General features: G+C 43.8%; 5 protein-coding genes across 11 annotated transcripts in view; 2 read left to right on the forward strand and 3 right to left on the reverse strand.

Annotated features, from left to right (window-relative positions):
- Nucleotides 1-688: 688 nt before the first annotated feature.
- kank2.L (KN motif and ankyrin repeat domains 2 L homeolog) lies at nt 689-38,827 on the reverse strand. Its single transcript, NM_001086871.1, is given in 13 exon segments — nt 689-1,791; nt 2,958-3,050; nt 3,946-4,146; nt 4,336-4,478; nt 5,355-5,574; nt 5,689-5,776; nt 7,003-7,221; nt 7,419-7,506; nt 8,853-8,960; nt 9,851-11,013; nt 11,188-11,434; nt 11,565-11,667; nt 38,739-38,827. Coding segments are annotated over 12 exon segments (2,667 nt in total). The 5' UTR covers nt 11,605-11,667; nt 38,739-38,827; the 3' UTR covers nt 689-1,734.
- A 4,624-nt stretch (nt 38,828-43,451) lies between these two features.
- Nucleotides 43,452-119,297, reverse strand: LOC108705243 (dedicator of cytokinesis protein 6). Of its 6 annotated transcripts, none has more exons than XM_018242041.2 (50): nt 119,176-119,297; nt 105,363-105,450; nt 104,819-104,994; nt 103,645-103,713; nt 103,353-103,482; nt 103,044-103,256; nt 102,858-102,943; nt 101,994-102,060; nt 101,093-101,242; nt 99,533-99,613; nt 98,535-98,688; nt 97,367-97,491; nt 97,144-97,237; nt 92,215-92,377; nt 79,613-79,730; nt 79,448-79,518; nt 79,212-79,350; nt 77,306-77,407; nt 76,354-76,440; nt 72,749-72,980; nt 72,343-72,507; nt 72,055-72,233; nt 70,601-70,705; nt 68,010-68,093; nt 66,248-66,343; nt 65,982-66,122; nt 65,774-65,887; nt 65,084-65,254; nt 59,378-59,517; nt 58,562-58,731; nt 58,206-58,357; nt 57,788-57,970; nt 57,487-57,613; nt 57,179-57,263; nt 56,403-56,499; nt 56,175-56,309; nt 55,721-55,873; nt 55,155-55,313; nt 54,911-55,011; nt 53,356-53,548; nt 52,256-52,399; nt 52,011-52,142; nt 50,798-50,812; nt 49,797-49,922; nt 48,717-48,806; nt 48,273-48,509; nt 46,457-46,600; nt 45,620-45,726; nt 45,353-45,520; nt 43,452-45,160 (listed from the first exon to the last, which is right to left on the reverse strand). In XM_018242041.2, the coding sequence occupies exons 1-50, from the start codon at nt 119,217-119,219 to the stop codon at nt 45,124-45,126; spliced, it is 6,339 nt and encodes a 2,112-aa protein (XP_018097530.1). In that variant the 5' UTR covers nt 119,220-119,297; the 3' UTR covers nt 43,452-45,123. The 6 variants fall into 6 exon arrangements, with proteins under 6 accessions (XP_018097530.1, XP_018097529.1, XP_018097532.1 ...); XM_018242040.2 differs by lacking the exon at nt 119,176-119,297 and adding an exon at nt 107,803-108,171; XM_018242043.2 differs by lacking the exons at nt 50,798-50,812; nt 119,176-119,297 and adding an exon at nt 107,803-108,172.
- Nucleotides 89,060-91,763, forward strand: LOC108705245 (golgin subfamily A member 6-like protein 22). Of its 2 annotated transcripts, none has more exons than XM_041587256.1 (4): nt 89,060-89,364; nt 90,049-90,198; nt 91,148-91,258; nt 91,327-91,763. In XM_041587256.1, exons 1-4 carry the CDS (start codon nt 89,092-89,094, stop codon nt 91,369-91,371), a joined length of 579 nt encoding a protein of 192 aa, XP_041443190.1. In that variant the 5' UTR covers nt 89,060-89,091; the 3' UTR covers nt 91,372-91,763. The 2 variants fall into 2 exon arrangements, with proteins under 2 accessions (XP_041443190.1, XP_018097540.1); XM_018242051.2 differs by having other exon boundaries at nt 89,061-89,364; nt 91,354-91,763.
- A 9,429-nt stretch (nt 119,298-128,726) lies between the features above and the next one.
- LOC108705237 (tetraspanin-1) lies at nt 128,727-135,228 on the forward strand. The gene is made up of 7 exons (XM_041585634.1): nt 128,727-128,892; nt 129,687-129,893; nt 130,173-130,247; nt 130,806-130,913; nt 131,915-131,983; nt 133,154-133,237; nt 134,505-135,228. Exons 1-7 carry the CDS (start codon nt 128,836-128,838, stop codon nt 134,559-134,561), a joined length of 657 nt encoding a protein of 218 aa, XP_041441568.1. The 5' UTR covers nt 128,727-128,835; the 3' UTR covers nt 134,562-135,228.
- The window catches only part of LOC108705238 (Krueppel-like factor 1), a 10,931-nt gene continuing 1,461 nt past the window's right edge, over nt 134,710-144,179 (reverse strand). The window contains exons 2-3 of the mRNA XM_041585635.1: nt 141,911-142,714; nt 134,710-134,757 (exon numbers count right to left, since the gene is read on the reverse strand). Of these exons, the coding sequence (XP_041441569.1) occupies nt 134,710-134,757; nt 141,911-142,714 (852 nt within the window). The remainder of the gene's footprint in view (nt 134,758-141,910; nt 142,715-144,179) is intronic.

Raw genomic sequence — 144,179 nt, forward strand, 5'->3', positions numbered from 1 at the left:
TGGTGCCTATAGTAACAGTGGGATAATAGTCTCTGGGAAGGGAGTGTGACTGTGGGATAGCAGGTATAGTAGGGAGAGATGGTGCCTATAGTAACAGTGGATAATAGTCTCTGGGAATGGACTGTGACTGTGGGATAGCAGGTATAGTAGGGAGAGATGGTGTCTATAGTAACAGTGGATAATAGTCTCTGGGAAGGGAGTGTGACTGTGGGATAGCAGATATAGTAGGGAGAGATGGTGCCTATAGTAACAGTGGATAATAGTCTCTGGGAAGGGAGTGTGACTGTGGGATAGCAGGTATAGTAGGGAGAGATGGTGCCTATAGTAACATTGGGATAACAGAGATTGCAAAGAGGTTGCAGTTTGTGCAGTGTTGATTTACTGCCACCTTCAGGTTATGGTTGAGAACTGCAATATCTAAAGGGGATGTTCTGCTTAAAATTGCCTTCATTGTTTTCTATGTCATGCAATATTGGCTGTAACATTCTGTAGATATAAATTCCAACAACCATTCTGTGTTGCCCTCTGTAGACATTGGCATTGGTGACATTATTAGATACAAACCTGGCAGCCCAGGGGTTATTTTTGTATAAACGTTGTGCCAGTCATTAGAAGATGTGTGTATTTCCCTTGCCATGGAATATTGAGTATACAATAAGAAAGAATAAGGAAACCCACAACACAGAGGTACATATATATATTCTTTACAATTATATATATATAGTGATACAGTTTTTATAAAATACATATATGTATGCATAACAAAAATATATAAATTGCAGTGCCTGTATAACAACTGTATTATTGCTGAATCATATGGAATGAGCTTAACTGACTGGTACAGAGGAGAAAGGTGAGGCTTTTCCCCAACCCTGTGTTATTGCTATGGCATCTCCTACCTCTCTCCACTCTCTTCTTTTCACATTCTCAGTCTTTTCACTATTCAACCTTTCACAACAGCCCTCAGTCTCCCCTTCTTTGACTTGAGAGTTGACTTTCCCTTTAGAAAATAACCCACCAATCACAGGCCTTCGTTGCCCTTGTTGTCTTTTAGGGCCAGACCAGTCCTCGGAGGGGTTGCAAGCAGTGGTCACTAGCCCAGGGGGGTATAAATAAAATAGAAATGAATGACAAAAGCTCAGTTATGTGCCTCAAATTAACAAGCAGCGCCCCCTGGGATTGGCCTGTGGCATTGCAGCTTTAGTATGAAGAGACGGCAACTGAACTTTTTAGCATTTTTGCCCAACTTCTGTTGTTGCGCAATTATTCCCTGATGCGCTGATGTTGGGGAGTGTCTAGTCTTTTAGTTGAGCAACAACTCAAGGGCAAAAGGTTGGAACTGCTTGATATAAATAGTGGTGCCACACTAAGTCTCTTTTTCCATGGGCCCCTCTGCTCCTAAATACAAACCTGATCCTCCTCATCTCTCTACATCCATTTCCATAATCTCCACTTACTTTCCCATTCTCCTTTCTCTGATTCCCTCATTATTTCCCTTCCTTACATCAACTATTTCTGCTTTCCCTTAGCTTCTCCCTCTGGATTCTCTCTCGCTGCTCCCTCTGCTGTAGCTTCTCTCTTCCTCTATCTCTCCCCTCCCTCTCTCCATGGTGCTGAAGCCGAGTGTATAATCCAAGTGGTTTTGCAGTGCAGTGTTACAGGGGCCACTTATAGCTTTGGACGGCATGCAGTGTCTCTGTGGCCCCCACTTGAGCGTCACCCAAATTCCTCCTCTTACTGGGATTCATCTGATGGGTTCACTCTCTGGCATTTTGGGTCTGTTGCTTTATCCTGCAATAAAACATCATAATATGTCATGTAATATTTGTATCTTATCAGAGACCCCTACATGTCCTCTCTCCTGTCTGTGTCACTGTATCACCCTGCAGTGGGAGGGACAGACTCATGTCCCATAGTTCCCTCCTGTCTGTGTCACTGTATCACCCTGCAGTGGGAGGGACAGACTCATGTCCCATAGTTCCCTCCTGTCTGTGTCACTGTATCACCCTGCAGTGGGAGGGACAGACTCATGTCCCATAGTTCCCTCCTGTCTGTGTCACCGTATCACCCTGCAGTGGGAGGGACAGACTCATGTCCATAGTTCCCTCCTGTCTGTGTCACTGTATCACCCTGCAGTGGGAGGGACAGACTCATGTCCCATAGTTCCCTCCTGTCTGTGTCACTGTATCACCCTGCAGTGGGAGGGACAGGCTCATGTCCCATAGTTCCCTCCTGTCTGTGTCACTGTATCACCCTGCAGTGGGAGGGACAGGCTCATGTCCCATAGTTCCCTCCTGTCTGTGTCACTGTATCACCCTGCAGTGGGAGGGACAGACTCATGTCCCATAGTTCCCTCCTGTCTGTGTCACTGTATCACCCTGCAGTGGGAGGGACAGACTCATGTCCCATAGTTCCTCCTGTCTGTGTCACTGTATCACCCTGCAGTGGGAGGGACAGGCTCATGTCCCATAGTTCCTCCTGTCTGTGTCACTGTATCACCCTGCAGTGGGAGGGTCAGACTCATGTCCCATAGTTCCCTCCTGTCTGTGTCACTGTATCACCCTGCAGTGGGAGGGACAGACTCATGTCCCATAGTTCCCCTCCTGTCTGTGTCACTGTATCACCCTGCAGTGGGAGGGACAGACTCATGTCCCATAGTTCCCTCCTGTCTGTGTCACTGTATCACCCTGCAGTGGGAGGGACAGGCTCATGTCCCATAGTTCCCTCCTGTCTGTGTCACTGTATCACCCTGCAGTGGGAGGGACAGGCTCATGTCCCATAGTTCCCTCCTGTCTGTGTCACTGTATCACCCTGCAGTGGGAGGGACAGACTCATGTCCCATAGTTCCCTCCTGTCTGTGTCACTGTATCACCCTGCAGTGGGAGGGACAGGCTCATGTCCCATAGTTCCCTCCTGTCTGTGTCACTGTATCATAACTGAAATGTAATTCAACAAACCTGATTGGATGTCTTGGAGTTATGTGCAGAGAGCAGCATTGCAACATCATTCTGTCCAGCTTCCAGCGCAATAGACAGAGCTGTACTTCCATCCTATATGTATATATAAAATAAATGTATATTGTTATTAATATATAGATTCAAACTAGACAGGGCAAGGGCCTTTTTACTAATGTCGCGTTTTATATTTACCATTTAATACATATATAATTATTACGTTTGTCAAACTATTTGTCATTTTACTATATTATAACAATGTACAACACAATGTATATAGTAGTGCTATCTAAATTAATACATAATTATATACTCTTACACAGCTAATATGACACTGTCATTGTATATTGTGCAGCTCCTCTGGGGAGGGATCCAGTAATATCTGTGTATTTATACAACTCCTTTCTATTACAGTTATACATAGTGTAGCTCCTCTGAGGAGGGATCTCAGTAATATCTGTGTATTTATACAACTCCTTTCTATTACAGTTATACACAGTGCAGCTCCTCTGGGGAGGGATCCAGTAATATCTGTGTATTTATACAGCTCCTTTCTATTACAGTTATACACAGTGCAGCTCCTCTGGGGAGGGATCCAGTAATATCTGTGTATTTATACAGCTCCTTTCTATTACAGTTATACACAGTGCAGCTCCTCTGGGGAGGGATCCCAGTAATATCTGTGTATTTATACAGCTCCTTTCTATTACAGTTATACACAGTGCAGCTCCTCTGGGGAGGGATCCAGTAATATCTGTGTATTTATACAACTCCTTTCTATTACAGTTATACACAGTGCAGCTCCTCTGGGGAGAGATCCAGTAATATCTGTGTATTTATACAGCTCCTTTCTATTACAGTTATACACAGTGCAGCTCCTCTGGGGAGGGATCCAGTAATATCTGTGTATTTATACAGCTCCTTTCTATTACAGTTATATACCCTAAACCTCCTCAATGACTTTATACACTAACCTGTGAGTGAGACTTACATTATCTGTGAGTGACACATCACATGCAGGTACAGCCAAGAGCAGACAGACGATATCAGCGTGTCCGTGTTCACATGCACACATAAGTGCCGTGGAGCCATCGTGATCTTGTATGTTGACGTCTGCTCCACATGCCAGCAGAGCCCGAACCACATCCAACCTCCCATGACTGACGGCCAACATCAAAGCTGTCTGGCCAGCCTGAAATCAAATGGAGAATGTTTACCAATTCCACTGGCGCTGTGCCTGTGCTCTAAATACAGTATGTGAGGGGGCTCATGAGCAGCTGGCATTGCCATTGTCTCCTTAGCTGAACTGGTACATATAAGGCACAGACTAGGGGTGCTGTTAGGATGTAGGTATTGGGGATGTAGATATTATGGCCTATACCTGGCTGGCTCTGCAGTTCACGTCTCCCAGGCGTAGCATCTGCGTCACTGTCTCGATGTCTTCATTAGACCGAAAAGCCGCCAGGGCCGTGAGCATGAGGGGTGTGAAACCGGCCTTATTCTGTCTGTTTACATCACATAGGCCTGAGGGAAGAAGGAGAGAGAGAGGGTGTGAAGCAGAAGGAAAAGCAGGAATGAGAAATTTGATGGTATAGAAAGCAGGAAAGGGCTTCAATGTGCTTAAAGGAGAACTAAACCGTAAAAATGTATTTGGCTAAAAATGCCATATTTTATATAGTGAACTTATAGCACAAGGCTAAAGTTTCAGCTTGTCAATAGCAGCAATGATCCAGGACTTCAAACTTGTCACAGGGGGTCACCATCTTGGAAAGTGTCTGTGACACTCACATGCTCAGTGGGCTCTGATTGGCTGTTGAGAAGCTAAGCTTAGGGCTCGTCACTAATTATCCAGCAGAAAATGAGCTTCCCCTGTAATATAAGCTGATGCTACAGGTTTGCTGATTATTAAATTCTGATGCTAATTGCACTGGTTTCTGTGCTGCCATGTAGTAATTATGTGTATTAATTACTAATCAGCCTTATATTGTGACATTTCTATTCTATGTGTACTGTATATTGTGAGTGGGTCCCTAAGCTCAGTAAGTGACAGCAGCACAGAGCATGTGCAGTGAATCAGCAGAAAAGAAGATGGGGAGCTACTGGGGCATCTTTGGAGACACATATCTTTATTGCTAAAGAGCTGTGGTTGCCTTTGGCTGGTACAGAAGCACAACACATAATGTACAACATTTCTAGCTAGTTCTTTAGTTAAGCTTTAGTTCTCCTTGAATATTACCCTTGTCTTGCTATCTGGTCCCAGGGGTCACTGACCCCAGCAACCAGGTCCTTTCCTAAATATCTTTCAGTCTGCCATTCCATCCATTGCTTGGTCGTCAAGTTAAGTAGGACCCTAGCAACCAGATATCAGTTTAAAGCCCTTCCAGGATGGTCAGCACTCACCCGTATCCAGGAGCTGCCTGACCACAGTGAAGTTAGACTGAGACACTGCATAGTGCACTGCCGTGTTCCCCTTGCCGTCGGCCATGTTTATGATGACTTCCAGCAGGCGTGGAGACATGGCACGAAACACTGTTAGATGGTGACGAATCACGGACGGGTCTACGTCCTTCTGCCGCAGGATCTTCATCCATTCCTGCAAAATTGCACCATGTGCTGCAGTCTAAATGCAAACGAAACATAAACAGGCAAAAACAGATGTTGTTAAACTACAACTCCCAGAAAAACAGCATTTTGTAGCCTCACATATCCATCCCTGGCCTTGTCACTCTCTTACCTTCTCTATGTCTGGAAGTGCCATTCCTTCATCTAGACACTTCTGAAGGGCCACACAACCCGAAATCAGCACATTACTCAGCTCCACTCTGTAACAATAGTGTTAAATTGATACTAGGAAGCCATGAAACATGAGTCTGTCCCTCCCACTGCAGGGTGATACAGTGACACAGACAGGAGGGAACTATGGGACATGAGTCTGTCCCTCCCACTGCAGGGTGATACAGTGACACAGACAGGAGGGAACTATGGGACATGAGTCTGTCCCTCCCACTGCAGGGTGATACAGTGACACAGACAGGAGGGAACTATGGGACATGAGTCTGTCCCTCCCACTGCAGGGTGATACAGTGACACAGACAGGAGGGAACTATGGGACATGAGTCTGTCCCTCCCACTGCAGGGTGATACAGTGAGACAGACAGGAGGGAACTATAGGACATGAGTCTGTCCCTCCCACTGCAGGGTGATACAGTGACACAGACAGGAGGGAACTATGGGACATGAGTCTGTCCCTCCCACTGCAGGGTGATACAGTGACACAGACAGGAGGGAACTATGGGACATGAGTCTGTCCCTCCCACTGCAGGGTGATACAGTGACACAGACAGGAGGGAACTATGGGACACGAGTCTGTCCCTCCCACTGCAGGGTGATACAGTGACACAGACAGGAGGGAACTATGGGACATGAGTCTGTCCCTCCCACTGCAGGGTGATACAGTGACACAGACAGGAGGAACTATGGGACATGAGTCTGTCCCTCCCACTGCAGGGTGATACAGTGACACAGACAGGAGGGAACTATGGGACATGAGTCTGTCCTCCCACTGCAGGGTGATACAGTGACACAGACAGGAGGGAACTATGGACATGAGTCTGTCCCTCCCACTGCAGGGTGATACAGTGACACAGACAGGAGGGAACTATGGGACATGAGTCTGTCCCTCCACTGCAGGGTGATACAGTGACACAGACAGGAGGGAACTATGGGACATGAGTCTGTCCCTCCCACTGCAGGGTGATACAGTGACATACACAGGAGGGAACTATGGGACATGAGTCTGTCCCTCCCACTGCAGGGTGATACAGTGACACAGACAGGAGGGAACTATGGGACATGAGTCTGTCCCTCCCACTGCAGGGTGATAGTGACACAGACAGGAGGGAACTATGGGACATGAGTCTGTCCCTCCCACTGCAGGGTGATACAGTGACACAGACAGGAGGGAACTATGGGACATGAGTCTGTCCCTCCCACTGCAGGGTGATACAGAGACACAGACAGGAATGGGTGGAGCTGTGGGTGACATTACCTCGGTGTAGGCCTGAGGGGAGACATTGTGGCTGTGGGGGCAGCTGGTTGTTCCTTCTCTGTATTCTTTGGGATATTACTGATATTCACATCTAACAAGTTCAGTTCAGCTTGTGCCCCTGCTGGTGCCTCGCTCGCCTCATGATATTCACTTTCCGTGCTCTCACTGTCTGAAGGATTCTCCATAGTCCCAGAATCCTCTGAAGATGCCGAGTCCATTCTGTACATGGGAGAGTTAGAGCCAATCAGATTACACATCCTGTATCTCCATTATGTCAGTGCTATAAGGCTAAGAACAGACCACACACAGCTCCTTCTGTCACATGGAAAAGAAACACAAGTCAGGAGTGTGAGTAGGAGAATGAGTGTGAGGCAGAGAAAGGAGTGTGAGTAGGAGAATGAGTATAGGGAACTTACTCTCCATTCAGGCGGGGGTATTGGAGAGGGTTCACTTGTTGTTCCTCCTGCAGATTCCTCTGGCCTTTATCTTGCTCCTTACTTGTGTCTGACAAATAGAAACATCCCACGTCACTGACACAGAGACTTATTCTACATACTCAGTCCCATTATACAGAGAGGGGAGATCATTATCAGGTATAGATACTCAGTCCCATTATACAGAGAGGGGAGATCATTATCAGGTATAGATACTCAGTCCCATTATACAGAGAGGGGAGATCATTATCAGGTATAGATACTCAGTCCCATTATACAGAGAGGGGAGATCATTATCAGGTATAGATACTCAGTCCCATTATACAGAGAGGGGAGATCATTATCAGGTATAGATACTCACTCCCATTATACAGAGAGGAGAGATCATTATCAGGTATAGATACTCACTCCCATTATACAGAGAGGGGAGATCATTATCAGGTATAGATACTCAGTCCCATTATACAGAGAGGAGAGATCATTATCAGGTATAGATACTCACTCCCATTATACAGAGAGGGGAGATCATTATCAGGTATAGATACTCAGTCCCATTATACAGAGAGGGGAGATCATTATCAGGTATAGATACTCAGTCCCATTATACAGAGAGGGGAGATCATTATCAGATATAGATACTCAGTCCCATTATACAGAGAGGGGAGATCATTATCAGGTATAGATACTCAGTCCCATTATACAGAGAGGGGAGATCATTATCAGGTATAGATACTCAGTCCCATTATACAGAGAGGGGAGATCATTATCAGATATAGATACTCAGTCCCATTATACAGAGAGGGGAGATCATTATCAGGTATAGATACTCAGTCCCATTATACAGAGAGGGGAGATCATTATCAGGTATAGATACTCGGTCCCATTATACAGAGAGGGGAGATTATTATCAGATATAGATACTCAGTCCCATTATACAGAGAGGGGAGATCATTATCAGGTATAGATACTCAGTCCCATTATACAGAGAGGGGAGATCATTATCAGGTATAGATACTCAGTCCCATTATACAGAGAGGGGAGATCATTATCAGGTATAGATACTCAGTCCCATTATACAGAGAGGGGAGATCATTATCAGGTATAGATACTCAGTCCCATTATACAGAGAGGGGAGATCATTATCAGGTATAGATACTCAGTCCCATTATACAGAGAGGGGAGATCATTATCAGGTATAGATACTCAGTCCCATTATACAGAGAGGGGAGATCATTATCAGGTATAGATACTCAGTCCCATTATACAGAGCTGTTATGCTGCTAAAATCTTTCTAGTGTGACTTTTCAACTCTAACAAAGATTATTGTCCCTGCAAATCTAAGAGATTGGCAAGACCAAGAGCACTTTGGGGTATAAACATGGTGCAAGTGTGAATGATACAGTCAGTACTATATACCTGCGATGTCTCCTTCTCTTCTCTCCGCAGTGGAAACAATAAACTCACTCCTCGTAGTTGTCTGGCCCAGGGAGGGGACCTCTCCCATATTCCCCTGTGTCGCAGGCTCTGAGATAAAGGAGAATAAGTGTCACTCACGGCCTTTGAGAGACAAACAACGAGGCATCCTATGCACCAAGCTCAATACATGGCTTTAGATTTATGCTGGGAAAAATGGAGTCTCATTAACAACCTTCAACTGGGTGGATGAATTCAGTGTGTAGCCCCAATGCCTGCCCAGGTAATGAGCTGTGATTTTCTGTACTTTATGTACTGGGATTGCTCTCTTTAAATCAGATAAGGAGCTGGAGCCTGGCAGAAGTATCAGATGGGAAATATAAAGGAGGTGGATATAGCTTTGGCCACTAGAGGGAGCTCAATGCATTGGAGATTAGTGATGTGTGGGCTGGCTGATACCCGGGGGGCCCACGGGTTGGGCGGGTTCGGGCAGACCTTCGCCCCCCCATTTGATGGTTGCGGGTTGAGCTCTTCTGCCTGCTTTCCCCGCCCGTGACCTTACACTGCCGGCTTCCAACTTCCAGTTTTATAGACGCATGCCTGCCCGCCCCACCCTTTCTGTGACGTCATTGGTGGGGACTGGTCGGCACAGGTCTATAAAAGGAAAGGGGAAAACGGGTGCGGGTGGGCACGGATTGAGAGAGGTTGGGTCCGGGTTGGGTGTGGGTTGTGGAAAACTCGACCAGTACATCACTATTGGGGTTGCACTCTGATGTGCTTCTCAACCAAGCCCCATTCTCACCAAGGGAAAGACAGCTGTCCAGATACAGTCCTTTCAGTTGGGTCCAAATCCTGTACCTGGGTAGTGCACAGCTAAACCAGACGTAGAGGGAATCTGGACTTACACAGTGAGGTCCTGTCTACTAAGGGAGTAAGGGTACTCAGTGAAACATATGGACAGCACCTGCCAATCAAGAAATCTAAGGTTTCCTTTGTCTCACCTTCTGTAGTACAGTGACCAGTGATGCTGATCTTCTTGACTAGATGGATTGTGGGAAGTGGTCCTGAGGGAGAGAGTAATGGCTTCTCCACAACCTCCCTGCTTTTGTAGACCCGTTCCTCCTCTCCTTCTGTTGCTTTTACTGTTCCTCCCCTCCATTCCAGGCCTCGTGCTCTCTGTGGCTGGACCCCGTGTCCTACTTTGGTGCTGGAGACCACCTCACTGCCTCGCTCCACCCTGGCCACTTTGACACCATCTGCCCGCACCTCCTCCTTCTTCTCCCTCTTTGACACCTCCTCGGCTCTCCTTGCCTTTTCTGCCTCCTCCAGCTTGTGGTTGGCATTTTGAACTTCTATTAATGCTCGGCCAAGTTGCTTTTCAAGAACCGCTATTTTGGCAGACAGAGCCTGGACCAGCATCTTCTGCTTGTCTGCCTCTAGCTGCCTTATGGGAACTGGGGCAAAGTCTGTCTCTCGCACCCACACCCCAACACTGCACATTTTTTTCCCAGGTGCACTGCTGGTTTCCACCATCTCTTTCTTGCACACATCTTTTGTTCTTTTGGCTTCTTCCTGTTTCATCTCTTCCTTTTGGGGTTCCACCTTACCCACTACTTCATCTTCACCTTCTTCTTTCTCCACCTTTGACTCTTCCTCTGGAATCTCTATGTAAAGCTCACCTCTGTCCTTGCCCCTAGTGTTACCCCGTGGGTGTCCAAGATATTTCTGGCTTTTGAGTTGGACGCTGAGCTGGCGTTTCTCTTCCTGGAGAACGGAGATCTTCACCTGCAGGACAGGGATCATCTTCACCTGTTCCTCTAGCTGGCGCAACCTCTTGAGTGCCACTGCCATCTGCTCTCGCACATGCTGGAGCTGGGCTGGGGAAGGAGATACTGGAGTAGACATCCCAGAGCTTAGGGGGGTGAACGAAGACATCTGCTGTGAAGAGGTTGAGGGCAAGCGAGATAGAGACTGAGTAGACAGAGAGCTGGTGGAGCGACATCCAAGGCTCAGAGGGCGAGACTGCCCTGCTTCCAACTTCTTACTGGCATCGAGCAATGTCTTCTCCACCCTTGGATTAAAGTTATGTGGAGCCTGTGCACCACCTCTGCTCTCATACGCTGGGTAGAAGCTTCTTCCACAGTAGGAGTAAGAAGAGTGGCGGCTACAATGAATAAAAGTGGATATTAGTTGTGTCCTCACCAATTCTAGCCTCATATATATTGAATGCCCTGCTTCTCCCTTACTACATCCCTCTGTTGGTTCCATCATATTCCAATGGTAGGACCTACAATTCCATAACTTCTAAACTAATGTTAAGTATATGTTAATAGTATACCTATCATTACTCGCATTGGAGCAGAGGGATTCCGTAGAGGTCCACCACGAGCCTGTGTATCCTGGGCCACGGGGCAAGGAGCCATAGCGGGGTCGGCGGTGCACTGGCACTCGTTTTATAGTGTGGCCCTTTTCTATGTCATCAACATATTTGAGGAAGTCCAAATCCAAGCGGTAACCATAGGGCGTCTCCACCGAATAGGCCACCTCTGGGTCTTTTATGGCTGAGAGAGAAGGACCAGGCTTCCCTGGCAACAGAGACAACATAATCATAAATATATATCTATACTGTCATCTATAGTTGTGCCCGTTAAGCACATATAGTACAGTCTGGCAGCATCACTGCTAGCCTATCCAAAGGAATAAAACCATGAGTACCTGGGAAGTGGGCGGCATCCATATGAAGAACTTGCGCCATCATGTCACCAACTGTTGCCCAATCAGGAATGTAGCTGAGATCACTATGTTGTCACTTTAAGCCCTGTAAGAAATCAATATGGAGTTATAGAAAACCAGAGCATTATAAAGTCTGACTCACTGTAATAGAGTCCCAAGAAAGAGCTCAACAAGGAGGGAGTGCTAAAAAAAAGATGAGCCTATGGAGTTATGTAGCACATTAAATTCACCACTGGGTGGCGCCAGTACTCAACATTTTTACAACGACTTTAAATTCCCAGACTTGGCGTGCATTGTTAGATGGCTGAGGGCACTGGAAATAATAGTTTACATACAGCTTGTGGGACACAGGTTAGCCCTGCCCTGCCCCTAAAATGTGCAATAGACATTATGTCTGCCTCAGATTAGGCCATTACTTTGCCAAATACAGTGCAGAGTTGCTTGTACAAAAAGTGTAGAACACATCATACTCCCATCATGTAGCTTTATATTCCAGACCATTCCCTCACAATATCCCATCATTCACTCCAGTGTGCCCTTCTTCCCCTCACTATTTTCCATAATTTCCATCATTCTCTAATAGCATTCCTATCCCATATCCCATGATTCTCTCCATACGGATTCCCTGAGAGTATCTTGCTATTCCATGTTACTATCCTATCATTAACTCTATATTCCCCACACCTCGTGTAGATGCATTTTCTGTTGTTCCAACTATTTAGTTTGTGCCCTTCCCTACTGTACGTGCTCCTTCCCCTTCTCAACTCCCCACACAGATCAAGTGTGTAGTGCCCTGTACGAGCTTATCTCTCAGCACTCGCTCCCCACTCATCGATCATACGCTGTGTTCTGGCTCATCGCCTCTACTGTCATTATCTCTCATGTCTGCACTCTATGAACTGTGTCAATCCTACCGCACTCTCCTGTACCCCCGTCTACACTGTCTCCTATACTGCTCTACATTCTGCACTCTCCCTATGTCACTGTGTATATCTCTACATTCTGCACTCTCCCTATGTCACTGTGTATATCTCTACATTCTGCACTCTCCAGTGTGATCACTGTACCCTGCTCTTTTTCTCATGCTACTCCCTGCAGCCCTGTCCCTTATTATGGTCACTAATCCCCTCAGTGACTTCTAATATCCTTATCATTTACAGTAGGGGGTACATTATCCCTTATAATACATGAGTGATACTCAGAGTTCCCTGTATAACTCAGCCTGCAGCCTTGTGCCTTTATATGGTCACAAAACCCCACAGTGACTTCTAATATCCTTATCATTTACAGTAGGGGGTACATTATCCCTTATAATACATGAGTGATACTCAGAGTTCCCTGTATAACTCAGCCTGCAGCCTTGTGCCTTTATATGGTCACAGAACAATCCCTCAGTGACTTCTAATATCCTTATCATTTACAGTAGGGGGTACATTATCCCTTATAATACATGAGTGATACTCAGAGTTCCCTGTATAACTCAGCCTGCAGCCTTGTGCCTTTATATGGTCACAGAACTCCTCAGTGACTTCTAATATCCTTATCATTTACAGTAGGGGTACATTATCCCTTATAATACATGAGTGATACTCAGAGTTCCCTGTATAACTCAGCCTGCAGCCTTGTGCCTTTATATGGTCACAGAACAACCCCTCAGTGACTTCTAATATCCTTATCATTTACAGTAGGGGGTACATTATTCCTTATAATACGAGTGATACTCAGAGTTCCCTGTATAACTCAGCCTGCAGCCTTATGCCTTTATATGGTCACAGAACAACCCCTCAGTGACTTCTAATATCCTTATCATTTACAGTAGGGGGTATATTATCCCTTATAATACATGAGTGATACTCAGAGTTCCCTGTATAACTCAGTCTGCAGCCTTGTGCCTTTATATGGTCACAGAACAACCCCTCAGTGACTTTTAATATCCTTATCATTTACAGTATTATTATGAATTCCCTAAGAACCCCTTTGCCAATAACCCGCCTGCATGTTTTTCTGGGTGCCATGCTGAGGTTGTGCCAACTTCCGGACAGGATATGGAGCTGAATTGTGAGAGTGTTGGACAAAGAATGGAATCCTTCCAATAAGAATCCTGTGTTGGCCCCCAGCTAAAGAGCATAAGGAGGGCCAATGTGAGGAAGAGGAGAACTGAGCAGCCTTTGCCCTTTATACCGTCCCAAGCTCTGCTGATGTGGCAGAACGAATGCTGAGCCCACACGCACACACACATGCCAAACCTACACAACGAGCCTTTTATTAACAGACACGGCAATGGGCTTTCCTGTCAATGTGGCCCTTTAGATTTGGTTTTTTAACCTTAAATTTGTTATAAAAGGAAAATATGTTTCTTGCAGACTAGAATGATATCTGATTGGATCGCACTGGGATATCCATTCAACTATGATGCTGCCATACTCCATATGATTACCCATCAGTCCCTGCCCTGGCAGAGCTTACACTCTAAGTTCCCCATCACATTCACTCCTGACCCTTGTCTATGTTTTGCCTAAATCACGTGTGGCTCTGGTGTAGGTCCGACTATGTACACACGCATTGAGAACAGAACTGTAGGAATGCTGCTTGCTATCTCTATGTGAGTGCGGCTATTCGCTGATACCAAGCTCTGTATATTTTGGGTGCCTTCCAACATCACAGAACATGCTTAAAGGGACAGCATACAGCCTAGTTATGTGACAGCTATCAAAGTTCTGGGAGACCCAAAGAAATGAATGGACGCTTGCTGCATTGTTTCATGAGTCAGAACCAGAGAACCTGAACATGTTTAATGAATGTATATTGGAATGCAGCTTGGAGTTACATTTCCCCTTTAAAATCTAACCTTAAATGTGAAAGGGACACAATATAATCCTGTATGTTCCCAGGGCCAGACTGGGCTGGTGGAACACTGGGAAAAACATGGTGGGCCCCTGGGCCTCGTCCTTGCTGACCCAGACACGATCCCTGCCTGCCCTCTGCCATCGATCTCATGATGCCTCTCTCCCCCAATTACAGTAAAAGTAAGTATAAGGTACATAGGGGGGAGGGGTTAAGGGCTGGCGGGTGACAGGGGGCCCCTAGAGTAGCATCCCCAGTGGGCCTCACACAACCCTAGTCCAACCTGAATGTCCCTCTGTTAGAACCCTGGGGGCTAAGAATGCTGGGAGTTGTAGTTTCCAGTAGTTATATAGGCTAGCCTTCCACCAAGATTCCAGTATGACTTAGGAGGATAATGTGGCATTTTGTGCTGCCATCAACACGGTCTTATAGAGAAGTGGGACTGGCAGTTGCTTTGCTTCGGACTCTCTGGCAGCTGCCAACCCCACTGTGCAACTCTGTCTTAGTCAACCTGGTGTTGCTCCTTACGGGGGTCCACAGTCCAGTAGCATCTCCCCTATTACACAACTGCTAGCTGCTATGAACGACGAGCAATCCCATCTGGTGGCACAAATACTCATTCAATTTATTTAATTCCACTCATTTCTGACTGGCCACGCCTCTCTCTGCACTGACCACACCCTCTTGAGTAGGCTCAGTCCACAATGGAGACTTACACAATTGCTGGAAACTGAAAGTGCTATAAGTAATAACTCCATAGAAACAAGGGGAAACAAAGCAAGACGCAACGTAACAGATCTCCTGCATTGTATTTGCATTAGATAAATATGAGGTAAAAATGCCCTTTAATGAGCAATAATTGTGCTCCGTGGAAATCAAGTGAGATGCTATCAGCAAACCATGAGACTATGGGAAATATATGTCACAGCAAGGTCTGCAATCGTGCGCTGCCATACTGCTGTCTCTTAACAAACACATTGATTTAAAGGCACTTTTGCCATTTAATTGCTCTGGTTTATAGGTAAAATCATTAACTCTAGTGAGGCTGAGGTGTATCCACCCCGGCACACCAAGGGTTAACCAAGTCATTTCTACTGACAGCCCCAGCAAGTAAATAATCGCATTGATACCCAATCTCCCTGTTCTGCCCACGCACCCAAAGATGCACTGGTGTTGCCAACGTATAAGGTACCAGCGGATCTGTATTCACTAGTTTTACACCCCAAATCTCCCCCTAACTGGCCTTCAGGCTGGGCCCCCTTAGCCCATAACAAGGTTACAGATATATAGAAAGATTGGGGTAACAGTCACCCTGCTATAGTTCCAGGGGTACCCAGGGTACAAATAAGCAGCTCTCACTCCAAATCTCCCCCTAACTGACCTTCAGACTGGGCCCCCTTAGCTCATAACAAGGTTACAGATATATAAAAACATTGGGAAACAGTCACCCTGCTATAGTTCCAGGGGTACCCAGGGTACAAATAATCACTCACCCCAAATCTCCCCCTAACTGACCTTCAGACTGGACCCCCTTAGCTCATAACAAGGTTACAGATATATAGAAACATTGGGGGTAACAGTCACCCTGCTATAGTTCCAGGGGTACCCAGGGCACAAATAAGCACTCACCCCAAATCTCCCCCTAACTGGCCTTCAGGCTGGGCCCCCTTAGCTCATAACAAGGTTACAGATATATAGAAACATTGGGGTGTCACCCTGCTATAGTTGCAGGGGTACCCAGGGTACAAATAAGCACTCACCCCAAATCTCCCCCTAACTGGCCTTCAGACTGGACCCCCTTAGCTCATAACAAGGTTACAGATATATAGAAACATTGGGGTGTCACCCTGCTATAGTTCCAGGGGTACCCAGGGTACAAATAAGCACTCACCCCAAATCTCCAACCTAACTGACCTTCAGACTGGGCCCCCTTAGCTCATAACAAGGTTACAGATATATAGAAACATTGGGGTAACACCCTGCTGGCCCTTGTCTACCACTTTGCTCTAGTAGAGAGACCCTGACTGTATATTAGAACATCAATGCAAATGTTTCTTCCCTGCAGGTCTTTTCCCCCCACAATCCTTTTTCTTTCTCCCTTCCCCATTTAAGGACAGTGTTCTCTCTATAAATAAACATTTCTACCAGTTCTGCTCACTGGCCGCTTCCTGCCTGACAAGCCTCACCCACAGCCACCCCCGTGGGAACTAATCGGGCCAGAGGGGACCAAGTCATACTTTAACAGCTGCTGCACCTCTCCTAAACTGACACTCAGGGGAACAACTGACAGCAAGAAATGGCTGTAGTCATAAACTACTGGTAACAAACACCACGGCTGTGTGGGTCGGGAATTCCCTCTCCCAACTTGCCCCTTCTCTCTGGAACCCACCCAGGCCGAGAACGAACTCAACCCACATTCAGCCCTTTCTCATGATGTCTGAGAGTAGTGGGTTCTCCGAGAGGGCAGGGTATGTAGGGAACCCTATGCAGGGGACATCCAACCCTCACACCCAACCCCTCACTGTGTGGATTTTGTCTTCATTAATACAACTCTATAGTAGATATAGGGAGGGGTTATATGGAGCAATAGGAGGAGTTATAGGGAGGGGTTATATGGAGCAATAGGAGGAGTTATAGGGAGGGGTTATATGGAGCAATAGGAGGAGTATAGGAGGGTTATATGGAGCAATAGGAGAGTTATAGGGAGGGTTATATGGAGCAATAGGAGGATTATAGGGAGGGTTATATGGAGCAATAGGAGGAGTTATAGGAGGAGTTATATGGAGAAATAGGAGGAGTTATAGGGAGGGTTATATGGAGCAATAGGAGGAGTTATAGGGAGGGTTATATGGAGCAATAGGAGGAGTTATAGGGAGGAGTTATATGGAGAAATAGGAGGAGTTATAGGGAGGGTTATATGGAGCAATAGGAGGAGTTATAGGGAGGGTTATATGGAGCAATAGGAGGAGTTATAGGGAGGGGTTATATGGAGCAATAGGAGGAGTTATAGTAAGGGTTATATGGAGCAATAGGAGGAGTTATAGGGAGGGTTATATGGAACAGTAGGAGGAGTTATAGGGAGGGGTTATATGGAGCAATAGGAGGAGTTATAGGGAGGGGTTATATGGAGCAATAGGAGGAGTTATAGGGAGGGTTATATGGAGCAATAGGAGGAGTTATAGGGAGGGGTTATATGGAGCAATAGGAGGAGTTATAGGGAGGGGTTATATGGAGCAATAGCAGGAGTTATAGGGAGTGTTATTTGGAGCAATAGGAGGAGTTATAGTAAGGGTTATATGGAGCAATAGGAGGAGTTATAGGGAGGGTTATATGGAACAGTAGGAGGAGTTAGAGGGAGGGGTTATATGGAGCAATAGGAGGAGTTATAGGGAGGGGTTATATGGAGCAATAGGAGGAGTTAAATGGATGGGTTATATGGAGCAATAGGAGGAGTTAGAGGGAGGGTTATATGGAGCAATAGGAGGAGTTATAGGGAGGGTTATATGGAGCAATAGGAGGAGTTATAGGGAGGTTATATGGAGCATAGGAGGAGTTATAGGGAGGTTATATGGAGCAATAGGAGGAGTTATAGGGAGGGTTTATGGAGCAATAGGAGGAGTTATAGGGAGGAGTTATATGGAGCAATAGGAGGAGTTATAGGGAGGGGTTATATGGAGCAATAGGAGGAGTTATAGGGAGGGGTTATATGGAGCAATAGCAGGAGTTATAGGGAGGGTTATTTGGAGCAATAGGAGGAGTTATAGGGAGGGTTATTTGGAGCAATAGGAGGAGTTATTGGGGGCTTATATGGAGCAATAGGGGTTATATAAAGCTTATTGGGCAAAGGGTTAAATATAGGGAAAGGTTATATAGAGCAACAGAACTCCATATACAACTCCACCCAAAATAGTTTTTTTGATAATAAATGAAAATATAATTACAAGCAATATATACTATAAAGGGGAACAACAGTGAAAATGATAATTTAATATAAACTCCTCTCATGAAATTAAGAAATTTTCAAAATACATACCTCCCAACATTTTAAAAATGGAAAGAGGGATAAAAATTTGTGCCGTGCACACTCCCATTTTATGGCCACGCCCCCTAATTACCACGTCCATTTTACAAAATTTGGAAGGTTATAAAACTTTGAACACATTTCTGGGAGTTTTAGTGCCATGTTTTATGTCATAACAGTTTTGCTAATGAAGGTGAATTGCCCTTTAAGCTGCTATTCTCATTTCTCCCAAGCGACCTGCTTATCTGTAATAGTTACAATGGTATCTTTACTTATCTTAAATTGTTACAAAAGTATCCAAGTACAGCTGCTGAATGTTCTGGGCTCTCTGCCAAAAAGCCTCTAATTTTAATTACATTTCAGAAACTTTTTCTGGCATCAGTTCAGGAGATCAAAGAGAAAGTCGAGACATTTCAGTAAATAAACTAGGACTGCTGTCAAAATCGGGACGGTCCGGCAGAAATGAGACAGTTGGGAGGTATGAAAATATAAACAATTATCAGTAACGTAACTAGAGGGGGACGGGCCCTTGTGCGGGATGCGCAGCCGAGACCAACGCCCCCCTCCGTACGAGATTTTTGGCCCGCATTTCAGTGGCACGCAAGCTTCCGGGGGGCCCTGAGGGGGTGCAGGCCCTGGCCCGCTCGCGCCCCCTGCTTCCCCGGCAGTTCCGCCACTGACTATTATACAATTATATATGTTGTGCCATTTTGGAAATAATTCAGAAAGTTACTCTTCCCTGTCCCCCTCTTAGAAATCTGTCTCTCTTCATGCAGGAGTATTAGTTATATTGGTGTATTAGTGAGTTCACTCAAATAACTGACTCCAGCACAAATCTTACATCTACAGAGACAGTACTTCCGTCACAGTCAGATATTATATTAGACTGAGCTGTAATGCATTGTTTGGGCAATGGGAGCGCCCCCTCAAAGGATGTTTTAGAGACCTAACTGTCCCTCAAAGGATGTTTCACCTAACTGGGGATGCACCGAATCCACTATTTTGGATTCGCCCCAACCTCCGAATCCTTCGTGAAAGATTTAGCCGAATACCGAACCGAATCCGAACCCTAATTTGCATAGGGATGGGAAAACATTTTTTACTTCCTTGTTTTCAGACAAAAAGTCACACAATTTCCCTCCCCGCCCCTAATTTGCATATACAAATTCGGATTCGGTTCGGCTGGGCACAAGGATTCGGCCGAATCCGAATCCTGCTGAATAAGGCAGAATTCTGGCCGAATCCCGAACCGATTCCTGGATTCGGTGCATCCCTACACCTAACTGCCAATCAAATTTTGACTCCGACTCCATCAAGAGAGAATGAAGGGCGGCAGACGGTTCACAATTTTCAACTGATTATATTTAGAACGTTTCTTATTTCGCTAAGCTGAAGCTTATGTGACATTGCCCAATATTCTTCACCATAGTTCCCCCTTTAACATTCATTCAACATTGATATTTACATATAAAACTAGTAAGAATACAAAATGAATGTATTCTGGGAAGTTGCTCAAAACGACACAAAGGTTCTTGAGTGTAGATTCCTTTAAAGGGGTTGTTCAGTTTTAAATTAATGTTTAGTAGGATGTAAATACTGATATTCTGAGACAATTTGGAATTGGTTTTCATTTTTTATTATTTATGGTTTTTGAGTTATTTAACTTATTATTTTCTCTAGTTTGCACTTTCAGCAATTTGTTGCCAGGGTCCACATTACCCTAGCAACAATGCATTGATTTGAATAAGAGACTGGAATATGAATAGGAGAGGCCTGAATAGAAAGATGAGTAATAAAAAGTAGCAGTAACAATTAGGGATGCACTGAATCCAGGATTCGGTTCGGGATTCTGCCTTTTTCAGCAGGATTTGGATTCGGCTGAATCCTTCTGCCCGACCCGAACTGAATCGGAATCCTAATTTGCATATGCAAATTCAGGGCAGGGGGGAAATCATGTGACTTTTTGTCCCAAAACAAAGAAATTAAAAATGTTTTCATCTTCCCACTCCTAATGTGCATATGCAAATTAAAATTCGGATTTGGTTTGGTTCTTTGGTTTGGTTCTTTGACGAAGGATTCGGGGGTTCGGCTGAATCCAAAAAATATTAGCGCCCCTAATAATACAATTGTAACTTTACAGAGCATTTATATGGGGTCAGTGACCCCCATTTGAAAGCTAGAAAGAATCAGAAGAAATAGGCAAATCATTTAAAAACTATAAAAAAAAAATAATGAAGACCAATTAAAAAGTTGCTTAGAATTGTCCATTTTATAACACACTAAAAATGAACTGGATGGTGAAGCATCCCTTTAAGAATGCAGGGTCCCCATGCCAAAGTGAGTGACAGAAAGCAGACCCTCCTCCCCCTCCCACTGGCGGCAGATTAGAGCAGGGAATGGGGAGTTCAGGGGGAACTACATGAAATTGGCCATTTCAACACCAGGGAGCAGCCAGAGCCCTCTCTCCTCTCAGACACATTCCAGGCATGGGCGGGATTCCTCAGGCCCCAGAAACTCGGCACTGCAGGGGATGGGTAACCAGTAACTCAACACATCAGCCAAAATATACAGAACCTGGGAACGCTGGGGGGCCCGGGAGGAATTGGGGGCCCAGAAGAGCATTGCCTAAAATGATATGAAATTTAGGGGGTCCTGAACAAATGTTGAACCACACTGGGGACCAGAACCCAAATAAATAAATAAATAAATATATAATAGATGTCCTATTGTAAATGTAGGGAAAGGTTCCCTCTGGTTTGTGGGTGAAACAAGGCAACCCCCATGCGGCTGCAGTTATTATTAGAGACATGTGTAGCACACAGCAAGGCATGGAAATATCCACAGCACAAAGGACCATTTATTAGTGTAATGCCCCGTGCAGATGTGTGACAGAGGGATAGTGAGGGGCAGAGGGGGGGAAGAGGGGCAGCCCAGGGGATGGGGAGCACACACTCACTCACACACTCACACACTCACACACTCACACACTCACACACTCACACACTCACTCACACACTCACACTCACACACTCACACACACACACACACACACACACACACTCACACACTCACACACACACACACACTCACACACTCACACACTCACTCACACACTCACACACTCACACACTCACACACTCACACACTCACTCACACACTCACACACTCACACACTCACACACACACACACTCACACACTCACACACTCACACACTCACTCACACACTCACTCACACACTCACTCACACACTCACACACTCACACACACACTCACACACTCACACACACACACACACACACACTCACACACTCACACACTCACACTCACACACACACACTCACACACTCACACACTCACACTCACACACACACTCACTCACACACTCACACACTCACTCACACACTCACACACTCACACACTCACACACACACACACTCACACACTCACACACTCACACACTCACACACTCACACACTCACACACACACTCACACACTCACACACTCACACACTCACACACACACACACTCACACACTCACACACTCACACACTCACTCACACACTCACACACACACTCACACACACAGTCACACACTCACACACTCACTCACACACAGTCACACACTCACACACTCACACACTCACTCACACACAGTCACACACTCACACACTCACACACACAGTCACACACAGTCACACACACACACACTCACTCAAACACTCTCACACTCACACACTCACACACACTCACTCACACACTCTCACACTCACACACTTACACACTCGTTTGGGGTCAGCCTCTCTACTATCTTTATAGCCCACACCACAGAGATAATACCTCATTCCGGGCCTCGGTGAAGCTTACAATCTAAGGCCCCTATATATATATCTATTTGAGGAAATGCGAGGTACGATACATAATTACTTATGCCTCCCCCCTGCAAACCTCCAGTTAACTAGTTCAGGTGCTAAAGTGAATAATTCACTTTAGCACCTGAACTAGTTAACTGGAGGTTTGCAGGGGGGAGGCATAAGTAATTATGTATCGTACCTCGCATTTCCTCAAATAGATATATATGTTTGCTACAATTGTTATAATTAACTTGCGGGTGCACCGTTACTTTGTTTCAATTTTGGTACTCTGATAACTATAATCTAAGGCCCCTAACAGATTCCCATTCACTAGGGGCAGAAATTAGGGGCCTGTTAGTTTTTGGGAGAACATATGGGGTATATTTATCAAATAGTGAAGTTAGAGACGCCACAGTCCTCTACAGTGAATTTCCACTACTTTCCATTCATTTCTATGTGATTTTGAAAGGTGTTTTTATCAAAGGATGAACTTTCACTTTCACCCACTGATAAATATTCTTTTACAAATCCCATAGAAATGAACGGAGAATGGCGGAAATTCACTCTAGAGGACTGTGGTGATCTCTAACTTCACTCTTTAATAAATATACCTCCATAGACTCCTTGCAGGGAGTCCCCCCGGCTGGAATCAAACCCAGGACCCCAGAACTGCCATACAGCAATGCTCCACTTGAAAGGACCAGAGAGATCATTCATTTATCCTCAGATTCCACTGAGCACAGGGCAAAGTATCTAAAGATCCATTTGGTATCACTGCCGAGTTGTCTGACCCAAAAAGCAGCTACACCGCTAACCTCTTTCCCCAATTCATGATAAGCACCTAAAGCTGGCCAAACACCGGAAACCCAGGCCCCTTCAGAACAAGTTGGCTTATTTGCTGATGTACGTATGCCACTGACCCAACGGATATCTGGGTGAATATTGGCCAGTAGTGATGGGTGAATTTATTTGCCAGGCATGGATTTGCGGCAAATTTCTGCACTTCGCCGACTGCGAAGGATTATTTTACGAAACTGCTGTGAAAATTTGCTGTGGAAAAATTTGCTGCCACAAAAAAATTGTTGCCAGTCCTAATTGTCGCATGTCAAAATTATTTTGACACTCATTGATTTTAATGCATTTCAAAAATTTGTTGCCGTTTTGCGAATTTTTTCGTAGTTTTTCGGTTCGCTCAGCACTATTGGGCAGATTCTGTTGGACGAGGAGTTGGCACATCATCCCTTGTCCGACATGGCTCTGTAGGAGATGCGACTATTAGCCTGTTAGCCTGATTTGGCCCAGCACAGACTTCCTTGTACAGTAGTGATGTGTGGGCTTGGCCAGAAATCTGCAGGCGAGTTCGGCCCAACTCCTGCACCAAATCTTCGGGTCACGGGCGGCACCTGTTATCCAGAAAACATGGGACCTGGGGTTTTCCGGATAACAGATCTTTTCTTAATTTGGATCTTAATACCTTAAGTCTACTAGAAAATCATTTAAACATAAAATAAAGCCAATAGGCTGGTTTTGCCTCCAATAAGGATTAATTATATCTAGGGATGCACCGAATCCACTATTTTGGATTCGGTCGAACCCCCGAATCCTTTACGAAGGATTCGGCCGAATACCAAACCAAATCCTAATTTGCATATGCAAATTAGGGTGAGAAGGGAAAAACATTATTATTACAGAGAAAAAGGGAATCAATTAAAAAAATCTGTATTATTTGAATAAAATGGAGTCTATGGGAGACGGCCTTTCCGTAATTCGGAGCATTCTGGATAACAGGATCCCATAACATTCCACAATTCATTGGCCTTAGGAATTGAGTGAGCCCCGACATCACTGCTCACAGCGAGTTTAAAGGTCCAGTTTAACTAGTAAGTGTCAGTCTGGGAAGCAAGGCCTTCCTGGTGGGTGTCACTGGCCCATCTGGCGGGTACAGCTGTAGCCAATGGGAACGCTGCAGGGCACTTTTTTCCCACAGTGCTTAAAGGGGTGGTTCACCTTTACATTATCTTTTAATATGTTATCATTCAGCTAATTCTAAGCCACTTTTCACTTTTTTATAGTTTTTGAATTATTTGTCTTCTTCTTCTGACTCTTCCCAGCTTTTTCAATGGGGAGGTCACTGACCACATATGAAAAAAACATGCTCTGTAAGACTACAAATGTATTGTTATTGCAACAATTCCAGTCTCTTATTCAAATCAATGCATGGTTGCTAGGGGAATTTTGACCCTAGCAACCAGATTGCTGAAATTGCAAACTGGAGAGCTGCTGAATAAAAAGCTAAATAACTCGAAAACCACAAATAATAAAAAATGAAAACCAATTGCAAATTGTCTCAGAATATCACTCTCTACATCCTACTAATTTAAATGTGAACAACCACTTTAAGAGCAGCCTGTGGTTTCCATTAAAGCAAATGGCAGGCTGCATGGCCAGGTTTGGGCACTTTGTTGGCAGAGAATATGCCCCATGTGCTACGAGTCTTATAGTTTCTTCTGGAACAATATTGTTTGTATCAGGGCAGGCATCCAAGCTCTTACACCTGAGATAAGGAATCCTAGCACTGAAAACAAACTATGGCCACAAACAAATACACACACTCGGAGTCGTGTCTGACAGTGCAGTGCACCCTGGCACCCCTATTATAAATGACTCAATTGTAACAGTGACAGAGAGTTATAAGCAGCCCTGGGAACATTTCAGTTCTCCTGGGTTACAGAGTGAGACAAAAACAAGAAGAGATTTATGAATCAGATCAATACTTCCATGCAGATGGTCAGTCTTAAAGGAGAACTAAAGTCTAACTAAAGAAGTAGCTAGAAATGTTGTACATGATGTTTTGTGCTTCTGTACCAGCCCAAGGCAACCACAGTCATTTAGCAGTAAAGATCTGTGTCTCCAAAGATGCCCCAGTAGCTCCCCATCTTCTTTTCTGCTGATTCACTGCACATGCTCTGTGCTGCTGTCACTTACTGAGCTTAGGGACCCACTCACAATATACAGTACACATAGAATAGAAATGTCACAATATAAGGCTGATTAGTAATTAATACAGATAATTACTACATGGCAGCACAGAAACCAGTGCAATTAGCATCAGAATTTAATAATTAGCCCTGTAGCATCAGCTTATATTACAGGGGAAGCTCATTTTCTGCTGGATAATTAGTGACGAGCCCTAAGCTTAGCTTCTCAACAGCCAATCAGAGCCCACTGAGCATGTGAGTGTCACAGACACTTTCCAAGATGGTGACCCCCTGTGACAAGTTTGAAGTCCTGGATCATTGCTGCTATTGACAAGCTGAAACTTTAGGCTGGTGCAATAAGTTCACTATATAAAATATGCCATTTTTAGCCATATTCATTGTTAGGGTTTAGTTCTCCTTTAAATAAACATTCATTTTCAAAGGGACAAAGAGTCAAAGCCAAGAACTGTCCCTGGAGCGGGGGACTCTGAGACTCTATACAGGTCATGCCCAACAAGGAAGACCTTGGAACGCTAGTAGTGCCACAGACCCCATAGAAGACGCTGTACCTTTAATGGTGGAAGGATCCTCAGGTAGAAGTCTATGGAGTTTCAGCAATACTCATTCATCTGCCTGAATCCCGGTGTCCTGTATCTCCAGTTATTTAACGTAATAACTTTGAAGTCCTTTTGCTGCCTCCTAATCTCTCAGCAGCTCCAACAGACTCACCAGCTGTCTCTGTGTTTTGCTTCTAGGCCTAAAGCTCTCAGCCAATGGGCACATCCCATGCACAAATGAGTCTTATTTGTCTCTTACAGCACAGGGCCAGGGGTCTATGGAGCGCAGCACTTGGCACTAGGGTCCGGCTGATGAAGGTAAAGGGATGGAGTGGCCCTAAGGAGAGCCTCGGGCTGTTCCCATGTGGATTAGCCGGGGAGGGCTGTGGGGGGAACATATGTCAGACACATTTGCCCCTAGAGTAATTGGAGAGGTGACGTGAGGCTGGAGGAGCAGACGGATCCCTAAGGCAGTGCCGTTGATGAGAGATAATCTCCCTCCTGTGCTCACATATGGAACAGGGGCCCGGCCATACGCAAACAATCTGGGGGCCCCACTACCTTCTGTGCAGCTTTTTATGAACAGGTGTTGTCCAAATCTCAGGCATGGGCTTATCTCTACATATACACACTCATGCACTCTATCACTACTCTATCACTACTCTATCACTACTCTATCACTACTCTATAACTACTCTAGCACTACTCTAGCACTACTCTAGCACTACTCTAGCACTACTCTATCACTACTCTATCACTACTCTATCACTACTCTATCACTACTCTATAACTACTCTATAACTACTCTATAACTACTCTATCACTACTCTATCACTACTCTTTAACTACTCTATCACTACTCTTTAACTACTCTAGCACTACTCTATAACTACTCTATCACTACTCTTTAACTACTCTATCACTACTCTAGCACTACTCTATCACTACTCTTTAACTACTCTATCACTACTCTAGCACTACTCTATCACTACTCTATCACTACTCTATAACTACTCTATCACTACTCTATAACTACTCTATAACTACTCTATCACTACTCTATCACTACGCTATCACTACTCTATCACTACTCTTTAACTACTCTATCACTACTCTTTAACTACTCTAGCACTACTCTTTAACTACTCTATCACTACTCTAGCACTACTCTATCACTACTCTATCACTACTCTTTAACTACTCTAGCACTACTCTATAACTACTCTATCACTACGCTATCACTACTCTATCACTACTCTTTAACTACTCTATCACTACTCTTTAACTACTCTATCACTACTCTAGCACTACTCTATCACTACTCTATCACTACTCTATCACTACTCTATAACTACTCTATCACTACTCTATCACTACTCTATCACTACGCTATCACTACTCTATCACTACTCTTTAACTACTCTATCACTACTCTTTAACTACTCTAGCACTACTCGATCACTACGCTATCACTACTCTATCACTACTCTATCACTACTCTTTAACTACTCTATCACTACTCTTTAACTACTCTATCACTACTCTTTAACTACTCCATCACTACTCTATAACTACTCTATCACTATTCTATCACTACTCTATAACCACTCTATTACTATTCTATAACTACTCTATCACTATTCTATCACTACTCTATCACTACTCTAGCACTACTCTAGCACTACTCTAGCACTACTCCATCACTACTCCATTACTACTCTGGGCACATGTACCAGTTATACTACTGTTATATACTCCCACCAGTGATACACCCATGCACTGTCTTGCACCCTCACCCAATTCATATACACACCCTGCACTGCACCCTCACCCCTCTCAGCACCTATACACGCCCTGCTCTGTACCCTCTCCCTACTCAGCACATATACACACCCTGCTCTGCTCCCTCATACACACTTGCGGCTCTGCTATAGGCACATGCTGAGTACTTAGTGAGTTAATCTAGTGACATAACAAGAGAAGGGCGCTGTGGGTCATCAGACGCAAGGAGTGTGCGGAACAATGTGCTGCGCTGCTGCCTCTCTCCTTATTTGGGATCTCTGTGTTTTTATGAACAAGGACGTGGAATGCAGAGCGAATGCAAAGGCCCCAGATGTCTCTGGAATATTACACTAACACACACATGACAATGCCGTACACTAACACACACACTGTATTCCTGATGTACACTAACACACACACTGTATTCCTGATGTACACTAACACACACACTGTATTCCTGATGTACACTAACACACACACTGTATTCCTGATGTACACTAACACACCCTGCAGATAAGCTGAGCTACTAAGGAAGGAGGGGTCTAGTTCTGCAACATCTTCCCCCATTACACTCTCCCTGGGTCAGTGGTGTGAGGCCAGACCCCCGTGCAGATCCCACTGATGACAGACTGGGAGGGGGGCAGCCGGGTAACCTGAGCTTCTCCTACAGACAAACAGCTGGAGACTGTCTGGTACCCAGGGAGGAGAGCAGCCCAAAAGCCAAGAGAAGAGGGATGGGCAACATGTGACCCTCAGGCTCTTTTTCAACTAAAACTCACAACACTCAACTTTTCTCAGCAATTCCCAGCATCCCCTAAAAGTTTCCATTTGCAGTTGAACTACACACCAGCGTAACTACATGATGCCCTGCCCAGGTGCAAAACTTGCTCTCAGCACCCCTACACCCCATCATGTGTGTACCCACAAATCCGCATTGCCATGTACAGTGTCTAACAAGCCCCGCACCCCCTGCACCCCTGGTAATTGCACCTATGGAACTACATTCAGCATTGAGGTGCTTCACTCAGTAACCCAACACTGCAGTTACCAGCCACTAATCTTCCCCTTCCTCTGGGAATTGATTGCATTCCTATTGCTCCAGCACAGCCCTGTCTGACACATGTGGAAATCATTCCCCCCACGCTACTCCCAGCAGCCATACAATAATGCACTTGTGTTGTTTAAAACTCACACTGACCCCCAGCAATCAGCACCTTTGCCCGTAAAGAACTACAACTCCCACAATCCCACCACCCATTCCCCAGCATTATTTTGCCTTTCTACTGGATCCATTTTTTGGAAAAATCAAACTTATGTCCATTATCATGTCTCTACCATGGCTCCCCCCCCTTCCACAGCACTGCCCCCTATAGCTCAGACACAGGTATTACATATGAAAGATGCTGTAAACAAGGGGAAGTGTCCTGCAGGGAGGTGGCGTCACTACTCATATCTCCACTGTGATATCTGCACATAAACATGCTGAGCTCATATTCATGGCTGACTACTCCTTCCACTAATACTGCACTTATACCAACAAGGCTTTGCAACTTGTTTTAGAATAAAGGGGACAATAGTATCTGGGAAGGGAGTGTGACTGCGGGATAGCAGGTATAGTAGGGAGAGATGGTGTCTATAGTAACAGTGGGATAATAGTCTCTGGGAAGGGACTGTGACTGTGGGATAGCAGGTATAGTAGGGAGAGATGCTGCCTATAGTAACAGTGGATAATAGTCTCTGGGAAGGGAGTGTGACTGCGGGATAGCAGGTATAGTAGGGAGAGATGGTGCCTATAGTAACAGTGGATAATAGTCTCTGGGAAGGGAGTGTGACTGTGGGATAGCAGGTATAGTAGGGAGAGATGGTGCCTATAGTAACAGTGGGATAATAGTCTCTGGGAAGGGAGTGTGACTGTGGGATAGCAGGTATAGTAGGGAGAGATGGTGCCTATAGTAACAGTGGATAATAGTCTCTGGGAAGGGAGTGTGACTGCGGGATAGCAGGTATAGTAGGGAGAGATGGTGCCTATAGTAACAGTGGATAATAGTCTCTGGGAAGGGAGTGTGACTGTGGGATAGCAGGTATAGTAGGGAGAGATGGTGCCTATAGTAACAGTGGGATAATAGTCTCTGGGAAGGGAGTGTGACTGTGGGATAGCAGGTATAGTAGGGAGAGATGGTGCCTATAGTAACAGTGGATAATAGTCTCTGGGAAGGGAGTGTGACTGTGGGATAACAGGTATAGTAGGGAGAGATGGTGCCTATAGTAACAGTGGATAATAGTCTCTGGGAAGGGAGTGTGACTGTGGGATAGCAGGTATAGTAGGGAGAGATGGTGCCTATAGTAACAGTGGGATAATAGTCTCTGGGAAGGGAGTGTGACTGTGGGATAGCAGGTATAGTAGGGAGAGATGGTGCCTATAGTAACAGTGGATAATAGTCTCTGGGAAGGGAGTGTGACTGTGGATAACAGGTATAGTAGGGAGAGATGGTGCCTATAGTAACAGTGGATAATAGTCTCTGGGAAGGGAGTGTGACTGTGGGATAGCAGGTATAGTAGGGAGAGATGGTGCCTATAGTAACAGTGGATAATAGTCTCTGGGAAGGGAGTGTGACTGTGGGATAGCAGGTATAGTAGGGAGAGATGGTGCCTATAGTAACAGTGGGATAATAGTCTCTGGGAAGGGAGTGTGACTATGGGATAGCAGGTATAAGTAGGGAGAGATGGTGCCTATAGTAACAGTGGGATAATAGTCTCTGGGAAGGGAGTGTGACTGTGGGATAGCAGGTATAGTAGGGAGAGATGGTGCCTATAGTAAACAGTGGATAATAGTCTCTGGGAAGGGAGTGTGACTGTGGGATAGCAGGTATAGTAGGGAAGAGATGGTGCCTATAGTAACAGTGGATAATAGTCTCTGGGAAGGGAGTGTGACTGTGGGATAGCAGGTATAGTAGGGAGAGATGGTGCCTATAGTAACAGTGGGATAATAGTCTCTGGGAAGGGAGTGTGGCTGTGGGATAGCAGGTATAGTAGGGAGAGATGGTGCTATAGTAACAGTGGGATAATAGTCTCTGGGAAGGGAGTGTGACTGTGGATAGCAGGTATAGTAGGGAGAGATGGTGCCTATAGTAACAGTGGATAATAGTCTCTGGGAAGGGAGTGTGACTGTGGGATAGCAGGTATAGTAGGGAGAGATGGTGCCTATAGTAACAGTGGATAATAGTCTCTGGGAAGGGAGTGTGACTGTGGGATAGCAGGTATAGTAGGGAGAGATGGTGTCTATAGTAACAGTGGGATAATAGTCTCTGGGAAGGGAGTGTGGCTGTGAGATAGCAGGTATAGTAGGGAGAGAAGGTGCCTATAGTAGGAGTGTGGCCTATGGGCTGGGACGTAGTAAATGAACAGCCGGATCATCATTATCATTATGGTCAGTGTCAGGCTGTCAGTGCCACTGTCTAATCTCTTGCCCAGTGATACTCCACCCCTTCTGTATGCGACTTCTACTCTCACATTCTCCCTCTTCATTGTCTTCTCCACCTCCTTTACTTCTCTCTCCCTTCACACTTTCTCAGCAGTCTCAGCGTGTGACTCACTTATTCCCATCTAGAAAAACATACATGGGGGGGGGAGCAGACCCCTCATCACCGTTCCTGCTGTACATGGGAGACCTGATCTCAAATGTCACAATATGATAGTCCAGTTCTAACAGCCACAAAAACTATGACCCAAAAACTCTTGAGTGGTCCACCCTTTGTGTAGAGTGACAGGCAGATGCCATTGTAGTGACTGGGGGGAGACATGTAATGAAGTGAAGTCCAGGGCAGTTACCTGGGGTGGGGCAGCACCTTTATGGGGGGTCCTGACACTTCACCTGAACCACAGGAAACATTTATTTGGGGAAAGATAATGAAGAGAAAATAAACATTTGGTGTCGGCGTTTGCCACAGGCATTAGCCTAATTGCTCCCAGGCACATTCCTGCTCTGTGTTTATACTATTGGGGCCCCTGCTGCACTTATGGGGCCGGCCCTTCCCCGGGAGTTTGCTGAATCCCACAGGGGGATTGGGAAGCTTTGGGTTTCCCTTCCTCCCGCCAGGCTGCTTGTCCCATGTCTATGAATGCACCTTGGGAAGAATAATAAGGATTTATATGAGCAACTAGCCCTATGCGACTTCGACAACTTGTACCGGAAAATACCATTAGAAATAAACAAAACCGGTACTAAAGTCACAAGCTGAAATCTATTTTCCCTCTGATTAAAACAGGCTCAACGGGAACGAAATACACATTACATGGAAAATGGGCCATGGCGGTTTAATAGCTTTAAAGGGGAACTTAACTCATGCCCAATACAAGGAAATATAATTCTAAGCAGCTTCCCAGTATACAGTCATATTACATTTCCACTGCAGTATGCACTATGTGTCTATCCCTGTTGCACTGCTGGTTCTGACTGGTCCTGAAATGTAGCAGAATAATAATTACAGGGGACGTGAAGCAGAACCCATGGCTGTAGTGGGGCCCCCTTATATGTGAGCTTGTGCTGGGCCCTGACATCTTCTGTAGTTTGGGGCCTGGGGATTCAAGGTAACACATTGCAGTGTCAGCGCTGGTTCTATCCTGTATCAATGAAGTTGTCTTGGAGCAGCAGTGACAATTAAGTGTTTAAATCACCAGCCACCCCCCCCCCAAGTACATAATATAGAAATAATTGCAGCTAAGGGGCAGCACCAATGCAAGTCATACTGAAGAGCTGACAATCTAACTTAATCTTATTAACTCTATGGAGGGATTTGTACCCAATATTCTCCATTTCTTATTGATTTTAATGCCCCTCTGCTTCCCCTCCTCATCTTCTCTCTCCTTCCCTCCTCATCTGTCTCCCTCTCTATTCCCAGTATCTGATTTCTTCTTCCTTCAACAAATTATGTTTTCTTTCTAAACTTCTCCCCACCTTGTTTTCTTCACCCCACCCCATCTGTCTCCTTTCCTTTTTCTCAGCCCTTTCTTTCCATCACCCTCCCTGTCTCTCTCTCTCACCCTCTCTCTCTCTCTCTCGCTCTCTCTCGTTCTGTCTGTTCTCCATCTCTCGGGCTCATTAAACAGGGTGGAGAGTTCTAGTGTTCTGGCTGCAACTGTGATCCCAGCATCTGCGTCCCACATGTTCCTTCACTAACAAGTGTTATCTACCTGCTCTCATAGTGATCTGCCCCCAAATGCCTTATTGTCCCTGTAACTCCTTATTCCGCTAACCCCTCCCCTGAGCCCCTTATTGTCCCTGTAACTCCTTATTCCACTAACCCTCCCCTGAGCCCTTATTGTCCCTGTAACTCCTTATTCCACTAACCCCTCCCCTGAGCTCTTATTGTCCCTGTAACTCCTTATCCTAACCCCTTCCCTGAGCCCCTTATTGTCCCTGTAACTCCTTATTTCACTAACCCCTCCCTGAGCCCCTTATTGTCCCTGTAACTCCTTATTCCACTAACCCCTCCCCTGAGCCCCTATTGTCCCTGTAACTCCTTATTCCACTAACCCCTCCCCTGAGCCCCTTATTGTCCCTGTAACTCCTTATTCCGCTAACCCCTCCCCCTGAGCCCCTTATTGTCCCTCCTTATTCCACTAACCCCTCCCTGAGCCCCTTATTGTCCCTGTAACTCCTTATTCCACTAACCCCTCCCCTGAGCCCTTATTGTCCCTGTAACTCCCCTGTAACTCCTTATTCCACTAACCCCTCCCCTGAGTCCCCTTATTGTCCCTCTCCTTATTCCACTAAACCCCTCCCCTGAGCCCCTTATTGTCCCTGTAACTCCTTATTCCACTAACCCCTCCCCTGAGCTCCTTATTGTCCCTGTAACTCCTTATTCCACTAACCCCTCCCTGAGCCCTTATTGTCCCTGTAACTCCTTATTCACTAACCCCTCCCCTGAGCCCCTATTGTCCCTGTAACTCCTTATTCCACTAACCCCTCCCCTGAGCCCCTTATTGTCCCTGTAACTCCTTATTCCACTAACCCCTCCCCTGAGCCCCTTATTGTCCCTGTAACTCCTTATTCCACTAACCCCTCCCTGAGCCCTTATTGTCCCTGTAACTCCTATTCCACTAACCCTCCCCTGAGCCCCTTATTGTCCCTGTAACTCCTTATTCCACTAACCCCTCCCCTGAGCTCCTTATTGTCCCTGTAACTCCTTATTCACTAACCCTCCCCTGAGCCCTTAAGAGCCCCTTATTGTCCCTGTAACTCCTTATTCCACTAACCCCTCCCTGAGCCCCTTATTGTCCCTGTAACTCCTTATTCCACTAACCCCTCCCCTGACCCCTTATTGTCCCTGTAACTCCTTATTCCACTAACCCCTCCCCTGAGCCCCTTATTGTCCCTGTAACTGTAACTCCTAACCCCTCCCCTGAGGTCCCTGTAACTCCTTATTCCACTAACCCCTCCCCTGAGCCCCTTATTGTCCCTGTAACTCCTTATTCCACTAACCCCTCCCCTGAGCCCCTTATTGGAGGTCCCTGTATGTCCCTGTAACTCCTTATTCCACAACCCCTCCCCTGAGCCCCTTATTGTCCCTGTAACTCCTTATTCCACTAACCCGGCTCCTTATTGAGCTCCCTGGCAACTCCTTATTGAGGAAGGTCCCCCCTCCTGTAGTAAGGTATCCTTATTGCAGCCCCTTATTGTCCCTGTAACTGAGCCCCTAAACTCCTTATTCCACTAACCCCTCCCCTGAGCCCTTATTGTCCCTCCTTATTTGAGCTGTAAATAATTTCCTCAGTAACCCTTAATGTACCCCCTACTGTAAATGATAAGGATATTAGAAGTCACTGAGGGGTTGTTCTGTGACCATATAAAGGCACAAGGCTACAGGCTGAGTTATACAGGGAACTCTGAGTATCACTCATGTATTATAAGGGATAATGTACCCCCTACTGTAAATGATAAGGATATTAGAAGTCACTGAAGGGTTGTTCTGTGACCATATAAAGGCACAAGGCTGCAGGCTGAGTTATACAGGGAACTCTGAGTATCACTCATGTATTATAAGGGATAATGTACCCCCTACTGTAAATGATAAGGATATTAGAAGTCACTGAGGGGTTGTTCTGTGACCATATAAAGGCACAAGGCTGCAGGCTGAGTTATACAGGGAACTCTGAGTATCACTCATGTATTATAAGGGATAATGTACCCCCTACTGTAAATGATAAGGATATTAGAAGTCACTGAGGGGTTGTTCTGTGACCATATAAAGGCACAAGGCTGCAGGCTGAGTTATACAGGGAACTCTGAGTATCACTCATGTATTATAAGGGATAATGTACCCCCTACTGTAAATGATAAGGATATTAGAAGTCACTGAGGGGTTGTTCTGTGACCATATAAAGGCACAAGGCTGCAGGCTGAGTTATACAGGGAACTCTGAGTATCACTCATGTATTATAAGGGATAATGTACCCCCTACTGTAAATGATAAGGATATGAGAAGTCACTGAGGGGTTGTTCTGTGACCATATAAAGGCACAAGGCTGCAGGCTGAGTTATACAGGGAACTCTGAGTATCACTCATGTATTATAAGGGATAATGTACCCCCTACTGTAAATGATAAGGATATTAGAAGTCACTGAGGGGTTGTTCTGTGACCATATAAAGGCACAAGGCTGCAGGCTGAGTTATACAGGGAACTCTGAGTATCACTCATGTATTATAAGGGATAATGTACCCCCTACTGTAAATGATAAGGATATTAGAAGTCACTGAGGGGTTGTTCTGTGACCATATAAAGGCACAAGGCTGCAGGCTGAGTTATACAGGGAACTCTGAGTATCACTCATGTATTATAAGGGATAATGTACCCCCTACTGTAAATGATAAGGATATTAGAAGTCACTGAGGGGTTGTTCTGTGACCATATAAAGGCACAAGGCTGCAGGCTGAGTTATACAGGGAACTCTGAGTATCACTCATGTATTATAAGGGATAATGTACCCCCTACTGTAAATGATAAGGATATTAGAAGTCACTGAGGGGTTGTTCTGTGACCATATAAAGGCACAAGGCTGCAGGCTGAGTTATACAGGGAACTCTGAGTATCACTCATGTATTATAAAGGATAATGTACCCCCTACTGTAAATGATAAGGATATTAGAAGTCACTGAGGGGTTGTTCTGTGACCATATAAAGGCACAAGGCTGCAGGCTGAGTTATACAGGGAACTCTGAGTATCACTCATGTATTATAAGGGATAATGTACCCCTACTGTAAATGATATAGCAAATAATATATATCCTATTGTAAAATATAACAATATAAGTCAAAGAGGACTTCTATGAATTGTATGCTGTTATACAGGTCATGCTACATTATTTATTATGATACACAAGTTTCAGGGAGTTGTGTGACATCACTAAGCATATAACTTACAGGATAATTATGATTCTTGTTTATTATAAAGTAATAATGTATCCCTTATTGTAAAAATAGAAGCATATTAGAAGGACTGCTAATATCCTTTCATTTTACAGCAGAACATTCTTGCCTATATATCTGTCACTCTCTGACATCACAGACTGGCAAATATCAGATCTCTTCTACTCCATTCTCTACTGGCAAAGCAAAACAGATTTCTACAAATGTAATTTCAGTGTGCGTTGGGGGATAACTTTCACACCTTAGGGCTCCCACATTTAAGGTGGACACCAAATTCTAGAAAGGCACATTTAGTAAGGCCACACCCACTTTAATGTCATTAAGACCAATAAAAGCAGCAGGCCTTAAAGGGGTGGTTCACCTTTAAGTAAACTTTTAGTATGTTATATAATGACTAATTTTAAGCAACTTTTATATCAGCTTTAAATTTTTTTAATAGTTTTTTAATTGTGTGCCTTTTTCTGACTCTCAAATAGGGGTCACTGACCCCATCTAAAAACAAATGCTCTGTAAGGCTACAAATGTATTGTTACTGCTACTTTTTACTACTCATCTTTCTATTCAGTCCCTCTCCTATTCATATTCCAGTCTCTTATTCAAACCAATGAATTGCCGTTAGGGTAATTTGAACCTTAGCAACCAGATTGCTGAAATTTCTGTAGAGCTGCTGAATAAAAAGCTAAATAACTCAAAAACCACAAATAATAAAAAATGAAAACCAATTGCAAATTGTCTCAGAATATCACTCTCTACATCATACTACAAGTTAAAGGAGAACTAAAGCCTAACTAAAGAAGTAGCTAGAAATGTGGTACATGATGTTTTGTGCTTCTGTACCAGCCCAAGGCAATCACAGCCGTTTAGCAGTAAAGATCGGTGTCTCCAAAGATGCCCCAGTAGCTCCCCATCTTCTTTCACACATGCTCTGTGCTGCTGTCACTTACTGAGCTTAGGGAGCCACTCACAATATACAGTACACATAGAATAGAAATGTCACAATATAAGGCTGATTAGTAATTAATACAGATAATTACTACATGGCAGCACAGAAACCAGTGCAATTAGCATCAGAATTTAATAATCAGCAAACCTGTAGCATCAGCTTATATTACAGGGGAAGCTCATTTTCTGCTGGATAATTAGTGACGAGCCCTAAGCTTAGCTTCTCAAAGCCAATCAGAGCCCACTGTGAGTGTCACAGACACTTTCCAAGATGGTGACCCCCTGTGACAAGTTTGAAGTCCTGGATCATTGCTGCCATTGACAAGCTAAAACTTTAGCCTCGTGCAATAAGTTCACTATATAATATATGGTATTTCTAGCCATATTCATTTTAGGGTTTAGCTCTCCTTTAATTCAAAGGTAAGCAACCCCTTTAAACGGGAGTGAAACTCGGATTTAGTATGGGGGTTCCAATCCCTTAGGTCCAGTAGTATAAAGCAAGCAATTTCACTAGGGGGGGTATAGCAAATTGCCACCCCTCCAATGAATTTAGTGGCATTCTCCTTTAAAGTTAACCCATTATTTGTTATATTTACATGTTTCTGATAGAAAAGGGGGACACAAACTGTCAGGACAACAGGATGTATTTGAAAGAACCAACCAAAAAGTATTGCCCACCCCTACAATAAATCTGCCTACTTGCACCAACACTTACATGGAGCACAGGCAAAGAAGTGGGGCCCCTGTGTCCCCCAGAAAGAGAGCCATTAGGGCCACTTCCCCCTCAGCCCATGTGTGTTGCTGCTTGCCCAGGGTGGGACGCTCACAGCCCAGTGGGGAAATCTGGAATCCATAAACCTTCTGGCAGATACTCTGGGAGGGGGGCAGGGAATTCCTCTCCCACATTTACCACTAAAACCCAAGAACCAATCACACGGGCTCCGTCTATCCCTCCGCAACTCCCAGGCAACTCTGTGGTCACTTATTCTGAGATTTTTTTTTTTGTTTTGATTTTATTGACTGATGGGAAAGATTCGCTAAATACAAAAAAAAAACGAATCAAATAATGATCGTTAGCTATTTAGATGCAATCAACACTAAAGCCAAGGTGGGGGTTGCTGATTTTTTTAGAGGTGGGGTGTCCACACTGCGACAGTCGTCTGACTACAACTCCCAGCATGCCCCCGAGCAGATGTTTCCGACAACTCCCAGCAGTACTAGGAGTTTAGCCAGCTGGGGGTGCAGAAGGCAATTACACAGCCACACAGTTTGTTGAGGTTGAATAAGAATGTGATTAATAAATACAACCCTTCTCTCACATACAAGTCCTACATTGGGGAGAAATGGGAACTGCCAGTGCAGATTTTAGGAGCATTAAAGCCAAGCTGTGAATATAGAAATACTGTCCACATCGCTGTTCCCCTCTTTTTGGGGTTCTTAAGAAAGTTGGGGTGTTGCTGTGTAAGAAGAAAGAAGTGGGGGCCATTAGCCAGAGTGTTGTGCATTAGTGATACAATAGTGATACATTAGTGATACAATAGTGATACAATAGTGATACAATAGTGATACATTAGTGATACATTAGTGATACAGGCGCACATCTGCTTATAATTAGTGCACTCTCCACCTCTCCATCCTCTGCAGCCGGGGACTGGGAAACGGTTAACCCCCTTCTCACTTATTTGGGTACCATGGGGTGCCCCTAGTTATACAAATAGATATCAGTAGAAATAAGTAAATATAAGGACTTACCCAAAGGTTTCTGCGCTAAATCCCTGCTGCCTCGTCCTCCTCTTTCTCTCTCTCTCTCTCCACATCCACATTCACTCCGCTCCCAAAACTCTCCCTCTAACTGGGACCCCCCTCCCTTCTGCTCCGCCCCCACCAGCTCCACTGCTGCTCTTAAAGAGACACAGACAGATAAAACTGGAATTGGATATATAAGACCAGAGGGCACGTAGAGTCCAGTACAGTTGATGCTTTATTATAGACTTGGGGACTCACTGATGAAATGCTGGAGGGGGGATTCAGGGTGTATCCCTGGATTCCATCATGTGTGTGTGAATGAAGGACACTGGATGTGCTGGGCTCAATGTGTTCTGATGTGTGTGATTGAATGATACTGTATGTAGCCAGGCTCCTAAGGTGAAGGAACAGTATGAGTAAGTGCCCCAGCAGGCACGAAACGCATTAGGTCTTGCTCTGATGTCCTAATACATTTTTCAATTTTTTAATCGATTGATTCATTATTTCGGGCGATACTCACATTTTCCTTTTTTGAAATGTTGACTTGGACTTACACCCTAGGACTGGGGTGAATTGTGAGGATATTCCACATGATTAACTTTAATAATATTTGATTATGAATTATGAATTCGTTTTGTAGTAGTACATATACATATTTTTTGGCACCAACATAAACTATATTATTATGAAGGAACAGTAACACCAAACAATAAAAGTGTTTTAAAGTTATGAAAATATAATGTAGTGTTGCCCTGCACTGGTAAAACTGATGTGTTTGCTTCAGAAACTCTACTATAGTTTATATAAACAAGCTGCTGTGTAGCAATGGTGGAAATTGAAAAAAAGTCTATATGGCACAGGTTAAATAGTGGATAACAGATAACACCATTATGTTCTACAGAACTTATCTGCTGTGTAACCTGAGCCTTTTCTCCTTTGAATGGCTGCCCCCATGGCTACACAGCAGTTTGTTTATATAAACTATAGTAGTACTTATCTATTATCTGCTGTGTATCCTGTGCTTGAATGGCTGCCCCCATGGCTACACAGCAGCTTATTTATATAAACTATAGTAGTACTTATCTGTTATCTACTGTGTATCCTATGCTTGAATGGCTGCCCTAATGGCTACACAGCAGCTTGTTTATATAAACTGTAGTAGTACTTATCTATTATCTGCTGTGTATCCTGTGCTTGAATGGCTGCCCCCATTGCTACACAGCAGCTTATTTATATAAACTATAGTAGTACTTATCTGTTATCTACTGTGTATCCTATGCTTGAATGGCTGCCCCATGGCTACACAGCAGCTTGTTTATATAAACTATAGTAGTACTTATCTGTTATCTACTGTGTATCCTGTGCTTGAATGGCTGTCCCCATGGCTACACAGCAGCTTGTTTATATAAACTATAGTAGTACTATCTGTTATCTACTGTGTATCCTGTGCTTGAATGGCTACTCCCATTGCTACACAGCAGCTTGTTTATATAAACTATAGTAGTACTTATCTGTTATCTACTGTGTATCCTGTGCTTGAATGGCTGCCCCCATGGCTACACAGCAGCTTGTTTATATAAACTATAGTAGTACTTATCTGTTATCTACTGTGTATCCTGTGCTTGAATGGCTGCCCCCATGGCTACACAGCAGCTTGTTTATATAAACTATAGTAGTACTTATCTGTTATCTACTGTGTATCCTGTGCTTGAATGGCTGCCCCCATGGCTACACAGCAGCTTGTTTATATAAACTATAGTAGTGTTTCTGACGCAAACACACCAGTTTTACCAGTGCAGGACAAAACTGCCAAACTGGATTTGTGGCGAGGCCACAAGGGCCTAGGGTGGCACGTTTTTAGGGGCAGCATCCCGCCCAGCCGCAATCCAATTGAGCACTGGAGATGCATACTCTTATACACATCATCCCCAGTGCTCCAACACATGCACACGCTTGCGCGCAGGGGCAATGTGAGCGCAGGTGCCGGCACTAGGACCCAGTGGCCTCAGCACAAAATCCGGGCCTGAACACCGCATTATATTTTTATTACTTTAAAACATTTTTTGATGGTACTGTTCCATTATGGGGATGTTCCAAGAGAATGATATAGGGATACCTGCAGCTTTAGATGCTATAAGGCTATACGTGTCATTTGCTGAAGTATAGAGAATGCAGTACAAAAGTGAGAGCATTGGTTACTATAACTGGGTGACTGTATGGAATAGTGTGAGTGAGAACTGTCAGGCCTGTGATCATGTGATGCTCCATTGTGCTGACCATTTAAGATATGAAGCACCCCAGCCTTACTACATGCCCCCGATATGGTAACATTCTCCTGAGCATTGAAGGAAAGGGTGAATGGGTACAATGGGGCGGCCCCCAGAAGATGAGATACTCAAAGGCCATCAAGACCCAGTCCCGCCCCTTCCAGAAGAGCCAGACAAACTGAGCCAGAGTTGGGCCAACAAGCCCACAGCAGGACCAGGACCAATTCAGCCTCATCATAGGAGCATAAATTCAACCTGACCCCCCACCAGCACCAACATATCACTCAGTGCCACCTCAGCTGGTACGGAATTCCTGACTGCCCATTCACTAAAGTAACCCTTCTTATGCTGATAGTGATATCTCATTGTCCTCGGCCTGGTTTAGTATGTTTTAGAATGGCCAATTCTAAGCAACATTTCAATTGGTCTTCATTATTCCTTTTTTTATTTTATGTTTTAATTATGTGCCTTCTTCTTCTGACTCTTTATAACTTTCAAATAGGGGTCACTGACCCATATAAAAACAAATGCTCTTGAAATCTACAAATGTATTGTTATTGACACTTTTTATTACTCATCTTTCTATTCAGGCCTCTCCTGTTCTTATCCCAGTCTCTTTATCAAATCAGTGCCTGGTTGCTAGGGGAATTTGGACCCTATAACGTGATATGGATACGTTTTAACACACTTGCCGGTTTTGATGCATTTCTGCAAGAAATTCCTCAACGTCTGCAGTTTGTTCCACTTCGTTTTAAGTCTGAGCTCATCTGGCCCAAGCAATATCACTGTGTCCAACCCTAAATTATAGGTGGCACAGCAATGCTGCCTAAGAGTTTCCATGCCGTGGGTCAGTTACCCATCATTCCATGTTAGGGGGTATTATTACAAAACAATAATACTATACAACGTGGTGTGTGCAGCCATGGTGGGGGCAATAGGGACAGGAGGGGCTGAACTGCAACTCACAGAATGCCCTGGCAGCCTTTACAAGTTGGTAGGATGCTAAGAGTTGTAATTCCGTGGATCTGCTGGGCTGCCTTTAAACAGCATTTTGTGCCATTGCTATTGTTGGATCTTACAGGCTGTGTTATACAGGGAACTCTGAGTATCACTCATGTATTATAAGGGATAATGTACCCCCTACTGTAAATGATAAGGATATTAGAAGTCACTGAGGGGTTGTTCTGTGACCATATAAAGGGCACAAGGCTGCAGGCTGAGTTATACAGGGAACTCTGAGTATCACTCATGTATTATAAGGGATAATGTACCCCCTACTGTAAATGATAAGGATATTAGAAGTCACTGAGGGGTTCTGTGACCATATAAAGGCACAAGGCTGCAGGCTGAGTTATACAGGGAACTCTGAGTATCTCTTATCTATTTTAAGGGATAATATATTTGTATAAATGACTATGGGAAATGTACCAGGCAGCTCTGTGCTTTGATCTCTGCAGCTTAGTATCATGTGTTGTTAAATTAAAAAAATATGAAGCTGCCGGGATTCTCATGGGTGAGTTGTTTTGCATTTTAACTGCACCAGTTGTCCCTGGAGATATGGGGAAATGTTATCGTTTTATAGAGCAATACTGCTTTAGGAATAAAACCCTGATTTTTTTGGACTACAGCGCGCAGCATATTATACGCATGGTATTTAAAAGTATGCTGGGCTTTGCAGAGCAGCAGAGATTAGTCCCTTTAAGCAGAGCATCTGGAGCAGAGCACATGACAGTTGCAGTACAGGCAGAGATAGAGCTGGGAGCCGTGTGCAGTCGGAACAGTCAGTTACTCTAATGAATGTAGACATTTAAACCGTGTTCCAGTTTATGGCTAATTGACTAAATCAGTTCATTGTTCATCTCCTGAGCTTCTGGCACATCAGCATCTACTTAAAGGGACAAATAACAGACAAGAAGCCTGTTTAGTTGGTGCCATGTCACCCCTATAAAAGTGGACACCATATCCTGCATGCATGCTGCAGACTGCACTGGTTTCAGCAACACGCACCTAAATGAACTGCTAAATAGCCATGCAGGATGGGGGTGTTATATGGTTGTAAAGATGTGAGGTGGCAGCCATTAAATGTAGATGGGCAGCAAGTAATGGGGACGTCCTGATAAGGGATGCACCAATATTAGGGATTCTATTTGGAATCCTCCATGAAAGATCTGGGCGAATACCAAACTGAATCGGTTAGGAAGGGAAAAAGTGGAAAAAATGTTTTTACTTCTTTGTTTTGTGATGGAAAGTTGTACAATTTCCCATCCCACCAATAATTTGCTATGCAAATTAGGATTCGGCCAGGCACAAGGATTCAGCCGAATCCCGAACTGAATCCTGGAGTCGGCGCATCCCTAGTCCTGATGGATTTCTTTGCTGCAGTTGGGGAGAAGGGTCGGCACTGGGGATCCAACATCATTCCAACACAATATTATAGAGCAGTTACACAGGCTCAGCATTACAAGGGTTTTATTACAAAACAAACGGCTCATATATATAATATAGTGACAGCAGCACTCTATAACAGGAAGTGACAGTCACAGTGTGTGAGAGACAGAACAGACATAGTTCCAACGGGCAATAAACTAATGGGAGACAGAACAGGCAGAAACACTGACACAACAGTATCACTGGGTGATAAACCAGGAAGTGACAGTCATACTTACACAATCTCACTAGTGGACAAACCAGGAAGTGACAGTCATACTTACACAGTCTCCCTGGGTGATAAACCAGGATGTGACAGTCATACTTACACAATCTCCCTGGGTGATAAACCAGGAAGTGACAGTCATACTTACACAGTCTCCCTGGGTGATAAACCAGGATGTGACAGTCATACTTACACAGTCTCACTGGGTGACAAACCAGGAAGTAACAGTCATACTTACACAATCTCACTAGTGGACAAACCAGGAAGTGACAGTCATACTTACACAGTCTCCCTGGGTGATAAACCAGGATGTGACAGTCATACTTACACAGTCTCCCTGGGTGATAAACCAGGATGTGACAGTCATACTTACACAATCTCACTGGGTGATAACCAGGACGTGACAGTCATACTTACACAGTCTCACTGGGTGATAAACCAGGAAATGACAGTCATACTTACACAATCTCACTGGTGGATAAACCAGGACGTGACAGTCATACTTTCACAGTCTCACTGGGTGATAAACCAGGAAGTGACAGTCATACTTAAACAATCTCACTGGTGGACAAACCAGGAAGTGACAGTCATACTTACACAGTCTCACTGGGTGACAAACCAGGATGTGACAGTCATACTTACACAGTCTCACTGGTGGACAAACTAGGAAGTGACAGTCATACTTACACAGTCTCACAGGGTCACAAACCAGGAATCGGCAGTCATACTTACATAGTCTCAATGGGTGACAAACCAGGAAGCGGCAGTGAAACAGACTCAATCCCAATGGGCGACAGAACACAGTTGGAATGGGTGACAAAACAGGAAGTAACTGATACTGTGACAACAGACATGGCAGCAGGACAGTAGTAACAGCAATAGGGATGGATGCAGTGACAGTGACATGTCAGGGGAGTGCAATAACCCTGCACAAGAGCAGAAACACAATGGCGGCACTGATACAGGGCAAACTCAGTATCCAGACATAAACAGAATCCTTCCTACAGTGCAGAACATACATTTTGTGAGAGCAGGACAAGCATCCATGACATTGGGATAGGGGTAACAGACACTAGGCTATGGCTTCCCTGGCAACACTCTGATCTTAGTTGTCCCTGAGGATCAATGCAACTGCCATGGGGGTTTCATGGTAGCCATAGGGGGCAATGAAATCACTGCCCTATCCTCTTTGCCTGCCCCCAATCAACACTCAGCTTTTACTCCATTCTCAGCCACCATAGTCTCTGTCTCTCTGGTCCCAGATCTGGATCCACAGGTTACAGCAGAGAAAGTTCACTCAGAAGAGGAAGCTTTGCACCCAGGTTAGCACAGGGCCCCGACAACTCTGCATTTCAGCCCTCCAGTTAGGCCTCTATGGAGACTGGCCTCCCTGAGTGATTCTGTGCGCCGCTATCCTCTTCGTTAGTGTTTCTCGTCAGAAAGGGGTAATAGTAGTAAGGCACTGGGCATCTCAAACGTCAATACGGCTTGAGCGATTCAGAGAATCTCTGCAAAGAGGAGAGAGTTGTAGGAGTTATCAACCGTTCTTCATATCTGTATGGACTCTCTTTATATACTCTGCATCTTCACTGTGTGCTTTCAGGTCACTAACTGAGCTAGTTCTGAGGCAGAAAGTCTAGCAGGAGTGTATGTCCCCTTCTCTCTGGCTATGCAATACAGTAATGTTATGTAACACCTACCTGGCAGTAGTGTGGGGCAATAAGTCATTATAGAGTTGTGGTATCCTCCGAGATGTTAAAGGTGCAAGAGCCTCTCGAAGCCTCTGGTAGTTCCTCTCCAGCTCCCTGTGATATTCTCGCTGGTCTGGACCAATCAGAGTTTTGTTCTTCTTCAAAGCATCCTCACATCTGTGGGCCACACAAGAAGTACAACATTGAGATTATTAGGGAATAACTGGCCCAAACCCACTTTTCAGCAAAAATCCCCGTGCCTCTGTGTCTTCCCACCTCTTGGTAAAATCTCGGAAGCACAATCGCAGCTTGTTATGGAGTCGGTAAAGTCGAGGATCTTCTGGGATCTCAGACAGAAACACCTGGGCCACCTCGAGAGGGCCCTGAAAGAAAAGAAGTGCAATCAGCACATAATAGACAGGCAAAATACAGGTATGAGATCTGCTATCCAGAATGAGCAGGAATGGGGGTTTCCGGATAACAGACCTTTTCGTAATTTGGATCTTCATACCGTAAGTCTTCTAAAAAATTATTTAAACATTAAATAAACCCAATAGGCTGGTTTTGACTCCAATAAGGATTAATTATATCTTAGTTGGGATCAAGTACAAGCTACTGTTTTATTGTTACAGAGAAAAAGGAAATCATTTTTTAAATTTAGGATTATTTGAATAAAATGGAGTATATAACAAATCCAATAGGTTGGTTTTGCTTCCAATAAGGATTAATTATATCCCCGTTTGGATCAAGTACAAGTTACTGTTTTATCATTACAGAGAAAAATACAGGTATGGGACCGGATATCCAGAATGAGCAGGAATGGGGGTTTTCCGGATAACTTATCTTTCCGTAACTTGGATCTTTATACCTTATGTCTTATAGAAAATCAATAAAACATTAAATAAACCCAATAGGCTTAGATGGGATCAAGTACAAGGTTCTGTTTTATTATTACAGAAAAAAGGGAAATCCTTTTTAAAAATTAGGATTATTTTGGAGTCTATGGGAGACAGCTATTCCTTTATTTGGAGCAATCTGGATAATGGGTTTCCGGATAATGGATCCCATAGCTGTATTTACAAGTCATGTTAAATAAAACAACCCTGCTATCACCTGGTTGACGGTTGTGCCTACACAGCCCTGCAGCACCATCTGTAGCATCTTAGCATCAGCTGGATCCTGGTGAGTGGCAAACGCCAGCTCCTGAGTCTTCTTCTGCATGTCTTCAATGGCCACTTCCACCGGGATGAGCACCACCTAATTGCACATTTCAGCAGAATTCTAGTTATTATTTTTGCTCCAGTGGCAACAATAGGATTTTCCAAAGTGGAATTCTGTATGATATTTACCATAACTCCAACAGTTTCTTCATACTCTATGATACTTATCTGCAACTCTGTCTTCCTTACTCCATCCATAAGATTTAACTCTCTGTCTTCCTTACTCCATCCATAAGATTTAACTATCTACTTTACTTCTACCTGGCCTTCAAAAGTCTTGTGCTCCCCTGTCTGTTCCTCTGTCCCCCATTTGTCAACTTTATATTGTCAATAAGCTTTAACTGTCTACCTTAAAGGAGAAGGAAAGTCATTTTATTTTTGGGGTGGCAAAAGTTAGGCACCCCCAAGTTATTGTATTTTCTTATCTGACACACCGGCCTGTGCTCCTATCAGCAGAAAACTGCACCTGCCCGGGGGTTCTTCCATCCTCCTCCTGCTTCTTCTTTCTTCTCGCAGCTGTGCATGCACAGTAGAGTGAAAAGCCAAACTTTAATGAAAAAGCTGCCCATTTCTTTCTACTGTGTATGCATCTGCCCCAGGAAATTTGAAGCAAGAAGAAGCCAGAAGAGGATCTCTCCGTGGTTCTCACTGGTATAACCTCGGGCCGGTGCAGTTTTCTGCTGATAGGAGCACCAGCCTGGAGTGTCAGGTATGTAAATAGAATAACTTGGGGGAGCCTAGTTTTTGGCACCCCCAAGTATAAAATTACTTTACTTCCCCTTTAACTCAGCCATAAGCATTAACACTCTGCTTTATATCTACCCGACTTCCAACTATCTTGCATCCTTGCATCATCTTTAGTAGCTCCATCCAACTAGTTGACCTCCTCCTTGTGCTTCTGTCTCTCCTATCATATCTCTATCCTCCAACTATCTTACGTTCCACAAGTTAACTCCTTCTCTAGGCCTCGCCTCATCCCTGTCCCCCATCTATGATAATCACCTATCTTACTCTATTCTATAAGTTGCATCTATCTTCCATACTGTACACCTTGTCTCCACTTCCTGACTGGCAATAATCATCCTACCTCATCTTTCCTCCATCCTTCATCTATCCACCTCATTTCCTCGCACTGTGTATTAAAGAATAAGTAAACCTTTAAAATAAAAAAAATTGATGAAGGTGCTATTCTAAGCACTTTTGCAATGTAAATGTTAAATTACAAGATATTAAAGGATACATGTACTGTTAATATGAATTCATTCTTTTTTAACAGCGCCACCTGCTGGTCATTTCCCCACCATTCTGACCACCAAGTAGTCAAGGAAGTTGTCAGGAGAAAGAAAAAGGGCTGCTCTTATGTTCTTCTGATTAGAAAATAAATTAGAAACCTTTCTCAAATCTTTCCTAAGCAGAAGAACATCAGAGCAGCCTCTTTCTTTCTCCTGACAACTTCCTTGACTACTTTGTAGTCAGAATGGTTGGAAAATGACCAGCAGGTGTGTTGTAACTTAATTCATTTATATTAACAGTACATGTATCCTTTAATAACTTGGAATTAAAAAAAAAAATAATGTACATTGCAAAAGTGATTAGAATAGCCCCCTCATCAATTTTACATTCACTTATTTTAAAGGTTTACTTATCCTTTAATCTAACTCAACCATCCTACTTCATGTCCTCCAAGTACACCCCCCTGTCTACCTCACCTCTTCCCGGTCGAGCACATTGATACGTGTCTTGATGTAGGGGAAGGCGTGCAACGTGGTGAGCACCGTCTTGCGCTTGTATTGCTCGTGCAGCTCTCCGTGCGCTCGGCCGTCCAGCGTGAAGGGAGTGCAGAAAAGGAAGGTGCGGAGGTTGTAGTTTTTGTCGAAGTACGTGACGCGATCCTTCAGTTCATACGTATCGAAAAATGGCTCTACGTATGTGATTTGAATATAAGCCTATAAAGGATATACCAATAAACAGACAGATTTAGCAACATGGTGGTGGTCTCCCTAAAACAGATATAAAGGTCAGGGATACTCACATTGGTACCATGTACCATATAATCAATATTCATTTCCAGGCTGACATTAGTTCTACACTCGTAGCCTTAATCACAAATCAGAAGGGGTCCCCAATACTATCTGGCAGAGTGTGGATCTCACCTTGTTTGGGTCCAGTTTGCTTTTATCCACATGATTAGAATCTTTAACAACTTGCACCGTCCCTTCCCCAAATCTCTCAGTGTAGAACTCCTGGTGGCAGAAAGGAAAAGTTATGGTGGGTGTGGGCAACCTTGTTCAGCCAAATTTCCTTGCACATAGAAAGAATACTACAATACTCTAATGAGATATCTGATATCTTACATTGCACATTACACTAGCAGGGTAGTAGTCCTTGTACAGATCCCATGTGGATAACATGAATGGGGTCATTATTAAAGGGGAACTATCGCGAAAATGAAAATGTAATATAAGCTTCCTCATACCGAGATAAGAAACTTTCTAAATACAAGCAATTAAAAATTCTGTATTGTTTCTGAAATAATCAAGTTTATATTCACTATTCCTCTCTCAGCATCTGTTTCTCTTCATTCTGTCTTCATGCAGCAGTTGGGTGTCAGCTATTCATTGACAGTTAGATCCAATATATCTTATAGGAGGGGTCCTTTTGCCTAGCAGATGTATTAGAGTTCACTCAAATAACGGATTCCAGTACAAACAAAATCCTGCACAAATTCTGCATGTAGAGAGACATGATGTCTGGTGAGTTTAATAGAGTGAGCTCTAATACATCTTCGAGGCAAAAGGAGCCCCCCTATTAGATATATTGGATCATTCATCTGACACCCCACTATTGAATGAAGACAGAATGAAGAGAAACAGATGCTGAGAGAGGAATAGTAAAGATAAACTTGATTATTTCAGAAAAGGTACAGACTTTATAATTGATTGTATTTAGAAAGTTTCTTATTTCAGTATGCATGAATGAATGAACGAATCACATGCTAGTATCACATGGGTACTGAGGTATTTAAAATGTGTTGAGTTCACTGTGTATTGCACCTGAGGAAGGGGTTGGTCCCCGAAAGCTTGTTCTTCGAATACTTCTGCAAATAAATGTGTTAAACGCATTGCCTGGCTGAGCATATTTTATTTCAGTATGCTGAAGCTTATTTTAAATTTTAATTTTGGCGATAGTTCGTTCCCCTTTAAGCTACAACCCTAAAGCCTCTACCATTTTACCTCCAGTCGGTGCGATATCTCTGCCAGTTTGGTTATAGACGGTTCCTTATACACAAACTCCTGTTCATCCAAGTCTCCAAACTTTGAACCATAGAAACCAACGCGGAAATATGTGCCAAACATCCTCTAAGGATCTGAAGAGGCAAAACAGCATGGGGGTCAGTGGAGGCCCATAGATGTGCCAGATCTTTTTGTTTAGGTAGGGAAACTGAGAGGGCTATGAGTGGGACAGGAAAGTGGGAATATAAGGGATATATCTGTGGAAGGAGAAGAGCAAGATGTTTATGACACTCACCAGTAATATCCGGGTGCAGCAGCAACATGAAAAATGGGAGAAAGAGAAAAAAAATTTAAATTAGCAACATGGCGGCACTAATGAGATGCTAATGAGACAAGCGCTGTATGTGTGTGATGTTAGGGAGGGTGTGAGGCGCAACACATAGATGTACTAAGCACACCTGCCATACACAATCTCACACCAACACACTTGTGAAGTTAACAACACTCAGAAACTCACACAGCTTCCATTCATGGAATATACAACAATGCACCAGGAATACAGTGTACATATACACACAGACATGCTAGAACACTTCTGGGTGCATGCAAATACCAATCAATCACAACGTGTCATTTTATCATCCACTCTTCTGTGATAGACAGAACAGTGCACACATTCTAATTATGCAGTAGGATTCTTTATCAGCTGATTGGACAGTTCTGGGATTCACAGGCAGTCATTGGTCAATGTGATGCTCGGGGCGGAGACTTCTTTTGCCATTGGTTTATAATTAAATCTGAATGAGAGAAGTTGGGCCTGGGCGTGCCACTTATGGTGGTACAGTGAATATAAACAGTGACTCCTACTGCATAATTAAAAAGTTATCATTGGCGTAATGAGTGGGGGTGGAAGTGGGGAGTTAGCCAATGTGCAGCAAGGCATTGTGGGTAAGAGAAGCGGAGAGAAAATAGAATATTGGTTTAATTTTCACACTGCCTACCTCCCAGCTTGTGATCTGCTCAGGAGCAAGGGAGAATGACAGAAGGCAGGAGGAAGAGAGGGAAAGGACAGGGGCAATTATTACAATGTGAACTTGGAAGAGAGAGAAGAAATTTGACAGGGATAATACTCAGAAATGCAGAGGGAAAGAAGTGACAGGTGGAAATAGAAGGGAGGAGTTAAAATGGAAGGAGGGGAGATGATGACAGGTACAAGGAAACAAGGAGAAGGAACGGATGGAAATGAAGGAAAGTAATTGGGTTAGGAGGGGGTAAGGAGTGATCAGGAGAGGACAAAAGTCAGGGCATATATTACACATGGGGGAGTGACAGACCAAGGAAGGAGAAGTTAATCCACATGGGGGGGGGGTATCACAATTGAGGAAGAATAAATGACACAACATATTGGTATATGGGAGGGTAAAACATATGAGGAAGAAGAAGTTAAACCATACAAGGGGATACGGGAGCACATGGGGGATATGGGAGGGTAGAAATGAAGGAAGAATAAATGACACCAGAAAGAGATAAACAGGGAGAAATAATGTGAATAGCACAGGTTAATACACAATAATATCCATAGGGCCTACCTTTCACTATTTCCCCTGCAGGAATTCTAATGAATTTCCTAAGCACTTCCCCTGCACAGTAGCAATGGCTCACAGTCCTACGCCTTGATTCTGGGAAGAATGACTCACTTATTTCTTGTAAACATCACTGGGAAACGCACCAACTAGTACCCACTGCCCAGAGCCTGCCACTGCTCAGGGAATCACACCGTACAAACAAAACAGCCACTTCATTAATCCGTTCCTTATATGTGGCACAGGCCAGGCTCTGGGCAGTTCTGCAGGACAGGTAAAAAAAATGTTCTTTGGGACAAAGCCCTGAGTGTAAATCCCCCTAGGAACCAGTTTAAAGGAATTGTTCAGTTTAAAAATAAAATCTGGATAAATAGATAGGCTGTGCAAAATAAAAAATGTTTCTAATATAGTTAGTTAGGCAAAAATGTAATGTATAAAGGCTGGAGTGACTGGATGTGTAACATAATAGCCAGAGCACTACTTCCTGCTTTACCCAGTTTTTATTTTAACACTGAACTGTTCCTTAAAGGAAACATAATTTGTCAGCCTTCCTGAATTCTTATTTAGGGAGTGCTTTATAGGATGAAAGGGAGTCGGGGTTATAAATATGGGCAGTTTGTGGGGCACACACCTGGTTGGTAATCTTGCTGAACACCTCCTGTAATTTTCCATGAACCACCGCCAACTTTTTGTAATCTCGACTGGCTTCATAGATGGGAATAAGTATCTTGTAGACTTCATTTACAGCCTCAAACAGGCCGCCCTGTTCAATACAACACACACATTTTACAGCACCAATCAGCAACTACAGAAAAACATTTACAAAATGGGATCTAGACTAAGTCTGGGCTTGTGCCCAATATCAGAGGGCCATACCAGGGTAAAGCTGGCACAAGCCTGTTCCAGAAGTCCCACCAGTCCTGCCTCTGTGAAGTTTTTGCCGGCGCATATTCCTTCCTCATCTGGCGATACCACGTCATCAGACACTGCCGACTCCTCCAGAATGTTGGACGAGATGTTCTGTGGGGATAAAGGGGCTGATTACAAAAGAACCACTGTATAACAAGGTTGATTCAATATTATAGATAGGCAGATCAGATGGTGCATTTTCATCTACATCTGGGTGTATAAACATGGCTCTGGCTAATTTTAAACCTAGCTAAGGTGCACCAATATGGCACCCATATGAGTTTGCACTCTTGGATTCTGGTGATTGGATAATTTGGACATCTGTTTAAAGGAGAAGGAAAGCTATGGAGGCATTTTATTGCCAATAGATTAGCTGCAATAGTGCAAGCTAGAATGCTATATTTATTCTGTAGAATATTTTACCATACCTGAGTAAAAAGCTCTAGAAACTCTCTGTTTGTTTAGAATAGGAGCTGCAGTATTAATGTGGTGTGACATCACTTCCTGCCTGAGTCTCTCCCTGCTCTGGGCTCAGATTACAGTAGAGAAGGGGAAGAGGAGCAAACTGAGCATGCTCTTGCCCAGGGCAATGAGGTTTAAGCTGAAGGCAGGAAGTCTGATACAGAAGCCCATGAGTACACAATAGAAGGAAAAAAATGCAGTGTTTCTTTTGACAGGGGACTCAGAGCAACATTACTTTGGGGGTTTACTGGTATATTTAGATGGACCTTTCTGATAAGGCTTACTTAGTTTTAACCTTTCCTTCTCCTTTAAATACCTTGTGTATAGCTCTGTATAGATAGCCTATAAGTGTTTGTAACACAAAACACGTAAGGCTGTGGACATAATAAACTTTTTTCTACTTTGCTTTGCTTCTTTTTGAGTGCCTGCTCCATTGTATTTTCGTTTTTGAGGGCTCAGGGCGGTTCACCTGGGCTTCTTCCTTTATGTGGTGAGTAATCACTTTACTATTCAGAGGCCCCCCTTCAGATTTTATCATACATGTCCCTCACTAGACAAGGAAGTCACATTTAGACGAGACCATTCATTTACGTCCATGAAGGTACCTGGAAGCTGACGCAGCCCACGGGCAGATGTCTGGCATCCTCCAGCATGCTGAGATATTCCGACACCAGGGCGGCGCCATGTACTAAACAATGTGCAGCCTCCGCTTGATTCCCACGTTCACTGTGTTTGGCTGCCATATTTTGGAGCCATGTAAGACGTAGGTCTGGTGAGTTCTGGTATCCTTTGGCAATCCTAAAGGATAAGTAAATAAAAAGTGCCTTTTTACAGTTTATAAAGCCACTGAGATGTCCATGTGCCTATACCCTTGATCTGTATGGTTGGCCTGAAGTGTCTAATGACATATTCTTCCCACATTCTTTTTGATCTCATTCATGTATAAGACAAGTATTTCTCATCTGTAATATTGTAACTATGGTTTGGTGGGTGGACAGGGGTCAATGGTCCTCACCAGCTTTCTAAGGAGACAGAAATAGAATCCCAATCTCCAGAAATGGAAACAGAATATTCAGGCCTTTACTGGCTGATATAGGCTGACATAGAACCAGGGTTCAAGGCCTTTAAAGGCAGACATTGAACCAGAATCTATGGATTTAGTTGTGGGGGAAGGGATGCTGTGCGTACCCAGCTCCTTCAATAATGGATGCATGGAACTAGAATGTTAAAGGGATTCTGTCATTATTTTTATGATGTTGTTTTTATTTCTAAATTTAACTTTTTACACTGAAAATAATTGTATTTTATTACACTGCAAATTAATTTATACTGCGAATAATAATACTCCAGCATATAAAATTTCATTCCTGAACCAGCAAGTGTATTTTTTAGTTGTAATATTGGTGTGTAGATGCATCTCAGGTCATTTTGCCTGGTCATGTGCTTTCAGAAAGAGCCAGCACTTTAGGATGGAACTGCTTTCTGGCAGGCTGTTGTTTCTCCTACTCAATGTAACTGAATGTGTCTCAGTGGGACCTGGATTTTACTATTGAGTGTTGTTCTTAGATCTACCAGGCAGCTGTTATCTTGTGTTAGGGAGCTGCTATCTGGTTACCTTCCCATTGTTCTGTTGTTAGGCTGCTGGGAGTAGGGTTGCCACCTGGCCGGTAAAAATTATGGTTGATCCCAATTATTGTATTTATATTTTATTTATTAATAGGGTAAAAAGATAAATATATAGGAAGGCCAGGATTTTTTTCAAGAAAAGGTAGCAACCCTAGCTGAGGGGGAAATGAGGGGGGTGATATCACTCCATAGTGACTGAAGTTTATCAGAGCACAAGTCACATGACTGGGGGCACCTGGGAAACTGGCAATATGTCTTGCCCCATGTAAGATTTCAAAATTAAATCTGTTTGCTCTTTTGAGAAACAGATATCAGTGCAGAATTCTGCCGGAGCAGCACTATTAACCTCAGTTAATTTTTTTCCCATGACAGTATCCCTTTAATGTCTGTTCAAATCTCAAGGTATGTACAAGACAGACAAGGGAATATTTTAGGTCTGTACAGAGAGACGTGGAACCTGTTATCCGGAACAAGGAGCAAAGGATCTGACACTATTGGACTAGTGATAGGGTACTGTACACATGTGGGTCTCACCTATACATTAAATCCATTAACATCTCAGGGTCTTGCTGATGCTCTTTCATCTTCACGGTGTCTGTAAGGATCATGTGCAGATTGAACACCAGATCCTGGACCTACAAAGGATCAGGACTTCTGTTATGGTCTCAGTAAAACAATTCATACATGACTAGCACTGACTGCCAACAAATTTGCTTTACAAGTATACATTTCCCTTGACCTTGGATTTATTTAGAGGCCCTACTTGCCTTACTCATACCTGCTCTGGGAAAGTTGTGTCTCTCATCTCCAGATCTTCCTCTGAATACGTCAGGATGGTCTTTAGCGACCGGCGTAGGTGCTCCTCATTAAACTTCTGTGATGTCCCCACTAATGAGGATAGGGACATGGTGACCTGCATCTTTACCCGAGCAAAATTCTGGTACAACAAATAAAAATGTTCAGAGTTATAAGACTGTCCAGATCTACAGCTCCTGTCTATGTCACCCTGCAGTGGGAGGGACAGACTCCTGTCCCATAGTTCCCTCCTGTCTGTGTCACTGTATCACCCTGCAGTGGGAGGGACAGACTCATGTCCCATAGTTCCCTCCTGTCTGTGTCACTGTATCACCCTGCAGTGGGAGGGACAGACTCATGTCCCATAGTTCCCTCCTGTCTGTGTCACTGTATCACCCTGCAGTGGGAGGGACAGACTCATGTCCCATAGTTCCCTCCTGTCTGTGTCACTGTATCACCCTGCAGTGGGAGGGACAGACTCATATCCCATAGTTCCCTTCTATCTGCATCCTGCAGTAGAAATAGCAGACACTATCGCTTGTCTCTTACATTTCCAATCTCAAAGTTCTGCCTCATGAGCAGGTAGAGGGAGGCACTGGCCTGTGTACGGACACTACTGATACAACTACTGCAGTGGCGCAGGAGCCGGAGACATAGATCAGAGCACAGTTCTGTGTCATCTTCGAAGAGCATCTCTGGGAACTGCACAAGAGGGATAAAGAAAGGGGGGGGCTTGTTAGAAAGTGAATAGTAGACATTTGGAGGATTTGTGTGACGTAACATTTTTCCTGAATGTGTAGATAACGAGCCCAATTTCTAAGCCTATCTTTCCCACTAGATGTTTGTACAACACTGTAGACTTATATTGCCCATCACCTTGCAAAACATTGTTCACTTTGTACAGTTGTATTTGTTCGAATACACAACTTTTACATCACATCAGTAGACTCATGGACTTGTTTCCCTTCTTTGCTCAAACCATTGCTCTTATGTCTCCGCTTACCTTGCTCACTAGTGATCTCTGACTGGTCAGACAGTGTTGCAGGTACACAGCACTCTGATCGCAGCCCAAGCTGTGCAATATCACTTTCAGCACTCCTCCCAGAATGCTCTCTTTCAGCTCAGACATCATCACTGTCTGCAAAAGGAACAGAGAAACGACCAGTTTCCTTCTTTCTGCCCTGAATGAGGGTCAAATTACTACGAGTCTATAGTGATGCCACTTCCTTACCTGCACAATGATCTCCAGTGTGTCTAACACCACCAAATTGGCCTCAGTCGCCATATTTCCATCCAATATAATCTCTAGCTCTCGCTCTGCTTGTGTCCTACAAATAAGATGGATAAGATGGGTGCAAATCTTTACTAACTTTATAAAGGGCTGTTCTTTTCCCACACATCTATTTGTATCATTCATTTTGCCCACTGTCTTTTAGATGATTCAGTAGTGCCATCTCCAGGACGACACTTTGTTTTGCCGAAACGGTTGTAGTTTTGGAGCTACAGGAGTCTGACCATAAAGCCCTGACAAGTCTCCAAGCACTGGAAGTCACTTGACTTAGTGCTTAGAAAAGAGTCATGTCTGTGATCATGTGCTGCTCCAACTCCTGACATGCAACAAAACGGCAAAACAAAAGTGCCATCCTCACGATATCAGACCTGGGACTGCACTACTATCACCAAGAATTGCCTTTTGTTATGTACTAGGGATGTACTGAATCCAGGATTCCGTTTGGGATTTGGCCTTTTTCAGCAAGATTCGCCGAATCCAAGTACCTGGCCAAACCAAATCTGAATAAAATAATCACGACTTTTCGACGCACAAACAAGAAAGTACATTTTTTTTAGCCGTGCGATGTGTGTGCAGTTTTCTTTCCTCCTCATTTCCCTAAATTACATATGAAAATAAGGGTTCGGATTCGGTTCAATATTTGGTCAAATCTTTTGTGAATCAGCCAAATCCAAAAATAGTGGATTTGGTACATACTGTATATTCCACGTACTTACTTCTCTGTCTTTTCACTGGTCGGCCTCCACTGAGTAATGTTTTTCCTCCATCGCACGTTCTCTTGGTTGCCAAAGGGACCACGTTCTGAAGGGATCATGGAGTCAGGCAAGAGGAAAAGTTAGGGTAAAAGCTGACATGAATAAGCTTCTTAAATGCAAAGGCACCCTAACCTCTCATGCTAAATACTATCCTGTCTTTGAGTAAGGGCCCTGTGTCCAGGGGTTGCAGGTAGTTATGTAACACTGCTTGTTACACACTCTGTTGCATTAACATCCACAGGGCCAGAGACCCATATGTCATAACTCACCTCTGCTGCGTTTCACCATGTCCTGCCGGGCCCCTATTGTCCCTAGTATGGCCTCTTCTAATCGGGCCTTCATATCCAGTGACTTCTTAAATGTCAGACTGTTTATACGTTCAAAGGCCTTCTTACCCTGGTACGGGGAGAGCAGAGAGAAATAAAATAATAAGGCCAGTTGTACACGAATTGCAGTAAAAAGACATTTAGACTGTGGCTGTTTTCCACTAGATGTGCCAAGCTCTAGAGGTGTAAGCTTGTCACATACTGGTAGGGTGAAGGCAATATAATGGCAATGAGTAGAACTAACCTTGTACTGGAAGCAGGACACGCTCAGGCTGAGTAGCTCCAGAAGGCGAGTGAGCTGTAGCACAGTCAGGTTGGAGAACCAACGGTGCAAAAATTCCCTTTCTGCGTTCTTCAACACCCACAGTGCACAGACAAGCAGATTGCGACTGGCATCAGCAGAGAGGGTGCTACCTGCCCTGGCAGGCTGCAAAAACAGGCGAGGCAAATATTATATATATATATATATATCCTGTACATAGGGCTGTAATTTAAGGGTGTAATGTAATTGCCCCAACAAGAGAGAAAAAAATACTTGTATTAGCATTAGCTCACTGGAATGATAAGAGAGGTAGTTTGCAACAGGAACGGTGCCATTCCTGCAGAAGAGTGGGGCCATTGAGACAATGAAAAGTCAATGGTTATTTGGGGCATTTACTTACACAAGGAGGTAGAGGGAAGTTATTGGTTTTCTGTGGAACAGGTAAGGGGGATCCAGCTATTGCCATGGCAACTGTCGGATTTATGGTTGTTCCATCCGAATCCACCTCATCCATAAGTGCAGAAGCATGGCGTGTCCGGTGTGCGTGCGGATCTAGTGGGAGAAACTCAATTATGGCCTCAAGCAGCTCACCCTAACTGGCCTTCAGGCTGGACCCCCTTAGCTCATAACAAGGTTACAGATATATAGAAACATTGGGGTAACAGTCACCCTGCTATAGTTCCAGGGGTACTCTTATAACTCAACAGATATGGACCTTCTATATGCAAAGGCAAAGTTTAGCCTGCTGGCACTTACCTGTAAAGTCATACAGCTGGGGCAGATTCTCCAGTAAGATACCAATCAGGGGTAGGTAGAGGCGAGCGACACTCTCTTTAACCAGTGGCTCTGCATAGCGGGGGTCAGTGTCGTGGCTGCAGAGCAGATTGTGCAGGGTGCTAATGGACTTTTTCTGGAGGAAGAATACTCTGTGGAGAAAGTAGTATGAAAGTAGAAAGTAGTATGAAACTATAGTGACCCTTTAAAGGAATTGTTCAGTGTAAAGATAAAAACTGGGTAAATACATTGGAGGGACATGGGGTGGTGGGGTGAGTCTTGAGCGGTCATATTCTAACTGACTTTAATATAGTTAGCCAAAAATGTAATGTACAAAGACTGGAGTGACTGGATGTGTAACATAATAGCCAGAACACTACTTCCTGCTTTTCAGCTCTCTTGGTTTCCACTGATTGGTTACCAGGCAGTAACCAGAGATTTGAGGGGGGTCACATGGGTCATAACGGTTTCTTTTGAATCTGAGCTGAATGCCGAGGATCAATTGCAAACTCACTGAACAGTTATGTCCCATGTGGCTCCCCTTATAGTCCTGACTAACTCAGAGTTAGAGAGCTGAAAAGCAGGAAGTAGTGTTCTGGCTATAATGTTAGTCACCCAGTCACTCCAGTCTTTATACATTACATTTTTGGCTAACTAACTATATTAGAAACATTTTTTATTTTGCACAACCTATCTATTAACCCAGTTTATTTTTTTCCACTGAACTGTTCCTTTAAATGTGGCAAAAGCCAGAGACAATGCAGCCAGAGTTAGTGCTTTTCGGATCAGTCCTCTCACCCTTCTACATCGGGCTCCAGTATAAGGCAAAGTTCAGTCAGGATCAGGCCGGCGAGGAAGTGCTGCTGTCTGAATGGCACCGACAGTTCAAACATGTTTGTGATAGTCCTGTCCTGGGCCGGGCTGGAGAACACCGAGCTCTGAGGAAGAAAACGAGAGGGGGGATCAGCGGGGTCACCTCCCCGTATCTCCCTGCTGTTATTCACCCTACTGTGGGAGGGACAGACTCCACTCTATGGGATATATTTATCAAAGAGTGAAGTTAGAGATAGCCACAATCCACTAGAGTGAAATACCCCCTCTCTCCATTCATTTCTATGGGATTTCTAAAGGCGTTTATCAAAGGGTGAAAGTGCAAGTTCCCCATTTGATAAATATGCCTTTAAAGGAGAAGGAAAGCTACCAAAGCAGTTTGGTAGCCACAATAGCGCAAGCTATAACACTATATATTTATTCTACAGAATGCTTTACCATACCTGAGTAAACAGCTCTAGAAGCTCTCTGTTTGTTTAGAATAGCAGCTGCCATATTAGCTTGGTGTGACATCACTTCCTGTCTGAGTCTCTCCCTGCTTTTACGAACCTTAGACCAAAAAGCACTTTCACTCCTCCCAATTCTGTCTGCACAAAGGTGGAGACCTTCATTGAAGGCTGCACCAGGGATCTGAAAGATTTGCTCCATAAGGGTCGCCAGCATAAGCAGATAGGGAACAATATATCCTTTAAAGAAAGGCAAGGGTTGAAAGGATTAGAAGGAAATCCAGACACAGTAATTAAACCCAGCGACAAAAGGGGGCAATATAGTGGTTCTTGACAGCACGTCCTATGTACAGGAATGCAAACGCCAACTTGGCAATACTAACTGCTATGTGGTATTAAAGGGGGATCCAGGCACAACTTCTAACCATCTTAAAGAGTTATAGAGCCTAAAGGTGGCCATACACGGATAGATCCGCTCGTTTGGCGATGTCGCCAAACGAGCGGATCTCCCTCCGATATGCCCACCTTGAGGTGGGCAATATCGGGCTGATCCGATCGTGGGCCCTAGGGCCCAACGATCGGATCCTAGCGTTTGCCAAACGGGTGGTCGGATCGCGGGACCGCATCAACGAACAGATGCGGCCGCGATCCGACGGGATTTTTAATCCCATCCGATCGAGATCTGGCCGACTTTCGGCCAGATCTCGATCGGGGAAGCCCGTCGGGGGCCCCCATACACGGGCCAATAAGCTGCCGACACGGTCTGTCGGCAGCTTTTATCGGCCCGTGTATGGCCACCTTTAGACATAATAAGCAAAGAGGAATTTGCCTTTTTAGTGGTCAAAACTCCCATAATACCAGCATTCTACACTTTTCCCAAAATTTCCAATAATACACAGTGTCTGGAATAGGGAGTCTAACTGAACCATCGAGCATCTATGTGGATGAAATTTTGAAATCCTTTGTTACTAGTTTACCTTCTTTCATCCAGGACACCATGGTTGCCCTGCGTCATCTAGAGGGCATAACTCTAGGGGAGGATCAGTGGCATCATAGTTACATAGTTACATAGTTAAATTGGGTTGAAAAAAGACAAAGTCCATCAAGTTCAACCCCTCCAAATGAAAACCCAGCCCCATACACACACCCCTCCCTACTTTTACTCAAATTCTATATACCCATACCTATACTAACTATAGAGTTTAGTATCACAATAGCCTTTGATATTATGTCTGTCCAAAAAATTATCCAAGCCATTCTTATAGTCATTAACTGAATCAGCATCACAACATCACCCGGCAGTGCATTCCCCAACCTCACTGTCCTGACTGTGAAGAACCCCCTACGTTGCTTCAAATGAAAGTTCTTTTCTTCTAGTCTAAAGGGGAGGCCTCTGGTACGGTGATCCACTTTATGGGTAAAAAGGTCCCCTGTTATTTGTCTATAATGTCCTCTAATGTACTTGTAAAGTCTAATCATGTCCCCTCGCAAGCGCCTTTTTTCCAGAGAAAACAACCCCAACCTTGACAGTCTCCCCTCATAATTTAAGTCTTCCCTCCCTCTAACCAGTTTAGTTGCACTTAGTCTCTGCACTCTCTCCAGCTCATTTATATCCCTCTTAAGGACTGGAGTCCAAAACTGCCCCCATACTCCAGATGAGGCCTCACCAGGGACCTATAAAGAGGCAGAATTATGTTTTCATCCCTTGAGTTAATGCCCTTTTTTATGCAAGACAGAACTTTATTTGCTTTAGTAGCCACAGAATGACACTGCCCAGAATTAGACAACGTGTTATCTACAAAGACCCCAAGATCCTTCTCATTTAAGGAAACTCCTAACACACTGCCATTTAGTGTATAACTTGCATTTATATTATTTTTGCCAAAGTGCATAACCTGCATTTATCTACATTGAACCTCATTTTCCAGTTTAGATATCGAATCACTATACACCAGCATCTTGCATGATGTGGGCCTATTAGCTGTTAAAGATACATTAAGCCAACGTGGTCAACAGTTTAGGAAACATAATTAATTTATCATTGAACTGTTGGAATTCATCCTAAAACATAATTATTTTACTTTTAACAACAAGTATTACCATCAGCTAAGAGGGACAGCGATGGGCAGCACGTGCGCACCATCATATGCCAATTTGTACCTAGGATGGTGGCAACGCAATTTTGTCTTTAGCGAAGCCCTGTCAGAATACACACCATCCATAATGCTTTGGCTATGCTATATCAATGACGTGATAGTAATATGGTCTGGCACTCAAATAGACTTTTTTTGACTTTGTAAACAAACTTAACACTAATGATATTAATCTAAAAGTAACAGCAGAGATCCATAAAGATACTATCAAATTTTTGTATATACGAATATACAGGGGTGACAACCACAATCTCCAAACCACAGTATACCGCAAGGAAACAGCCACAAATAGTCTTTTAAACGCAAACAGCCCCTCAGTACCATCACAGGGATCCCCACAGGACAATATTGTAGAATTAAAAGGCTCTGTAGCACAATAGAGGACTTTAAAGTCAAAGCAGAAAAACTGTAAGCGAGATTAAAATCAAGAGGTTACAGTCACAACTGCCTCAAAAGAGCCTACAAACAAGCATTGGCTATGAACCGGACTTCACTATTAATTCCTAAAAAACAAGAAAGCAGCAACCTAATAAGACTTATTGGGGATTATAGCCGGCAACACAAAGAAATTACCCGGATATTAGCAAAACATTGGCATATTTTAGAACAAGATAGAGACCTGAAGCAGATAATAGCTGACCAACCACGGATCACCTTCAGGAGAAGTAAAAACCTTAGGAATTGCCTGATTCCACTACTAATAAATCTACATGGCTGTCAAAATACACTACAAATGTGGCAGCTGTCAAGCCTGTCCGTTTATTGAAAAAACCAAAAGAATGGACACAAATGAATTTGAACTCACTCATTTTATGAACTGTAAAACAACAGGGCTGGTTTATAGTGTGAGATGTGGTTGTGACAAGGTATTTGTAGGAAAAACTCGCAGAGAATTCAGGCGGCGAATCCTTGAACACGTAGGAGATGTAAGAAACAAACACAACACTTCGGTAGCTAATCACGCCAATGAATTACATGATGGTAACGCTAACATAATGAAGTTCGTGGCTGTGGAACATTTCGAACCCACGACTAGAGTTGGCGATATAGATAAAAAACTCTTTCAGTGTGAAGCCAAATGGATCTATTGGCTTAATAGCCGATCCCCTAATGGGTTAAATGAAGGGTTTACATTCAAGCCCTTATTATAAGCCCCAATAATATGCATTAACTATTTTATTCTCTTCCTATTATTACATCGTATCTACCAGTTTTTACGCATTGTTCAAGTATCTCTCACTTTGCTAGCATTCAATGCCATCATTTTGCGACTATTTATATACAATAGGCTACCCAATTGCACACTTTCTCTTGACCATCAATATGTATGACAATTGGCATAAAAAAAAAATCGCACCTCCCTTATCACATTTACACAAGGACCAACATTACCCATGTGGGAATCGATCCTACAGAATTATCTCTCTGCCCTTTTAATCTTCAATTTTCATTGACATTCATTTACAACGTTTTCCTCTCCTTTACATAATTGATGTGTTCTAGTTATAGCTTCAATGATATAAAGAACACTGGAGACTTTCTTGTTGTGTTCTCATTCATAGTGAGTTGAAAATGTAATATTTAATGTACATATATCGCCATGGTTACTGGTTTGAGACATGCGTAATATGACAATAAGAAGCTGGTACTGGCGCAAGGAGCTGCTCACTGTTTCAGCACATGACGTCACCAACCCGGGAAGTCACGGCCCGCGAAAATCTCGCAAGATCGTGACGTATTAGGAGACGGCTGCTACTTATACCTTGATGCGAGGGGTTGCTCGCCACTGAAGAAGCCGAGATAGTCGGCAAAACGCGTTGGGCGGCATAGGTGGACGGTGGGGTGCCTAGCTCCCACCTTGTCCCTACGTAGTTAGGCAGGTATTGCTCATTAGGGACTTGGAAGAATACTCTTAAAGGGATACTGTCATGGCAAAGAAATTTTTTTTCTAAATGAATCAGTTAATAGTGCTGCTCCAGCAGAATTCTGCACTGAAATCCATTTCTCAAAAGAGCAAACAGATTTTTTTATATTCAATTTAGAAATCTGACATGGGGCTAGACATATTGTCAATTTCCCAGCTGCCCCAAGTCATGTGACTTGTGCTCTGATAAACTTCAATCACTCTTTACTGCTGTACTGCAAGTTGGAGTGATATCACCCCCTCCCTTCCCCCCCCTCCCCAGCAGCCAAACAAAAGAACAATGGGAAGGTAACCAGATAACAGCTCCCTAACACAAGATAACAGCTGCCTGGTAGATCTAAGTACAACACTCAATAGTAAAATCCCATGTCCCACTGAGACACAGTCAGTTACATTGAGAAGGAAAAACAGCAGCCTGCCAGAAAGCATTTCTCTCCTAAAGTGCAGGCACAAGTCACATGACCAGGGGCAGCTGGGAAATTGACAATATGTCTAGCCCCATGTCAGATTTCAAAATTGAATATAAAAAAAATCTGTTTGCTCTTTTGAGAAATGGATTTCAGTGCAGAATTCTGCTGGAGCAGCCCTATTAACTGATTCATTTGGAAAAAAAAATTTTTTCCCATGACAGTATCCCTTTAACTTAATACCAAGCTCCACTTGTTCCACCAGTTGCGTTTTTTAATTAATTGTTTTTTAAGGACGTGTCCTGCACTGCCAACGGCTGGTTGTAGCAGTGTGTGTGTTACTAGCGAGCGTTCCCTCATTTTAATGTAATTTAATTAAAGGCTAAGTTGTAACCAAAAGATACTTTGTATGTGATACACACCGAACTGGTTTGCTTTGAAGCAGTTTGAGTTTACTGAAAGTTACAAGTATCCACTCAACTTCAGCATGTCGCAATGTTGTTCTCTCCCAGGTCACTCATAGCTCTGGGCTCAGATTACTTCAGGGAGGGGAGTAGGGAGGAAGGAAAAGGGAGGTAGAGAGGTGCAAACTGAGCATGCTCAAGCCCTAGCCCTGGAAGTTTAAGCTGAAAACAGGAAGTCATAGAAATAAATGGAGAGTGGCGGTATTTCCCTCTAGTGGACTGTGGAGATCTCTAACTTCACTCTTTGATAAATATACCCCAGTGTCTCATATTACTTACCTGGGAGGTGGTGGAGGAGATAGAAGGAGTTGGGGAGTTTGGGGGCGTCAGAGTGCCACAGGGTAAGTTCAAGGAGACGTAGTGCTCATGGGAGCAGACGATGCGGATCAGATCCATGCGCATAGATATCAAGGCATTTGGGTTCTGTGCTGTTGCCAGCTTGTTATTCACCTAGAAACATAGAGGCAGCCAGTGAGAATATCATAATGGCAGCACTAACTTCCCAATGACATATCTCCATCAGTCATACACAGTTTTTACCTTAAGGGTAGAGACACATGCTCAGATTCGGGGAGATTTAGTCGCCAGGCGATATATCCGCCTCTTCTTCGGGGCGACTAATCTCCCCGAACTGCCTCCCACTGGCTAGAATGTAAATCGCTGGTGGGATGGCACTCGAAACGCTTCGTTTTCCAAAGTCGTCCAAAGTTTCCTCGTGAAGCAACTTCAGGCACTTTGGAAAACGAAGCGCACCGATTGCCATTCGATTTACATTCTAGCCAGCGGGCGGCAGTTCAGGGAGATTAGATGCCCCAAAGAAGAGGAGATTTGTCGCACCAATTACAACTAAATAATACACTTGTAGGTTCAGGAATTAAATTTTATATTGTAGAGTGAAAAAACTACACCATAAAAATCATGGCAGAATCCCTTTAAAGAGGCAGTGCATCATTTCTGCTTCCATATTACCTGCTTGTAGTAAGATCGAATTAGGTTAAAGACAAATCCTCGGTCCATCAGTGACAAGAGATCGTTCAGGAAAAAGGCCAGACTGCTGTTCAGACGCTCGGCTACCTCTGGATCCTGAAAAAGGGACAATGGTGAGAAGAGACACAGGTGGGATAGAGGGGCCAAGAGCCCAGAATCCATGGGAAAGCGACGGCCAATCAGAACTGACCTTGAGGTACCGGCCAGTGATCTCTGAGCACACATTGCACACAAGAGCATTAATGTCATCAACAAATCTTTCTGGGAAGCGCTGCCTCCGGGGGGCGTCCAGCCTTTCGGACATGTGAAGGTGCAGAGTCATGCTCTTAGTCTGTAACAAGCAGAGAGGAAAAAGTCACCCAAACTTCCTTCATCTCACAGGCAGTCTATACCCTCCACGTTGCACTTTACACCACTTCATAACAATACCGAGATCCTCTCACGGCCATTACTCACCATGAGTTGGAAGAAGAACCAAGCTTGACTCATGGCAGCCTCCCGTACAGCAGCGCTACTAACCACCCACTGTAGTACCAGCTCCTCATGCAGTAACTATGGGAGGAGAACAGCTTGAATCACATGGTGTCCAGTGGAGTGGAGAGCAGCACATTTTCCTTTCTGTGTTACCTTGCCATTCAGGCTATTTATGGCCTCCCCCATGTTTGTATCACCCTGCAGTGGGAGGGACAGACTCCATGTCCCATAGTTCCCTCCTGTCTGTGTCACTGTATCACCCTGCAGTGGGAGGGACAGACTCATGTCCCATAGTTCCCTCCTGTCTGTGTCACTGTATCACCCTGCAGTGGGAGGGACAGACTCACGTCCCATAGTTCCCTCCTGTCTGTGTCACTGTATCACCCTGCAGTGGGAGGGACAGACTCATGTCCCATAGTTCCCTCCTGTCTGTGTCACTGTATCACCCTGCAGTGGGAGGGACAGACTCACGTCCCATAGTTCCCTCCTGTCTGTGTCTCACTGTATCACCCTGCAGTGGGAGGGACAGACTCATGTCCCATAGTTCCCTCCTGTCTGTGTCACTGTATCACCCTGCAGTGGGAGGGTCAGACTCATGTCCCATAGTTCCCTCCTGTCTGTGTCACTGTATCACCCTGCAGTGGGAGGGTCAGACTCATGTCCCATAGTTCCCTCCTGTCTGTGTCACTGTATCACCCTGCAGTGGGAGGGACAGACTCATGTCCCATAGTTCCCTCCTGTCTGTGTCACTGTATCACCCTGCAGTGGGAGGGACAGACTCATATCCCATAGTTCCCTCCTGTCTGTGTCACTGTATCACCCTGCAGTGGGAGGGACAGACTCATGTCCCATAGTTCCCTCCTGTCTGTGTCACTGTATCACCCTGCAGTGGGAGGGACAGACTCATGTCCCATAGTTCCCTCCTGTCTGTGTCCTGGAACATAACTATCTAAAGGGGTGGTTCACCTTTAAGTTAACTTTCAGTATGTAATAGAATGGCCAATTCTAAGCAACTTTTCAATTGGCATTCATATTTTTTTATAGTTTTTGAATTATTAGCCTTCTTCTTCTAACTCTTTCCAGCTTTCAAATGGGGGTCACAGACTCCATCTAAAAAACAAATACTCTGTAAGGCTACACGTTTATTATTATTGCTACTATTTATAACTCATCTTTCTATTTAGGCCTCTCCTATTCATAATCCAGTCTCCCATTCAAATTAGTGCATGGTTGCTAGGGTAATTTAGATGCTAGTAACCCGTTTACTGAAATTGCAAACTGGAGAGCTGCTGAATAAAGCTAAATAACTCAAAAACCACAAATAAAAACGAATTGCAAATTGTCTCAGAATATCACTCTTTGCGTCATACTAAAAGTTAATTTTAAAGGTGAACAACCCCTTTAAAATAAATATAATCAAAGTAACAAATAGGTGTTTTAGTTAATGAATGAATGAAGCAGGAGTAATGGGTTAAGTACGAGGGGGAAGAGACATGGTGCATGGCAGGTGGAATAATGTGGGTGCAGTTACAGTAAGTTAGTGGAAGGTGTTGGCGGGTTAAATAGCACTTCATAGTGTAATTGGCTCATATGATATTTGAATGCAAATTAAAAAGTCTTTACAACATTCTCAACACTGGATGGACAACATTATCTGATCTGTGGAGAAACCTCCCCGCACAGTTTGAGCAACTAAAAGGACCCACCACCGACTTCTCCCCGCCACCCTTAGACCCTTTTATACCTTCTTGGCAGTGGGCCGCGGCTGGATAGAGGATGCTCCGCCCTCCATGTAGCTTGATATGCGGTTAGGGCTGCGCTCCATGCCCTGTTACAGGAAATCCAAGATGATATGCATGATGGGAAAGAATGATGGTCAGGGGAGAGTGATGGGAAAAAGATGAAGGACAGAGGCACATGAAGAGGAGAATAGGGCAGAGAGAGAGAGAAAGGAAATATCAGATTTGGAAAGAAAGGAATGATGAAAAGGAACCATACAAACCCCACTTGGGTAATGAATAATCACTGTAACACACTTACCCACTACACACACACACCCATGCTATATCTCTGTACACACAATATACTGCCAATAATACACAAAGGAGAAGGAAGAGAACTGAGCTGACAGTTTGCACACAAAGATTAACTATCGCGAAAATGAAAATTTAATATAAGCTTCAGCATACTGAAATAAGAAACTTTCTAAATACAATCAATTAAATAGTCTGCATCATTTCTGATATAATCAAGTTTATCTTCACTATCCCTCTCTCAGCATCTGTTTCTCTTCATTCTCTCTTCATGTAGTAGTTGTGTGTCAGATATTCATTGACCGTTAGATCCAATATATCTTATAGGGGGGGCTTAAGGTTCACTCAAATAACTGATTCCAGTAAAAATAAAATCTAACAAAATAACTGCCTTTTGTACAAATTCTGCATGTAGAGAGACATGATGTCTGGTGATTTTAATAGAGTGAGCTCTAATACATCTTCTAGGTAAAAATAGCCCCCCTATAAGATATATTGGATCGAACGGTCAATGAATATCTGACACCCAACTCCTGAATGAAGAGAAACAGAAGCTGAGAGAGGAAGAGTTAAGACAAACGTGATTATTTCAGAAACAGTAAAGAATTTTTAATTGATTCCATTTAGAAAGTTTCTTATTTCAGTATGCGGAAGCTCATATTACATTTTTTGCAATAGTTCCCATGTAAACCCCAAAACGGCAGAGCTTGATTTTTAACTGGTGAAACAAAACAGCTCGTTGGTTTAGCTGGTGTAGTACTTCACTGAGGGCTGGGTGTTGAGTCTGGACTGCTGGTGTAGGCAAGGCAGGTGTAGGTGATCCAGCATCCCCAAGGTTACACTATTTACCATTTATTTGTAAAGCATTTCAGTAAATATTTGGGGCTTCCAGAGTTACTGAACTTGGTCCCTCTGGTGCAGCTACACCACAGGGTAGTTAAAGGGACTCTGTCATGATGTCGTTTTTATTTCTAAATGTTACGGTTTACACTGTAAATAATACCCTCTACCATATAAAATGTAATTCCTGAACCAACAGGTGTATTTTTTTTTAGTTTTAATATTGGTGTGTAGGTGCATCTCAGGTCATTTTGCCTGGTCATGTGCTTTCAGAAAGAGCCAGCACTTTAGGATGGAACTGCTTTCTGACAGGCTGTTGTTTCTCCTACTCAATGTAACTGAATGTGTCTCAGCGGGACCTGGATTTTACTATGCACAAAAAAAGTGCTGTTCTCAGATCTACCAGGCAGCTGTTATTTTGTGTTAGGGAGCTGCTGGGAAAGGGAGGGGTTATATCACTCCAAATTGCAGTACAGTAAAGAGTGACTGAAGTTTATCAAAGCACAAATCACATGACTGGGGGCAGCTGGGAAGATGACAATATGTCTAGCCCCATGCCAGATATCATAATTAAATATAAAAAACTCTGTTTGCTCTTTTGAGAAACGGATTTCAGTGCAGAATTCTGCTGGAGCAGCGCTATTAAAAAAAACTTTTTTTCTCATGACTGTATCCCTTTAAAGTCAGCACTTGTACAAAGGCCACGCCATTGTGTTTGGACAGTTTCCGTTGGTAGAAATCATGCAAGTGCCCCATGGGAATGTGCCACAAACAAGGTATCTGCAGATAGTTATAGTACCACTTTATTAGTAGATCCATAAAAATTTAGGGTTCCACGTCACATCTAGAATTAGCTTTTGCTCGCTGCAAGCCAATCTGTGTAGTAGTCCTCCCTCTCATTCCAGCTATTGGCGGGCAGGGAGTCCAATACTGCAGATGGCACGGTTGCAATAGGTGCAAGGGGCATAAATAATTACTAATCCTGCATATTGTGAGGATTCAGTGCCCTATGAATTGACTATAAGAAAAGGTAGACTGTGTTGTAATTATTACAGGAGTGCTACAAGCTCCAGGCTAGTTAGAATTTGGGATACAGTCTGTTCCTGAACCCTAGAGGCAGCTTCTGTGAATGAGGTACTCCCTGTTGAATCGCACAGCATATCCTGCTGTTTCAGATTAAAATATCGTAATCCTTTAATAGGCATTGCCAAGAAATTGATGAGTGATTTGGCTCTACAAGAGAACCTGCCAAAAGGCAGCTCTGTTAAATGAGTTGCATGACATCCATAGTGTAATACCATTTGATAACACCGTGTGGCAGCATTGTTATTTATACCACCAGCAGGTAATGTGGATGCATTGTTAGGGGCATGCATTGAGTTGCACTAGCACATGCAGGGGGCATGCAGAATACTCGTGCTGGGGATTAGGGTGGGAATGGACTAAGGGAACAAAGCGCCACCTGTCGAAGCTCAGTGTTGGAGTTGGGCTGGGTCCGGCGTTGCACAGATTTGGGACCCCCAGGGCCATAAGCAGAATTCACCCAGGAGTGAGAGCGATCAATACCCTGTAAGAAAAATGAAAGCACCCAGGCAGGGAGACAGGTGAGCCAGACACCAGAAGAAAGAAGCAAGGGCAAGAGCACCAAATAAGGAGGAACATTAAAACAGAATCCCCATCAGACAGGGATTAAGGATAAAAAAGGGAATCCATACCAGACAGGAACTATGCATAAGGAACTATGGATAACGAAGGATATTCCTACTAGAGAGGGACTTAGGATAAAGAAGGATATTCCTACTAAAGATAAAGAAGGATATTCCTACTAGAGAGGGACTAAGGATAAACAAGGATATTCCTACTAGAGAGAGACTAAGGATAAAGAAGAATATTCCTACTAGAGAGGGACTTAGGATAAAGAAGGATATTCCTACTAAAGAAAAAGAAGGATATTCCTACTAGACAGGGACTAAGGGTAAGAGAAGGATATTCCTACTAGGCAGGGACTAAAGGTGGCCATAGACGTAACAATTGTGATCTTTCTTGGAAAAGATCTTTCCAAGAAAGATTGTTTGTTTCAATACACACGTGTAGGACTAAATTGTCAAATATCTGACGATTCAGCACTAACAATGGCTGATGTCTTCAAAGACACCCTCTCAAAATTTTCCGTCCAGCCCGATCGGCGAGCCAACCAATATCCAAGTCTTATGCCGATATCGGTCGGCTCTTTTCCCACCATACACGCACCGAACACCATACGCAAATTTGTTTTGTACGATATTATCTGTGCGTCTATGACCACCTTTAGGATAAGAGAAGGATATTCCTACTAGACAAGGACTAAGGACAAGAGAAGGATATTCCTAGTAGGATAAGAGAAGGATATTCCTACAAGACAAGTACTAAGGACAAGAGAAGGATATTCCTAGTAGGATAAGAGAAGGATATTCCTACACGACAAGTACTAAGGATAAGACAAAGATATTCCTACTAGACAGGGATGAAGACTAAAGAAGGGAAACTCAACCGGACTGTACTGTACTATGCTGGAGGGAGAGAAGATTAGAGGACAGAGAGAAATATGAAGGAAAGTGACAATTAGGGTAAGGCCAGACGAGGAGATTCGGGGAGATTTTGTCGCCTGGCGATTTATCGCCACGTCTTTTGCGCGACTCACTGAGGCAACTTTGGGCGACTATTGAAAACGCATGCCGCGTGTGCATTAGCGTAGGCGATTTTTCATTGTAGCCTATGGGGAAAAAACGCTGAGGCAGTTCGGGGAGATAGTCGCACAAAAGACGTGGCGATAAGTCGCCAGGCGACAAAATCTCCCCGAATCTCCTCGTCTGGCCTTACCCTTAAAATAAAATAAAAATAGTTAGATCCAAACAGAACATAAGCCCAGTTATGTACCTTGCCTCCTAAGATCCTCTGCACCTCCTCATCATCTGTAGAGCCAGGAATGCTGGTCAGATCTGGGTTACTATTACTGATGCTTTTGCAGCGGGCAAGTGTATAGCTGCTGGGGCGCCCCGTTGCACGAGACATTGTGGCAGAGTGGAGAGAGGATACAGTAGATGAACTAGAGGCCACTGCAAAGTGAGAAATGGGAAATGTCGGGGAAACATACTTGTGAATAGGGAGAAAAGAGGAGCAAGTGGTGAAGATACTGAAAGTGTCTATCAGGAAGGTCCTACTCACCAGTGTTCAGTTGTGCCGGCATATCACTGGGAAGGTGAAAAGCATAATATAAATAAGAAGCCAGGAGGCTGTTTCTTCCGTGGTGGTCCTGACTCACCTCCACATCACGATGGATGTGGCCCACCAACTTGGCTATCACTTCAAATGCGGCACGGCCCAGGTTTACTGCAGGTACAGAGAGAAAAGGAATGGGGTAGTCAAGACTCAATGATGAAGAGACTGGAAGGAGTGAAGAGTAACATGATAATGGGAGGGTGAGGATAGAAACAGGTATATAATAGTATGGAGTATCTAGATCCGTATTTCATCAGTTGACATATAAGTAGGAATAATTGCAGACCAAGGAATTTGGAGACAATAATAGAACACTACAAGGAAGAGACATAGGATGGCAAGATGGACTGACCAATCTGGCCCCCAATGATAGGGGGTCGCACAATGAGTAGGATGAGCTTGTCCAGCAAGTGATGGCAGAAGCAGACAGCGGGCCCAAGAGCTGCTTGGAGCAAATTCACCATGCTGTTCCGCAATTCTGACTCCACGTTATTTTCAGTGATGATTACGTCCTTCAGCCGGAATGGGAAACTCTGCTCCTCTAGCAACTGCACCAATGTAAAAAACTTGTCCAAGTGGGGGTCCTATGATGACATAGCAAAACTGGTAATTACAAGAGGAGAGATCCCCTGGCAAAAGTAAGATCTAAATACAGGAGAGACAGGAACCTGCTAATGAACATGGCACCCACAGCCTGTATATTCTCTCATGTATTTGTGTGGCTTCTACAAAGCTCTTTTCCTTAGTTACACTGTCTTACATCTTCCTGGTTTCAGTCAGGATGCTACGCAGCAAAGAAGTCATTTAGGAAAGGGAATTCTGGTGCACAAAATCTCCTCCATCTACAGTGGTGTGAAAAACTATTTGCCCCCTTCCTGATTTCTTATTCTTTTGCATGTTTGTCACACTTAAATGTTTCTGCTCATCAAAAACCGTTAACTATTAGTCAAAGATAACATAATTGAACACAAAATGCAGTTTTTAAATGAAGGTTTACGTTATTAAGGGAGAAAAAAAACTCCAAATCTACATGGGCCTGTGTGAAAAAGTGATTGCCCCCTTGTTAAAAAATAACTTAACTGTGGTTTATCACACCTGAGTTCAATTTCAAAGGTTATAAAGCCATTTCTAAAGCTTTGGGACTCCAGCGAACCACAGTGAGAGCCATTATCCACAAATGGCAAAAACATGGAACAGTGGTGAACCTTCCCAGGAGTGGCCGGCCGACCAAAATTACCCCAAGAGTGCAGAGACAACTCATCCGAGAGGCCACAAAAGACCCCAGGACAACATCTAAAGAACTGCAGACCTCACTTGCCTCAATTAAGGTCAGTGTTCACGACTCCACCATAAGAAAGAGACTGGGCAAAAACGGCCTGCATGGCAGATTTCCAAGGCGCAAACCACTTTTAAGCAAAAAGAACATTAAGGCTCGTCTCAATTTTGCTAAAAAACATCTCAATGATTGCCAAGACTTTTGGGAAAATACCTTGTGGACCGACGAGACAAAAGTTGAACTTTTTGGAAGGTGCGCGTCCCGTTACATCTGGCGTAAAAGTAACACAGCATTTCAGAAAAAGAACATCATACCAACAGTAAAATATGGTGGTGGTAGTGTGATGGTCTGGGGTTGTTTTGCTGCTTCAGGACCTGGAAGACTTGCTGTGATAGATGGAACCATGAATTCTACTGTCTACCAAAAAATCCTGAAGGAGAATGTCCGGCCATCTGTTCGTCAGCTCAAGCTGAAGCGATCTTGGGTGCTGCAGCAGGACAATGACCCAAAACACACCAGCAAATCCACCTCTGAATGGCTGAAGAAAAACAAAATGAAGACTTTGGAGTGGCCTAGTCAAAGTCCTGACCTGAATCCTATTGAGATGTTGTGGCATGACCTTAAAAAGGCGGTTCATGCTAGAAAACCCTCAAATAAAGCTGAATTACAACAATTCTGCATAGATGAGTGGGCCAAAATTCCTCCAGAGCGCTGTAAAAGACAAGTTATCGCAAACGCTTGATTGCAGTTATTGCTGCTAAGGGTGGCCCAACCAGTTATTAGGTTCAGGGGACAATTACTTTTTCACACAGGTTTGAAATTCTTTTCTCCCTAAATAATAAAAACCCTCATTTAAAAACTGCATTTTGTGTTTACTTGTGTTATCTTTGACTAATAGTTAAATGTGTTTGATGATCAGAAACATTTTGTGTGACAAACATGCAAAAGAATAAGAAATCAGGAAGGGGGCAAATAGTTTTTCACACCACTGTAGATTAGGGGTCCCAAATTTTTTTTTTACCCATGAACCATTGAACCGAGCAGTGACAACTTTAAATTTCTCATTAAAGTAAATACAGATGTGACAGTTGGCTCACATGACCAGCAGGTGGCACTGCTGTTTAAAGTTCATTTTATTTCCAGTTAGAAAAACCTGCGAAAATCTTAAAAAAAAAACCCAGAAAAAAAATGTAAATTGCAAGATTGCTTAGAAGAGCTCTCTGAGCAATTATACATTTTTGTTTTCAGGGTTTACATTTTTGTATAATAGGGAAAATTAGGAGTGGGCAGGACTACAATACCACAATGGCAGCTTACAGGGAAGCTCTACCTCAAGCAGTGTGTTGGACAGGACTACACAGACTAGAAGTTATCATCCGTGTTTAACAGGGCAGATTGGAATAAAAAATTAACTGTTTTTAGCTATATGAGGAACATATTTTTTTCCAAACAAAGGAAATAACCAGCTATTGCCACCTACAAAGGCAAGACATTTCCTTCCATGTTTCTATATAGATTATACACACTGGAAACTCATTCATTCCCTATTAACCAGCGTGCAGCATTCCTGTCAGAATCCTGGCAGCTGTCGGAGGAGGAGGAGGCTGGAATGTGTAGTTCTACAACAGCTGTTGAGCCGTAACTTTCTTATCCGTAAACTCTAGGCTGCTCCCATCTCACGTGAGGCCATAATTTTCCACTTGCCCTTTTGCATACTTATTTCTCCTCAGCACAGCCTTGCAGGCCTCTGGATTGATCCAGCCAAATAACTGTGACTTCCCCAGGGGAAAGTGTTTTGCTGGCTGTAGGATTTGTTCCCATTCTACAGAAAATCTACTGGTTGGTCCTCTAGGATAATGTCAGTCTCACAAGCCACAATGGCTTAGATGAGCCACAGTGAGGAGAAGGGAGGAACGTTGGTCATTTTTAAGTAGAGCTGAAATCAAAATGGAATGGGGATAGCATGGCATGAACATAGTGCTGTATTTATTGAATGTGCTTGGATGTTATTTGTATGTTATTACCCCCTACATCTTAGGTACTGAGAAATCTGCCAGCTTAGCAGAACACTTTCAGATGCATATGTAGCCTTGAAAGGATAAGTAAAAATAAGTGAATATAAAGTTGATAAGGGTGTTATTCTAAGCACTTTTGCAATGTACATCCATTATTTATTTTTAATTCCAAGATATTAAAAGATACATGGACTGTTATGCACTGGTATGGGAAACAGATATTCGTGGGACAGAGATATCAGAGGACCCTGGAGGGGCTGTTCAGGAGACATGTCCAAGAGATCTCAACATTATGCTCTGATGTTATGGGTCGGACGTACTAACGCTGAAATCAAATATCCCAAAGCAAACAGAGAGTAAATATAAACAACTCCCGGCATCCTATGGAAGTTGTAGTCCACGTCAGCTTGTGGAGGAGGGATAACAATGGGTTCCAGCATGTAATGACAGAGAGAGGAAATGGTTCAGCTGGGAGATACTATAATTAAATAAATCCCCAACAGGAGGCTGACGTCAGTGGGATACTATCTGGAAGCAGCAGCAAAACTTCTGTAATTCCAATCCCAGAATCCCCCGAGATCCTACACTGGAAACTTCATGTTTTATTGCCCATTCTCATACCCACATCAAGCATCTGTCAGCAAGCACAGCACCTCCTACACTGACCTGTGTGTGGACAGAGGAGGCAGCCACCAAATCCACATAGAACACAGGCTTGTGGTTATCCACCCATTTCATTCCTGGGAGCTGGACCTGTTGATTGGAGGAAAAACATTGTAAAAATGGGTTGTACATAATAGATTTGTAAGAGGAGCGTACAGGTTGCAGAGTAAATGGGTTTCTAGAAACATTTGCACCTTGCTGCAGCTTAAAGGGGACCTGTCACTCTAAGAAATAATTCCAAATCAGTTTTCATCATGTTAATTGAGGAAAATAAAATTTACTTACACTACATTTATTATTTACATTGTGTTTCCTTCAGCCTTGGAATTATACGATCACAGTACGCAGGCAGGAGCCATTTTGTGTATACTGTTATTAAGACAAGTTGTGTATCACTTCAAAATCTTGCATGTACACCAGAATGGGGGACCTAATGCCCATACACATTGCCCTACACAATTAAAAAGTGTTAGGAGGGAAGGGGAATGTGGGGAGAGCAGTGACATCCAGGAAGTGCTGAATGTAAAGTGAAAGTAATTGACTGCCCTGCTTCTATGCCTAAGGCACAGAGGAGGGGCAGACAATATTTGATTGACAGCTGAGATATTTAAACACCTTTATAACAGGTATGGATGCTTTAATGATAAAAACAATGCGTCGCGAGTGCCATCCCTGGCGTTTTTTTCATTATAACCTACGGGTGCTCATACAGAAAAATAAAAATGCATTTTTTTAACCAACATCCCACTGCCAGACGTTTCCTGCAAAGTCCAAAGTCCAAGGAGATTTTAATCCGGCACTGTTCTGCACTTCAGGACAGGGCCCAGTGCAGTCACACCCCCTTCTCCAGTTGCAGCTACACCAATGATCCCCTCCCTATTGACCGATATAGAGTGGTGTGTGATGTATAGTGGAAAAATCATTTTTTTGGAAACACAGAAATGGATCTACTCACATCGGGGGTCAGCACCGAGTAACTTGGGGGCAGCTTCTCCACTGATACAGGAAGGGAGAAAGATCCGGTTTGCAATCTGCCATGTTGCATCAGCGGGATCCACTGAAATGAGGCAAAGAAAAACACAGGTTAGCAGGTTCACTTTTAAGTTAACTTTTAGTTTGTTATAGACAGGCCCAGCTTACGCGCATGTGCTCGTGGTGGAGGGGATTGCATTCCGGTGCTAGAGTGCGGAGTGCCAGAGAAATCTGGCCCTGGTTATAGAATGGCTAATTGTAAGCAACTTTTCAGTTGGGCTTCATTGATTTATTACAGCTTTTCTAATGATTTGCCTTTTTCTTCTGACTCTTTCCAGGGGTCACTGAACCCATCTACAAAACAAATGCTCTGTAAAGCTACAGATTTATTGTTATTGCTAATTTTTATTACTATTTCTTTTTATTAAGCTTTATATTTGGGTCCTCTCCTATTCAAATTAATGCAAGGTTGCTAGTAGGGATGCACCAAATTCATTATTTTGGATTTGGCCCGAACCCGCGAATCCTTTGCGAAAGATTCGGCCGAATGCCAAACTGAATTTGCATATGTAAATTAGGAGTGGGAAGGGGAAAACATTTATTACTTCCTTGTTTTGTGACATAAAGTCACGCAAATTTCCCATCCCTCCCCTAACTGGCATATGCAAATTAGGATTCGGATTAAGTTCTTCTGGACAAAAAGATACGGCTGTCGGCTGATTCCAAATCCTGCTGAAAAAGGCAGAATCCCAAACTGAATCCTGGATTCGGTGCATCCTTAGTTGCTAGGGTAATTTGATTACTGAAATTGCAAACTGGAGAGCTGCTGAATAAAAAGATAAATAACTCGAAAACCCACAAATACTAATAAAATGAAAACCAATTGCAAATTGTCTCAGAATATCACCCTCTACATCATACTAACAGTTGCCACCTTTTCTGGAAAAAAATACTGGCCTTCCTATATATTTATCTTTTTTCCCTATTAATAACATTGGGGTCAACCTTCATTTTTACCCGCCAGGCCGGTAAAATACCGGCCAGGTGGCAACCCTACATGTGAACAATCCCTTTTGAAGCTTCTGCCTGTGCTCACTGCTAGGTGATAATCACCATAGGGAACTAAATGTCAGTTAAACTCCAATAGCTGGACTGTTGCAACTTACAATTTAAGGGCTATGGGACTTATGGGGTTTGGGCCTTCATGCTGCTCTCAGGGAGCATGTGTGGGTAAAACTGAATACTATGGATGTACTGAATCCACTATTTGGATTCGGCCGAACCCCTTCACTAAAGATTCGGCTGAATACCGAACCAAATCCGAATTTGCATATGCAAGTTAGGGGTAGGAAGGGGAAAACTTTTTTTACTTCCTTGTTTTGTGACAAAAAGTCACTCAATTTCCCTCCCGCCACTAATTTGCATATGCAAATTAGGATTTGGTTCGGCCGGGCAGAAGGAATCAGCCAAATCCGAATCCTGCTGAAAAAGGCAGAATCCTGGCAGAATTCCAAACCCGAATACTGGATTTGGTGTACTGAATACTGAACTGCATACTGAAACACGGCCATTTTAAGTACCTAAGTCTCTTCCTTAGGCTGGTATGAGGCACTGTGCTCACACACAAGCCATGGGCAGGCATACTTGCTAGTTGAGATTAGCCAATAAATGGACAAGGCTGTGCATTTTCCTCACACACTTCTATCAGTTTCAGTCAGAACCTGCATTATTTCCTGTCAGGTGATCAGTAACAACAGAACATCACAAAATGGCCACTCAAGGCAAACTATGTGAAAAGCAACTATTAATATGCATATAGTCATCTGATATTATTCTTTGATAGGCCATTTATTAGGGGAGAAGGGTTTAGGCATATTTAGGGCACTCACCGTATACCCTGCCGGAGTCTCCACGGCAGTGGTCTGATTGGGCCTGCAGCTAACATGGTAGAAGGTGAAGAGAAGGTGATGGTTTTCTGTCAGATTCCCTGGAATTTTCATTTTGAATTCTTCGTAGAAATCAGGAGACCTGAAGTGTGACGAGATAAGGTTGAATACTGGGAATAAGAGTTGAAAATTAAAAAGAAAGGGGTTTAGGGCTTTGGAGGCCTGGTAATGTGACTTACTTGTTGTGATAGACAACAGGTGTGTAAGCGTCACTGGAGAACTCACTGCAGCTCGATTTGCCAAATATTACCTGTAACCAAACATATGACTTACATTAACTGATGGGGCGCGTCTCTGTCTATTTCCTAAACAAGGAAAAGCTCCCCTCTCACTCCTACACTCACCGACAATGCCTGATTGGGGTCCTCTCCAGCCATGAACTGAACTTTCACAGCAATGTTCCTCACCGATCCCTGCCGACTGCTGAAGTTCAGGCTCCGAGGGTACACAAATAGCAGATTCCTGTTAATAAAGAGTAGGCTTGAAATCACTTTGTACAACATGAATTCAACAGAGAGAGTTCTATCAGGCATTGTGTCAGTTGATGATTATATAAATGTGTTCCTCCCACTGCAGGGTGATACAGTGACACAGACAGGAGGGAACTATGGGACATGAGTCTGTCCCTCCCACTGCAGGGTGATACAGTGACACAGACAGGAGGGAACTATGGGACATGAGTCTGTCCCTCCCACTGCAGGGTGATACAGTGACACAGACAGGAGGGAACTATGGGACATGAGTCTGTCCCTCCCACTGCAGGGTGATACAGTGACACAGACAGGAGGGAACTATGGGACATGAGTCTGTCCCTCCCACTGCAGGGTGATACAGTGACACAGACAGGAGGGAACTATGGGACATGAGTCTGTCCCTCCCACTGCAGGGTGATACAGTGACACAGACAGGAGGGAACTATGGGACATGAGTCTGTCCCTCCCACTGCAGGGTGATACAGTGACACAGACAGGAGGGAACTATGGGACATGAGTCTGTCCCTCCCACTGCAGGGTGATACAGTGACACAGACAGGAGGGAACTATGGGACATGAGTCTGTCCCTCCCACTGCAGGGTGATACAGTGACACAGACAGGAGGGAACTATGGGACATGAGTCTGTCCCTCCCACTGCAGGGTGATACAGTGACACAGACAGGAGGGAACTATGGGACATGAGTCTGTCCCTCCCACTGCAGGGTGATACGGTGACACAGACAGGAGGGAACTATGGGACATGGAGTTTGTCCCTCCCACTACAGGGTGATACAGTGACACAGACAGGAGGGAACTATGGGACATGAGTCTGTCCCTCCCACTGCAGGGTGATACAGTGACACAGACAGGATGGAACTATGGGACATGAGTCTGTCCCTCCCACTGCAGGGTGATACAGTGACACAGACAGGAGGGAACTATGGGACACGAGTCTGTCCCTCCCACTGCAGGGTGATACAGTGACACAGACAGGAGGGAACTATGGGACATGAGTCTGTCCCTCCCACTGCAGGGTGATACGGTGACACAGACAGGAGGGAACTATGGGACATGGAGTTTGTCCCTCCCACTACAGGGTGATACAGTGACACAGACAGGAGGGAACTATGGGACATGAGTCTGTCCCTCCCACTGCAGGGTGATACAGTGACACAGACAGGAGGGAACTATGGGACATGAGTCTGTCCCTCCCACTGCAGGGTGATCTTGAGCTAGAGGCAGATGTAACTGGGGGGATGGTGTTAGAGTGTCACAGAATGGAGAAGAAGTCAGTGGAATATGAGACAGGGGAAGTAGGTGCCACCTATTGTTCTATCCCCTAATGAGGAAGGAATCTGATATCTAATAGAGAAGAAACAAAGTTGTTGGGTTTGAAAAAAGAGATGCACAGAAACCCCTCATCAATGGGGGATTGAATTGAGGGTCTATTACAGGCAACAGCCTGGGGGTCCACACTAAGTAATCTAACCAGAGCCTTTGTTACCTTCCCACCCAGCCTTGGGGCAGACGATAAATACAAACCAGACACAGAGGGGAGAGTGTCACTTTATCCCACCCCTGACACTTATTAACCCTTGAATCACTGTTACATAGCTCATGTGCATGCAATATAATAAGTGCAAGGCATCTGTCCAACACTCTCCAAACTCTCACACCCCCTAATGTTGCCTAACAAACAAACCCAGCTCGGCAGTTTCACTTTATATCTAATATACATGCAGTGTTTTCTACATGCTCTCCAACACACGGCTTTACTATCCACAGGGACTGCAGCAGGAGGAGGGAGTTGGCTGCCAACCCATAGGACATAATGGGCATAACAATATCAGCCAATAGGAAGGTAGCAGACATCATTACCTCTGTGTAACCTTGGAAAAGGGTCACCTGTGTTTACCGTGCAGTGACCGCAGACATGAGAGGGGCAAAGTGACTGAACTGGAGTAACAGTGTGACTTGTGCTTATACAGAGTGGGGGGGGGGGCAGGGACTCAATAATAATAATGATCTGTTATACAGATAGTTAGAATCTCAGCTGCCATAAAGCAGGACAGGACTGCGGTTTACACTTGAGCTCAGATAGGATCTATGAAGCCACTGGTATAGAATGCACTGTTATACAGATAGCTAGAATCTCAGCCATAAAGCAGGAAAGGACTGTTGCTTACAATGGAGATCAGATAGGATCTGTGCAGCCACTGGGACAGAATGCTCTGTTATACAGATAGCTAGAATCTCAGCCATAAAGCAGGACAGGACTGTTGCTTACAATGGGTATCAGATAGGGATTTTTATTAAAAAATATGAACAATAACAATAAACAAAATCAAAATGTCATAACAAACAAATCAAAACATACAACAGATACATATTCAAAAATCCATAGTTTTTTCCCATGAAAAATCTATCCCCCTCCACAATTTATTGTTTTCTTTATTGATATTTATTTCTTTCAATTTTATCAGGTATAATTCTTTCAAAATCTTTTTGGTTGTCAAATCTATAGATCCTTCTTCTCGCCCAAAAGTTTTACCACATCTCCTCATCCATAAGAAATATCGAACAACTGATAAAATAACAAAGAGGGTCTCTTTATCCAGAGGATGGTCATTAGTTACAATTCCATAGGCTCTTTCCCCGTAAGTGTTTCTACAGAAATTATTGATTCCCAAAGTTGTTAAAACTTGATCATAAAGGGCTTTTGAGACTGAACATTCTAATAAAAAATGATCTACTGTTTCTTCTTTTCCACAGTCCCAGGGGCATAAACTATTTACTGCACTTAGATAACTTAAATTTCCCCTTACAAATAACTTCCCCTGTAGGGCCAACCATGCGTTATCAAACATTTTTTCTGGGAGTCTTTTTCCATTCAAAAACTTAATGCATTCCCCCATGACTTTTACAGGGCAATCTTTTGGACTCAAAGAGACAACAAAAAAGGAGCTTAGCACTTGTTCATACAACTGTTTTCTTGATAAGGTTTCAATATCATTGAAACCTAAACCCCACTTTTTCAACAATTTTAAACCTAACGCAATATGTTGCGGAAAACCACCCCCCCTGATCCGGACCCCCTTCACTCTACCGCCCTCCACCCAGTCTCTGATAAAAGGCGAAACCCAGGATCTGACACAGTTTTCCCACAGAGAACACGTCCTTTGACCCAGATTCCCAAAATTGAATTTAAGAAAAATGGTGCCAAAGAAGGCAATTGGACAAACCATCCCTAGACCTCCCTCTTTCTTCTGTAGGAATGTTACCCCTCTTTTTACCGGGTTTAGCCTACTCCCCCAGAGCATCTGGAAAAACAAACTGTAAACCCGAGCATAGAGAGATTCTGGCAAGGGAAACACATAAGCAACAAAAAGAAACAATGGGATCAAAAAGGTCTTGATCAGATTAACCCTTTCTCTATAGGTCAGCTTCCAAGATCTCCAACGCTGAACTTTTGCCAAACCAGCATCCACTTTCTCTTCCCAATTTAATCTGCTATTATCATCCCTTCCAAATTTTACTCCCAAGATTTTAACCTGCTCTGGGGCCACTGGGAAATTTCCGGCCTGAAAATCCGGTTCCCCTCCTAGAGTCCAAAAAGCTTCCGACTTTTCATGATTAACTGAGGATCCAGAGGCCCTTGAGTAGCTTCTGATGCAATCAGTGATCACCTCAACCTCCGCCTGCTTAGAAATGACCACTGACACATCATCCGCGTAGGCTACAAACCTGAGTGGCTGCCCGCCGGGCACACAGACCCCCTCCATGCCCTTCTCCTCCAGCATCCTCAGGAAGGGATCCAGAGCAAATACATAGAGAAGAGGACTCAGAGGGCAGCCCTGCCGCACCCCGGCCCCAACATCAAAGGTTTCACCTTGCCAGCCATTAATCAGTGGGAAGCTTTTTGCCCCTTCATACAAAATCCTTAACCAACTAATGAATTTGCCTGGGATGCCGTATTTAGACAAAACAGCCCATAGATAGTCATGGTTAACCTTATCAAAAGCTTTCGTTTGATCCAAAGACAACAGGTATTTGCCCCAACCATGAGCTTTGCATGACTCCAAGGCTTCCCTTAAAGTAAGGAGGGCCCCAAAGATGCTCCGCCCCTTCACCGTGCAGAACTGACAGGACGATAATAAAGTGCCAGAAAACAAAATCAAACGTGAAAAAAGAATCCTCGCCAGAATCTTTCTGTCAGAATTGAGAAGGGCAATTGGCCTCCAGTTCTCAACCTTCTCATCATCCTTCCTCTTTGACAGCAAAATTAAAGAAGAACACCTCATTGACTCAGGCATACCCCTCTCCAAACATTCATTAAAGATCTTAACTAACACCGGGACTAACAGCGATTTAAAGGTCTTATAAAACTCTGCTGTTAGCCCATCAGGCCCTGGAGCTTTCTTGTTGTGCATTTTATCAATCGCACCCGCCACCTCTTCCTCCTCAATATTTGCTGTCAATGGGGAAAAGTCCAAATTTACTGTATCAGGTCCTGGGGTCGCCTTTAAAAAGTTTTCAGTCCTTTCCCTCTCCAAAGTTTTACTTCTGAACAGATCAGCATAGTACGACCTTACAACCCCGAGGATACCCTCCCTGGATTTCTGTATAACTCCCTCGGAGTCAATAAGGCCAGTCACCTGCTTTTTCTTAAAGGTCTCTCTACAATTCTGAAAAGGATCAGGGGAGTTTTTTGCCCCAAAATCTCTCTCCAGAATCATAGAGTCCTTGCGACTGTACTGATGCTGCCTAATCAGATATTTCAACCGGGCAATTTTTTCCCCCACCACCCCAGCCGAAATTAAGGTTTCCAACTTCTTCCTCAGAGACTGGTATGTTTTTGATCTTAAACCCTCCCGTTTAACAGATAGTTTTGTGAAGAAAGTTCGGATTTCTTTTTTTGCTTCCTCCCACCAGTGTACCACAGAATCAAAGAAAAAGAATTTTGACCACAAGGCTTCAAAAAACACCTTAAAAGAGCCATCCTCTGCTGCTTCTTTAAGAGACCCAATTCCCAGCCTCCACAGTCCTTTGCCTCTCTTGGGAAGATCTGATGTTCCCACTGTAAAGGATAACATTAAATGATCTGAGAAATCTACTGATGATTCCTTCACATCAGAGAAGACCTCCCCTTCCTTTACAAATATCATATCAATACGACTACTTCTATTGGAGCAAAAGTATGTATGTACTGCTTTCCTCCCTCCCCAAGTAGCCACATCAATATAACCCGCCTGCTTAATTATACCTAACAAGAAAGCACCTTCATATTTGTTATATCTCCCAGTTCTATCTCCTGGATTTAAGGTCTGGTTAAAATCACCAGCCCAAATGACTTGGCTAGAAACACACAAGTATTGTTTTATTTCTTCTAACAGATCTTTTCTTTCTATCACTGCATGAGGGGCATAAATATTTATAAGTCTGTAACTTTCTCCTTTTATATTTACATCTAGTAAAATACATCTACCCACTTTAAGCTCTAAAAATCTCTTAACCTTAATGTCTGAGAATCCCTTAAAAAGAATTCCCACCCCCCCTGCTGTTTCCTCTGCTATGGACCAAAATGATGGACCCAACTGCCAGTCCCTTTTTGCATTAAAAATCTCTATCTTATTTGTTAGTCTTGTTTCTTGCAAAAAATAAATGTCATTTTCTTCTTTCTCCAAGTTACTAAACACTTCCCGTCTTTTTTTAACATTTTTAATACTACACACATTTATAGTACTAAATTTAATTATTTGTTCAGGCATCTTGGAGAGTTAGTTGTTCTCACAGGATTGTGTTCTGCATGTCTTTTATACTGGGGTTTCCCCATGCCACCCAACGACTCCCCCTCCACCAGGAGATCCTCCTCATCAATGGACTCCCACTCTTCCTCACTATCTATCCTTCCTTTCCTTTTCTTCCCTTGCTCCTCCACAATTCCTATTTCCACATTTGATGGACCCTCAGATTCTAATACAGAATCTTTCTTTCTTTTGCCCAAACCACTGCTGGGGGGTACCACATTCTTTTTAATTGACCTTTCCTTGACTCTCTTTTTTACCTCCTTTTTGTTCCCTTCATCCCTTTTTTTCTCTTCACCAATCCTTCTCAATTCCTCTTCCTCCTCTGCCAAATCCCCCCATGACTTTCCTGAGGGCAATTCAAATCTGTTTGAAGTTTTGATTTCACTTTCAAAGATCATTTTACCTGCTTTTTTTCCTGCCTTTTTTCCTGCCACCTTCCAGTCATCCCCTCTTCCCTGCACTGATGTAACAGTACTTTCTGCCTTTTGGTTTTCTTTACTTTGACAGGGGGCAACCTCATTGTTCCCTTCCTCCTCCCGCCTTTCTTCTGTTATATCTTCCTGAAATATTTCCTCCTCTATTCTTGGGCAGAGTTTAACAATATTGTGCCAGGCATTAGGACAATCACGGTGTGTATGACCCAGTTCCGCACACAGGTTACACCTCACATTCTCGCAGTCTTTGTTGACATGTCCCTGGGCCCCACACAATGTGCACATCTTTATTGTACAGTCTCCCGCCAAATGTCTCCTTGATCCACACTTATAACATTGACGGGGCTGCCCTGGATAAAAGCAAACACCCCTTTCTCTGCCTATAAAAAATGAATTTGGGAGATGCTGTGTCATGTTGTTTTGCACATTTAGCCTCACTTGAGCCTTCCAACCCACCACCCAAAATCCTTCCTCATTATATACAGGTTTTAAAGGCATCAAAACATTGCATTGTCTCTTTAACCAGACTAACACATCAGCAGGAGGGACAGACTCATTCTTAAAAAAGATTGTTACTGTTTTTACTTCTGGTTTTGAGACTGGACTCGCCCTGAAGCCTTCCCATGCTGAGGATGTCTTTTTATCTTGATATAAATTCCAAAATCTGTCTAAACCTTGGGACAACTTAAAACTTATTTCAAAATCAATATCTGACACATTTACAAAAGCAAAAACATCTGCAGGAGTAAATCCCATTGATTGTTTGATTAAGTTTTTACACACATAGCGGCTACCTGGTGATTTCTCCTTTTCTCCCTCCCATTTGATTTTAACCACATTTCTCCTTTTGAAAGTGAGCCCATCATGAAATGATTCCTCCTGCCTTGCAAAAAATTTTCTTTTCTCCCAGAAAGACCTACTATCCTGTTTACCTTGTTCAGGATCAACTCCATTTTGAGCAAATTGTTGTGTTTTTTCCTCAGGTAAAGCACTAGTTGCTTCATTCTCAGCAGCTTGTGTCTCCCCCTCCCCCTCCACCTCATTTACATTCCCTTCAGAGACTGCACATTCCTTGTTGTTAAACAAAACATTTTCATTCCTTTCCTTTTCGTTTGTTTCAGACAAATTATTTGCACCATTATCATCTGATTCCCCCCCACCTTCATTCAGCACAAAATCCAAATATGAGGATTCAAAGGTCTTTTTTCCTCCACTGGACATTTGTTTAAACCGTTCCTTGTTTTTATACACCTCCTCCCATGGTTTAATCACTAATAACAAAGCCTCCATATTTTCCACCACCTCCTCCAGTTCTTTATTCATTTCTGCCAGTTTCCTGATGCCTTGAGCTCTGAAATGTCCCTTAGCAGATTTAACATTTGAAAGTTCCCTCTCAATGTTTTTTTCCAAAGTATTTCTCCTGTTACTTAACAGTTCCATAGCTCTGAGTGATTCTATGATGTGTGAGGTGTTAACAGTGTGTCCACTACTAGCCACATTAGAAGAGTCATTAGCCAGTGCTCCACTCACCCGTGCCCCAGTCCTGGTCTCCTCTGTGCCATCCAGCGCCCCCTCTGCCACTGCCACAGCAAGCTGGCCACACAGCGCCTCAAGCCTTGCCATATGTTTAGCAGGACTATCCTTCACGCTTGCCTCCCTGCTAGTCACTTCCTCCACAGTGTTTGTCTCAGTGTTGTTGGTGTGACAATGTGCTGGAGCTGCAGTTCTCAGAGTCTCACCTGAAGCCTCACTGCTGCTGCTTGCGGACGCCATCTTGTCCTTTTCCTCAGCACTAGCACCGGAGCTCCCTCCTTCTGTCTGGGCCTCAGATACTTCACTGTCGCCCACCTCTGCGTTACTGAGGGAACACTCCAAAAGGGTACTTGCACCACATCTGCGCACTTCTGAAACACTTTGGGGGCTGCTGGAATCCACTGCTTTCTCCATGGGCATTTCACATGGGGAGCTTGCACCAGGCAAATCCTCCATATTGGCTTTTTGATCAGACACTTCTGCTGACTGTGTTACGTCCATCATTTCTTCACTGTTTGCTTCATTACACACCACATCACATGAAGTTTTCTTGCTTTTGCAAAAGACTTTCTTTATGGTTTCTTTTGGGACTTTTTTCCCAACACCTAAAGTCTTTGTTCCACTTTTAACACGAGATGACATCCTTCTCTCCATTTCCAAGTTGTAGGCAAATAAGAAAGTCCAAAAGAAAGTGTAAACTGCACCCCCAGACCCTTGCTGGGCCTGGGGAAAGCTCTGTAACTCAGGAGCTCCTCACACGCACGTCCTTCCTGATTGGGGATCAGATAGGATCTGTGCATTAAGTTGGATGCAAATTATGCTGGAATACAGGGGGATAACCCACTACATTGTGGGTTGTTCACATTTAAATAACTTTTAGTATGATGTAGAGAGTGATATTCTGATTTGCAATTGGTTTTCATGTTTTATTATTTGTGGTTTTATGTTATCTGGCAGTTCTCCAATTCAGAATTTCAGCAGCTACCTGGTTTGCTATGGTGTAAATTATTCTAGCAAACACCAATTCATTTGAATAAGAGACTGATATATGAATAGGAGCGGGCTGAATAGGAAGATGAATAATAAAAAGTAACAATAACAATAGAAATTGTAGCCTTACAGATCATTTGTATATTAGGTGTCGGGTCAGTGAACCCCATTTGAAAGCTGAATAGAGTCAAACAAAGAAGGCAAATCATTAAAAAACTATAAAAAAAAAAAGAGAGAAAATGAAGACCAATTGAAAAGTTGCTTAGTTGAATTAGCCATGCTAAAAGTTAACTTAAACGTGAACCATCCCTTTAATCTTCCGGAGAGATAAGGATGTGGATAGATGTGAAAAGGAGTGAAATATCAACATGGCAGAATGCAATAAATAAGAATTATTTCCAAAATCCAGTGAAAACCGAGAGAATCTCCCCCTTCTCTCCAGCCCCTGTATCTGCAATCCTGGAGCACCTGTTGTAATCTTACTTCCATCTTGCACAACCCCAGCACCACACCCCCCATGTCCCTGCAAGCATTATATTCCCGACTGCTTTATCTGATGTCCCTCTTTGCAGCTTCGCTTGCACTATGCTGCTGTTACTGCCGCTGCTCCTGCTGCCCCTCGTCCAGGGGGAGGATGAGGGAAGGGTTGCGCTGCAGGAGGAGGTCAATGTACTGCTGTACGGGACTCTGCAACTGGGCCAGGCACTGTCCGACACCTACAGCTCCACCGCTAGCAAGCTCCAAAAGGTGATGAGCCGGCACAACAGGCAGGAGAACAGTCTTCAGATGCTGAGAGAGCAGAGCAGCAGAGCAAAGAGTGAAGAGGAAAGGCTCCGCAGAGAGGTGAACAGACTACAGGTGAGGGAGCTGCATAAACCTCAGGACATAGTCATACTGGGCTGTTTGTGAGAGAATATACAACTCAATTCTCTATAGGAGAACTCATTGGAAGAGGGAGAAGACAGCAACAAGACTAGGAAAGAGAAGTGGTAAAGATATCATAACAGGGGGCAGAAATTAACCGGGAGAGAAGAATAATAATGAGGGAGCAGAGACCCTAAGGGGAGATAAATCAGAGAGACAGAAGAGAGAACTGGAGACATTACTGAAACTACATGTTTCTACATGATATGGGGAGAGAAGTGTGTGAAAGAGATCATTGGTGGGAGAGAAGGGAGACAACACGAGTGTGAAAGTACATTATAGTGAAGACACATGGAACAGAGATATTTTGGGCGGGGAGGATACGTAGAGGAGACAAGGCAAAAACTCCTTAATGAAATTACTGGGAGACTGTGAGCATCAAGTTATGGGTAAAACAGAAGGCACAAGTTCTACTGAGACCAAAGCTGGAATGGTCCTGTGGCGAATGGGCTAGATAGATTGGAGCCAACAATAACCGTTTGCAACGGGGCCTTCAAGGTCTTAGTAGCCTTAGTAGCCATGGGAACTACAGAGGATTTTGTGCAATTTAGACTTTCTTGACTAGGTCATTCTACTAGTTTTCAATGGATAAGCTGCTACATTTGATATCTCTTTTAGCAAGAGGAGCATGAGGTGCAGATGTTCTCCAGAAGGATAGAAAGGGAGCTATGGGAGGTCCGACGAGGATACAGAGAGCTCCAGAAGAAGGTGCAGCACCTGGAAGAGGAAGAGAGCAAGACAAAGGCCGAAGGGGCTGCAACACTGAAGGTATGAAGGAGGTTAGACCAAAGAGTTCAGCAGGACAAGCCAACAGAACACACTGCTGCCTTAGGGTGAAGACACACAGAGTTACTAGTAGCAACTACTTGTCACGGCTGCAAAACACCAGAAATTACCCTGCCATAGACAATGCTGAGAATTGCCTCTGCTAAAATACACAGTGTCTTAGTAAAGCCAATCACTTTCGTCTATTTTCTAGCCATGACAAGTAGCTGCTACTAGTAGCTCTGTGTGTCTTCACCCTTAGGTCCCAACAATCCACAGAGATCTGACTGATGTGCCTTATACTGATAAACTTTTCAACAATCCCAAATACACACTGATATACACTCCAACCGTAGGCACAAAATGAACCCCCTTAGCATTTTATACACATAGAACTTCTACCTACCCACTCAGCAGTGCAAGCAAGCGCCATGCCCTTAGTGAGCACAAGTTTTGGGTTGCAAAGGAGAACTATAAGTTACACCTATGTCGTGCGAGAGGCATGGATGGGTACAGCCACCTACCGCCCTTTACTTAGCAGGCACCACTTGTTCACTTTCCAGCTCCACCAGAATGGGTGCAAAAATGTGCATTTGATTATTAGATGCTAGAAAAAAGGGGTGCAATGTGGACGAAAAACACTGTGTTTGGGTCTGTTTGTATTTTTCATGCAGTATAGTAATAGTAATAGTAAAACCCAATATCCCAATAGTGCATGGTGAGGGAATACAGGGATATGGGAGATAGCTCATAGTACAAGTTGATCCAGGGACTGGTCCCATTGCATCTTGGAGTCAGGAAGGAAATTTCCCCCCTCTGAGACAAATTGGAGAGGCTTCAGCTGGGGTTTTTTCGCCTTCCTCTGGATTAACTGGCAGTTAGGCAGGTTATATAGACTTAAGGTTGAACTTGATGGACATTTGTGACTGTTCCTTTATTTTTCTATGCACAGACAAAGACTGAACGCCAGAACCTCATTCTTCAGGTGGTGATGGAAGTGGTGACCCAGCAGCAGGCACAAATGGCCAAGCAAAGGCAGCAGCTTCACCACATTCTCAGAAAGGTACTAAACTCTCAGCTACTGTTCTGTATAAATGCACAGATATCAGCCACACAGCTGACAATTAACAGCCTCATATGGTTCTGCTTCTACCCCAGGTCTCCTCTGTACATTGACGCTGACCCTCTCCATCTAAGCCTGATTTGCTCCAGAATCCAAGCAATTACTGTGGGCAGTGTGTATGAAGATTTACCTACAGTGCACGCACCAAAAATGAGATTAACCTCCATGTTACTCTTTTTCATACCCTGCAACGGTGGTCTTCAAACTTTACGGGGTCACAGAGAGCTACTGTAGACTGCAGGGGTACCCAACATTGGACTCTGACCCATAGGTTAATAATGACTGCCCTAGATATTCCTGAAACAATGGCTAAAGTTGGGCACATCAATGTTTTCCAATATCTGTAACCTTATTATGAACTAAGAGGGGCCCAAACTTGATAATGGACATCAAGGAGATAATGGAAGCTTCCATAAAACACAGAATAAAATAAGCATGTCAATAATCCAGGGATCGGTTCCTGGTTTACTCATTTGAGAGCAGGGCACTTCATGAAGTCTTGGAATTTTCAAGGCCAAGTAATGACTCAACAAGATTTAACTTTCACTTTCATTAAAAAATATAAACAACTCTTGGCCTAAGCACGAGAGAATGACAAGTCTGGATATGGAGAGTAAATACATTCCCTGATACCATGTATGTAGAAGTTTATTATCTAGGTGTGACTTTCACATGATAAGTATAAGAAGTAGGACAAGGTGGGTGGATAAACCTAGCGCTAATGCTCTAACTGGCTACACGCTGGTTTAATCTTGGGACCATTCTGATAGTCTATTGGTTGCTCTTGTTTAGGGAGCATCGTATGGTTTACACTGGCTAAATAAACTTGATATGGTCTGGAAACCCCCCCCCCCAGATGGGTGTAATGGGACAGTCCGCATGGATGCAATACTCACCGATAAGAAGTGTGAGGTATGAACACCTCTCGAGTTGGAAACTCCAGCACCTCCTTAGTAGGTCGCACACGTGGGTCTGGATAGGGCTTCACATGACGAAGCTCGGGGGTCAAACAGAACTGGGGATTCTCTGGGGCTGGGGACACATCAATCTTCAGTTGAGCTAATTGGATAAGAAATGAGAGAGTCATCAGTTTCCATGACAATTCCTGAAGTCATTCAGGCGTGCAAGTCTGGAAGTGCTGGTGGACACAGGCTGGGCTCTACACCTCCCACTTGGTTTTTTTAACTCGTATGAAGTTCAGAGTACAACCAGAGTCATGGGCACATATGTTCTTAGGTTTCAAAAAGACATATGTCCATCATGTTCAACCCTTCCAAAATGCTCTACAAGTTGATCCAAAAGAAGGCCAAAAACACTTGCCAACAGGCTCTGCGACGGTTCAAAATGGCGGCTTTTGTGTTACTACGCACAGAGCTCCAGCACTGTGTAGAAAATCAAAACTCCAATCAAATGGGGAAAAAGATCCGGAATGTAGCGTGCACCTTGTTCAGCTGTTTTTAAACTAAGGGCTTTAGCTGTCGGTGGATTGATAGGAACTGCAAGGAGAGACACATATTGGACATCCTAAAATTGTTCAACAAAATAATTTACCCTTTGTATAGTTTAGGGAAGTTGTACTTCCTCTTCTAGATAGAAAATGAAAATCTGACATGGGGCACCAGATTTGTGCCCAAGCTTTTTACTAGAAGAGACAGTTTTACTAAGCAACCCACTGACATCAGAGCTTCTGGGAGTTTTCGTTAACCATATTCTTTGCTGGGGCGGTCAGCTGGGGAAAGTGTTCTCCAAATTGTTTCTCTACAATAGAAGCCAGTTTGGAGAAACCCTACATTGCTGCCCATGTCACAGACTGAAATGAAACGAGCCTGGAAAGCTTGCTTGACAGGATTTACAGCTTTGATATTCAATGTGTATGTTAGAATTATTTACTTTCCTCCCAAAGTGCATCGTTTGGTAATAAAATACATAGCATGCTCCTAAACCAGAGACTGGTAGCCTTCTCCATATTTGTGGCAGTGAATGAAAGAAACACAGGTGCTGACATTACACCCACCATGGGAAAATGAATCTTATTCACATTAAGCATTTATATAATCATTCTCCCTACTTTCTGCACTTGGGCTGCTCCCTTCTCACTGTTCAAGCAGGCAACAGAGCCTGGCCCTGATGTAGGTTTCATGGACTGTGACTTTAAGGACAAAGAAGTGTGAAAGTAAGTAATGGCTAAGTGTCAGCACAGACTGGCATTTTTTCTGAGGTCTATTCACTTACCTGTACATAATAGAGGGACATATGCTTTTTCTGCTGCTGGCTGGTGTAAATATGACCTTTAAAGGAAAGCTATACCCCTCAAACAATGTAGGTCTCTATAAAAAGATATTGCACAAAACAGCTCATGTGTAATACCCTGCTTCATGTAAATAAACCATTTTCATAATAATATACTTTTTTAGTAGTATGTGCCATTGGGTAATCCTAAATAAAAAAATTGGCATTTTAAAAAATAAGGACCCCCCTGGGATCGTATGATTCACGGTGCACACAAACATACCAAACAAACTATACTTGTTAGGTCAAATGAGCCAATTAACAGACAGAGTTCTGTCTTTTGCTTCCACACTTCTTTTCAGGTGATCTCTGAGGCAGCACACAGACCATCACTAATTGGTGGTTCAAGGCTGATATGATTCTTTAATATGCCACTTAATATCATATAAATCATCTGTTGGTCAAGTATTCATTTTGGGGGTATAGTTTTCCTTTAAGGGGGCCATACATGGGCAGATCTGCTCGTTTGGAGCGATCTTGCACTGATATGCCCACCTTGCGTCGGAAATATCGGGCTGATCCAATCGTGGGCCCTAGGGCCCACAAGGTCAGGAATGCTGGGGGTGGGATTGAGGACTGCATCAACAAATCAATGAGAATTTTAAGCCAGATATTGGTCGGTGAAGCCCATCGTAGGGCGCCATACACTGGCCAATTAGCTGCTGACTTTTTCTGTTGACAGCTTTTATCGGCCAATACATGGCCACCATTAACCACTATGTAAATACAATTTAACCGCATGTGCAGCATGACTGCCTTCTGTAGCTGAGGGAAAGGAATGGCTCATGTGGATGTACACAGTGGGTTAACAGATAAACCGCGGGGTCAGTGCAATGATATTTTACAGGTTACTTCTCCTTTAACAGACATGCATTATTGATGGAAAAGAGACATGTGTGTGCTTGAATCCATATATGTCAGACATATTTTATATAGTGAACTTATTGCACAAGGCTAAAGTTTCAGCTTGTCAATAGCAGCAATGATCCAGGACTTCAAACTTGTCACAGGGGGTCACCATCTTGGAAAGTGTCTGTGACACTCACATGCTCAGTGGGCTCTGATTGGCTGTTGAGAAGCTAAACTTAGGGCTCGTCACTAATTATCCAGCAGAAAATGAGCTTCCCTGGCTGTAATATAAGCTGATGCTACAGGTTTGCTGATTATTCAATTCTGATGCTAATTGCACTGGTTTCTGTGCTGCCATGTAGTAATTATCTGTATTAATTACTAATCAGCTTTATATTGTGACATTTCTATTCTATGTGTACTGTATATTGTGAGTGGGTCCCTAAGCTCAGTAAGTGACAGCAGCACAGAGCATGTGCAGTGAACCAGCAGAAAAGAAGATGGGGAGCTACTGGGGCATCTTTGGAGACACAGATCTTTACTGCTAAAGGGCTGTAGTTGCCTTGGGCTGGTACAGAAGCCCAAAACATAATGTACAACATTTATAGCTACTTCTTTATTTGGACTTTAGTTCTCCTTTAAATGCAACAGGGCAAAGTGTTACAAGGTCGATAAACAGTGACTCGCTCCAGCAAAGGGGCAGTGCCATGACCATGCCATTTATATCTTCTCTCATTGCTCCAGTTACACCATGTGATGCATTTATAAAAAATGATGGGGTTAAGAGGGCTTACCCTTTGTCAGGGCTGGAATTTTAGTACGTTTTTATGACCCGGACCCAACCGCTTCAGATGATGTAACTGAACATAAGGGTCCGAAGGCTCAGGCCTTGTTTTAGGCAGAAGGCATTACTCTGCTTACAGTCTGGTCTAACCCCACACAGGTGGCTCACTCAGGTGTCAGGGATGGGTACTAAGCTTAGCTTCTCCGCAGCAGCCCAGAGCCCACTGAGCATGTGCAGTGCCACTGACACATAAAATATGCCTAACAAGATCAGAAGATTGCGAGCTACTGGTAACAGCTCTGTATCATTACTGTTATAGGGCTGCTGAACCTCTGGGCTGGTACAGTAAGTTTTGAATATAAAATACAGCATCTCTACCCATGGTCATGTTAAGACTTTAGTTCTCCTTAAAGGGCATGTAAAGGCAAAAAAAATAAAATCCCCTTTTTACTTTCTTCAATGAAAAAGAAACCTATCTCCAATATACTTTAATTAACAATGTGTACCATTTTTATAAGAAACCTTACTGTATGCAGTGAAATTCTCCCTTCCTTTACTAGGAATTGTCAGATGGTCCCTAACTGCTGAGCAGGGAAACAATCATACTTATGATCAGCAGGGGGAGCCCCCGCCTTACTTCCCAGCCATGCAAAACTCAAGCAGCTTTGTTTGTTTCCCTGTAGAGCAGTCGGCGACTGTGTAGAGATTTGTATTGGATTTTATTTTTGCGTTTACATCCCCTTTACTGTTTCCAACTCCAGGGACAAAGATCATGGAGCCAGATTTAAACAGATAAACTGGGATTCTATTTGGGGGATTTTTTTGCTGAAGCTAGTGGTTCTGCAGAGTTGGAGAAACTTTATATGAAACAATACAAAAACTATAAAATCCACATTAGATTACATGACAACACGGGAGCCAGTGCAGTCTGTATATTCTGATTATTAATCAGTCTTGCTGTATCGGCTTCTGGCAGATATTATTTGACTTGTGATGTTTTGATAATTTATGACGATCCCTAAGCAGCCCAGACCACACTGAGCATGTGCACAGTCTTGGTCTTGCAAAGATGTATAACAAAGTTACAAGATGGTGACCCCCTGTGGCCAACTTTGAAAGCATAAATCATTTGTTTGATTAGGCTTGTGGTGCAGTAAGTTCATGTTTATATTTATTATACAAAATACAGCATTTCTAGCCTTATCCTATTTTAGACTTTACTTCCCCTTTAATGTTGGGCATGTGCTGACTGTGGATAATGGGTAACTCTGCCAGGTAGGCATCTATATCACGTGTATCAACTACGTACTAGTAGTGAGGCCTTAGCAGCAGATTAGTGTCTCTGCTGATGTCTCTGTTTATTCCTAAACTTTATTGTGTACAGTACAATGGGCCTGTGCCCCAAGCTGAGCTCCACCATCATCAGAAACACAGAGCTGCTGGCATCCAGCCCCCGCCACTGGAAAATGTGGATTATAACGACCCCCAAGGGAGAGAAGTGCAACTGCTGAACCAGCGCTCCTTTAAGCCTCGGGGTGTGGATTTATTGGCTATAGCCCCAGTCTTACTGATAAAGTCATGGGAAAAAGTCCTTTACTTAAACCGGGAAGGGTACTCTTAAAGGTACAGTAACTGTTTTCTGGAAGCTATAGAAAACAATAGTCAATAGATGAGAACAAGAGGGCTGAAATGGGTATCCATATCAAGCATATTTCCCTTTAGTACTTCCTGTTGGTGACCTGAATCTAGCCCCCCATTTTGTCCCAGAAAAAGGGTTATGCTGGCAATTAGTAACTTATACGTCATATTGCAGTAGTCGGGATACTCGGTGGGTAACAGTTAGTATCTAGTACTCTCTCTAGTACTCTCTAGTAACACAGTACTGAGCAATTTGCCGGAATACCTGTTACTGGGCGCAGTCGGCGCAGAGCTGTAGACGGTCTCCTCATATCTGCCAGGAATTTGTAGAGATCTTCATCACTCAGCCGGTCCCCTTCCTGCAAGAGAGCAACTGTCAGCAACAGCCTGTCTGATACCCAAAGCACAAATAAGTACCTGTCCGTGTTATGTCCGGGGCAGGATTCATGTGTCTACTCCCTGATACGTCTCATCCTCATGTCACCCACCTGTTTAAAGAAGTTGGTGACGGTAAGTGTCGCTGGGCGAAAGGTGTTAAGTCCACACGTCTCATCTCCAACACTCAGTCGCTCAAATGCTTTCCTCTTCCGCTCATTCCAGGTTCCCTTTCGTTCTGATACACAGAGAGATCCATAAGGTACTGGCTCATAACTCCCTGTCACCCACCTCCCATAGTTCCCTCCTGTCACTGTATCACCCTGCAGTGGGAGGGACAGACTCATGTCCCATTGTTCCCTCCTGTCTGTGTCACTGTATCACCCTGCAGTGGGAGGGACAGACTCATGTCCCATAGTTCCCTCCTGTCTGTGTCACTGTATCACCCTGCAGTGGGAGGGACAGACTCATGTCCCATAGTTCCCTCCTGTCTGTGTCACTGTATCACCCTGCAGTGGGAGGGACAGACTCATGTCCCATAGTTCCCTCCTGTCTGTGTCACTGTATCACCCTGCAGTGGGAGGGACAGACTCATGTCCCATAGTTCCCTCCTGTCTGTGTCACTGTATCACCCTGCAGTGGGAGGGACAGACTCATGTCCCATAGTTCCCTCCTGTCTGTGTCACTGTATCACCCTGCAGTGGGAGGGACAGACTCATGTCCCATAGTTCCCTCCTGTCTGTGTCACTGTATCACCCTGCAGTGGGAGGGACAGACTCATGTCCCATAGTTCCCTCCTGTCTGTGTCACTGTATCACCCTGCAGTGGGAGGGACAGACTCATGTCCCATAGTTCCCTCCTGTCTGTGTCACTGTATCACCCTGCAGTGGGAGGGACAGACTCATGTCCTATAGTTCCCTCCTGTCTGTGTCACTGTATCACCCTGCAGTGGGAGGGACAGACTCATGTCCCATAGTTCCCTCCTGTCTGTGTCACTGTATCACCCTGCAGTGGGAGGGACAGACTCATGTCCCATAGTTCCCTCCTGTCTGTGTCACTGTATCACCCTGCAGTGGGAGGGACAGACTCATGTCCTATAGTTCCCTCCTGTCTGTGTCACTGTATCACCCTGCAGTGGGAGGGACAGACTCATGTCCCATAGTTCCCTGTCCTTCCCATATGATACCTACAACAGCTCACTCCCTCCCCTCTACCTCCATCACCCCATTCTTCCTTCCTATCACCCTCTGCTCTTTCCTCCTCTTTTCTTGGGACAGTTACCACTGTCGGAGTCAGAATCTCGCTCAGTGGCCCCCACGCTGCTGACGATGTTCATGAGGTGTATGGCCGTCCAGGCAAAGGGCATGCGATACCGACCAAGCCGCGAGCAGAACTGTTCGGCCTGGCCTCTCAGCTTGTCCACCTTCTCCTTGTTCTGGAGACACAAAATATTAACAGTGGCCATTAGAGTGTTCTCCTGTTCTTCCTACATCCCCTCAATTTTCCATTATTCTAAATAAAGGAAGGGACAGGTACCAGTACTTCCCAATGGAGCATCTTCTTCCTAGGGGAAACGTCAATAGAGGGGACATTATTATCTCTGTAAAGTCTACAAATTGACCACTGCATCCAGCTTTATGGTGGTTGTGACCTGAGCCTGCTGAACTGCACACAGGCAAGATGGAAGGGTCTTTACAGGCAGCAGAATTCTCCAGTGCAGGGACCAGTAGGAATGTGGCATTCGTTTTCCGGGGATTTCAGTTTATTGCTATACATATATACATACTGAGAATTCCGTCAGCTGATTTATGTGCATTTATGGAAGACAGGATAAGGAGATCACTCATAAACCTTCGTCCCTTACCATTAAAGGGGAACCGTTTAGCTATAAAAACGTATTTACACGGAAATGCGGATTGAATAAATCTAGTTTAAAGGGACAGATTTTGTGTCTGGCTTTATAAGTACAAGCATTTATTTTTTTCTTTTGCTGGAAATAAATGAAGCTTAGGATCCACCCACAGAATCCGGTGCACTCTGTACCCAACTCCTGCCACAGCCTAATATGTGAAACATATTTATAGAACATACAGTATATTTTAGCAAGCAGTCTTTCCCTTAAAATCTACATGGCTACTATTCTTCATACAGGGATGGATTTCGGGTAAGGTGAGGGAGTTTGCCCTAAGTGGGTTGAGGTATATTGATATTATTATAATATTATTAATAATGATATAATATACTATAGAAACTTATACTGGGTCCATGACGATACCTACCTTGATGCCATCGCTCTCCTTCAGCACCATATACGGCTCACAGCACTCTCCTATATCTCCCTGCTGCAGCACCTTCTCCAGCTGTAACACAGAGCAGGTCAGTCTTACCCACAGGGCTGGGCATCATGTACATACAGCAGGGTATCTGGGCATCACTTGGATGGTATCTAGGTATCACACATACCTACAGGTGGGTTTATGTGCATTACACACACATACAGTTGGGCATCTGGACATCACACACTTATAGGTGGGTATTTGGGTATAATACACTTAAAGCCAGGTAGCTGGGCATTACACACATACAGCTAGGTATCTGGGCATCACATGAACAGCTATACGGATATTACACATACATACAGCTGGGTATCTGGTATCTCACACACATACAGCTGAGTATCTGGGCATCACCTGGTTGGGTATCTAGGTATCACACACCTACAGGTGGGTATATGGGCATTATACACACATACAGCTGGGTGTCTGGGAATCACTCATAAAGAGCTGGGTATCTGAGCATCACATACATACAGCTGAGTATCTGGGCAGGAATCTGGGCATCACACTCCTACAAGTGGGTATATGGGCATTATACACACACACACATACAGCTGGGTGTCTGGGAATCACTCATAAAGAGCTGGGTATCTGGGCATCACATACATACAGCTGGGTGTCTGGGCATCACTCATAAAGAGCTGGGTTTCTGGGCATCACACACATACAGCTGGGTATATGGGCATTACCTACATACAGGTGGGTATATGGGTATCACAAACACACACACACATACAGGCGGTATCTGGGTGTTACACACATAGAGCTGGGTAGCTGGACATCACACACATACAACTGGGTATCTGGCCACCACATGGATGGGTCTCTGGGCATCATGTGGATGGGTTTCATGTGGATGGGTATCTGGGCATCACGTGGATGGGTATCTGGGCATCATGTGGATGGGTATCTGGGCATCACGTGGATGGGTATCTAGGCATCATGTGGAGGGGTATCTTGGCATTATGTGAATGGGTATCTGGGTATCAATTTGATAAGTATGTAGGTATCACACACCTATGGGTGGGCATGTGAGCATTACACACATACAGCTGGGTGTTTGGGCATCACTTATAAAAAGCTGGGAATCACATACAGATGGGTATTACATACATGCAGGTAGGCATTTGGGTATCACACGCACAAGCTATACCTGGTATTACACACAAAGACATGAAGCTAGGCATTACACACATACAGCTGGGAATCTGGGCATCACCTATATGGGTATCTGGGTATCACACACACACATACAGGTGGGTATCTAGGCATTACACATATACAGCTGGGCATCACACACATACTATTAATGTACGGTACAATTGTACATAACTGTATGTCCAAACAGAACCACATAAATAAAGCTATGCATACACACACACACACAGCTGGGTTTAAGGCCCAGCATTGAGTATAACACACCCAGCAGGGAATCATATATCTAAGAATGGCACATAACTGGGTATCATGCACATAACAGGGTATACATGTACTATACGGCACCTTTATGATAAGGTATATGTCTGGAGAGGGGTATGTGATGGAGAAAATGGCAGAACGGGCAAGGGTAGAAGGTGCTTGGTGCCCACTAGGGGACCTCAGTATGTTCTTAACGGAGTCTGAGTTCAGGTCAAAGTGGAAGCCCTCAGATATCTGCAAAGAGAAAGCACATTGTCAGAGAAGGGCATCTCCCTGCATATCTCTCTGCCTGACTCTGTATGTGCCTGGCTCCTTATCAGTGATGGAACTGCCATGAAACACAGCCAGGCCCAAGCTATAGGATTCTGTAATCCAAGCTCTCGAGGTTCCTGGCACTGAATTTCTCTTTTCAGAGGAACCAGCCAGTGTTTCACTAACGGACCACTGTGTCTTCTTTTTTTTTATTGTTTTTTTTTAATTTGATTTATGGCAATATTAGGGTCGAGCGAGTTATCCCATTTTTTTATAGATGCTCTGCACAGACACAGCTTACAGTTTCAGCCTTGCCTAAGATGCCATTGTCTCCCAAGCCTCAAGATTCCTTATTGCTTCCCACTGCCTCCTATTGTATTATAGTGGAAAGAAGCTCCTTCATCCCCATAATGCCATCCTACATCTCAGACTATAAATAAGAAGCACATGGGGAAGGATATTATATTTATTATATATTTCACTGCTCTGTCCTCCTCCCACAGTTGTTTTGTACAACCAAATAGGGTGAATCATTTGTAAAATAAAAGTGCTTTAAATTTCCCACTTCTGCACGGTTTAGTTCAGTGCAAGCCCTATTTTTTGGGCGTGTTCTGCCTGTTGTACAGACACTTTCTTAATTGCATGGTACAACCACACGGGTAAAAGTTATTAAATCAATCATTATCTCGATATTGTGACCCAGAAGCATCAGACTTGCTTTTCCATCACGTACCTTTCTCTTTTCTTTAGCATCATAAAGAGCCATAACCCCAAATATCGGCTCAATTTCTATCTCAAATCTGGGAAAGGAGAGAGAAATGGGCAGAGGGTTAGTGTTAGTGGGCACTGGGCATTGCAAATCCTGGGCGTATACAGTTATTTGTACGATTAGGAATATACGCACTTGCACCCATTATGACCTATGTATAGCAATGGAGGTCACATCAAACATATTAAGACCAGGCTACGCTTAAAGGAACAGTAACATCAAAAAGCCAGACTGTTTTAAAGTAATACAAATATAATGCAGTATTGCCCTGCACTGGTAAAACTGATGTGTTTGCTTCAGAAACACTACTATAGTTCATATAAATAAGCTGCTGTAATAAGCTGCTGTGTAGCAATGGGGGCAGACATTCCAAAGAGAAAAGGCTCAGGTTGCAGATAGCAGATAAGCTCTGAAGAACATAATGGTGTCAGGCCCGGACTGGCAATCTGTTGGTTCTGGCAAATGCCAGAGGGGCTGCTATACGGCTCCATAAAAAGTTACTATATAGTGGGCTGGTAGGAGACTGTTTGGGCCTTTGTGTACTTGGAATGACAGGGCCTATTTTGACTCCCAGTCCAGGCCTGAATGGTGTTATCTGTTATCCACTATTTAACCTGTGCCATATAGTCTTTTTTCAATTTCTGCCATTGCTACACAGCAGCTTGTTTATATGAACTATAGTAGAGTTTCTACATGACATTATATTTTTATTATTTTAAAAAACAAATTTTTTGGTGTTACTGTTCCTTTAACTGCTAAAGACCATGCCCCCACTTTTACTTTATTTAGGTGCAGGCGCCCCCCAATAACAGGCAGTATCATACGCACTTCAGTGATAGGAACTTCACGAGTAACCGGAACCCAAAATGTTCTTTCGGCACCTCAGGAATGGTGGAACGCTCCACGGCTTCATCCTAGGGGTCAACAGAGAAAGGTGGAACACAAAGCATAGGGTTGCTAAGGGGGGAAAAGTTGGCAGTTGGGGCTGGACTATGGGATATTTGGTAGGGTTACCTCATCAGGAGCTGAGTAAAGGGCCAGGATTTGGGGGTGCCTGCTTTCCCTCCGTTGCTCCTGGTTAATCTGATCTGTTTCCTCAGAGGGGGCTCTTTCCAGGAGACCAGGGAGCAGGGGATCAGCGGAGGAATTCTTTAAGTCGAAGATGCTTGAGGCCCAGCTCCCACGGGGGGTATCGTCCATGGAGACTGACGAGCGCTTTTTGTCCTCCTACAGAACCGACAGTTACATGGTGCATCGTGAGCTCTGGTGCAAACCCACAGCTAATCAACTGGGCATTTAGAAAGTGTCAGTTCCTGGGCTTACCTGCTCCTCCTGAGCCCCCCTCTCTTCCTCGGCCTCATCCACTTCATAGAGGTGACGGCTCAGCCCCCTCTGGCGCTGCCTCTGCCGTTCCAGTGTGATGGGGGAGTAAGTTGTGCTCAGTTCCTGGGACCTGCCCGGGTGCAAGAGAAATCTCAGGTCACTACTCCTTCTTCATAAAATCCATATTGCTTGCACTATATCTGAATGCTGCTGAACAGTGCTCTGTGCTTTCTATACAGAGTCTCAATATGGCGGCATCATAAGCTTATATAATAATAGAATTTGCCGTTACCTTCTCTGTACCAACACCCAGTCATGCATGTACTCCTTCAGTGCATCCCGAACTCTCGAGTCCAACTTCCTGCAGAAGAAAATCAAGTTAAATACTATTGTTCCTTTCTGTCTGTGTCACTGTATCACCCTGCAGTGGGAGGGACAGACTCATGTCCCATAGTTCCCTCCTATCTGTGTCACTGTATCACCCTGCAGTGGGAGGGACAGACTCATGTCCCATAGTTCCCTCCTGTCTGTGTCACTGTATCACCCTGCAGTGGGAGGGACAGACTCATGTCCCATAGTTCCCTCCTATCTGTGTCACTGTATCACCCTGCAGTGGGAGGGACAGACTCATGTCCCATAGTTCCCTCCTGTCTGTGTCACTGTATCACCCTGCAGTGGGAGGGACAGACTCATTTCCCATAGTTCCCTCCTGTCTGTGTCACTGTATCACCCTGCAGTGGGAGGGACAGACTCATGTCCCATAGTTCCCTCCTGTCTGTGTCACTGTATCACCCTGCAGTGGGAGGGACAGACTCATGTCCCATAATTCCCTCCTGTCTGTGTCACTGTATCACCCTGCAGTGGGAGGGACAGACTCATGTCCCATAGTTCCCTCCTGTCTGTGTCACTGTATCACCCTGCAGTGGGAGGGACAGACTCATGTCCCATAGTTCCCTCCTGTCTGTGTCACTGTATCACCCTGCAGTGGGAGGGACAGACTCATGTCCCATAGTTCCCTCCTGTCTGTGTCACTGTATCACCCTGCAGTGGGAGGGACAGTCTCATGTCCCATAGTTCCCTCCTGTCTGTGTCACTGTATCACCCTGCAGTGGGAGGGACAGACTCACGTCCCATAGTTCCCTCCTGTCTGTGTCACTGTATCACCCTGCAGTGGGAGGGACAGACTCATGTCCCATAGTTCCCTCCTGTCTGTGTCACTGTATCACCCTGCAGTGGGAGGGACAGACTCATGTCCCATAGTTCCCTCCTGTCTGTGTCACTGTATCACCCTGCAGTGGGAGGGACAGACTCATGTCCCATAGTTCCCTCCTGTCTGTGTCACTGTATCACCCTGCAGTGGGAGGGACAGACTCATGTCCCATAGTTCCCTCCTGTCTGTGTCACTGTTAAGTCAGACTTGAGTATATTGACCCATATTACTTATGCCCCTGCTGAAATCCTCTCACCCCTCCTCTGGTGCAGCAGGTTCTATAGTGCGACATTCTCTGGGTTCGTATAGAATCTCAATGTCATCTGGAGGAACATCACAGAGATCTCTGAGGGCCTCGCTATCAGCATCTGGGGGGTGACTGGAGAGGTACTCTTCAAAATCCAGGGGCTCTACTACGTCAGACAAGGGCACCTGAAATAATTAATGGGAATAGAAAGATAAATAATTAACGGGAATAGAAAGATAAATAATTAACGGGAATAGAAAGATGAGAGTAGAAGCAGGGAAATGTGGAACAGATAAAGTAACCACAAGTATAGGGGTGCATAAGAAAAGGGAAACAAATTAAGTTGGGGTTCATTTAATATAAGAAGGGGCACTGACAGTTGGGACAGTCCACCTGAGGATAACCAATAGCAGGAGAGACCTGGACATTGGGGGAAGAGAGGAACATTCGTGGGAGGAATATAATGTCCTGGTTGTGCTTGCAGAGAAATTTGACCCAAAAAGGAAGGATGCCCCCAGCAGGAGGGAGAGTAGGTGTCTTTGACGGAACTCACCGACGCCTGACCCCCTCGCTTCTTTGAAAGCTGTGGAGAGCCCCCATATTCCCGGGCCACCTGCTTGCGAACTTCTGCAGCCACTGTCCTGAAAATACAAAAGCAAAACCTTAATTCCAGCTTCAGATTTCTGTCTGGTTGTTGGGTGGGTCACTGACCCCGGCAGCCAAAAACCATCGCTATTCTTACTTTTTATTACACAGGCCTCTCCTATTCATCTTCCTGTTCTGAATTCTAACCACTACCTGGTTGCTAGGGTACAGTGTTCCTGTGCAACCAGATGCTGAAATTCTTAAAGGTGTTGTTTACCTATGAGTTAACTGTTAGTATGACATAGAGAGTGATATTCTGAGACAATTTGCAATTGGTTTTCATGTTTTATTATTTGTGGTTTTTGAGTTACTTAGCTTTTTATTCAGCAGCTTGGCAGTTTTCAATGTCAACAATCTGGTTGCTAGGGTCCAAATAACCTTAGCAACCATGCACTGATATGAATAAGAGACTGGAACATGATTAATATAGGGCTTCAAAAGTAAGAGCAGTAATAAACAGCAAAATTGTTGTTTTACAGAGCGATGACTCCCATTTGGAAGCTAGAAAGAGTCTGACGAAAAAGGCAAATAATAAAAAACTATACAGAATAAATAATGAAGACCAATGAAAAGTTTCTTAGAATTGCCCATTCTTTAATATATCCAAAGTTAACTTAAAGGTGAACCACCTCATTAACCAGCTGAACAAAGAAGCCAACACTGCCCCAGAAAAAAAAACAAATGAAGACCAACTGCAAATTGTCTCCGAGTATTACATCACCCAACATGGGAAAGTTGGCTCCAGAGCAGTAACTGCATCAAACAATCAGTTCTGCTGCATGGTAAAGCAAAGTTCTGATTGGTTTCTATGGACTAAATAAATCAAAACCCCTTGGATACAGTATAAGGCAGTGCTTCGCCATTTATTACCTATAGTGAGCCAATTGTATGTCATACAACATGTTGGAATTATAATGATGATGTCATACGGTAAAATCTATGGAGCCTGTGAGCAGACTGGGGGCCCAAAAAATCCATTGGAGGGCCACATCCAGCCACGGGCCTCCAGTTGGACAGCCCTGGTATGAAGGACTGTTACTTGTGTTATGCTGAGCTTTCCCCAGTGCAGAACATGACAGAGAACAAGGGCCCCTAAGGGCCCGACACAAAACAAGGTTTAAAAAGAGAATCAGAAGGCTGGGCACTCAGCTGTACTACTATATCGGGGAATCCAGACAGACCGGATGGGGAAGGCTTGTCTGAGACTGCTGTGTGATGAACCGAGACAGTCATACGGATGTAGAGACAATGGGAGAGAGCCAGGTTACACTGGGTATGTGTGTGACTGTGTGTGACTGTGTGTGACTGTGCGTGACTGTGCGTGACTGTGCGTGACTGTGTGTGACTGTGCGTGACTGTGCATGTGAATAAATATCATCCTAAGCAACTTCCCAACATAATCATTGCTACTGAAAACAGTGTCTTTATACACTCTGCACTGCTGCTTCTGACTTCTGAAACAATGTAGCAATAACCCACTTAAACGAACTGGCAGCTGCATTGCTTCAGGAGTTAGACCCAGAGAAGATAAAGGGACAGGCAGATAGTGCTACTAGTAATAATGTGTTAGCAGTGTCGGACTGGCCCACCGGGATACCAGGAAAACTCCCGGTGGGCCAAGATATCAGTGGGCCCTCCTGCTTCTAAACATTTGTCTTATTTCATGGCCATTCCCTATTTCTATGAGAATAAAGAGGCTAAATAGATGGAATAATAGGTTATAGTATGTAAAGAAAAGAGAAAAGGAGAATAGAGGTTGAGTAAGGAATAATACTTAGAGTGGGCCCCTGGTCTAAAGGTTTTTGGTGGGCCCCTGGTGTCCCAGTCCGACACTGTGTGTTACTCCTGGTACTCATTTGACTCCGCCCCCAGCAGTCCTGCTGTATGGAAGGGACACTGCAGCATCAGTGAACTCTTATCTGAATGGCCCAATAACATTAATGCAGCGTAGGCGCCTCGAGGTGAATAGAAGTGATTAGATAAAGAGACCAGGAGAGATAAGGCAGCTGAGCTCAACACTAATACTAACTTACTAGCAGTTGTACTTCCACCCAGGAGGCTTTTCATGGATAGAGGACCCCCTTCTATCCTGCCATAGGACAGTTTCTACGGATTCTATGCCATAGTGGGCCAAAGAGCTCACTATTTAAATCCTACATGCACTTTGAGACTGGTTTACGACCAGAAGCGATAAACTGCCAGTATTAACCAATGAGGTGTTAGCTTTCATTTACTAACTTGTTTTAAACTGTTCAAAACTAACTGCTGATTGGCTGCTACTGGCAAATGCAATATGCAATTTAGTACCTCTGGTCAGACGAATCTTCCCTATGCATGGGGCCCCGTACCTGGAGACTGAATCCTTCAGGTGCATCTTGGCCAGACCCTGCAATGTCATGCCCCCAATCAAACCCCCTCCATCGAAGGGCCCAGTGGGCCCTCAGCAGTGGCTCCAATGTAAATTAAGGTGCAAGTTACAGGAACTGGGAGACTGGGCCCCCATTACATTGAGGGGAAATAGAGTCGACGTGTCCTCAAGTAACTGAGTAATTTGTGGCATTCATCTCAATTACCGCTAATTAGCCATGATGGCTGTGGGTTTAGTACAGCTCAGGTTTAAAAGGATGAGGGAGTGCCCTAATTTACCCTTACACTGACTGCCAGTGTGATATGAACCATGACTGAAGTGCAGTGATTTCATACACACAAACACATTTCCCCATAATAAGCAGTGAGTGGCCCAGGAACGGCCCACGTGGGTGAGTTTATTCTGTGCTGTACACTGTCAATTTTATGGCTGAGCCTGGGATCAGTGCTGTGCGTGCCTTAAAGGGATATGGGTTTCATTATTAGTTTTTCCCTGTCTCTCTATTATTGTGTTCCTTACTGTTCCCTGCTCTCTGGGTGCAACATTCCCCTAATGCTCTGGCACCCGCAGCCTTGGGACAACCGGACAAATATCAGGCAAGGCTGGAACCCAGCACTTGTACTCTACTGTCTGTCTGCACTGCTGTCTGGCAACTACGCAGTTAATTCTCCCACTGCCGCTCCCTTCATACACCTGTTCCACCTGTTCTGCTCCACTTACTCACAGGTGCCATATGCTCTCAGCCCTGCACTCACCTCTCCTTTACACCCTCGCCTCTCCCTTACACACTTACCAACTCAAACCAGGGGCCCAGCTGTCTGTCCTATACCCTATCACCCTGCAGTGGGAGGGACAGACTCATGTCCCATAGTTCCCTCCTGTCTGTGTCACTGTATCACCCTGCAGTGGGAGGGACAGACTCATGTCCCATAGTTCCCTCCTGTCTGTGTCACTGTATCACCCTGCAGTGGGAGGGACAGACTCATGTCCCATAGTTCCCTCCTGTCTGTGTCACTGTATCACCCTGCAGTGGGAGGGACAGACTCATGTCCCATAGTTCCCTCCTGTCTGTGTCACTGTATCACCCTGCAGTGGGAGGGACAGACTCATGTCCCATAGTTCCCTCCTGTCTGTGTCCCTATGGGGCTACAATCCCAGCAACTTTCAACATATATTCAAGCATTAAGGCATTCTGAGAGTTGTAGTTCTGCATGCTGCACGGCAAATCAGCAGCGACATTAAAGGCATTCAGCCAGATTCTGAGCAGCTGTACACAATGCAAAGTAATTGTCTGAAAGTGTGTGCATTGTGTGTGTGCAAAATGATTAATGATAAAGTGCTTGTCATGCACCAAGTGACCCACAATATAAACACAGAGGAAAGAAACATTATGGGGAAATCAGGGAACACAAATCATTTAAAGGAGAAACAAAAAAGGGAAGTTTTGTTTCACACTTTCAGTCCCAGGGAGGCAGGAGAAATCTAATGACTCTCCAACTGGCTTCCATTATTATATAGCTTGTATTTCTCTTCCACATTTTACAAAAACGAGAGTGTGAAGTTGGTGACCCCAGTAACCAGAAGGCAGTGTGAATGTAGGCCAAGGGTTTTTAGGATTGTTATTAGTCAGTTTCTTTGTTCATAGGCCTGTGCTCATAGTCCTGTTTCAGGCTGTCATTCACACGGAGTATCTATCTGCTGAGTAGTAAGCATCTACACTATCTTCTCTGTATAATGGAACTATCTATCTGGCGAGTACCGAGTATCTACATTAAGTATCTATCTGCTGAGTACTAAGTATCAATTCTGAATATATATCTACTCTGTATAATGGTACTGGGTATCTATCTGCTGAGTACTAAGTAAGTATCAATTCTAAGTATCTATCTGCTCTGTGACACACAGCTATGTCGGTAGAATGCAGGCAGTGACATGCTGTATCATGCTGGGGTACACGTCTGAATCATGATGAGGAGTATACAGAATGAGATGAATACAGAATGAGGAGTATACAGAATGAGGGGTATACAGAATGAGGGGTATACAGAATGAGATGAATACAGAATGAGGAGTATACAGAATGAGGGGTATACAGAATGAGGAGTATACAGAATGAGGGGTATACAGAATGAGGGGTATACAGAATGAGGGGTATACAGAATGAGGGGTATACAGAATGAGATGAATACAGAATGAGGAGTATACAGAATGAGGAGTATACAGAATGAGGAGTATACAGAATGAGGAGTATACAGAATGAGGGGTATACAGAATGAGATGAATACAGAATGAGATGAATACAGAATTAGGAGTATACAGAATGAGGGGTATACAGAATGAGGGGTATACAGAATGAGGAGTATACAGAATGAGGGGTATACAGAATGAGGGGTATACAGAATGAGGGGTATACAGAATGAGGGGTATACAGAACGAGGGATATACAGAACGAGGAGTATACAGAACGAGGAGTATACAGAATGAGGGGTATACAGAATGAGGAGTATACAGAATGAGGGGTATACAGAATGAGGGGTATACAGAATGAGGGGTATACAGAATGAGGGGTATACAGAATGAGGGGTATACAGAATGAGGAGTATACAGAATGAGGGGTATACAGAATGAGGAGTATACAGAATGAGGAGTATACAGAATGAGGGGTATACAGAATGAGGGGTATACAGAATGAGGGGTATACAGAATGAGATGAATACAGAATGAGGAGTATACAGAATGAGGAGTATACAGAATGAGGAGTATACAGAATGAGGGGTATACAGAATGAGATGAATACAGAATGAGATGAATACAGAATGAGGGGTATACAGAATGAGGGGTATACAGAATGAGGAGTATACAGAATGAGGGGTATACAGAATGAGGGGTATACAGAATGAGGGGTATACAGAATGAGGGGTATACAGAATGAGGGGTATACAGAATGAGGGGTATACAGAATGAGGTGTATACAGAATGAGGGGTATACAGAATGAGGAGTATACAGAATGAGGGGTATACAGAATGAGGGGTATACAGAATGAGGGGTATACAGAATGAGGGGTATACAGAATGAGGGGTATACAGAATGAGGGGTATACAGAATGAGGGGTATACAGAATGAGATGAATACAGAATGAGGTGTATACAGAATGAGGTGTATACAGAACGAGGGGTATACAGAACGAGGGGTATACAGAACGAGGGGTATACAGAACGAGGGGTATACAGAACGAGGGGTATACAGAACGAGGGGTATACAGAACGAGGGGTATACAGAACGAGGGGTATACAGAATGAGGGGTATACAGAATGAGGAATATACAGAATGAGGAGTATACAGAATGAGGAGTATACAGCATGATGAATATAGAGAGATGTATTTGAGAGCAATTTGTATGTCACAGGTGTGGTTCCTCTCTAAAGTTTTGGTTTGAGAGTGATTAGTAAATGTAAGTGCTATTGAAAAACCAGTTTGTGTGCCTATCCCTGTCTGTACCTGCACTGCTGCCTGTGACATGGGAAATGAACTGACTTCTACACTGTATAAAAACTCAGAACCAGCAGTGCAGAAAGGCTGAGACGGTCACTAGTTTGACAGCAATATAAAAGGATAAATGTCTATTATCAAGTTGCTTGGAATTCTATTTTGTTTCCTGGTTCCTTAGGCCAAAAAAAAAAAATATGGGGGGGAGGTGACTCCCCTTTAAAGCTGACATTTTATAAGAATGGGCGCTAATAAATATTTCCTACTTGCTAACAATTGTCCCTCTCTCTTAATTCCCACCCATTGTACCCGTCCCTGATATAATACTCCAACTCCCGGGACTGCACAGAGCTTTATTGTGAGCTGAGTTGGTATCAGTTGGCAGCGCCCAGCACAGCCGTACCCAACAACTCATGTGTTATTGCACAGCTCCACTTGTATATTGTCCCCACAATACAGGGGTCTCTACCAGTCTGCAGCCTTGGGCCCTCCTGCAGGCACCCTTTCAACTCACCCACAGCAGCAGCACTAATATTAAAGGGGTGGTTCACCTTTAAGTTAACTTTTAGTATGTTATACAATTGCTAATTCTAAGCTACTTTTCAATTAACCTTCATTTTTTCGTTTTTATAGTTTTTGAATTGTTTGCCTTCTTCTTCTGACGCTTTCCAGCTTTCAAATGGGGGTCACTGACCCCATCTAAAAAAAAACAAATGCTCTGTAAAGCTACTCATTTATTGTTATTGTTACTTTTTATTACTTTTCTTTCTATTCAGGCTTCTCCAATTCGTATTCCAGGCTTTTGTTCAAATCAATGCATGGTTGCTAGGGTATTTTGGACCCTAGCAATCCGATTGCTGAACTTGCAAACTGGAGAACTGCTAAATAGAAAGATAAGTAAAAAACACAAATAACAAAAAATTAAAACCAACTGCAAATTGTCTCAGAATATCACTCTCTACTTCATACTAACAGTTAATTTAAAGGTGAACAAGCCCTTTTAAGAAAGTCACCTGGAAGCAGGAAATGAGGCCATGGGATTGGGGTTGCTAGGTTCCAACTTGTCCTAGCAACCAACTAGCTCATATGCTGGAGCCAAAGCTTCCCTGTGCCTTATGGTCTCTCACTCCAGCCATGGCCTGGAACCACGTAACCCCATATCAACTAATCAGCAATCAGCTTTTATCAGGTTATACCAGGAAGAAAAATGAAAGCAATTCTCTGATTGGTGCAAATTTGCCCAGTGTTAGTAAATAAGCCCCAGTTACCTGGAATGGTCAATGGCAGATTTAGGGTTTCAAGGGAGAGGGAGAAATGCTTGAAACTGCCTCCACTAAGAGGGAAGGGGAACTGCTGGTAAGACAGGTGGGTATCGACCCTTAACTGGAAAGGACTTTATGAGTGAGCTCTCAGCCAGACATCCTGTTTGTATGGGCAATACCATCGGGCGTCGGATAAGGGGGGGTCTACTCCAGATCAGGAAGTAAAGCCGTCAAAAGGAAATACATTCTCCAAGCAAAGGAAAGGAACAGTGCTGCCTCTCACACTAATTTTGGGTGTACGTGTTCATTATGAGACCCAAGCTTTGGAGCCGGGTTAAAGGGGATATAAATGTAAAAAAGAGGGTGTCATTCTGAGCAACTTTCCACTTCTCTTTCTAAACTGCTGCTTCTGACTCTTGAAATCCAAGCGGCAGAAGTCAGCTCTCCTCCAGCCGAGGCTCCACTTCTGCTACACTGTTTCGGGAGTCAGAAGCAGCAGTGCAGAGAATGTAGCAAGATCCTTGTACCTGTGACTGGCAGATATTGGCTTTACTTCCCCTTTAAGTGGTATAGCGTTATCAATGCTTATAGAGTTATCTGGTATCATTGTTGTCTCTGTGTAACGTTTTAATAGGACACGCCCCGCAAACACTGCTCTAATGAATCATTAATCTGCTTTCATGGTCTTTTCTAGCAGCTGAAGGGCAGCAGGACGGGTATCCAATGGGCATGGCTATACAAGAACAATACAGTAATACTCACTGGCCTTTGTTCCTGCTACATGAGTATTGATAAATTATCTCTAAAACCAAAACATTCTCCTTGCAGTTTCTGCCTTGCACAGCAGCTCCATTGTCTCCCTCTCCTTCCAACCAGCCTCCTTATATACACCCAAATCTCCCCTTGGCTTACACCAGGGATCCCCAACCTTTTTTTTACCTGTGAGCCACATTCAAACGTAGAAAGAGTTGGGGAGCAACACCAACATGAAAAAGTCCCTTGGGGTGCCAAATAAGGGCTGTGATTGGCTATTCGGTAGCCCCTATGTGGACTGGCAGCCTACAATAGGTTCTACTTGGCACTATCCTTAGTTTTTATGCAATTAAAACTTGCTTTCAAACCAGGAATTTAAAAATAAGCACCTGCTTTGAGGACTTTGAGAGCAACATCCAAGGGGTTGGAGAGCAACATGTTGCTCACGAGCTACTGGTTGGGGATCACTGGCTTACACAATACCAGAAGGGGCCTGGTGCTGTTTCATACAAACCATGGTACATTTGTCATGACACATGGCATTGCAGAACTACAATTCTCAGAATTCCATGAATGCCCCAATGAGCTGTAGTTCACAAGGCCATGAGCTTGGCTCCTTTGCACCACAGAGGTAAGGGACTGTATTGATGCACCTGCCCAATTGATACTGATTTGGACTTAAAAGTGTGAGCGTTGCAAATGGGGTGTGGCTTGAAGTGGAATGGGCGGGGACTGAGTGGATCTTGGGTAGGGTGTGACTGGGGTGAATCCTGGGCATGGCCAACGGCTTAAAGAAAACTATATCCCCAAAATTAATATTTAAGCAACAGATAGTTTATATCATATTAAGTGGCATATTAAAGAATCTTATCAAACTGGACTTTATATTTAAGTAAATATTGCCCTTTTACATCTCTTGCCTTAAGCCACGATTTTGTGATGGTCTGTGTGCTGCCTCAGAGATCACCTGACCAGAAATACTGCAGCTCTAACTGTAACAGGAAGAAGTGAGGAAGCAAAAGACACAACTCTGTCTGTTATTTGGCTCATGTGACCTAACAAGTATAGTTTGTTGGTATGTTTGTGTGCACAGTGAATCGTATGATCCAAGGGGGCGGCCCTTATTTTTTAAAATGGCAATTTTCTATTTATGATTATCCAATGGCACATACTACTAAAAATGTATATTATTATGAAAATGGTTTATTTACATAAAGCAGGATTTTAGATATTAGTAATGTCTTTTTATAGAGACCTACATTGTTCGGGGGTATCGTTTTCCTTTAATAACTGGGGACCCCAGTTGGGTTGGATCCTGCTAACCTAATAGTATGGGACCCCATGATTCCTGATAGCAACCCTTTTCACAGACCCTAAAGGAGGTGGGACTTTCCTAAATGTAGGTGAAGTTTAGGGTCAGAATTTTGGAAAGTAAGTTAGTTGGCCACGTTGGAATCTGTTTCCCCAAAGAGGAGCATTTCTGGTGTATTTTCAAAGGCCAGGGGGACACCTGGAGTGAGTGAGATAAGGAGCCTGTGTGTAAGTACAGCACAACATACACCTTGGGGGTCAGATGCAGAATGGGTGCATGGATGCAAAGAATATAACTGGGGGGAGAGAGAAGCTGTCCATATCTAATGCAGAGAGAGAGCTGAATGTGCAGTAAATGAGCCGTTCGTTATGCGCCGCTCCTCTTGTTGAACTGCAACTGCCAGAATAACCCGTTTAGCTGCAGTTCATCATGTGACACCAGAGAGATGCAAATGTCACCTGTTGTCATGCCAACGCTTGCTCCTCTTAACTGAGCCCTGGCGGTCTGGGAGACGGTGTTGGGGCTATGTTACAAATTGTACCCAGTCGTGTTGCGACTCACAACACATCCCGACTTTCGTCTGATTATCCCACTTGTGGTGGAGCAAATGCGACTCATGAGTGATTATAACCGACAGAACCTCAGGGTCATACAGAGCCTGGCTGAACAGATGCATCAGATTCTACCAGAAAGGGGTGAATGAGAAACCTGGGTGCCATTGTGGCCACATACCTGCATAAATAAGAAGCACTGGTCCATAATAGATCTAACAGACTGCTAAGCATCCACATACAATGAGCAGGTAAACTGGGAGCCCCCACATATACCAGACTGGGGATAATAACTTATTGGTCTGGTGGGAGATCATTATGGGTAAAGATACTCAGTACCATTCTGTATGTGGCAGGATTATACCTTATCACAAGGGTGAAACATGAGACTGAGATTATGCCGGACTGTAACTCAAATACACAGGGAGGGAGCACTGAATAATTTACTCACCCCTGCTATGGGCACATGTGCCAGGGAGAGGCCAACACTGTATATATATATGAACACGTCCAGAAATATATATATATATAGATATATATATATCTATATATATCTATATATATATATATCTATATATATATATATAAACATACTGCATACTTCTCTAATATACAGAGGGGCACAGATACAATACAAAGAGAGGGAACCATTTTAAACAGGGAATCCTGTCCTGCAGAGCTTACACTCTAATATACAGAAGGACATAGACACAATACAAAGAAAGCGGACCATTGGGAGAAGGGAATCCTGCCCTGCAGAGCTTACACTCTAATATACAGAGAGGCACAGATACAATAGAGGGAGAGGGAACCATTGTAAAAAGGAAATTCTGCTCTACAGAGCTTAAACTCTAATATACAGAGGGGCGTAGAACAATATAAGGAGAGGGAACCATTAGGAAAAGGGAATCCTGCTCTGCAGAGCTCACACTCTATATGCAGAGGGGCACAGAACAATATAAGGAGAGGAAACCATTGGGAGAAGATAATTCTGCCCTACAAAGCTTACACTCTAATATACAGAGGGACACAGATACAATACAAGGAAAGGGAACCATTGGGAGAAGGGAATCCTGGCCTTCTGAGCTTACACTCTAATATACAGTAGGACACAGATACAATACAGGTAAAGGGAGAACATTGCAAGAAAATCCCCCGATTTGTGTCTGTACTTTACCCTCCCATTTTGACTGTAAGCTCTAAGGGGCAGGGACCTCCAACCTTTTGTCTACTTGACACTAAGCACATAATCTATATTGTAACTATACTTTATATCTATGTGAATTGTATTTTTGTACTTATTTGTATTTATTATTGCAATGACCCCCAGTTTGTTTGTTCTGTTGTACAGTGTTTTGCCCTCAAGGAGCGCTATACAAATAAAAATATACATACAGGAAAAGGAATCCTGTCCTGCGGAGCTAACAATCATAATTTACAGAAAGCAAGGTACACAGCCCAGGGAGGAGTCGGCAAGAGGAAGGGAGGACAAGCCGGGCAAAGACATCACAGCAAAGAGAGAAGAACCATGTGCACCAGTGTGTGGGTATTATTATATGCCAACATGTCTCCCCCCTGGGACTGACAGGACACAGACTGCGGCTGCAGATTCTATAGGAAGTGTCTGCTTCTCCTGAAACAATAACAGGACACAGGGGGGTGTAGGAGAGGAACTTGGGAGGAAGGGAGTGGGCTCAACACTTTGATAGGGTTACTGGAAATCACAAGATGTGACTAACTTTGAATATTCACTAATACATGTGTGTGTGTTTAATTTTACTAATATTGCAAATTTATTATACCCCACCCCAGAGCTCCTTATTGTCCCTGTAACTCCTTATTCCACTAACCCCTCCCCTGAGCCCCTTATTGTCCCTGTAACTCCTTATTCCACTAACCCCTCCCATGAGCCCCTTATTGTCCCTGTAACTCCTTATTCCACTAACCCCTCCCCTGAGCCCCTTTATTGTCCCTGTAACTCCTTATTCCACTAACCCCACCCCTGAGCCCCTTATTGTCCCTGTAACTCCTTATTCCACTAACCCCTCCCCTGAGTCCCTTATTGTCCCTGTAACTCCTTATTCCACTAACCCCTCCCCTGAGCCCCTTATTGTCACTGTAACTCGTTATTCCACTAACCCCACCCCTGAGCCCCTTATTGTCCCTGTAACTCCTTATTCCACTAACCCCTCCCCTGAGCTCCTTATTGTCCCTGTAACTCCTTATTCCACTAACCCCACCCCTGAGCCCCTTATTGTCCCTGTAACTCCTTATTCCACTAACCCAACCCCTGAGCCCCTTATTGTCCCTGTAACTCCTTATTCCACTAACCCCTCCCTGAGCCCCTTATTGTCCCTGTAACTCCTTATTCCACTAACCCCTCCCCTGAGCCCCTTATTGTCCCTGTAACTCCTTATTCCACTAAACCCTCCCCTGAGCTCCTTATTGTCCCTGTAACTCCTTATTCCACTAACCCCTCCCCTGAGCTCCTTATTGTCCCTGTAACTCCTTATTCCACTAACCCCTCCCGTGAGCTCCTTATTGTCCCTGTAACTCCTTATTCCACTAAACCCTCCCCTGAGCCCCTTATTGTCCCTGTAACTCCTTATTCCACTAACCCCTCCCCTGAGTCCCTTATTGTCTCTGTAACTCCTTATTCCACTAACCCCTCCCCTGAGCCCCTTATTGTCCCTGTAACTCCTTATTCCACTAACCCCTCCCCTGAGTCCCTTATTGTCCCTGTAACTCCTTATTCCACTAACCCCCTCCCCTGAGCTCCTTATTGTCCCTGTAACTCCTTATTCCAGTAGCCCCACCCCTGGGTGCCTCATTGCCATGTAACATTTGACGCCAATACAACAGGGAGAGGAACAGAATGCTGCTGTACAGTACAGTTGTTATGAGCAGATGGTATGGGGGAGAGGGGGTGTAGAAGGGGAGGATTAAGGGTCAGGCTTGCAGGACCCAAGTGAAACACTGAAACTGTATCCCCTGACAGAGCAGACAGGCCGTATGCTGTGCATATCAATGAAACCCCATTCTGCAGAAGCAGAGCATAAAAGTAAAGTGCATTATTTTCAGTTTCAGTAACATCCACTAACAGAACAGCACTATCAGAAACTGTGGACTGCAACAAAACTACAGCTCCCATCATCCTCTGCCACTCAGTGCACCTGATCAACACAATTCAGAATCCCCAGAAATACATAGAAACAACAAGAATATATCAGGAGCCAAATGAAATACATACAGTTCAATATAAGCATTTGATTTTTCTTTAATAGCATGTGAAATCAGGGATATGACTCAAACCCCCTGATCAACCCTGTTGTACCTGAAATACATATTTCTCCCTGTCACTGCTGTACCTGACTGTGTATTCACTCCCTGTCACTGCTGTACCTGACTGTGTATTCACTCCCTGTCACTGCTGTACATGACTGTGTAATTTATTCCTGTCACTGCTGTACCTGACTGTGTAACTTCTTCCTGTCACTGCTGTACCTGACTGTGTAGCTTCTTTCTGTCACTGCTGTACCTGACTGTGTAGCTTCTTTCTGTCACTGCTGTACCTGACTGTGTAACTTCTTCCTGTCACTGCTGTACCTGACTGTGTTCCCACCTGTCACTGCTGTACCTGACTGTGTCCCCTCCCCTCCCTGTCACTGCTGTACCTGACTGTGTAACTTCTTCCTGTCACTGCTGTACCTGACTGTCCCCTCCCTGTCACTGCTGTACCTGACTGTCCCCTCCCTGTCACTGCTGTACCTGACTGTGTAACTTCTTCCTGTCACTGCTGTACCTGACTGTGTAACTTCTTCCTGTCACTGCTGTACATGACTATGTGTCTCCTCCCTATCACTGCTGTACCTGACTGTGTAACTTCTTCCTGTCACTGCTGTACCTGACTGTGTCCCTCCCTGTTGCATCTGCCTGACTGTCCCCTCCCTGTCACCGCTGTACATAAAGCCCCTCTCCCCCGGGTTACCTGTTAATTTTCTGTGCAAAGGCCCTACGATCCGCCGTAGCCATCCCGCACCGAACAGATTCCCAACTCCAACTGCACCGGCAGGACAGGACTCATCTGAGCAACGAGACCCGCCCCCCGGAGCCCAGTCCAAAGCACGCCCCGCCCTTCTCTTCTCTGAGTCTACGCCTGTTGCCTGGGTAGCGCCCTGACAGGCGCCACCTCTTGTCAATATGCTGGAACTGCAGCCTCATTACATTACGTTTATAGGAAGCTTGTACATTTGTTGTATAGGGAGCAGCGACATCTCGAGGTCATGATCTGGTACTGCAACACTCATTTCTATCGCTGCGTCTTCTTTACGAAAGGACAGGACGGTGTTGCGACTGTGTTTGCGACTGTAGTAACTTAAATTGCTTTATCCTAAAAAAGTTTTATTCTTTTAACTTATCTGGTGGTGGAATTGGAAGGGTTGCACACAGCACATGTTTTGGACAGGAATAGCAATGATTTATATATATATATATATATATATATAAAACTAAAAAATTGCACCATGTCACATATGGCTTGAGAAAGGGCCAAGTTTGGCTCGAAACGTCGCTGAATAATGTGCACATACACGGTGATGTATTTTAATATTTCATACAGAATTTTTGCATTAAGAGTGAGTGCTGTCCATCATTTCTAAAAAGTATATATATATATATATATATATAATATGATATCCAGGGTCCCTAACAATAACCACGAGCCCCGCCCCCTCACTACTAAATTAGGTGGGTCCTCCCTCTACAGGCTTCAGTTATTAGCCCACTGGTCTGGTGGTCTCCTAGGTCCCATGAGTGGTGGGCAGTGCCTACAAGTAAATTGGTGCTTTAATTTAAAAAATGCCATTTTCACTCAAGTTTATGAGCCTAATCCACCCCAACCATGCCTGCAGTTATGCCAGAGCCTGCCACTCCCTTACAAGCCCAGCCCCTTGTGACACCCATGAATTGCACCTTTCCATTTCTTGGCTCCCTGATGGTGACCCTGCTTTTAGGGTTGCCACCTTTTCTGGTAAAAAATGGCCTTTTTTTTCCTATTAATAAAATTGGCATCAAGCCTCATTATTACTGGCCAGGCTGGTGAAATATCGGCCAGGTGGCAGCCCTACCTGCTTATGATAGCTTGCAGCAAAGTCCATGGAAATTCACATCCAACCAGAGCCAGACCTAGGAGCTATAGCACCCCTAGTGCTGAACCCCTCACTGACCCTGGAAGAGTAAGAGGGGGATACAGAGCAGCTAACATGGGTAGGAAAAGAGGAGAAAGCAAAGTTGTTGGAACCAGGAAACCAGTACCTCTTGTTCTGCTTTTAAATGCTCATGGGTAGCACCCAGCTGCTCCCCCAGCAAATTGCAGTAACCACAGTAACCAATCAGAATTTAATGCCAAACTGAAAAAAATCCAAATTTAATTCCAAACCGTACAAAATCAGAAATGAATACCAAACTGTACAGAATCAGAATTTAATACCAAACCGTACAGAATCAGAATTTAATACCAAACTGTACAAAATCAGAATTCAATTCCGAACTGTACAGAATCAGATTTTAATACCAAAGTATACCGAATCAGAATTCAATGCCAAACTGTACAGAATCAGAATTTAATACCAAACCGTACAGAATCAGAATTTAATACCAAACCGTACAAAATCATAATGTAATACCAAACTGTACAGAATCAGAATTTAATACCAAACTGTACAAAATCAGAATTCAATACCAAACTGTACAGAATCAAAATGTAATATCAAACTGTACAAATCAGAATTTAATGCCAAACTGAACAAAATCAGAATTCAATACTAACCTGTACAGAATCAAAATGTAATATCAAACTGTACAAAATCAGAATTTAATACCAAACTGTACAGAATCAGAATGTAATAGCAAACTGTACAAAATCAAAACTGAATGCCAAACTGTACAAAATCAGAATTTAATTCCAAACTGTACAAAATCAGTATTTAATACAAAACTGTAGAGCATCAGAATTTAATACCAAACTGTTCAGAATCAGAATTTAATGCCAAACTGTACAAAATCAGAATTTAATACAAAACTGTACAGAATCAGAATTTAATGGCAAACTGTACAGAATAAGAATTTAACCCCAAACTGTACAAAACCACTTTATTTGCAAAACTATGATGAGTATTTGGTTAATATGACATCCCGTTTGTGATCATTTTACTCCATTAATCCTTCCTTACTCCAGTACTTGGCTCTTCCTGTGCCTGATTTTAACTTCTGATTGGCTAGTAGGTTTTAGATTGTAAGCTCCTTTTGGAAGGGTTCTCTTTACATCTTGTATCAGTTATTGGTTACTTTGTATAGAGGTGGCTGTGCACATCCCTCGGATGATTTTCAGCGCATTTATTTACAGAGCTGCGGAGTATGTTAGCGCATTAATAATAATAATAATAATAATGAAATAATAATGATAATAATAATGAGCACTGCACTCTTTGGCTCACTGTGGGGGATGGGGGGGCATTCTTTCTAGCAGCTGTACATTATATAGGGTAGACACTAATGTTTGCTAGAATATGTTTGATGTGTCCCAGAGCCAGAAAGAACGCTAAACATTTACACTATTTTAGGGGCCTACGGTTGCCCCAGGCTCCCCCTGCTGGTTGAAGTGCATTGTGCAGGAAGCCGCAGATCACAGAAGGAATTTACCCCCTGCTTTTAACCTCCCCCCCATACAAATGTTCTTGGAAAAAATAATTATTTATTTATTACAGTCATTGTTGTACCCCCCCTCCTCCAGCAAGCTTCAGTTCAAACCCTAATGCTATACCTTTTTGTACTAGTTTCTTAATATGAGTTTGCTGTGATTTAGGATAGGGGGTCAATGGTCCCCTTGAAGAAAAAGAGAAGATAAATGTTGGGCTCTGTAATATATAACTATTTATTTTGAGGCTGTAAGTAGAAAAGGGGGTTATTTGCAGTTCAACAACAGGTACAGGGTCCCCTCTGCCCTGCTCTCTTGCCTAATGATTATTAGTCAGGCAAAGCAGCCATTCCTGCATGATCGGCTTAGGCAATTGCCCCAGATTCAAGTAAAATGGATCTATTAACTGAAAGGGTTGCTTCCAGCAGCAGACTGGGAGTTATAGTTTAACCACATAGGAATTTACGGTCATTTGATATCCTGTGTATCTGCCTTGGAGACAATGCCTTACTCTCTGCCCCGTCCCAATTAAACTGCACCCATGGGTACCATGTCGGAACATTATTTATTGATTGTCACCTCCATCGTCTGAGGCCCAGGGTAGAGCCCCCAATGCCAACCCAAGTGACTCACAACTGCTAAATCCAGAGGTCTGACATCAGTGGAGGGATGCTGGGAGTTGTAGTAGTGCCTGGCATTGCCACCTCACCCCCTAGAAATCGTAGCAGATATTACATCTTTATTCTGCTTGGCTTCTTAGCAGTTCATTCTGTATCCTAGACTGGTTTTAGTGCAGCTAATGATGTGGTTGTTGAATATGATGCAGGGGGATGTAGTTCAGCAACAGTTGGAAAGCTGCAGGTTTCAGGTGCATACATTGTGGGTTTTATATGCTCACATTATTTGCTCTTTATTTTTCACCAGAATTCCAATATCATTGCACCTGATACCAAATATTTTTGCCCAGCGATGCCCCATAGAGGTGCAAAACCTGCACTGAATTTCATTCCAACTGTATCCGTATCAATAAGGGCATTGCTTAGTAATGCTGGGGGCTTTCCTTACCCACAGCCACATGTGTAAACTACAGAGCTCCCTACAGGCACCCACATGCACCCTCTTGTGAGTTGGTGGCCCTACCTAGGGGTGCACAGAATCAAAATGTGGCAATCCCTATTCTCCCTCCAGCAGCTCCTCCCTGTGCTGTACCCCGGCTCCCTCTTTCACGTCCCCAGAGAAAAGGGTGACATGGTGTGGGTGCTGCCGAGTCCCACATGCTGCCCCTCCCTCGCTGTCCCTCCCCTGCAGGGTGAATCCCAGGGGTTTTGCCTCAGGTGCAGAGCGATGTTCAGTTTACAGGAGAGGTAACAGTAAGTGGCAGTCACACAGCAGGGACTGAGATTGCAACTGACAGGTGAGTAACTTCATCTCCTGCCAAAAACAGTGTCTGTCTTCTCTGTGGAAACTGCACTTCACCCATTTTCTGGACTTGCTGCCCCTCTGATTTCCCGTCCCTTGCCCTTTATGGGCTCTCTATCCTCTTACCATAACTCTCCTCCAACTCTCCCTATTCCCAATTTCAATTATCTGCCTTAACTAACTCCCTTTCCTGACTCCTTTACTTCTTGCGAATCCTTATCCACTTCTTAGGCTCTTCTACTTCTGTTATCTCTTCCTTGCCTTCTCACACTCCCTGCCCCTTCCCTTGCTCTTTTCCCCATTACTTGTCTTGATCTCCTTCTTAACTGCCCATTCTAACCCCTCTTATCTCTGTCTCTTCTCTGCCTTCTCTGACTCCCAATCCCCTTTGTGGGTCCCATCTCTGACTCTTCTTTCCATTCTATGGCCCTTAATTGATTTTTCTGAGTCCCTATCCATCTTCTTGGACTCTGCTCCACCATCTCATACTCCTCCTTCCATCTCTGACTCTTCATCAACCTTCCCTAATCCCCTTTACATAACCCTATATTGCCATTCTCTGACTCCTCTTCTTTCTCTGACTCTTCATTCCATCCTGGATTCCTTGTCTGATTTATATGACTCCTCTGCTCTGATTCCTCTGCGCCCTCTGTATTGCCAACCTCCTTCTCTGACCATTGACCTTCCGCTCAGTCTTCTGACTTTCCTCTGTCTCTCTCACTGTCCGTCTTCTCTCTTTTCCTTTCTCCAGAGATAAACAGTCATTGCCTCTTTGCTATGATGTAAAACTACTACGAGAATATGAGTGTATTTTAGAGCATGTTGCTGCAGGACAATTTCACAAGTACAACAGCCTCTCTTCTCTTCCAGGTCCATTAATTCAGGTCGGTTCTCACCCATACATATACAGATTGGCACCCAGTGCTAAAGGTACTGTGTGTTTGTCTGAAGGTTGATCCAAATTTATTAACAATTAATATAAAGTTAATTGAGGCCTTCAATATCTTCCCATTCCTCTGACCTAAAACCCTACAGTATATTAATCCTTGTCCTGACTTTCCTATATGCTCTCTGCTTTTTTTTTTGTGACTCCGCCTTATCCCGTGTCATTTATTGTCTCCCCTAGCCTGGCTCCGCCCTTTACGTTAAAGCACTTCCACCATTTCTAACGCCAGCCTCTAGTCATCTGTGATTGCTGCCCCTTGCTGATTATTCATCCATTGACTGGCTCCTCCCTCTTGTGCTTGACACCTCCCACTCATGGCTGACTCCAGGCCCTCTTTCTATAATTTATATCTGTCTCTAGCCATAACTTGTATACAGCCTTTGCTTCCCTATCTAATCCCTTATCACTCTGTCTGACTTTTCCATCTCCTTGGCTCAATTCTCTCCTTCTGCTCTGACCCCTCCCCTTCTTATCTGACTCCTCCCCTTCTACTCCTCCCTCTCCCCCTTGGGGGGAATGGATCATAGGGATAGAAGGGAACCTGCAGGAGGATATCAGTGTATCCTTAGTGTGAGAGTGACACGGCGGAGATGAGTTATTTACACAAAAACAGGATTGTCGGGGTATTGTTTGTTTATGTAATGAGATTCACCCAACTGAGGAACATTCAATTTTCTGCCACAAGAACTGGGGGTTCAGGCAAAGCATTATTCCCAACGATTTATACCCCAGCACTGGTTCACTTGCCCTTTAGATCTAGCTCTAAGCATGATGGGAGTTGTAGTTTGCTACAGATGAGGCGATCTACAGTCTTGGGTACTGCTTGCCAGCCTGTGCTTTTTAAGGACGTGTCATGCTCTGTATCACTATGGAATGCTGTGGGGGGGGGGTTTGCATGACTCAGTATTCTCATAATGCTGCTTATTACTCACCACTGGCTACTTGGAATGTTTTTGTGACCCCGGCAAGGGATCGGTTTACATTTATAGACATATTAATGGTTATAAAACAAAGTTCTGGTAAATGTATCAAAATCTTTTCTAATTTCAGCCAGTGGAGGGATTCCGGTTGGACATATTTACCAGCTCCTTGTCTTTTATCTATTAGATAGTGGGGGGGGGGGGGTGATCTACCTAAAGGGGCAAAAACTGATCATTTGATCTGATCAATAATGACCTTTTATTGTACATCAACTTTTACAGTTTTTTTTTTTACTCAAAATATTTGAGGCAGCAAACACACCAGTTCTGCCAGTGCAGAGCAACTGTACGTTATATTTTATTTGCTTTAATTTGTTGGCGTTACTGTTCCTTTAAGAAAGCATAGCAAGGAAGAGGCAACAGATCCACAGCAGATTGAATATATGAAAGTGGATGTATTTGAGAACAGAAAGTAGGACTGGTTATATGTGCATAAAACACGGAAAAGAAATGTTTAACAAAGGGAAATTAATAATAAAGGGGCAATAAGACAGACCCCTCTCCCCCCATCTGCTGAGTGGGTGGTTATGAGTTACTAAAAGTTAATCTTTAGGTGAATTTCCCCTCTAATTCAACTCTATTCTCACTTCCTTGTGTCTCTGGAGAGATGGCTCAGCTAAATCAAGTCAGTGGCAGAAGCAGGATATGGTACATTAAGGGGCCAATTCACCAAGCTCAAGTGAAGGATTCAAAGTAAAAAAAACTTCGAAGTGTTTTTTGGGCTACTTCGACCATTGAATGGGCTACTTCGACCTTCGACTTCGAAACAAATGATTCGAACTAAAAATCGTTCGACTATTCGACCATTCGATAGTTGAAGTACTGTCTCTTTAAGAAAAAACTTCGACCCCCTAGTTCGCCACCTAAAAGCTACCGAACCCAATGTTAGCCTATGGGGAAGGTCCCCATAGGCTTGGCTAAGTTTTTTTGGTCGAAGGATCAAAAAATTAAGGATCTTAGATCGCTGGATTAAAATCCTTCAAATCGTTCGATTCGATCAAACTTTTTGTGCAAAATCCTTCGACTTCGAAGGATTTTCATTCCCCAGTCGAATATCGAGGGTTAATTAACCCTCGATATTCGACCCTTGATGCATCGGCCCCAAAGGGTTACTCAATATTAATGTGAACAAGGCAGTGTCGGACTGGGGGGCCCGGGGCCCACCGGGACTTCTGTCCAGGGCCCCCTTGCTGCGCCGCACCTTACCGTGCAGTGCGCTCCCTTCCTTCTGTGCGGTGCGCATGCGCAGACGGTGTGGTGCTGGCGCGCATGCGCAGACGGCGCGGCGCTCCGGTTTTTTTTTTATTTTACATAACACGATTGGGGTCTGGCCCGGCGGGGGCCCATGACGGGTCGGGGCCCACCGGGTTTTTTCCCGGTTTCCCGCCGGGCCAGTCCGACCCTGGAACAAGGTGCCAAGGCCAGATGGAACACTCCCTCGGGTATTGAGAAAGCTTATTCCATTTTAGCCAGCCTTTATTTCTCATTTTCAGCCTATATGGTACCTATGAATTAGAGGAAATCTGATGTAATTCCTATATTTAAAAAGAGATTACAGTCTCTGCCTGGCAATTATAGGCCTGTAAATCTGACATCTGTGGTGGGGAAATAATTTGAAGGTTTGTTAAGGGATCACATTCAAGATTATGTTCTGGAGAATGGCATTATGAGCAGCAATCAGCATGGCTTTGTGAAGGATAAGTAAAGCTGGCCATAGATTTTGAGATTTTTAAAAGATCCGATCATCATCGTGAGACCACGATTATGGTACGAATAGTCCATCAACTAAAAAGACCAATTTGCTAGGAAAACAAAGGGGAGCTGCCTGCTTGGCCCTGCAAACATAGATAGATTGCTCTGGGACCGACACAGATTTTTTAACCTGGCCGATCAATTTCCTGACAGATGTCGGCTGAAAAATCGTAAGATGTACGATCGTTCGAATCCCACTAACCGCACGATTGGTGGGACTTCGCTAAAATCGGTCGTTCTGCAAGAGAAATCTTTGCGTCCAGTAGGGTCCTGCACGGTTCTGTACAATTTCATTTAACTTGTTCATTAAGGACTTAGGGGAGGGTGTTGTAAGGAATGTATCAGTGTTTGCAGATGACACAAAACTATCCAGCCCATTTAATTCCATCCAGAATGTGGCACTTGCAACAGGATCAAACTGGCAATCTGGGCAGCTTAGTGGCAAATGAGATTCAATGTTGATAAATGTAAAGTCATGCACCTGGGATGTAAAAATATCCACTTATACCCTTAATGGGACTGCACTAGGCAAATCCATTATGGAAAAGGACCTTGGAGTAGTGATGGGCGAATTTATTCGCCATGCGCGAATTCGCGGCGAATTTGCGCGATTTGCGTCGAGCGAATAAATTCGCGAAACGCCCGCGAAAATTCGCGGTAAAAATTCGCCGGCGTCAAAAAAATTTTTTTTCCGAAAAAAGTCGCCGGCGCCAAAAACGGGCGCCGGCGTCGGAAAAACGGGCGCCGGCGTCAAAAACGGGCGCCGGCGTCAAAAACGAGACGCCGGCGCCGTTTCGCGAATTTTTCGCCGTTTCGCGAATTTCGCGCGAAATTCGCGAATTTTTCGGCGAAGCGAAACGGCGCAAATTCGCCCATCACTACCTTGGAGTCCTTGTAGATGATAAACTTGGCTGTAGCAAGCAATGCCAGTCAGCAGCATCAAGGGCAAATAAGGTCTTGAGCTGTATTAAATGGGGCAGAGATTTGTGGAGGAGTGAGTTATTCTTCCACTTTACAGAGGCCCCATCTAGAATATGCCGTACAGTTTTGGTCTCCATCGCTCAAACAGGACATTATTGTATTAGAGAGGGTACAGAGAAGGGCAACTAAGCTGGTAAAGGGAAAATCTTAGCTATGAGGAGAGACTGGCCAAATTGGGGATGTTTGAGAAGAGGCGCTTAAGGGGTGATATGATAACTATGTATAAATATATAAGGGGATCATATAATAATCTCTCTAATGCTTTATTTACCAGTAGGTCTTTCCAGCTGACACAAGGTCACCCATTCCGATTAGAAGAAAAGAGGTTCCAGCTAAATATTGGGAAGGGGTTTGTTACAGTGAGAGCTGTGAAGATGTGGAATTGACTCCCTGAATCAGTCTGATACATTAGATAGGTATAAGAAGGGGTTGGATGGATTTTTAGATGCAGGGACTGGACCCATTGCCATTTTGGAGTCAGGAAGGGATTTTCCCCCTCTGAAGCTAATTGGAGAGGCTTCAAATGGGGTTATTTGCCTTACTCTGGATCAACTTGATGGACGTGTGTCCTTTTTCAACCTAACTTACTGTGTTACTATGTATATACGTTTCCAGATGTAAGAGAGGTTATGAGAAAGGCACAAGGGATACATAACTCCCCTCTCCCCGAAAAAATAAATAAATATATAATATATATCAGGGGCACCGACCTATTCCTCCTAATACACAGGGTATATTTTCTATATAAGCACCTGAGGGCATGCACCAAGGGTGGCAACTTTAGGTGAGAAAAGACTTTTGTGTAATTCTCCCTCAGCCTCAGGGATTGTTAAAGAAAATCATTTTCCCCTTTCTATTTGACTTTCAGGTATAACCATGGGCTGTTTCTCCTTCCTCAAGACCATGATGTTTGTGTTCAATGGAATCATATTTGTGAGTATTTAATAGAGAAACCATTAAAAAAAAGAAGTTTATATAAGCAGACGAAGGCTATGGCAAATTGTCTATTTAAAGGGGTTGTACCCCTTTAAATGAACTTTTAGTATGATGCTAGAAATACAGCTGAGCATGACCCTAACCTATAACAACCAATCAGTATTTGGCTTGTACCGCACTACTACACTGTGAACAATGAAAGCAATTATATATAATATGTAGCGGTTGCTACTGGTTACAAGACCTCTCCATCTATAAGTCTGCTGCATGTGGATCCATATCAACACTATAGATTTAGCTATATATATTAAAGGGGTTTAAATTAACTGACAATATCATGTAGAGAGTGATATTCTGAGACAATTTGCAATTGGTTTTCATTATTTATTATTTGTGGTTTCTGAGTTATTTAGCTTTTTATTCAGCAGCTCTCCAGTTTGCAATTTCAGCAAATTACCCTAGCAACCATGCATTGAATAAAAGACTGGAATATGAATAGGAGAGGACTGAAAAAAAAGGTGACTAATAAAATAACAATAAATTTGTAGCTTACAGAGCATTCATTTTTAGGTGGGGTCACTGACCCCCATTTGAAAGCTGGAAAGAGTTGGAATTGCAATTTCAGCAATCTGGTTGCTAGGATCCAAACTACCCTAGCAACAATGCCTTGATTTGAATAAGAGACTGGAATAAAATACTAATAAAAAGTAGCAATAACAAGAATCAGATGCAGGCCAGCCATATCAATGAGCAGTACAACCCCATTGGATCATGTCTCTGTGTCGTTGCAGTTGGGCGGGGTAGCGGTGCTGGGTATCGGCATCTGGGTGAAGGTGGACGGAGGCTCCTTTCTTCAGATCCTGGGCTCCGCAGCCCCCCAGCTCATGCAAGTGGTGAATGTGGGGTACTTGTGCATTGCCGTCGGAGGGTTCCTTATACTTATAGGATTCCTTGGCTGCTGCGGGGCTATAAAGGAGAGCCGCTGCATGTTAATGTCGGTGAGCTCTTTCTGTAATTATATTATACTTGTACTGTGACTTTAATTTCCTCTCTTCCACTCATTTGTATAGATACCCATCCTGCTCAATATATCCTCTTCCCTTGCTCCTGATACTGTGTTATATAAACCCCTCAGTTACTCAGTTATTCCTCCTATTGCCCCATATACCCTCTTATTATAACAGTGCTCCTACTGCAACATGTAACCTATATATATATATATATATATATATATATATATATATATATATATATAAATATTTGCCTTTTCCCTGCAGTTCTTCATTATCATCCTCATTATTTTTATTGCTGAAGTGGCAGGAGCTGTATTAGTGCTGGCATTCTCTTCTGTGGTAAGTATTGCCCCCAATACCAGTACTGTAATAACATAGATGCACAATGAGGGCAAACATTCTGGCTACAGAGCTTACACTCTAATGCACAAAACAATACAGGGAGAGGGAACCATTGGGAGAAGGGAATCCTGCCCTGCAGAGCTTACACTCTAATATACAGAGGGACATAGATAGAATACAGGGAGAGGGAACCATTGGGCGAAGGGAATCCTGATCTGCAAAGCTTACACTCTAATATACCGAGGGACACAGATACAATACAAGGAGAGGGAACCATTGGGAGAAGGGATTACTGCCCTGCAGAGCTTACACTCTAATATACAGAGGAACACAGATACAATAGAGGGAGAGGGAACCATTGGGAGAAGGGACTCCTGCCCTGCAGAACTTCCACTCTAATATACAGAGGGACACAGATTCAATACATGGAGAGGGAACCATTGGGTGAAGGGAATCCTGCCCTGCAGAGCTTACACTCTAATATGCAGCGGAACACAGAAACAAAGCTGTGAGAGGGAGAATTCTGTTTGACACATTCTGTGCATGTTTTCTTAGTCTCGGATCTTCATTGAGTACCTTGGTAACGTGGCTTTGAAATATCTGCATAACGATTATGGTGAAAGTAATGAACTCACCACAATATGGAATGCGACCATGAACGAGGTAATATCCCTACCCTTGTAATGAATATATATACTGCTGTACCATATACACCCTACTCTGTATAATGGGACTGAGTATCTATACCTGATAATGATCTCCCCTCTCTGTATAATGGGACTGAGTATCTATACCTGATAATGATCTCCCCTCTCTGTATCTCTGAGTATCTATACCTGATAATGATCTCTATCTGATCTCCTCTCTCCCTCTGGGATGAGTATCTGATAATAAAGTCTGATCCTCCCTCTGTAATAATGGGACTGAGTATCTATACCTGATAAATGACTGTAGATGGGACTCCCCTCCCCTCTCTGTATCCTCTGGGGACTGAGTATCTATACTGATACTCTCTCTGTATAATGGGACTGAGTATCTATACCTGATAATGATCTCCCCTCTCTGTATAATGGGACTGAGTATATCTATCTGATAATGATCCTCTGGAATATGGGTATATGGGACTATACCTGATAACCTCTCCCCTCTGTATAATGGGACTGAGTATCTATACCTGATAATGATCTCCCTCTCTGTATAATGGGACTGAGTATCTATACCTGATAAATGATCTCTGTATAATGGGACTGAGTATCTCTGATACCCTCTCTCTCTCCTATACTGAGTATATACCTGATAATCTCCCTCTGATCTCCCTATGATACTGAGGATACCTATAATGGGACTGAGTGTATCCTATAATGACTGGTATCTATAGATTCCCTCTGTATACTGATGATCGTATACTCTTCCTGTATAATGGGCTGACTCTCTGAGATGGACTGATAGGATCATATATACTGATATGACTCCCCTCTGTGTATAATGGGACTGAGTATCTATACCTACCTCTCTATAACCTGATATAGATCTCTCCCTCTCTGTATAATGGGAGTATCTATACTGATTGCTCCTCTTGTAATAAGTACTGTTACTGATTGATTGATAATGATCTCCCTCTCTACTGTAACCTGCTCACTATCTCTGCTACCTGAAAAAAACAGCAATACCCACCCGTATGTTGTGCCAACTTCAGCCCATGCTGGAAGAATAAAATCAAGCCTGAAGTGAAGGTAGGAGCCATGGAATTAAGGCAGAGGAGTGCTATGCCCTGTAACAATATACACTGTACTAAGTATAGCTGTACACAGAGAGTATGTACCTATAGAGATGCCAGGCAGTAATTGGATGCCAAGCCTTATACCCTGATTCTATAGCTCTACATAGCCAAGTCATTCTTTATTTGTGTGTCATTGTTATGTATTCATTACTGTTCATTACTATTCATTACTGTTCATTACTATTCATTACTATTCCAAAATCAGTTGGGATTCTGCACATTCATTAAGGGGCTGGTTCAGCTTTGAATTAACTTTTACTATGTTACAGAATGGCCACTTTTAAGCAACTTTTCAATTGGTCTTCATTATTAAATTTTTTATAATTTTATAAATTATTTGCCTTTTTTCTTCCAACTCTTTCCAGCTTTAAAATAATTTGCAATTGGTTTTCATTTTCTATTGTCTCAGAATATCACTCTCTACATCATACTAAAAGTTAAAGGGGTGGTTCAGCTTCAAATGAACTTTTAGTATGTTATAGAATGGCTAATTCTAAGCAAATTTTCAATTGGGCTTCATTATTTATTTTTTATAGTTTTTTTTAATTGTTTGCCTTTTTCGTCTGACTTTTTCCAGCTTTCAAATGGGGGTCACTGACCCCATCTTAAAAAAACAAATGCTTTCAAATGTATTGTTATTGCTACTTTTTATTACTCATCTTTATATTCAGGCCTCTCCTATTCATATTCCAGTTTCTTATTCAAATCAATGCATGGTTGCTAGGGGAATTTGGATCCTAGCAACCAGATTGCGGAAATGGCAAACTGGAGAGCTGCTGAATAAAAAGCTAAATAACTCAAATAATAAAAAATGAAAACCAATTACAAATTGTCTCAGAATATCACTCTCTACATCATACTAACAGTTAAATGTGAAAAACCCCATTAATATATTTAGCTAAATCTATAGTGTTGCTATGGATTTCCATGCAACAGACTTATAGATGGAGAGGTCTTGTAACTAGGAGCAACCATTTATTATATATAATTCCTTTCATTGTTCAAAGTGCAGTAGGGTGGTACAAGCCAAATACTGATTGATGCTGTAGGTTAGGATCATGCTCAGCTTTATTTCTGGCTGTACAGATACAAGTGAATGACCCCTGTCTCTGTGACCCCCCAGGGTTGCCTGGCTGCCTTCGAGCACTTCTTTAGTCGCAACGCCAAGATTGTCGGTGGAGTCGCTTTGGGGATCTGCGCTCTGGAGGTAATTCCCTGCCTTTCCTAGTCATGCCCAAGCTGTACTGTATTTACTAGGGATGCACCGAATCCACTATTTGAGATTCGGCCAAATACCCGAATCCTTCATGAAAAATTCGGCCAAATACCGAACTGAATCCGAATCCTAATTTGCATATGCAAAAGGGAAAGCGAAGGGAAAAAGTGGACAAAAACATTTTTACTTCCTTGTTTTGTGACAAAAATGGATACGTGGGTTCCCTTTTCGCCCCTAATTTGCATATACAAATTAGTATTCGGATTTGGTTCGACCGGGCACGAGCCCAAAATGAATGGCTAACATGGTATGACACATACCTCTTTCATACCTCCCAACTGTCCCGTTTTCAGCGGGACAGTCCCACTTTTGACAGCTCAACCTGCAGACCCGTGTTTGTACTGGAAAGTCCCGATTTTCTCTGAGAAACAATGTTTCTAACTTAATTGGCTTTTGGCAGAGAGCCCAGAACAGCCACAGCAGCAGATAAGTTACTTTTGTAACAATTTTAAGATAAGCAAATAAGTAATTGTAACAATATAAGATAACAGGTCCCTTGGGAGAAGTTAGACTCACAGCTTAAAGGGCAATTCACCTTCATTAGCAAAACTGTAATAACTGAAAAGAACCACAGAAATATGTTCAAACTTTCATAACCTGTTAAATTTTGTAAAATGAACATGGTAATTAGGGGGATTGGCAACAAAAATGGGTGTGGTCAAAAAGCTTTGCTGCGCCACGCGTGCCAAATTTTTGTCCCTCTTTCTATTTCCACAATGTTGCCTTTCTTTAGAATATATTGTATCTTCGCAGCCACCATTTTGATTTCTCTACTACCTCATTTGCATATGCAAATTAGGATTCAGTCCTGCCTAGGGTTGCCACCTTTATTGTGTTGGGAAAATGGGGAGGGGCTGGGCCGGGTGGCGTCATGGGCAGGGCAGTGATGTTGGGGGCTGGGGACTTAGGGGACAGGGCTGATGATGTGGCAATCAGCGATTGGCTGATAACCATGTCATTCACTTAAATATCCTGTTTGGATTTGGAAATCCAGACAGGCATTTTTCATAAGTGAACCCTTTCCAAAAACCCCCAAAAGCCACAATCCTGACCTTAATCCTGGATTCGGTGCACCCCTAGTTTATACACTGATATGGCCCATAGCACCCTACACCCCACCCATTGGGTGCCTTTGCCTTCTCCCCTTGTTATATCCCTGTCCTTGTGTCATATTGTCTTTCTGTTTAACCCTTCGCAGCTGGCAGCAATGATCGTCTCCCTTGTTCTTTTCTGCCACATTGGTAACAGCGCATGACCCCCTAGCTGAACATGGCGACTCCTGTTATAGTGATACCTGGAGCAGGAGATGCACCTGAGACTCATTGAAGCCATGCATGCATCTGATTGGCTACCTATTCACTGTCTATCAACCTCTGCTCTCCTTCTATTGGATGTACCTTGTTTCACCCTACATTGTAGAACTGAGTTTTCTTGGACTTGGGTTGGATGTACTAGAATGGGGAAAGGCCACATCACATGGGCATTTATTATAGTTACACCCTGCTGCTTTCCTAATAGGTGCCTGCTGCATACTACAATGATTTCTATGCAGCCATGCAAAATCATTCCTGCCAACATTTGCAAATCAGGCCCCAGCACAGATAAATCCTGACATGACCTGTTAAGCCTGAGCCCAAAAGTCAGGTCTTAAGGAATGGGCCACCCTAATTATGACCAATGAAAACTTTGCAATAGTCATGTAGCAAAATCCATGCAGCAGAGAAAGTTCTAAAGAGTCTAGCTTTAAAGGAGAGGTGGAATTCTTGAAAAATATATAAAATTGCTGCATATTTTTGCAATTTGCTCAAATTATTTTTCTAGTTTTCATGATTTTAGTAGTTTTTACACTGCTACTATGATGAGTTTGAAGCATCAGCACCACCTGCTGGTCATTTAATGGAGAAAAGGAATATAGGGGCAAATTCACTAAGATTCGTAGTTGCGCCAGGCGTAACTTCGCCGCACTTCGCCAGGCGTAGTTTTGCCAGCGCTCCGCAAATTCACTAAAATAAAAAGTTGCGCTCATGGGTAGCATAAGGTTGCGAAGTTGCGCTAGCGTTGATTCGCTAAGCGAAGCGAAGCGAAGTTACGCTAGCGATGGTTAATTTGCATACGGAGCCAAATTCAAATATCAATGGAGGAATACGTATAATCACTACAAATTCCTGGGAAACCTTTTTGCCCTACACATGTGCCCACTGTATAGTTAAGTTGCCATGAGTTAGGAAATGTAGGGGGGAAGGAGGGGAGCCCCAAAAAATTTTTCGATCTTTTTCAGCCTATCACCCATAATATAGAAAAAACGCCAGCGTTTTTTGGGACTTAGAAAAAATTTGAACTTTTTTTGAAGCAATCCCTATCTTCTCTATTGCGATTCGCCTGGTCTGAGGTGGCGAAGGAAGTTAAGCGTAAAAGGTAGCGTTCAGAACAATGCGCGCGTAGTTACGTCCGTTGCGAAAATTTGCCAGGCGTAAGGGTGCGAAGTAACACTAGCGAATTTACGCCAGCGTTCGTTAGTGAATTTGTGAAGTAACGAAAATGACCAACGCTAGCGAATTGACGCTAGCGTTAGGCGCTTCGACGCATAGTGAATTTGCCCCATAATCTTTCTGAGCAGAGCCAGGAGACTGCTGCATGTTATGTGATAACATAGCTCCACCCACAAATGCACTGCTGTGTCTATGACCCCAATATGCACTGGTTTCCTGAGATACTCAGCATTGTTGTATGTAGCGGCAAGTTTAGGAGTTGGATAAATGGAATCAGGTCTCCATGTCTCATTTTTAATTCTCAACTGAAACAAATTCAAATTTTTCTATTTAAGTTAATGGCAAACGGGATAGAAATATATATATTTTTAGCCTTGCACATGTGATGCCCATTGTATAGGCGTGTGCTGAGACCTGTGTAATAACATGTAATTATATCATGTAATAATAAACCATTCTCATGAGTCAGTCTGGTGAATGGAAAAGTGTTCTGTACATAGGCACGTCAATACCAATTACTAGATAAATGGTGGTTGAAATGCTTGTGATTTAATGAGAGTAAAAGGTATAAGGAAATGCAGCTAAGACAAAGTAAACCCATGCACTGAACCTCTATATTATAGCTATAGGAAATAGGATCATGTGACAATTAGAGAACATTATGAGAAATCAACCATGACCCCTAATGCCTGGTAATGTGATTCAGCAACTTGACTGCACTTACAATATAGAGCCCCGTTCTATTCTGATTAGGGAATCTCCTTTCCTCTAGTGCCATTTGGTCCATATTTCCTAAACACAAGGCAACTCATAGGGTTTTATTGCTTCAAATAAAAGAGAAACTGGCAGAAATATCAAATTGTATGACTTTTAGGCATTGTTGAACTGCAACTTCCAGCAATGCTGAAGGTTTGCAGACTGGATACCCCAGATCTGAAATATCAGCAGCCAGTCTATAGCCTATGATCCCCCATATCTGTTCTAGGCCAGGTGGGTAAATATCCTGGCATTTATGCTGCATGGCATTAGCTAAGGTCCTATGTTGCAGATTTCTTAGAGATACGGATTATAAACACCAAGCTGCTACAATCTCGCCAGGATACGCCCCCTGATTGGATATTGGCCCCAATGGGAGATCTGCAGAAAACAAATACATTAGAAAGCCATTCTGAGAGTTCCCCTGGGTAAGGCTGGCACATAACAATATAACCAGGTGCAACCCAAAATATAAAGGCATGTGCTATATTTTTATATGCCAACAACAAACTGGCACCCTTGGTGTTTTTTTTTAGTTTTCTTATATTTAAAGTTGAGTAAACTGTGGGTATGATCTAGATCATATTCAATTTGCAATTGGTTTTCATTTTTTATTATTCTCTGGTTTTTGAGTTATTTAGCTTTTTATTCAACAGCTCTCTAGTTTGCAATTTCAGCAATGTGGTTGCTAGGGTCTGACTTACCATAGCAACCATGCACTGATTTATATAAGAGACTGGAATATGAATAGGAGAGGCCTGAATAGAAAGAGGAGTAATAAAAAAGTAGCAATAACAATATTTGTAGCCTTACAGAGCATTTGTTTTTTTAATTGGGGGTCGGTGACCCCGATATGAAAGCTGGAAAAAGCCAGAAGGTAAATAATTAGAAAAAAAAACTATAAAAAAGAAATAATGAAGACCAATTGAAAAGTTGCTTCGAATTGGCCACTCTATAACATACTAAAAGTTAACCTAAAGGTGAACCTTTAAAGGGGTCATTTTGTAAACAAGAAAAACATGTCAAATCTGACATCGCAGAGACTAAACTTTAGCAGTTGGCGGTTAATGTAAAACTATACCCCCCAAATAATGTAGGTCTCTATAAAAAGAAATTGCATAAAACAGCTCCTATATAAAACCCTGCTTCATCTAAATAACCCATTATCATAATAATGTACTTTTTTTTAGTAGTATGTGCCACTGGCTGATCCCAAATAGAAAATTGCCATTTTAAGAACTAAGAGGATCCTACAATTCGCGGTGCACACAAACAAACCAAGGGCACACATACATGTTAGGTCACATGAGTCAGTCAATATTGACTTTATAATTAGCCCCTTTATTTGAGATCCCTTTAGATGTTCACTGGTCCGTGTCCCTGTTTCAAATGAGGGGTGGGCGTGTCCTAACGGTCCCTGCCAGAAGCACAGTAGGAGGGGACAGCCAATCACAGCCCTGCAGTCACACAAGCACAGACAGGCTTCAGTTCCCTATCAGGTCAGCCTAGCTGCTGATTGGTTCTTATACTACAGTACAGTGAGATGAGTGCCATTGACCCCCCTGCACAGCCTGGGAAAGGAGGCAGCAGGAAGTAGAACAGATGGGCGGGACTACTACGGTTTTTGCAGAAATTTTCAATAAAGTAACCAGAAACAAAACTTTGTAAGCACATTCCTTCTGTATCTAAAAGAGTAAAATGCACTGGCACATTCTTGTTTTTTACATAAAATGTCTCTTTTAAGTATTCTCTAAGCATTTTCAGGGTATAAATTTCCCTTAAGAACATAAATACAGTCTTGTAGAAAGGGAAAGAGAGACACGGATTCACTGTACATTTTTATTTGTTACAAAGCTGACTTAGACAATGGCTTTCCTCATTGGCTAGCAAAGGGAGGGTTGAACCCCCCCGAAACATTAATGCACAGGTGGTCCCAATAAAAGGGGTAAGTGCAGACCATCTAAGGAAATCTGCACCACCAGTGCAGGAAGGTCATAGGAAAGGTGAGAGGTGCCTTATATTCACATAATTTTCTGATTGGCTGACACGGGCAGCCAATCAGGTTGCTTGTGGGCTATCCACATCCCGAACTGTGCTCAGAGGGTGCTAAAGTATGTGCTCCCTTCATCCCTGCACACCGAGCGACACAGTAATACTGCATTCATGCTCTGGAAGCTGCAATATGCCCTTTCCTGCTACAACTATTATAGCCTTGCCCTTTAACCGCATAACTTCTTTATTTTATCTGTATATACATAACAGAAATATAGTCCATGAATATTGCATCTTAGCTTCCCCACTACTCCTCTGTTAATTAAGTCCCATTAAAAAAGGGACTGTCCTTTGGATCAGGGTCCAATTAAAGGGGTTGTTCACCTTTAAATTAACTGTTAGTATGATGTAGAGAGTGATATTCGGAGACAATTGGCAGTTGGTTTTCATTTTTTATTACTTTTTGTGACTTACTTTATTACTTATGGTTTTTGAGTTCTTTAGCTTTTTATTCAGCAGCTCTCCTTGCAATTTCAGCAATCTGGTTGCTAGGGTCCAGATTACCCTAACAACCATGCATTGATTTAAAAAAGTGACTGGAATATGAATAGGAGAGGCCTGAATAGAAAGATCAGTAATAAAAAGTAACAATAACAATACATTTGCAGCCTTACAGAGCATTTGATGGGGTCAGTGACCCCCCATTTGAAAGCTGGAAAGAAAAAGAGAAGAATAATAAGAAATTATAAAAAAGTTATAAAAAAAAACAAAACATTGAAATATTGCTATTATAATATAGAATTAGCCATTCTATAGATCAGGGGTCCCCAACCTTTTTTACTTGTAAGCCACATTTAAATATAAAAAGACTTGGAGAGCAACACAAGCATGAAAAAGTCCAGGGAGGTGCCAAAAAAGGACTGTGAGTGGCTGTTTGGTAGCCTCTATATGGACTGGCAGCCAACGGGAGGCTCTGTTTGGCAGTACACGTTTTTTATGCAACCAAAACTTGGCTTCTAGCCAGGAATTCCAACATAAGCTCCTGCTTAGAGGCCACTGGGAGCAACATCCAAGGGGTTGGTGAGCAACATGTTCCTCACGAGCTACTGGTTGGGGATCACTGCTATAGATACTAAAGTTAACTTAAAGGTGAAGCACCCCTTTAAAGGCAAAAAATAACAAGGGTTACCATCTCTTCACAACAGAATCATGAAAGTAGGGAAGTATATAATGTTTTCATCTATTGCCTATGAATAACTGTATCCGGCTATTACTGAATATAGATATCTATATTCTGTGCAGTCACTGACTGTCCATATTAAACAAAAAATGTTAAAAGTTCTTCATCCTGTATGTACATAACTCCAATAGAATGAATGAATTCCAGTAGGGGAACCAGTGTGGCCGAAATTCTTTTTCTACTCAGTTTGTTATGATGTCCCGACTGAAGAATGTCTCTTCATGTGCAGCGCCAGGTGATCAGAACGGGCAAAGGTTCTCAGACAGATCTGGCACTGGAACGGGCGCAGACCCGTGTGTTTACGGAAATGGCGAGTGAGCTCGTCGGAGCGGGCAAACTTCCAACCACAGCCAATCCACTCACACATGTATGGCTTCTCTCCTAGTGGAACATCAGCTTGTTACCAACATATACCATATAACTCTGAGCAGAGAGAAAACTACTATACAATAATGGGCTCAGGGGAGGGGTTAGTGGAATAAGGAGTTACAGGGACAATAATGGGCTCAGGGGAGGGGTTAGTGGAATAAGGAGTTACAGGGACAATAATGGGCTCAGGGGAGGGGTTAGTGGAATAAGGAGTTACAGGGACAATAAGGGGCTCAGGGGAGGGGTTAGTGGAATAAGGAGTTACAGGGACAATAAGGAGCTCAGGGGAGGGGTTAGTGGAATAAGGAGTTACAGGGACAATAAGGGGCTCAGGGGAGGGGTTAGTGGAATAAGGAGTTACAGGGACAATAAGGAGCTCAGGGGAGGGGTTAGTGGAATAAGGAGTTACAGGGATAATAAGGGGCTCAGGGGAGGGGTTAGTGGAATAAGGAGTTACAGGAACAATAAGGAGCTCAGGGGAGGGGTTAGTGGAATAAGGAGTTACAGGGACAATAAGGGGCTCAGGGGAGGGGTTAGTGGAATAAGGAGTTACAGGGACAATAAGGGGCTCAGGGGAGGGGTTAGTGGAATAAGGAGTTACAGGGACAATAAGGGGCTCAGGGGAGGGGTTAGTGGAATAAGGAGTTACAGGGATAATAAGGGGCTCAGGGGAGGGGTTAGTGGAATAAGGAGTTACAGGGACAATAAGGAGCTCAGGGGAGGGGTTAGTGGAATAAGGAGTTACAGGGATAATAAGGGGCTCAGGGGAGGGGTTAGTGGAATAAGGCGTTACAGGAACAATAAGGAGCTCAGGGGAGGGGTTAGTGGAAAAAGGAGTTACAGGGACAATAAGGGGCTCAGGGGAGGGGTTAGTGGAATAAGGAGTTACAGGGACAATAAGGGGCTCAGGGGAGGGGTTAGTGGAATAAGGAGTTACAGGGACAATAAGGGGCTCAGGGGAGGGGTTAGTGGAATAAGGAGTTACAGGGACAATAAGGGGCTCAGGGGAGGGGTTAGTGGAATAAGGAGTTACAGGGACAATAAGGAGCTCAGGGGAGGGGTTAGTGGAATAAGGAGTTACAGGGACAATAAGGGGCTCAGGGGAGGGGTTAGTGGAATAAGGAGTTACAGGAACAATAAGGGGCTCATGGGGGGGTTATTGGAATAAGGAGTTAGAGGGACAATAAGGGGCTCAGGGGAGGGGTTAGTGGAATAAGGAGTTACAGGGACAATAGGGGGCTCAGGGGAGGGGTTAGTGGAATAAGGAGTTACAGGGACAATAAGGGGCTCAGTGGAGGGGTTACTGGAATAAGGAGTTACAGGGACAATAGGGGGCTCAGGGGAGGGGTTAGTGGAATAAGGAGTTACAGGGATAATAAGGGGCTCAGGGGAGGGGTTAGCGGAATAAGGAGTTACAGGGACAATAAGGGGCTCAGGGGAGGGGTTAGCGGAATAAGGAGTTACAGGGACAATAAGGGGCTCAGGGGAGGGGTTAGCGGAATAAGGAGTTACAGGGATAATAAGGGGCTCAGGGGAGGGGTTAGTGAAATAAGGAGTTACAGGGACAATAAGGGGCTCAGGGGAGGGGTTAGCGGAATAAGGAGTTACAGGGACAATAAGGGGCTCAGGGGAGGGGTTAGCGGAATAAGGAGTTACAGGGACAATAAGGGGCTCAGGGGAGGGGTTAGCGGAATAAGGAGTTACAGGGACAATAAGGGGCTCAGGGGAGGGGTTAGCGGAATAAGGAGTTACAGGGACAATAAGGGGCTCAGGGGTCTGGTTAGCGGAATAAGACAATGACACACTCCCCATAAACTCCTTGTTACCTGTGTGAGAGCGGAGATGGGCCTTTAAGTGTGAGCTCTTACTATAAGATTTCCCACAGCCCAGAATGGTACATGGGTGGGAGGCGCTTCCTCTCTGTGGCTTACACTTGCCTCTCTTCTTTTGCTGAGGAGGTGGTACAGCACAGTGCTGGCTTGGCATGTTGGGGCTGGTAGAGGAGATGGACTGCATAGTATGGTGGTATGCAGAATACAGATCTGGTGGCCTTGGCAAGATCGGTACCAAATTAGTTAGGAAGTGTGAGTCGATTGGTTTAGGGAGGATAGTTAGGGGTGAGTTTGAGTATCCCAAGTACTGAGTGTGATACAGGGGATTTACCATCTGATCACACTCTGGTGTATTGTCAGTCGTGCTGATTTGTGCTGACCGGAACACTGGCATCATGTATTCCTCTTGCTCAGCACTGCTGCTCAAGGCTAGTGAAAACAGGTTTGCTTCATCCTCTTCCAACAGTGCAACGGTATCAGTATATTTATCAGATGGAGTTAAGCTTTCCAGGGCCTTCATTTGGCATGACATGCTTAGGGCTTCCTTACAGCTGTCGCCACCTACAGGCCGGTCAGTGAAGTTCTGTAAGAGAAAGTCAGTGTCCCAGTAGGCATCTTCTTCAGCCGTATCAGGATTTCGGGAGGGGATGGTGGTAGAATGATATAAATGTCTTTCATCTTGCTCTGGGGGTTCCTTGGGGCACATCTGTAAGGCTGCCGGCTTGTACAACTGAGGCCACAAAATGATAAGGTAAGAGAGCAGAAAGAAAATATTTATATATATATATATATACTTTATTCATCTATATTAGCTATACGACTTGCTACACTGCACCAGGCTGTCTTTGTTTAGCTGAGGTCACGGCTAAACCACTTCATAGTTTCTTTAAATGTACCCCCTACTGTAAATGATAAGGATATTAGAAGTCACTAAGGGGTTGTTCTGTGACCATATAAAGGCACAAGGCTGCAGGCTGAGTTATACAGGGAACTCTGAGTATCACTCATGTATTATAAAGGATAATGTACCCCCTACTGTAAATGATAAGGATATTAGAAGTCACTGAGGGGTTGTTCTGTGACCATATAAAGGCACAAGGCTGCAGGCTGAGTTATACAGGGAACTCTGAGTATCACTCATGTATTATAAGGGATAATGTACCCCCTACTATAAATAATAAGGATATTAGAAGTCACTGAGGGGTTCTGTGACCATATAAAGACACAAGGCTGCAGGCTGAGTTATACAGGGAACTTTGAGTCTCACTCGTGTATTATAAGGGATAATGTACCCCCTACTATAAATTATAAGGGTATTAGGAGTCACTGAGGGGTTGTTCTGTGACCATATAAAGGCACAAGGCTACAGGCTGAGTTATACAGGGAACTCTGAGTATTACTCATGTATTATAAGGGATAATGTACCCCCTACTGTAAATGATAAGGATATTAGAAGTCACTGAGGGGTTGTTCTGTGACCATATAAAGACACAAGGCTGCAGGCTGAGTTATACAGGGAACTCTGAGTATCACTCATGTATTATAAGGGATAATGTACCCCCTACTGTAAATGATAAGGATATTAGAAGTCACTGAGGGATTCTGTGACCATGTAAAGGCACAAGGCTGCAGGCTGAGTTATACAGGGAACTCTGAGTCTCACTCGTGTATTATAAGGGATAATGTACCCCCTACTGTAAATTATAAGGGTATTAGGAGTCACTGAGGGGTTGTTCTGTGACCATATAAAGACACAAGGCTGCAGGCTGAGTTATACAGGGAACTCTGAGTATCACTCATGTATTATAAGGGATAATGTACCTCCTGCCTTAAATTATAAGGATTTTAGAAGTCACTGAGGGGTTATGTGACCATGTAAAGGTATAAGGCTGCAGGCTGAGTTATACAGAGACCTCCCAATGAAAGAAAATATAATTTAAGCAATTTTCCCATATCTATGCTTATTCTCATGGCTTTATAGTAATGTGCAATTTCTATTGAAATCCCTTAATCCACAAATCTGTTCATGCATTTCCCTTCTCTTTCTTTGATACTTGAAACAACGTAGCTAAATGGAGTCATCTTTCCAGGTCTGTTAAAGGGTTGGCTTCTGCTACATTGTTTCAGGAGTCAGAACCAGCAATGCCAAGAATAGCAAGGGATGGACATATAGTGATTTCAATTGCAATTACACA

Source organism: Xenopus laevis, chromosome 3L (genome assembly GCF_017654675.1).
Source record: "Xenopus laevis strain J_2021 chromosome 3L, Xenopus_laevis_v10.1, whole genome shotgun sequence".
Lineage (NCBI taxonomy): Eukaryota > Metazoa > Chordata > Amphibia > Anura > Pipidae > Xenopus > Xenopus laevis.

Coding starts and splice junctions, on each gene's coding strand:
- LOC108705245 (XM_041587256.1), top strand. CDS start 89,092: ATGCTGCTGTTACTGCCGCTGCTCCTGCTGCCCCTCGTCCAGGGGGAG. Junction 89,365..90,048: donor GAGAGGTGAACAGACTACAG/GTGAGGGAGCTG, acceptor TATCTCTTTTAG/CAAGAGGAGCATGAGGTGCA. Junction 90,199..91,147: donor AAGGGGCTGCAACACTGAAG/GTATGAAGGAGG, acceptor TTCTATGCACAG/ACAAAGACTGAACGCCAGAA.
- LOC108705243 (XM_018242040.2), bottom strand. CDS start 107,852: ATGACATTGCAGGGTCTGGCCAAGATGCACCTGAAGGATTCAGTCTCC. Junction 103,714..104,818: donor CCTGCTGCACCAGAGGAGGG/GTGAGAGGATTT, acceptor TTTCTTCTGCAG/GAAGTTGGACTCGAGAGTTC. Junction 102,061..102,857: donor GTGAAGTTCCTATCACTGAA/GTGCGTATGATA, acceptor CTCCTTTCCCAG/ATTTGAGATAGAAATTGAGC.
- LOC108705237 (XM_041585634.1), top strand. CDS start 128,836: ATGGGCTGTTTCTCCTTCCTCAAGACCATGATGTTTGTGTTCAATGGA. Junction 129,894..130,172: donor GCCGCTGCATGTTAATGTCG/GTGAGCTCTTTC, acceptor TTTTCCCTGCAG/TTCTTCATTATCATCCTCAT. Junction 131,984..133,153: donor AAATCAAGCCTGAAGTGAAG/GTAGGAGCCATG, acceptor GTGACCCCCCAG/GGTTGCCTGGCTGCCTTCGA.